Raw genomic sequence first — 127,272 nt, forward strand, 5'->3', positions numbered from 1 at the left:
AAAGATGACAGACCACACGGGTCAATTACTGTATAATTAATACCTCCAAATTGTAGCTTTTCAACCTACGGATTGGTTTCTACTTTAAATAATTGTCTTGTAATTTCTTCATTTATTTTAAAACACAGAAGATGTGTTTTGATTAAAAGTCAGAGAATATCACACATGCAGTATTTTAATTCAGACACGAACGTTTGCTTCAAAGTCTTTACAGAGTTAGTCGATTTGTAGGAAACGAGCGAGAAGTTATTGTGCCGACAGGAAGTCACCTTGCAGAGGTTTCTCTGTTTTCCCACAACTGTTAACCGTAAATGGATGAAACAAAATGAGTTACAAAGTTTTATTTCAACACCATAAAAACCAGCAGACTCACAGGTGACTCACAGGTGACTCACAGTGGACTCACAGTGGACTCACAGGTGACTCACAGGTGGACTCACAGTGGACTCACAGGTGACTCACAGGTGGACTCACAGGTGACTCACAGTGGACTCACAGGTGACTCACAGTGGACTCACAGGTGACTCACAGGTGACTCACAGGTGACTCACAGGTGACTCACAGTGGACTCACAGGTGACTCACAGGTGACTCACAGGTGACTCACAGGTGACTCACAGGTGGACTCACAGGTGGACTCACAGGTGGACTCACAGTGGACTCACAGTGGACTCACAGTGGACTCACAGGTGACTCACAGGTGACTCACAGGTGACTCACAGGTGACTCACCTACGATGGCCGTGGGCTTGATGGTGTGCACCACCTCCTCCAGCGTCGGGATGTGCTGGTGGTCGTGAGCGAACTCCTCCTTCTCGTGGTTGAGGTTTCCTCGTCCCTGAAGAGGAGGGCAGGTGTTTGCAGAGTGACACACAGCAGGTCTCTGGCAACGCAAAGCAGGTGACAGGCCTTACCTTCACGATGAGGCCTTTTGAGTCCACCATCCAGATCCTCTTGGCCGCTTCCTCCCGGCTCACTCCCTCCTTGGCCATGGCCATCATGAGCAGGTGAGCGATGCCCAGAGCGGCCTGAGAAGAAACAGGAACACTGAAGGAAGAGCACGAGTCTCCGTCGAGCTGAGCTGGTTTAAATGTGCCAGCCGGTGGAGAAGATGTGTCACGGGTTACAGTTCAGATCATCAGATGTTCGCTCACCTCGCCCGCGCCCTGGAACACCACCGTGTGGTCCAGCAGCGAGTTCTTGGTGATCTTCAGCGCGGCTAAGATGCCGGCAACGGCGACCGAGGCCGTGCCTGAAGAGAAGAAGAGAACACTTCAAACAGCAGTTCAGTTTGTGATACTTCAAGGTTTGGAAATGATCTTCACCAGTTGTGACCCGTGAAGATTATATTATATTATTATATTTCACCTCAGGAGCTTCAAACTCCTCTTGAGATCTCCCTCGAGGCTCAAACCGTTCAACATGTGCATGAACAGATTGAAATGTGCACAACATGACCAGAAGAATGTGAAATTCAGAAACGGAAAGCTGATTTTATGTGTTTGTCTGTGTGGATTAAAGATTTAATGGCCTCATGACTGCAGTGTTCACTGCCTCTTGCAGCAGCAGTTTCACACGGTGTGTGTTTTCTTGTGCTTTAGTCACAGCAGTGAGGGTGCAGTGACCAGAGGACTCCAGTAGGGGAGCAAGCGTCTCTTCCCTCTGCACTAAATACACACATGTCATTGAAAGCTTTTCCTCTGAGCGTCTTCAAGCAAAAACCATTCAGGTGTTTGTAAAAGCTTTAAGAAATGAAACTCTGTGCTGAACAGAAAGCTTGTCGTCTTTCTAAAGATTCATTCTGCTTTAAAAATGTGTTAACAAAACGAGTCGACGAGGCTCATCCAGTCTGAAGAGTGAACAGATTGTAAAACCTGGTGAGATAAAGTTCATCTTATGTTCTGTGTGTTTTCTCTCTGAGAATCGGACATTTCTGGGATGTTGTTCTTGGAATGGTTAGATGGTAAAAAGGTGTCTATTTTTTCTATTTTAACACAATAAGTACATCAATATAGTGCGTATAGAGCTGCAGTGTGGCGCCGGCTGTGAGTGTTTAAGCACCCTGGATGTCGTCGTTGAAGGTGCAGAATCGGTTCCTGTATTTGTTGAGGATGCGGAAAGCGTTCCTGTTGGCGAAATCCTCAAACTGAATGAGGCAGCTCATCCCGTACCTGCAGAGCGACAGAGAGACAGAGTCAGACATCAGGAGCCAGACATCAGGAGTCAGACATCAGGAGTCAGACATCAGGAGTCAGACATCAGGAGCCAGACATCAGGAGTCAGACATCAGGAGCCAGACATCAGGAGTCAGACATCAGGAGTCAGACATCAGGAGTCAGACATCAGACATCAGGAGTCAGACATCAGGAGTCAGACATCAGGAGTCAGACATCAGGAGTCAGACATCAGGAGTCAGACATCAGGAGTCAGACATCAGGAGTCAGACATCAGACATCAGGAGTCAGACATCAGGAGTCAGACATCAGGAGTCAGACATCAGACATCAGGAGTCCGACATCAGGAGTCAGACATCAGGAGTCAGACATCAGGAGTCAGACATCAGGAGTCAGACATCAGGAGTCAGACATCAGGAGTCAGACATCAGGAGTCAGACATCAGGAGTCAGACATCAGGAGTCAGACATCAGGAGTCAGACATCAGGAGTCAGACATCAGACATCAGGAGTCGCTCTCCCGCTCAGTTCATGCATGTTTCTGCTCACTTGTCCGTCACCGCCTGCATGAACTCGTCCACCAGGTCGTCGTACTCCTTCCCTCTGACTCTCTTGTGCTTCAGTCCGATGTACAGGGGATCGTCTAGAAGCGTCTGGACCAAAGATATCAGTCAATCAATCAGCTGATGAGACAAGCTTTCCTTCCTGTTCCATGACTGAACTCCTGTGATGGAGTAACAGCTGATAAGAGGCGAGCGGCGGCTGATGGAAACCTCCCTGCAGCCGGTGGTCAAACACACCTGGTTGTCGGTGCCGACGTCCAGCAGCACGGGGAGGCACTGCTGCGGCTGCACGCCGCCGCACGCCGTGTAGAGCGCCAGCTTCCCCACAGGGATGCCCATGCCGTACGTGCCCAGGTCGCCCAGCCCGAGGATCCGCTCGCCGTCCGTCACCACCACGGCCTGCAGAGACACACGGCATGTACCACGCATCGAGCATGAGCAGCTGTGAGTGTGTGTGTGTGTGTGTGTGTGTGTGTGTGTGTGTACCTTTATGTCTTCCTCGGGCCAGGAGTTGAGCATGGTGGCGATGTGTCCTCTGTCGTGGATGGTGATGAACAATCCTCTGTGAACGAGCAGGTTTCAATCAGGCAGCAGTACTGACGCCATGACGCACGTTTTTATCAATAAATATATTATTATTTTGTTCTCTGTACAACTGAAGTTTACCCATCCTTTAGGTTTTAATTAGTTTTAGTGTACAACTGAGACACATCTGAATAAAAGAGTAAAAACTGACAAAATAATGTTTATTAAAGAAATAATGATTTAATCTCTTTGTCTTTACCGACAAAAACATTCAGATTAAACCCGACGTCCCGCTGTGTTCTGAGTGATGGACTCAAACCAGTTCAACGTCTCCAGACTGTGACGGAGACGTTGACACGAGAAAGTCCTTCATAGAGAAGTTAGACCAGATGACAGGATGAAACGGGAGCTGAACATGTGGCGCCTGGTCTCACCGCGGCCGCCTGAAGGCGTGGCCGTACTGCTGGCAGGCCAGGCCCACCGTGGGAGTGTACACGATGGGCATGAACTCCTCGATGTCAGAGGTCAGCAAGCGGTAGAAGAGCTTCTCGTTCCTGTCCTGCAGCGTCATCAGCAGGATGTACCTGAGACGGAGAGACGACGTTCAGTTTATTAGCATCCTGATCTCTGATCTGTGTCCATTTAACCGAGTAAAACACGTCTGCATGAACCTCAGTGATAGACGACGAGCACATGACATGAGTCTTACTGGATGTCGCCTCACAAGTCCTTCATGTTAAGTTAATAAACATTTAATCATATGACGACAGCAGAGAACAGCTGGGATCCAGACGAGCTGAAGGAGGTTTGGCCTCTGCAGCTGTGTTCATGAACAGCAGCTCATGTGTTGTGTTGTGTTGTGTTGTGTTGTGACGGTCATGGTGGTCCCTCACTTGTCCAGAGGATTGGAGCGCGTCTCGTAGCTCTTCATGACGCGCAGCACCTGCACGTCCTGCGACAGGAAGCAGGGGGGCAGCAGGCCGTGGATGCCGAGCTGCAGCCGCTCCTCCAAGGTGAAGGCCATGCCCTGCCACGAGGAAGCACAGCGGTTACACAACAGGGAGAGGCCCACTGCAGAAGAAGAAGCAGTGACTCATGCCTCAGGCCTCCCAGAATGAGGTCGCTTGTGACTCACACAAACACACACTGGTCTTTTTCATCTTTTATCCGATTTACTTCAGTCGCCCATTTTTAGTTGGATGGAAACAGTGAGAGTAAAAAGTTTTGGTGACTTTAAGCGGGAGACAAGCAGCAGAGCTTTTATTCTGGCCGGCAGCCTGGCGCCCCTCGGCCTTCTGGGTATGGAGCTCCTCCGTCTCCACGCTGGCATTCTTCCCAAAGAGCGATTGGAGGAGAGTGTGAGGTTTAATCTATTTATTCTGTCCAATAGTGCGAGAGCCTGAGCTCACTCCCCCGTCGGGTTCACGTCTCTCCTCTCAGAGGAACGCTGACCTACATGGGTTGTGTTGTCGTATTGTGGGTCTGTGGAAGTACTTCAACACAACTATTCATGCTGGAGTGGATTAGATATCTAGTTGATAATAGTTCATCTTAATCTTACAATCATCACATCTACAGTTGTTCCACAACCTTCCATCTTTCCATGGAGGAGTATTAAAGTATTTAAAGAACCGGCTGAACACGGTTCTGTACGAGCAGCCGTCTGCAGGCCAAAGATCTTCCAGATGTTATGAATGAAACCAGAGACTCTGACTCAACAAACCAGAGAGAGAACCTCGGTCTGCACACAAACTCTCAAACGAGTCACAAACATCACTGGAAATCTTTTCACATGTAAATGCATTGAACGAGTGTGTGGCCGAGACGTCAAAGAGAAAGTCACAGATTAACAGAGATTAACTCGTTAGAGACGGAGGTCAAGTAAAGCCGTGAAGACGACACCGCAAACCAGGAGCTACTACACACTACAGGAGAGACTGTGTGTGTGTGGGGAAGGTTTAAACTGCTTAGCCGTGGTAACAACGCCAAACTAACCCGTATCATGAATTACTATGAGGTTATAACACAATAATAATAATAATAACATCCATATGGTCACACGTGTTGCATTGAGGTGGTTATGACCTGCTCGTCATTAGGGAGCTCTGTGCGATCAGTTTGTCAGGTTTGCAGAAAGAAAGATGAAGTGAAGACGTCTCCATGAACACAGCTGATGGAGCCAGTGGAGCGACTGGCTGTCAACTGGGATGAAACCAGCACTGTGATGGTGATCTGAGGACCCCCGAGACACAAACTAACATTGACTTATTAAAAGTGTATTTTTCTCTCAGTGTGGCCACAACTTGCTGAGTGTTTCTGCTGAATTGACCTGCGAGGACGTGAATGCTGACGAGGCGTCAGGAACTGTAACTTCCCATCAGCAGTGAACTCAGCACATCCGGCTGCATCTTTCCTGCTGCAGCGAGCAGAAGGAAAGAAAAAGTATTTCCAGTTTCCAGCGCCTGAGGTTTACAGAGAAGCGTGGATGAGTCACTCGCTGGCTTGTTCCAGACGAGCTCTCCATGGCCGCCTCTCTGGAAAAACTTCTCTTGTTGTTTTTATAAGTCCTTGTGACTGCACGCTGCAAAATCCTGGATACTGTTCTGAGCACTGCAATTACTACACGCGTGGATACACAATTAAAAAGTTCTGACCATCGTCAAAAGCGATAATTGTTATTCATATTTTCTATGTTTAATTAAGACAGACCGAAAGCAAACAGAGACTTTCACAGTGCCAACTATCTCACTTAGCAGCTCTGTGTTCATCCACTCCTGTGCGCTCACACAGTCATGTTACATGCTGGGAGTGACATCATGTCATCTGCATGTCTCTGTACCTCACAACATGCTAGGAGTGACATCATGTCATCTGCATGTCTCTGTACCTTACAACATGCTAGGAGTGACATCATGTCATCTGCATGTCTCTGTACCTTACAACATGCTAGGAGTGACATCATGTCATCTGCATGTCTCTGTACCTCACAACATGCTAGGAGTGACATCATGTCATCTGTAGAGTCGTGTGAACACAGGCTCAGCAAAGGCTTTACATAAAGCTGCACATTTGTATAACTTTATGCTTTAGGACACATTTCATACTGTGAACACGAGCATGTTGAGTGTTATAGTTCTTCAATGCATTCATCGAGGGTTTTTCTCAGGTGTTTTTTTACGTTTCCCTCAGACCTGAGGCGGTGCTGTCCTCACACAAACCAGCATCAGTGTTGTCCTTCGTGAGGAGGAGGAGGTGTCGCAGCTCAGAGGCCTTCAGAGATGCTGATATAAATAAGTTGTGATGACAGGTCACACATCATATATATGACAAACATGAGGACAAGAGGCCCAATGTTATGCTGAGTGTTCTCTAAGCTAAAATACCAACAACGCACTAAAAGTCAATTGTATCTGATATTCTTTTTTTCCTGACAATAAACTGAACATGTTGGTCAGAGTCTGACAAAACAAGACATTTGAATATGTCACTGAGGCATTTTTCATGATTTGCTTGTAGATCAAAAGACTAATGAATAAATGTAAATCAGTGAACATGAACATGTTGAGATCTATTCAGCTGTTTTTCAATGTTCACATCCAAACCAGCACCCTGACATCCGCCCCGCAGTGTGTGTTCAGGCTCGTGCGGGTCACCAGGCCTCCGTGTGCAGGTGTGTTCACCTTGTTCAGGTGAGGGTTCCTGGTGATGTCGTAGCCGCGCTTCTTGGTGCTGACGCTGCCCTTGCGGCTCGTCCCGGAGTGGCAGACCCGCGCCGCCTGGAGAGAGGCCCTGCCTGCGGGCACCGGGTGACCCGCGGGCCCGAACAGCCTCACCCCGCCCGCCGCCGCCGAGCGCCGGAGGCACAGCGCGGCTCTTCCCGGGAGCGAGTTCATGCTGCCTGCGGACAAACACGCGGGGGGTCGGTCACATTCAGCTGCTGGGACGACGGACACCTTCCGGTTGGGAAGACAGAGCTAGAAGCGCCGCACACACCGGGAACAGAGCAGTTCCTGCTGCGAGTGAAGCGAGCCACAGCGCTGTGCTCAGGTGTCATTCATCCTGTCACGTCATGACAATACATACATACAACACAAAGAGTACATGGTGGCGGTGCAGGCGGTGTTTTAATTGTGTTCGTATTTAACTACAACCTGCGTGAGCTCAGCTAGCTGCTATTAGCTCAGCTGCTACATTGGAAAAGGAGTGTTTCTCTATGGGACAATCCGCGCACATGCGAATGCTAAGCTAGCGGGTGGCTAACATTCAGCTCGTCTGTACCTGAAAACGGAGAGGTGCTGCGGGACGTCCGGCTTCAATCTTCAGACACTGAGCGTGTCTCTGGCCGGTGGGTGCGGTGGCTGTGTTGTTATCAGTGGAGGTTGTGCGGGATGAAAAGCTAACAGCTGATCCAGGATCCTCTGACATGGAGGAGCTCGCGTCCCCGCTGCAGCAGCCAATCAGACGGCAGCATGGCCCAAGCCCCGCCCCTCTCGGTAAACGTCTCCTATTCACTCAAAATGCAATATAATCTTTGAATGCATTATTTCAAATAACATATCTTTGTTATCGTGATTACTATCATACACAACTGCCGCTGTTTAAGTGGCTTGATTATGTTTTATAACAAACACTGCTTTGGAACAAGAGGACATGTTTCATCTTTTCGTGGACAGAGACCCTGAACTCACCACAGTGCTCTCTGCACATCTCTGCATCAACATCTGTTCCCTCTGCTGGCTGCTTTTCTTCTTCCAGTCCTGTCTGGTTCAACCAGTTATGATTTCTCAGATCAAACAAGATGCCATTGCAAGTTCTTGCAAGTGTTCTGTGAACCGCTATTTGTTGTTACTAATGATAATGTATGAGAGTCACAGGAGTCCATATTATAACAATCTAGATGTGATAATAAAACATATCCCTGAGACAGAGTGGGTGAGAACTCACCACTTTATTTATTTATTGATTCAGTGTGGCATTTCATAACTTTATCATATCTTTCGGCTGTCATACCACCGCGTGGTTCAGAGTCTAGAGGAGCTGCCCACCCACGGTGATTCAGAACTATGAGACAGAACCCTGAGGTCAGAACATAGAACCCTGAGGTCAGAACATAGAACCATGAGGTCAGAACATAGAACCCTCAGGTCAGAACATAGAACCCTCAGGTCAGAACATAGAACCCTCAGGTCAGAACATAGAACCATGAGGTCAGAACATAGAACCCTCAGGTCAGAACATAGAACCCTCAGGTCAGAACATAGAACCATGAGGTCAGAACATAGAACCCTCAGGTCAGAACATAGAACCCTGAGGTCATCCATTAGTGAAAATCACAATTAAAGCTGGTGTTGATCATTCAATAAGTTCAATAAGTCCATCTTCAAAGATTTACATAAAACACAGTTTTTATTGCTGTATAATAATGTTATTATGGATGAAAGGTAAAAAAACAACAACAATTTAAACAGTACAAGAAATTATGCAAAAATTAGAAAATATAAAACTAAACTAAAATACACTAAAATGTATGCGTCTAACACATCACATGTTCACAATGATGAACCTAAACAACCAAAGATCTCTTAGTATCAACATTATGCTCGTTGAAACTGTTGAACTTCACTTAAAAAACACGAAGGAAGACTTTTATCCATCACCAGACACAAACCAGACGACAATAATCACACGACCTTCATCACTTCTTGAAAGGCTCAACTGAACTTTTCTTTGTGCATAAATTATAGTTTTCATTGCACATCCAGTGCTGTAAGAGTAAAATAACATGTTCAAGACTCTATTACATTTCACAACTACTCTTTTCCTTCAGGCTGATAAACAGATGAAACTTCTTACTGTTTGTCTTCATTTTCACCGTTTTGGAAACATTCAGGAACAAGTCAAACAAAAAGAAATGCTTCAGATGACGACGCTGATGCCGCTACGGGAACTTCTGTCCTGAGAGAGGAAAGGGACAGAGGGGGAGTCAGGTAAAGAAGTATTATTATTATTATTATTATTGTTATTATCATTATTATTATTATTATTATTCAATACCAAGTACATTTACAAGTGTTTCACATTGTATTCACATGATATGTTACGTTATACTTCTGCTCTGCTCTGGCTTAATGTTTACATGTTCATCATCTTAGTTTAGCATGTTAGCACTAACTGATGAGGCTGATGGGAATGTATTACGTTTAGCATTAGTATTTGGTCATAAAGCAAAGTATTGCACAACATAAAACTTGCTCTGACCTCATCGTGGACAAATCCTACAATTTAGGGAACGGGGGCGTGAATATCTGCACAAAAATGTAACAGCGATCCAACAAATAGTTGTCATCGTGTGATGACTTCCCCTCTGGACCAAAGGTCCCTGATGGAAAGCTAAACGTGATGAAGGAAGTAAGAAGAGACAGAGCAGTGACCCAGAGAGCTCTGCTGAACAGGTGATATCATGTCTGGCTCTTACAGAGAGGCGGTTGTAGTTCCTCTGCCCGTCGCCGCGTCCAGCCTGGTTCTCAATGGAGAAGTAGCTGGGGGGCTTCTCCGGCCAACCCCTCCCTTTACCTCCTTTCCTTCCGTCCTCCTCTGAGCTCCAGGACTCTTTGCGGCGCTGAGGAGGCGAGTAGCTCCGCTCCCTCCGGGCCGCTCGGCCGCGTCGCTCCTCCGTCAGGTCGTCTCGACTGCGGGTCCGCGGCCTGGAGGCGCCTCCTCTCCTGGCGGCCGAGCCTCCGCTCTTGTTCCAGGAGCTCCTCGGCGGCGGCGCTCCGGCTCGCCGGATTTCCAATTCAGAGTCGTCGCTGTAATCGCGTAGGATCCCTCGTCTGGGAGGAGAGGCGTCCCGGTAGCCTCGGCCTCCTCCGGGGCGACTCGTGCTCCCGCTGGACTGGCTGGACACTCTGGGGCCCCCTCTGGCTCCGTCTCCACCGCCGGGCCCCCTGCGAGAGGAAAAGCTGGGGACACGCTGGATGATCGGCGGCAAGGTGATCACCCTCCTCTCGACCCCCCTCACGCCCATCTCGTCCAGGGCCGACAGCATGCTCGGGGGTCCCGGCGTGTAGGGAACGGCCTGAGGGGCCGGCTGAGGCTGCAATGGGAGCATGTGCTGGTGAGCGTAGGGGAGCATCTGAGGGGGACCCATGTCCAGCCCCCGCACCTGGTTTTCCAGGAAGTCCAACACCTGACCTGTGCCCCGATCGCTGCCATGCACACTGCCGTTCGCATGGCGTGGAGGAGGAGGCTGATGCTGATGCTGAAGCTGATGCTGATGCTGCAGGTCCATGTCCATGGGGGACAGCTGCATGGGAGCCATGGCAAAGTTCTGTTTGGTGGGGTAGTCTGCGTACGAGCCTGGAACAAACGTGACAGAGAGACATGAATGAGCTGCACCGGCGGGCAGTGACCACACGGAGGCAGCAGAGACACAACGTTGACGCTCGTTCATTTGCTGTGAGCAAAAAGTTTCATATTTACAGATTCAGCACTGAGGGAGCAGCGTGTGTTTTGTTCTCCGCTCACGGCAGAGAGATCTGAGTCTGAGGTCTCTAAACGCTCCACTGCGTCACCAGCTGCTCACTAAAGGCGTCTCGTGCAGCCGGTTGCGTACAGTTTGTTCCAGCAGCTTTGTTTTCCTGGTTAAGTTAACCTCTGAAGCTGAAGGTAACGGCAGTTTGTTGATACTTTTCTGCGTCATCACTAAGAAAAACTCATTCAAGTAGTCATGTGATCAATTATTCATATAATCACATTAGGGCTTATTTTTAATAAAACCTTCATACACTAAAATATTATTATCTTTATCACATAAATGGTGCGCAAACTAAATAATGAATAAGAAAGACTGCTTTTTTTTCCTCTGGAAGATTCAAAAACAATTTATACTTATTAAACAAATATGGTTTTAATAATGCTGTAATAGCGTAATACAGTAGTTTAAACAGAGTATTCTATTTGAAGACAACACAACAGTTCAATCAAACGGTGTAATTTACTAATAGTTTAAACATAGACGTAACGTCGTGTCCACATGACGTTGAGTCATCAAACTACTGAACCCAACACACGCCCGTGTGATGCAGCAGCACGTCACAAAGCATTATGGGAAGTCCTTTGTGTCCCTCACCTGAGTACAGGATGGGAACGCCCTGGGAGGAGGCGTTGGAGCTGATGGGAGCGTAGATGGGTTGGCCGTTCATCCACGGACTCATGGCCTTCTGGGCGTCGCGCAGCATCCGGTGCTGCATCACCGCTGGAAGGCAGACAGCAGGTCAACGTCTGAGGGACTCGTGCGACTGTTAGATAGCTTGAGCAAATATTAATGTTCAACGTTTGATCGCCGGGTAAGTATTTGTGTAGAATAATCTGTTAGATGTGGTGTTGCTGACGTCCTGAACAGCATCTTTGGTACCTTTCTCCGGGCAGCAGCATCTCTGTGGGCAACACGGGCAGCGCACGTAGCAGCAGCACTTCTGAGGGCAGCACTGACAGCAGCAGACGCAGAGCAGCATGATGAGCATGAGCGCACCGAGGACGATGAGCAGGACGGTCAGCCAGTCTGGAAGGAGAGAGCAGCAACATGAGGACTGAGGACTCAAACCTCAAGAGGACTGAGGACCCAAACCTCAAGAGGACTGAGGACCTAAACCTCATGAGGACTGAGGACCCAAACCTCATGAGGACTGAGGACTCAAACCTCATGAGGACTGAGGACCCAAACCTCATGAGGACTGAGGACTCAAACCTCAAGAGGACTGAGGACCCAAACCTCATGAGGACTGAGGACCCAAACCTCATGAGGACTGAGGACTCAAACCTAAAGAGGACTGAGGACCCAAACCTCATGAGGACTGAGGACCCAAACCTCATGAGGACTCATAACTCAAACCTCATGAGGACTCATAACTCAAACCTTATGAGGACTGAGGACCCAAACCTCATGAGGACTGAGGACCCAAACCTCATGAGGACTCATAACTCAAACCTCATGAGGACTCATAACTCAAACCTTATGAGGACTGAGGACCTAAACCTCATGAGGACTCATAACTCAAACCTCATGAGGACTCATAACTCAAACCTCATGAGGACTCATAACTCAAACCTCTTGAGGACTGAGGACTCAACCCTCAGAAACTCTTTTCTAACTCTTTGTGATGTGAGTCGAGCTCCACAAACTGAACCGAGGAGACTCACGGTACACAATGAGCTTGACCTCCGCGTCCGAGTCGCCCGTGGTGTCTCCGGCAGCGTCGATGGTGCAGAAGTAAACGCCGTTGTCCCACCACATCACCTCCTGGATGACGAGGTCGGCCTCTGTCCACACACAACGTCACATGACTCCATAACTAGACAAGACAACGATATTTGGGGTTAAATTGATGTAAATATTGTCATATTTACTGTTCTGAATGGTGATTTTGCGCGTCCTGTATTCGGCCCCCAGGATGGGCTCGTTGACGCCTCTCTTCTGGATCACAGTGCGGATGGTCCTCTGGCGGTCGGGGCAGTCGTTGGCCGGGTCCTGACCCAGCTGCAGCGACGCCTGGTAGCCTTCAGGAACACAGGAAACATAAATATCTCCTGCTACTCAAACCATCATCTCTGTGTGATCCTTCAGAAATATACAACGACCAGCTGGTAGTAAACTGACTTAAATGACTTTAATGCATCAGACACATGGCATAAGTTATCACTTTAAACTGTTTTCATTTCTGTTTATAAGTCTTCAACAAGTATAAAGGATAAAACCATAAAACAAGACAAAAGATGGCATCAGTGAGATATCTTCATGGACACACTTTCACTCAAGCTTGGCTCTGAGACACATATTGAAACACAGAAACAGACATGTGGACTCATCGTAGCAGGAAGAGCCCAGCTGTTAGCGATTAGCATGAACGATGCTGCAGGACAGCTGCAGCGCCTTGTTGGACACCGTTAGTGTTGCAACGTCAGCGCCCGCCTCCACCCGCCTCCACCCGCCTCCACCTGCCTCCACCTGCCTCCACCTGCCTCCACCTGCCTCCACCTGCCTCCACCTGCCTCCAACTGCCTCCACCTGCCTCCACCTGCCTCCACCTGCCTCTACCTGCCTCCACCCGCCTCCACCTGCCTCCACCTGCCTCCACCTGCCTCCACCCGCCTCCACCTGCCTCCACCCGCCTCCACCTGCCTCCACCTGCCTCCACCTGCCTCCACCTGCCTCCACCCGCCTCCACCTGCCTCCACCTGCCTCCATCTGCCTCCACCTGCCGCTCACCTGTGGAGTAGTACTCCAGCACCGGGTCCTTGCAGAAGGACTTGAACCTCCAGCTGACCAGCACATCCTGAGGGTTGGCCGAGGTGGAGTAGTCACAGCGGAGGATGACGGAGGCGAACAGAGTCGTGCTCCTCTCCGCCTCTGGAACGATCACCTGGATGGACAGCAGCTCTGAAGCGACGACAACGAGTGAAACACAACGTTCAATCAGTGTGACCTCAGAGGGAAGCAGTGTGTGTGTGTGTGTGTGTGTGTGTGTGTAGTGTGTGTGTGTAGTGTGTGTGTGTGTCCTGCAGCTCTGCTCTTGAACGCTGGATGAGAAGAATCTGACCAAACTGGTTAACGGTTTAAAACAGAAGTCATTAAGTGTGCACATACTTCTACTCCCTCTTTAAAGTAATAACACTTCAATCACAGCTGGTGAGAACAGTTACAGCTCCAGTCCAACACTTTCTCTCTGGAGACGTTCTCCTCTCTGAGAGGAATGTGTGTCAGTAGCTTCACATGTCAGTAACTTCACATGTCAGTAGCTTCACATGTCAGTAACTATACATGTCAGTAACTATACATGTCAGTAACTATACATGTCAGTAACTTCACATGTCAGTAACTATACATGTCAGTAACTATACATGTCAGTAACTTCACATGTCAGTAGCTTCACATGTCAGTAACTTCACATGTCAGTAACTATACATGTCAGTAACTTCACATGTCAGTAGCTTCACATGTCAGTAACTTCACATGTCAGTAACTATACATGTCAGTAACTTCATATGTCAGTAACTTCACATGTCAGTAACTTCACATGTCAGTAACTATACATGTCAGTAACTATACATGTCAGTAACTATACATGTCAGTAACTATACATGTCAGTAACTATACATGTCAGTAACTATACATGTCAGTAACTATACATGTCAGTAACTTCACATGTCAGTAACTATACATGTCAGTAACTACAGCTGCAGCTTGAGCTGCCAGTTGTTCTCAGATGATTTATGTCTTGAAATATAAACAATAGATTACAGCTGCAACTAACAAAGACTTTCATTAACTCCCTTTGTTTGTTTTGCTGCTCCTTTGTCTTTCTATTTTTGTTTGTTCTGTTTGTTTCTGTCTCTATGAAGCAACTTTAAGTATTTAGAAAAGTGCACACTATTCATATTCTATGAACCATCCTGATGTCCATGTAAACATTTACAAACTGAACTGTTTCCAGACAAAACAAAAACATTTGATTAATATCTAACAAACTAACTGTGATCTATAATTAACCCTTCAACAGAAACTGATCTGAAACTCTTTATGTTATCATTTTATAGTCCAACTCATATGTAATGTGTTTGTAATAGTTTCCCTGTGTTACATGATAATAAACACAAAGGATATGAAACATGTTTCATCTATTGCTGATGGTTTATTGGTGATATGATTGATTAATCAGTGAATTTGTTAATAATCTAATAAATCTGAGGACTAATAACAATAACACATTATTTCATTTGCAGTTTTTTAGTTACTTCATAGATATAGATATATATATATATATATATATATATATATATATATATATATATATATATATTTAACAAAAGCACATCTGCAGGCTGTAAAACATTGTTGTGTGACATTGTTGTGAGTCTGTTTCCACGGTGAACTGTGAGCTTCATGTTTAGTAGGAGCGCGTTAAAGTGCAGTCACGTGACGTCAGTCGGCCTTGTCCGAGTTCAGCCTGTCGATGATTAACTTGAACACATCTGTGAGTTTCCACTGTTTGCTTTGAAGCGGCGTCTCCTCACAGTCCTGCTCTGGCAGGAAGGAGCCGCCGTGAAGACAGAGTGAACCTTCAGGTGAAGAGTTACCTGGACGCCTCACAGCCTCAGAGCCTCACCTGTCGGCAGCAGCAGCAGCAGCAGCGCCATCACGGTCACGTCCCCCATCGCGTCGGTATCCCTCCGCCGCGGAAGCTTCTCTATCCGGAACGGGACTCGACTTTAAACCCGAAGTATCGAGAGAAGGAGGATCTGTACCCAAAGTCCGGCATAGTCCCTCTTCCTCACCGGGAACACGGCATGCTGAAGGCGGAGAGGAGGAAGAGTACAGCCGAGAGAGAGAGAGAGAGAGAGAGAGAGAGAGAGAGAGAGAGAGAGAGAGAGAGAGAGAGAGAGAGAGAGAGAGAGAGAGAGCGTCCCCCTCCCCCATCCAGCTTCAGGTGACATCATTGGCCCCGCCCTCTCTGGCAGGTGTAACATGGAGGAAATAAAAAGAGGAGCAGGAACCACAAACAGAGATGTTGATGTTTTTCTCCAATTTCCGTGAAAACAAAGTGAGTTTGGATTTCACTGTTTTCCTCATGAGAACGTTGAGTCTTAAGGAGACGAGAGGTGAGACAGGTACAACGTGCAGGAACAGTTCACGAGTCCTCTGCTGTGTTTGATGACCTGGTGTCAGACGTCCTTCATGTGCATCTTAACATCCAGCCCATCGGCCTGAAGCTGCAGTCTGGAGCTTCTGATGGGTTTCTGTGTTTGTGTCATGATGTGAAGAAGTGAGTCATGTTGTGTCTCTTTGTGAGCATGTGTAGTGTGCAGCAGCAGCTGGACCAGAGAGCTCTGCTGCTGACACCAAACAAAGCTCTCTGCTCATGAAGAGCTGACATGAAGGAACGCTGCTCATGAAGACATGAAGGAACGCTGCTCATGAAGACATGAAGGAACGCTGCTCATGAAGACATGAAGGAACGCTGCTCATGAAGACATGAAGGAACGCTGCTCATGAAGACATGAAGGAACGCTGCTCATGAAGACATGAAGGAACGCTGCTCATGAAGACATGAAGGAACGCTGCTCATGAAGACATGAAGGAACGCTGCTCATGAAGAGCTGACATGAAGGAACGCTGCTCATGAAGACATGAAGGAACGCTGCTCATGAAGACATGAAGGAACGCTGCTCATGAAGACATGAAGGAACGCTGCTCATGAAGACATGAAGGAACGCTGCTCATGAAGAGCTGACATGAAGGAACGCTGCTCATGAAGACATGAAGGAACGCTGCTCATGAAGACATGAAGGAACGCTGCTCATGAAGACATGAAGGAACGCTGCTCATGAAGACATGAAGGAACGCTGCTCATGAAGAGCTGACATGAAGGAACGCTGCTCATGAAGACATGAAGGAACGCTGCTCATGAAGACATGAAGGAACGCTGCTCATGAAGACATGAAGGAACGCTGCTCATGAAGACATGAAGGAACGCTGCTCATGAAGAGCTGACATGAAGGAACGCTGCTCATGAAGACATGAAGGAACGCTGCTCATGAAGACATGAAGGAACGCTGCTCATGAAGACATGAAGGAACGCTGCTCATGAAGACATGAAGGAACGCTGCTCATGAAGACATGAAGGAACGCTGCTCATGAAGACATGAAGGAACGCTGCTCATGAAGACATGAAGGAACGCTGCTCATGAAGACATGAAGGAACGCTGCTCATGAAGAGCTGACATGAAGGAACGCTGCTCATGAAGACATGAAGGAACGCTGCTCATGAAGACATGAAGGAACGCTGCTCATGAAGACATGAAGGAACGCTGCTCATGAAGACATGAAGGAACGCTGCTCATGAAGAGCTGACATGAAGGAACGCTGCTCATGAAGACATGAAGGAACGCTGCTCATGAAGACATGAAGGAACGCTGCTCATGAAGACATGAAGGAACGCTGCTCATGAAGACATGAAGGAACGCTGCTCATGAAGACATGAAGGAACGCTGCTCATGAAGACATGAAGGAACGCTGCTCATGAAGACATGAAGGAACGCTGCTCATGAAGACATGAAGGAACGCTGCTCATGAAGACATGAAGGAACGCCGCTCATGAAGAGCTGACATGAAGGAACGTTCATGTTCAAATGTTCTTCTGTTTTTCTCCACATGGCGGTCAGAAGAGGAGAGCGATGACCTCATGACTGAACAGATCTACTGCTGCAGACCTGAACTCACTGAGTGTTTCTTACTGGAAAGTTCATCAAAGGAAACAAAACCACAAAGAGACACAACGTGGCAACACGTTCTGTTCTGTTCATTGCTTTGATGATAATGAGACTTGTAATACTTTATGTTGAAGCTGCACTCAGGCTTTACACAATAACGTGTGCTGATTGTGTAGCTCAAGTGTTGGTTTAGTTGTGTATGTTTGATAAGCGTCGATAAGGACCGGCTTGATCCCAGACTCACTGCACACACTTCATCACACTTATTGTTACACAATAACCTCAAACAGCTGTGATGTTTGTTAAAATACATTTGATCAAAACAACTGAAAAGTGTGTCGACTGTGGAAGTTTAAGCACAAAGGAACTCAAACTAAACACTGAAGCGACGTCATGATTCACATTCAATCAACCAGATGATGAATGTTTCAATGGAACATGAAAACAATCAGCTGTCTGTATCTGAACAAAGATTCATGAAGACGGTGGAGACTTCTTTTCATTTTCTTTATTGAAAAAGTATTTCATGAAGCAGTGCAATTAAATATCTGCAGAACACATTGGAGGTACAGTACTTACACACAGTACGATGTCAACAACAGACACACAAATACAAAGTGAACCTGAGTCGCAATGCACTGACTACAAGTCTGAGTCTGAGAGTCTGAGTCTGAGAGTCTGTGAGTCTGTGAGTCTGAGAGTCTGAGTCTGTGAGTCTGAGTCTGAGAGTCTGAGAGTCTGAGTCTGTGAGTCTGAGAGTCTGAGTTTGAGAGTCTGAGTCTGAGAGTCTGAGTCTGAGAGTCTGCAGCGTCCTGCAGAGAAAACAAACTGGTAGAACATAAAAAGCATCTTGGCACAGTTGTCAGTAAATCCAGTCACTCAACGACTCAACACATGGTTTGATCTGCCGGCTGCACATGAAGACAGAACCCGGCGTTCATGCAGGTGAGTGCAGCTCCTGTGCTGCTGCTCGCTCACCTCAGCACTCAGATCCACTACGCAGGTAAAGTTACTGAGACCAGCTTCGTGTGCAGCTCCTCCTGTCGAGCAACAGGACGGATTAAACGGCGCCGAGCGTCACACTATGAGCGAGTCTCTGCCCAGCGCGGCGCTCTGTTAAAGGAACACACAGGTTACACACAGGTTACACACACGTTACACACAGGTTACACACAGGTTACACACAAGTTACACACACGCTACACACACGCTACACACTGTGCACTCATGCGAGGAGACTCCAGGCTGCAGCCGCAGACGTCCTGCAGCTGCAGCTGTTAGTAGGGACGACTGTAACACAGGTGTGTTCAAAACATATTAATAAGCCGGTTAGTAAGCGCAAAGATGAGCAGCCGGTTAAGAAAGTTAACTCAGTCTGATGTAAATATGTGCAAAGGATAAAATCCTGTGGGGACTGAAATGATATGTATTCAGTGTTAAGACCATTGGTCATGTGTGTAATGTAACGTGTGCACATCGCACCAGAGATGACACCACATTAATACTGTCAAACGTTTTAAATGTCTAAACACAACGCTGGCATTATTCTGTTTCATTTATTAGTCAACAAATTCCATGAAAAGCCCAAAACCATCGACGCCTCTCAGAAACTCTCTTCCTTCATGAGGTTTCATCTCTTTAAACACGTCGCTGTAGATTTCAGACGCTTCACTCAAACGCAGACAAAACGTGAGTTTAATGGAAACTATTCAGTGGACCAGAGGTCAGCAAAGAAAGATGAGTAATAATTATTATATAACGTCGTAGGTTATTAGTTGAACTTGTCCTCGTGCCTCCAACAACAACAACAACAACAACAACACACGTTGAACTAAAGTATTGACCCACTGTTCAGTATTTCGTCGTCACAGAGTCCATGTGAGGAACCACATACAGAATAAATAAAGTTCAGCTCCACTGTCTTTCTCTCTGTGGACACTGTTTGTGTTTGTGAGGATGAACAGAGACTTCCTGTGTGATGTGAACGTGCAGGTGGACCCAGACAGACAGACTGCATCCTCCAGCTGCCACAGACCAAATCAAGTCAATTGTTTTGGACTTTTCGTTGGATTTGTTGACAGTAAAAACACAGAATCCACTCATAGACTTCTGGGCGACTGTGTCCAGGACCTAGAGGCCGCTCCCTGAAGAGGAGCGAGGGGGATGAAGAGGAGGGAGGAGGACGAAGAGGAGGGAGGAGGACGAAGAGGAGGGAGGAGGTCCTCGGTGCCGCTACAGGTAACTCACCAGGTTGCGGCTCCTGTCTCTGTCCTCCCGGCCGGCCGGCTGCAGTGTGTGTGGCGCCCCCTGGTGGGGGCGGGTATAACAGGACGGCCTGGTGGCGGCGTCGGCCGTCCTGTACGGCTCTGACCTGGGAGGCTCGGCGGAGCGGTACCGGTCTGCGGTGGTCTCGGCCCGGCGGTACCGCTCCGCCTCCCGCTCAGAGTACGGCGGCAGAGGCTCCTCCTCCTCCGGACGGTTGCTCGGCGAGCGGCTGTAGTAACTGTCGCTGCCCTTTCCTCTGGAGCTGCCTTTGGAGGGCGTGTCACTGTCCTCCTCCGGCCGACCGGCGGCTCGGTCCCTCCCCCGGCCCCGCGCCTTGCTGTCCAACACGCCGCTGAGGAAGGCGTCGTCGTACGCGCTGCTCTGCGGCGCCCGACAGGTTCGGTCGCTGTCCCACGTGCCCCTCCTCTTCTGCGAGGGGGAGGGGCTGCGGCGGCCCCAGCCGTCCTCCTCCTCCCTGTAGAACCGCCTGGGAGGGCTGTAATCCCGGTCCGGAGGCTCGGCGCGACGGCCTCGGGAGCCGTACGACTGGGCGAAGTCCTCCAGCTCGTCCAGGGAGCCGGTGCGCCCCCTTCTGCCCAGCGTCCTCCTCTGCAGGTGCTCCGACTGGGGGTCCCACCTGCAGCCGGGAAGAGAACAGCTACCTGAGTTTCTACCACAACCAAGACACTCAAGCGCTTCACATGTTGCATGAACCCAGACGTTAAAAAGCAGCTTTAAAAAGATGTTTTTTGGTAGCTTGGAGGTGTGCAAGGAGGCAAAGCGATGACGCCTGTAATATCTTCACGATATTGGAGCCTGTGAGAGTGACGGGGTTCACATGGAAAGATCCCACGTGAGCGGCCGCTGCCAGCAGCTCATGCGGAGCGAGCGCCATCCTCTCAACACACGGACGCATCTTGCGCTCAGTCACAGCGTCGTACCTCCTGTCCAGCTCGTCGTCCGAGTGGTTGCGTCTGACCCGTCGGGGCCTTCGGCTCTGAGCCGGTGGAGCTCCTCTCAGCAGCGACCGGTCGTCCAGGTCCTCGATGGGCGGCAGCGCCTTCATCTGCACCGTCTGGTAGGTGTGTCTGAAGTCCGTGTTCCCTCCATCGTGGAGAGAGCTCAGCTCCGAGAGGCTCCGGGCTGTCGGCACAGACGCGTCACCGGCACATTACATCACAGTCTTTCACAGTTCGTCACAGCAAAAGTGAGTTGGAAAACATTTGTCTGCAACTGGAGTGAATACACAACACAACAACAGTTGTGAGATCATGAAATGGAGAATTTCAGATCTGCTTGAAGTGCATGAAGGAGTTTGTGGTGAGAGCACACAGCAGATGAGCTTTGACTTCATCATCATCATCGGATTACTGCAGATTACTGAGTGCAGACGTTTCTCTTGTGCCACAAACAATTTAAATGACACGTCTGGTGATATTTTTCGCCCCCTGTATTTTCAACAAGTCCTTGAAGGAACCAAAACCACCAACACATCTTTCAATGTTTCTCCAATAAACATAGAAAGTCAATCCCACATACGCCGTCATGAATCCTCTCCACAGCACCAAATGTGTAATAATCCAGCCCTACAAATAGTCCTCAACAAATGTCTTATTTACTCCTGTTTCTAATCTCGGAGTCTTTGAACTAAATTGTGACCTAGTTTTACTTTTCTGTTGAGAAGCTGCTTTGTCTCATGTAAGAAGGACAGTTTATGAAATGAACGTGAGGATGGATTTACACAAGTATTTACACAAAGCATGCACATGAAACACACAACATGAACGCTGCCACACAGACACACACTGGTCTCATCTGCGCTTACGTTTGAATGCAGCAGAGCGACACTGAGCCAGATCCTTCTCAAGGTAGTACAGGACTTTCATTGAGTCCTGGACCGGACTGGCTTTCAGTCGATAACCAATGTGGGCTGTGGATGTGGACACACACACACACACACAGTACGTACACACACAAGGACATCACCATGCAGAACACACACACACACACACACACATGCAGGTGTCCAACACTCGCTCTTACAAAGGACAAACTAACTCAAAGGTCAGACAGTGGCAGGCAACACTTTCTGTATTTTCTACCGAGGTTAGAGACTGAGGATGAGAAGATGATGAGGGTGATGACATGAGGGTGATGACATGAGGGTGATGACATGAGGGTGATGACATGAGGGTGATGACATGAGGGTGATGACATGAGGGTGATGACATGAGGGTGATGACATGAGGGTGATGACATGAGGGTGATGACATGAGAAGATGACATGAGGGTGATGACATGAGATGATGACATGAGGGTGATGACATGAGGGTGATGACATGAGGGTGATGGCATGAGGGTGATGACATGAGAAGATGACATGAGGGTGATGACATGAGAAGATGACATGAGGGTGATGGCATGAGATGATGACATGAGGGTGATGGCATGAGATGATGACATGAGGGTGATGGCATGAGGGTGATGGCATGAGGGTGATGGCATGAGAAGATGACATGAGGGTGATGGCATGAGATGATGACATGAGGGTGATGGCATGAGATGATGGCATGAGGGTGATGACATGAGGGTGATGACATGAGGGTGATGACGTGAGAAGATGACATGAGACGATGACATGAGGGTGATGACATGAGGGTGATGACATGAGAAGATGACATGAGGGTGATGACATGAGAAGATGACATGAGGGTGATGACGTGAGAAGATGGCATGAGGGTGATGACATGAGAAGATGACATGAGGCTCAGTCAGAGTTTCGGACAGGAAACAGAGAGCCTGCTCATAGATACCTGCAGCCAGCGTATTCTCCACTGAGGGCATGGAGGCGCCGGTCGTCTCCACATGGGTCGAAGGCGCCAGAGGAACCACCGCAGGAACCCCAGGAATGTAGTACGGATACACAGGAAGCTGAGCAGGAAGTCCACCCTTGGCCATCTTCCCCGCCTCGTACACTGCGCAGGAGAACAACACGGCGTTGAGTGAGCGCTGTCAGCTGATGCACCTGGCAGTGCAGCGATGATGGCGGCGTGTCTCACGGTGCCGGGGGCAGCAGCAGGTGTCCGGACAGCAGCAGCAGCTCACGTAGCAGCAGCAGGAGTGAGGACAGCACTGGCACCAGCAGACGCCCAACAGGAAGAGGAACAAGACGCTGCCCAGCACGACACAGCCCACAAACACCCACTCTGGAAGACACACACACACACACACACACACACACACACACACACGTTACTCCTCTTGGGGTGCACTTTGTGAGACATGGCAGGATTCAGTTTAAAGCTATTATACAGACGGCAATATCTTCCATCCTCATTTCTTAGATTTCTCATCATCATATGTTTTGCTTTCTTATTGGTTGAAGCGGCAACGAGGAGCTTTCCTCTTGTGTTGCCATGAACAAAATAATGTCTCCATGAATAAAACAATGTCTCCATGAACAAAACAATGTCTCCATGAACAAAATAATGTCTCCATGAACAAAATAATGTCTCCATGAACAAAATAATGTCTCCATGAACAAAATAATGTCTCCATGAACAAAATAATGTCTCCATGAACAAAATAATGTCTCCATGAATAAAATAATGTCTCAAAGGACAAAATAATGTCTCCATGAATAAAATAATGTCTCCATGAACAAAACAATGTCTCCATGAATAAAATACTGTCTCCATGTATAAAATACTGTCTCCATGTATAAAATACTGTCTCTGAGCACCAGATTCTGTTGTAGGAAAGTCTTCCCCTCACTTCTCATTGAGGATCTGTCTCAACCACTTCCTTCATGTGTTCACAGATCTCATCAAACACTGGAGTGATTACAATATTAATTGGTTGAAACGATGTTATGCACTATAATAAATCACAACCACGTTGTAATAAGACCACAGAGCGTGAACAAGGAGGACACCTCAAGGGACCTGCGAGTGACTCTTATCCAGCATCACATCTCTAAAGTACCAGACTCTAACAGCAGACTTCCTGAAGGGTGTGACCAGAAGCTGAACCACTAACACAAGCCCAGAGGAGTTTACACCACGACCAGGGAAACAGTCCAGGACCTTTGTGTCTCTCCACTAACTCACTGTGTGGAGTTTAGGTCAGACACCACTTTCTGTTTTTCCTGAATGTGAGTTGTAACGGTGAAGACATGGGCTCCTGACTCGGGTTAGTAACAGAGCGTTTTGATTGGCTGGTGAGAATCCAAGGTGAGGAAGCAGTAGGGAAGCCAGAAGGAGACAGCAGGGAGACGAAAGTGCAGGTGAGGTGCCGTACCTGGCATTATCTCCACATCAAACTCAGGTAGGATATCGCCCTGCGGACCTGTCCTGCCTGCAGAGAGAGGGAGAGCACAGGTGAAGGCCGGCAGAGGAAGCAGAAAGCAGGAGTCAAAAGGTCAGCAGGATGGATGCCCAATGTCTTAACGGGTGAAGAACTGAAGGGACAAACCTTGTGCATAAACTGATCTTACGTGCTGTGAGGAGGACATGATTTAGCGTTTGTTGGTCTGTAACTTTGCTCCTGACTGAACTCAACTATTGGAAATATTACTGTGAAATTCAGTGGAGACGTTCATGGTTCTCAGCCACTGAAGCTCTCTGACTTTGTTCCTCTGAAGCACCAAAGGTCTAAAACAATCATTACATTTAGTCCACACAGCCATGCTCCATGCTTAATGTATGAACTTTTGCAATCATCAGGTTTAAATTTGTATTTTTTGTCATAAAACAAAGACATGTCGAGGCCCCAGCTGTACTTTCTGAGGTGAACATTATTCATGCTAAAAGTCCTCATGGTGGCATTATGAGCGTGTTAGCATGCTGCGTTAGCGTTCTCACAGAGCAGCGTGCGGTCACCTCATGATCACACCCATACAGGGTTAAAAATACTAACCAGTAAACATGAACATGAGTCAGAGTTCAAAATGCACTTCACTTTAAGGCCACAGGTGCTATGTTTCTGTGTGAGGCGCCGCTCTGGTGGAGTTCAACTGCTCACAGATTAATCTACACACACGCAACATGCGTACAGTCACACACACACACACTGAGACATTGTGTGAGGACAAAGAGGTTTGGAAACTGGGGCACATTCCAGCACATTTTAGTGTGAGAGCCCATCCAGCAAGGCCACGCAGGTTGTACGGCGGCGACACAATATCTCCTCTGTGCTCACGGACAAGATAAAGAGTTCAGGAAAAGAAACATTCAACGCAGTCAGAAAACTGCCAAACAGAGAAAAATGAATGGTCTGCGACAGGTGTGCTGCCACTGAGACACAACTGCAGGTGTTTTGTGTGCAGTGTGTGTGTACAGTGTGTGTACAGTGTGTGTACAGTTGAGGTTTCAAAGGACTATAATTAAAGAACAGTCACTGTCTGGCTGCAGACTTCAGGCTGCTGCTGTTAGTGGGAGAGAACCAGTGAAACATTTCCACCTGATAATAAAAGTAACTTGTTTCCCGGCACGTTCATCTGCATACCATGAAGCTCAGTGACGCTCAGTAACCTGAGCAGACATGAGAGAGAGAGAGAGAGAGAGAGAGAGAGAGAGAGAGAGAGAGAGACAGAGAGGGAGAGAGAGAGAGAGAGAGAGAGAGAGAGAGAGAGAGAGAGAGAAAGAGAGAGAGAGAGAGAGAGAGAGAGACAGAGAGAGAGAGAGAGTAATGGAGGAGCAGAGGAGGAAAAGCTGTGAGGAGAAAGGCAGAGTGATAAAATCAATCAAAAAGAAAAAACTAGAAGAGAGATTATGGAGATGACGGGAGGAGAAACATCACAACTTGTTGCTTATTGTCTTGACATTTGATAAAATTGCTCATTTCTGAGAGTTCAATAACCGAAATGTCTGCACAGTAAATATGGAGCTGGAGCCAGCAGCTGGTTAGCGTAGCATAACGTGTTTAGTGTTTAAGTAGTACGAGCGTTGAGCTAGCTGTTTCCAATCTTCATGGCTAGACTGAATTAAGCTAACCGGCTCCACAGACGTGAGAGTATTTAAATCTCCTCTGATTCTCTGCAACAAAGAGATTTCCCAAAACAGCAAACTATTGCTATGAATCTTGGTGTATAAAACTGCTCGTGTGTGAGCTTCTGAAAACACTGAAGTGGTTTTACACACTTTCTAATTCCAGAGTCTTCGCTCCAACGTGGACAAACCAAAACGCAGCGCGGTCTCGTTACTGTCACATGTTTAACCTCCGCCCTCCTGTGAGCCGATGGTCATCAGATTAAAGCTCAGTGGAGGACGACCGCACGAAGGAGCAGACTTTAACACCACGAGAAACATCAGGCTGAGCCAAAGGGAGAGCTGCAGCCTGTTGTTGTCTCATTCTCTACGTCTCTTCATGTCGGCAGCGGCCTCAGAGAGCTGCAGCCTGTTGTTGTCTCTTTCTCTACGTCTCTTCATGTCGGCAGCGGCCTCAGAGAGCTGCAGCCTGTTGTTGTCTCGTTCTCTACGTCTCTTCATGTCGGCAGCGGCCTCAGAGAGCTGCAGCCTCTTCTGAAGCTGCCGTGGTAACAGCTGAAGTACCGGCTGGGGGACAATGGTCTCCAGGGTTTCCCTGAGCGGCGCTGTGGACGAGCTACTTCACTCTCCTTGACAGGAGGGGGTGGATGTGTGACTTGTAGCACCAGAACGTTAGCTGTTCGTTCATCGTGAATTAGCAACTGAATCCAAATCTAATGTGATCACACACAGACCAACACATCATCCTGCACAGTGTGGAAGTTGCACAAACACTGACACACGCTGCAGAGCTGCTGGCTTGAAATGGACCTGAAGCACAGTCAGAACACGCTGACAGGTGGAGAGTACTACGTTTACTCAAGTACTAGACGCTTTTCTTCACTGAGCTTCATGTGAAACCAAACATTTAAAGAAAACTTCCCCCAGCCGACTCAAAGTCTTCATCTTACTGTTCTTGTATTAATAACAAAGTGGCGGCGTACCGAGCACCAGGAGCTCCAGCTGGGCCTCGTTCTTCCCCTCCAGATCATCAGCAATGACGACTTTACAGAAGTAGACGCCGCTGTCGCCCCACTGCAGCTCCCCGATGCGCAGGTCTGCTTCTGCACAGAGAGCCACGTTACAGAGATCAGGAAGGAGGGTTTCATCTGTGTTCATGAAGCTCAACCTTCATGACACCGTTAGACCTCATGGAAACCTGTCGTGATGAATATCACAACCCTTATGAATGGGTTGTGTTTCAAATGATTCAATACTGGTGCTTCTACAATAACTTGTGTCTTAACTCTTTTCATCATTTGACAACACATAAAAAGTCTGAAACTTGACACTTAACATGAGTTCACATGTTTTTAGCTTCTAGTTGTTTGTGTTATGTGAAGCCAAGACAAAACTAAACACACAGCGTTTCTGAAAAACAAGGAAAAGACAATTAGATTATCAGCAATCGGTGAGTCAGCGACTCTTCATCTTATTTACTGTAAAACACGACAGGCGGCTTTGTTGAATGACGTCCCACTGAATCATCTGGATAGAAGATGTGTGTGTTGTCTCGATAAGGCCTGAGGTTTCACAAGAGTTGTACATGAATAGGAGGTCATGAGGCTATGTGTGTGTGTGTGTGTGTGTGTGTGTGTGTGTGTGTGTACTCTATTGTGAGACTGACACAAAAGAGGTGTATTTAGGGAACAGGAAACACGGCTCACAGTCACGCTGAGGCCTGACAGTCGTCATCAAACAGCTGCAGCGACGCCGTTTCCCTTAATTAAAAGCTTTAACGTAAGAATGAGGACATTACTGTTCACGATGGCGATGTCTCTTCCTTTGTAGTGCTCCGCCAGCGTCATGGACGGTCCCTGCGCCGAAGCCACGACCCGGACCGTGCGGCTGCTGTCGGAGCACTCCAGGTGGGACGCGGCGCCCGGCTCTGGACCCCTGGCGCCCGGGCTCTCGGGCAGGCCGAAGGACTCCCTCGTGTGGTCCCGGCAGTAGGACTTGTACCACCACTGCACCACCGGCGCCTGGCTGGAGGCCGTCTGGTACTGACACGGCAGGACGACGGACTGGAAGAGCATCGCAAAGCGCTGCTTCTCCCGCACTGTGACGTGCACGCCATCGCACACACACACTGACCAGAGGAGAGAGGGAGGGGGAGGAGAATCAGTTCTGTGGTCCAGACAAAAAGGCCCAAAGTTAAAGCTGCAGGCTCCTGGAGACGGGATCATCTGGCTTTTCAGAGTCGTGCAAATATTGTTTAAAGATAGAAATATGTGCAAAAAGATTGATTATTAGCATTGATAAATACCAGCTCCACCAGGTTCATGTGACCCACAGTTATCAACACCTTGACAGTTTATTCAAGTATCTCCCTAAGCAATACTATTAACATCCATTTATACCTAAATTATGATTTTGATTAATCAGAAAATTATGGAAAACTTTTCTAGAAAATATAATTCCCTTTAGATTCAAGGAGACTTCCTTCAATCACAATGTAAGTCCAACCTACAGTCCAAAACCATCCACTTTACAATAACAGAAAAAGTTTGAGAAACTGAACATGTTTTGCAAACGCAATAAATCACAAAGGTTGTGATGTTCTGCTCTTCTTTAAACTGGTTTCAAAAGGTTTCAGCTCATATTTATTCTGCCCTCATTGGTTTAAATGAGGTGGCCAAATAGTTGCAGGACGGTTGAAATTACATTTCAGAGTCGACAAAAACAAGTAAAAAGACAGGAAGAGGATGCAGATGGCATCTGCACGTGCAGGACAAGCAGCTGTGAGGACGATCCCTGCACCTGGGAGAGATGGAGCTTCATATTAAAACAGGAGTAAAGACAGCAACACAGATTAGCTCTGCTGCTCGGTGCCGGGGTCAGGAGGGTTAAATTCCAGTGTGCGTGGGGGCTGGGAGGCCTGTGGGAGGCCTGTGGGTCGTCCTCACAGGGGATGGAGAGGCCGACACTCTGCTGGTCATATTAGCTCTGGGTGGGGCAGGAACTCCTCTAAACGTTTCCCAGAAAGACAGGAAATCAAAACAAAACAAGTCCAGCAGACTCTCCTTCGCTCTGTATTTATCTTTCATCTAAAATGGATCCTAAACTTTCCTTCTGACATGAACCCAAGACTTAAAGTGTGTATCCAGGCCAACACTGGGACTGCAGCTAAGAGTTGTTTTTAATTCATTTCAATGAATTATGTTTAGTCTTTATAAGTGTGGACGGCTTCAGATGTCTTGTTTAGTTGCTCTTGAAAAACTAATAAAGATTTATCAATAATAGTTGATATATTATCAGCTCACGTTTCAAACAGTATGCTCATGTTTCAGGAGCTAAAACTTCAGCATCAGGTGACTTTATTGATCCACTGAGTCTGGTCAGATGAGCATCTTATGTTTCTTTCCCTTATGAGAAACTAAACATTATCTGCACATTTCCAAGTACAGTGATGGAGCAAATGCTTTTCACAGGACAAGAGGAGGACGAGGAGGAGGAGGAGGAGGAGGAAGAGGAGGAGGAGGATGAGGGGGGCTGAGCCCTGGTTCCTCCCCTGGGAGAGCTCTGGTCTTCTCTTTGTTTCTTTCTTTCATGGACCGGTCCATTGTGAGGGCTTAGCTGCCCCCTCCTCTGTCCCACTTGAGGAGCTGAGGGGGGGAGGAGGTCACAGACTGCCAGCCAATGAGAGCGCCTGCCTCCTCCAGCTGGGTGTGAACAGACCAATCAGCTGCTCCAGATTTAAACCAAACCGTTACTCTGTGAATGCCACCAGGCCGAGGTGAGAGGATGTTCTGTAAATGATTGTTTTCAGGAAGTTCTCCCACCAGGTGTGACTCACTGTGTGCTAATGAGCAGGTGGCAGAGGCTGCAGACGGTCTGCTCCTCCACCTGCATCCACACTGAAGGCATCGCTTCAGCATTACACCTCCCTTTGCCGTGTGTTGTCACACATACACTCCGGGTCACAGCTCTTCCTCTGCATGTTTCCTGAAGGCTTTTCCTCTCCAGAGCTGCAGCATTTCCTGCTTTTACTGCGTCGGCATTCCTTCACATTGACTCATTAGAAACACTGATAAGACTTCATCTCGTCTCCAAATTCAATGAAGGATTTCATAAAGTTTGTGGAAGTGAAGTGAGTATTTGTCAGGGTGCTTTGAGCACAGATTCACATGTCCAGACCGATGCACTTTTTGGTCCTTAAATAAAGTTTTAGAGGTAAGAATAAACATATAGTATGGCGCTGCAACTGATGCCTTTTTAAAATGTGTATGATTTAGTCAATCATCACTCTTAATTCATTGATTACACTTGTTAATAAAGTGTCAGAAAACAGTGAAAATGCCTCTTTCCCACACAGGAAGATGTGAGGGTGTTTGTTTTATTTGATCAACAGAAAACACATAGTTTACTATCATAAATAATTAAGAAAAGCATTAAAAACCACATATTTGAGGACATGGGAACAGGGAAGGTTTGACTTTTTGTCTTGTGAACTGAAGCGACTAATTAATTATCCCAATAGTTGCAAATGATTGTTCTGTATGTCGACTAATCGAGTGATCGTTGCTGGTTCACTTGTTATATTGCACCTTTAAAGTCCAGCTCAACCATTAAACCTCTCAATATACAATGACCCTTTATATAGTAAACTGTGTGCAACGAGCACAACGATAAGCCCCGAGGCCCAGTGGACATTATGATATCATCATATCTGTGTAGGTCCGCAATGTAAAATCAATAGCACGCTGTTAACCCCGTGGTTATAAAGGTCGTCACACAAACCACACAACTCGTTACTAAATCGTTAAAACACGATTGTAAACATCTGTAAAATGGGGCATTCGTCTCGTTGACTTCCCCGAAACCAGATAAAGGCTGAAACATGAAAACAGCCTCAGCAGGAACGCGTCCGCGGGACCAGCAACCTGTTGCCGCCGGACCGAGGAGTCGCTTCACTGAAGAGAAGCTGCTGAAGAGAAGGAAACGGGGCTCACCGGACGCTCCCAGGAAAACAGCCAGCCGGTAAAAGTTCATTCTCCAGTCCGTGTTATGGTAAAGTGCCGTTAATCCGCATGTTGGTCCGTGTGGTTGTCCGCTAACTGCGGCAGTAAACAGACTAACGGGACTGTACCACTTCAGAGGTGAGTCGCACGCAGCGCCGCAGAGGCTGGAAGTCTTGCGCAACGATGTTCACACGACGCACGATTTACTGCTAACGTTTCTTTAGTTTCTATATCGATGGAGTCTAATTTAGATTTTCTGCAGCGGGTGGTGCAGCGGCAGTCCTCCGGGAAGAGGCGAGAGGTTTTCCCGGTGTGGAGGAGGAGGAGAAGGAGGAGGAAGAGGAGGAGGGGGGCAGCGCCATGAGTAAATCAGGTCACACTTGGCTGTGAGTTTTGAGGAATTTTACTGCACAAAAACGGCAACATTTAACCCACTTTTCTTTATTGAACTAGATTTGTTTGTCCTCATATAAAACAATGCAATTTTACATGAGGGGGAATCACAAAAACAAATCAAGAAAAAGTTGCTCACAAACATCACACGCGGTAAAAACAACAACAACAAAAACTACTACTACTACTACTACTACTACTACTACTACTACTACTACTACTACTACTAACCTACACAAACGTTTTCCACACAAGATTTAGGCGTTTTACATCACAATTCAAGCAAGGATGTGTAAATTAATTTGACCTGTTGCCTTCAGACACAAAGCGACAATAGCACTACTGAAACCGGTGGCTCGGGTGCTACGATAGCTTTTAGCTGCGTTACGCATCGTGAATATCTGCGTGGCTGAGAGACACGAGGCCGCCAGCAGGGAGGCAAAAAAGGGAAGAAGAAAAAATCTTGTCTTGGTCTAAAATTCCTGAACTGTCCATCACAAGTTTGAGCTCGTATCAAGACCTCGGGATGAATGCCGAGGCATAGCAGGTGTGATAGCAGGGCTAGTGCTAGCCGCGCTAGTGCTAGCGGGGCTAGCGCTAGTGGGGCCAGACAGTGCTAGTGGGGCTAGTGCTAGCGGGGCTAGCGCTAGTGGGGCCAGACAGTGCTAGTGGGGCTAGTGCTAGCGGGGCTAGCGCTAGTGGGGCCAGACAGTGCTAGTGGGGCTAGTGCTATTGGGGCCAGTGCTATTGGGGCTAGTGCTAGCAGGGCTGGTGGTTTTGGGGCTAGTGCTAGCAGGGTTAGTGCTCGCAGAGCTATTGCTAGCGGTGGTATTGCTCGTGGGGCTAGTGCTAGCGGGGCTAGTACTAGCAGGTTTAATTTAGCACCTTTTTCTTAGCAAGGGACAGTTGCATCTCCCTGGCTGGCAACAGATAAGGACATGGCTTAAAGTTTTTGAATCTCCACCTATTTTGCTCAGCACCGAGTCTGATGTGAACCAACAGCTGTGCAGCTCACGTCGCATCGTGTCCGAGGGCATTAGGTCCTGAAACCCAGTAGAATCATTTTAGTGCTGAAGGGAAAGTCCATCTACAGGATATTTCTTAAGTGTTCAGGAATTGACAGAACAGGTTATAGTACAATCAATGATTATTTATCAAGCAATTACATACATGAAATGCATACCTACAAGGCCTTGGACTCAGCTCCCCTGTCTGTCTGCCTCTTCACAGTCTGTGCACCTCAGGAAGAGAGAGCCCTGATACTCAAGAGCCGGGTGTATTTATCTGACTCTAATGCCCTTTTCTACTTCCGCTTTTGTGCAGACATCTCGTCTCTAATACATATTCTCAGGTGAATAGTTCATGGGCATTTTCATCAGTGGGTATGTCCTCAAAAGGTAATGTGTTCTCTGTGACCGGGTACTAAATGAGCTGTGACCCTTTACATACTAGTCTTCTCATTACAAGGCATGTCTTAGAAAAAACAGGAAGCATCTGACACAGCACGTCTGCATGACAGGGAACATCTACATGTTAAGTTCTTAGAATATGCATTATCTTAAATGTCTGTCTAGCACTTGAGCGCAGCGCATTAGCAGTTTGCAGAAGCATGAGTTTGCAAAAGCATGAACTCTTCCCCTCTAAACTTGTGCACTCTTGACCTCGTGATGGAACACGGTTAAAGCTCTGTGTCTCTTCAGTGCGTAAAAAAAAGAAAAGAAATGAAAGAACTTTTGGGGATATCGACGTTCAGTAACTCTAGTTCATTAATACCGGTTTCTGTTTTGATCGTCAGTGTAATCAAGGCGATCACGACTTCCTCGATAAGTATCGCGCTGATCGTCAAGGCGATCACGACTTCCTCGATAAGTATCGCGCTGATCGTCAAGGCGATCACGACTTCCTCGATAAGTATCGCGCTGATCGTCAAGACGATCGCGACTTCCTCGGTAAGCATCGCGCTGATCGTCAAGGCGATCACGACTTCCTCGATAAGTATCGCGCTGATCGTCAAGACGATCGCGACTTCCTCGATAAGCATCGCGCTGATCGTCAAGGCGATCACGACTCCCGCTGTAATGATCACGCTGATCGGCTCGACCACGACTCACGCTGTCACGCTCAAGTTCATCGTCAAGACGATCGCGACTGCCACGGTAACGATCGCGTTCGTCGTCGAGGTTATCGCGACTTCCACGGCGGTGGTCGCGCCGCTCGTCCCGGTAGCTGCCCTTGCCGTCGCTCTTCTCGTCCCCGCTGTCGTCGCTGTGCCGGTCGTCCTGCAGCCGGCGTGCAGCTCGGCCGGCGGTGTTGTTTTGGGCGTCTTCGTGCTCGCTGACCGGCTTCGTCTCGCTGGTGGACTTGTCGTCCCAGTACGGCTCTCCGGCTTCAGGAGCGTCTTTGTCATAGAACTCAACGTCTCCTGGGGCGCTAACAGATGAAATACACACAACAAAGACACAATGGTTAGTTTGGGTAATTAAACACCTGTAAAGCCACTTAGAGACTAGCAATGAGTGCAGTAACATTGGTGTCGCAGGTGGTTTGCAGCGGCAGAAACACACACATATCACACACACCCTTCAGCATATTTGTCCTTTTTGCCCTTTTTCTTGCAGTAACAGAAGACGATGATGCCCAGTACCACCAGACCTGCGAGGACTCCTCCAATTATAGCCGCCGTGGACCCGACCTTCATGCTGGCTGGGGAGACAGGAGGAAAGACGAAGGGTTTTACACTCGGCCCGGGGCAAAGGTCACAAGGTACATCGTGTGAAAACACTCACTGGGCGTCACAGATAATGTGAAGTTGCAGCTGTTGGAACCGATCCGATTTGCTGATGTGCAAATGTAGAACCCAGATGTTTCTCTTGAAATATTGAAGAGAGATAGAGCTCCATCCTCTGCAAAATAATGACAGACACTAGGCTCAACAATTTGGAGATGATGGGCCATTCTTTCCGTTCACGTGTGCTTCAGAGTAACACGCGGGTGGTTGACGTGCATACTTTCGGATGTCTTCGGTGGAAATGGCCTGCGGGTGTTTTGGACATTGTAGTTGGTCCACTCGTATGAGGGTTGAGGAGATCCCTCCTCAGACTTGCAGGTGAGAACGATGTCGTGCCAGTACTCTGCTTCTCCCTCAAGCCTGCAGATGGGCTTAGAGGGAAGCACTGGAACGAAACAAGAATTTAAGGACTTTGCATGCAGAATTGATATGACATCTTCATGGAGACAACATATAAATGCAATAGATGAATAGACGTAAAACATGTGGTTAATTCTCACCCAGGACCAGAAGCGCCGTGGCGGCAGCTGTGGTTCCCTCGTCATCATCGAGGATCATGACGCTGCATTGGTAGCTGCGGCTGTCCTGCATGCTCACCTGGGTCAAGCGCAGTGTGCTCACCTGCCTCACCAGGTCGACCTCCACGAAGGCTCTGCCTTCGTAACCGGGGGAGATGTTTATCGGATTGTTTATGAAGTAGGTGGCCACTGAGAGCTAGAGAAATAAACACAAACATATTATAAATATGTCTGACCACGACATTATAATAATACAATATGGTAATAACTCAGTACTCAATATTCACCAGTATCTTAATGATAATATAATCAATGTGGTCTCACATTTCAATAGGTTGCTGTACAATACGGGACCCCAAAATGTTTTATTATAAATAAATGTATAAGATCGGATAAATGAATAGCATTAAAATGTATAAATGAACCAACAATTTGTAATAAAATAATTATGTAAACTGTTATCAAATGTTATTTTATTATTCTTTTTCATAATATCTGGAATTAAATCATTTTTAAAATAATTTTCTGTATCTGCAGCCAGATTGTTCCTTCAGAACTTTAACTTTATCTGCTCAGTATTTCATTTCCTTTCCACTTCTCAAAGTCATTGAGAAGTGGCTACGACCTTTGTCCTAGCCACTAGAAACACGAGTGCTAATAAAACACAGCTTATCGAAACTGTGACTGTGACACAGCGAGTCGTCCAGTTTCAGGACATTATCACAATCTGGACATAAAAATACTCTTTATTACTACAAACTAAAACAATCCCTCGTTTAGCAGTTGACTCGGTGTGGATCATTTTATGAGAATGTTAATAGATTGTAATATCCATAATAATATCAATATAAAATGGAGATGTTACTATTGGCTGTTTATTACAGGTAAGTGATACTTCAGCAACTTCCTACACTTCCCATGATTCAGCTCAAATGCAGACACTCCCTGTCTTGTGAAAAAAACGTTTTTCACACCTCGTGGTCACAGTTTTAGCTTCTGTTAGCTTCTGTTATATACACCAGAAGCTAACTGTCGTTGTGTTGCCTCAAAGCCAAGCTGAGATAAATAAATGACACAACTGTGTTCGATTCAATTCAATACAAATCATTTTGTATAGCCCAAAAGCACAAACAAAATTTTCCCCAGAGGGCTTTACAGTCTGTGCACATGCAACATCCTCCGTCCGGACCTCACGATGCTAAATAGAGTAGTTCTGCTTCAGTATAACGCCCATCAGACGGCTGTAGAAGATGTTCTTGCCACACATTGAGCATGTAAACCTCTCACCATTGGTTCTCCAGTGGTGTCGGGGTAACCTTCCCATGTGAGGACGAATGCATTGGTGACGGGTCTGGCTGGGACGAAGGAACAGGTCAAAGTAACATCACCTCCTCTTGCAACCTCATACTCTTTCTCTGGAATAGAAACCTGCAAACTCCTGCAGCAGGGAAGCACTGAAACAAAAGGAACCATGTCATGTTGCGCTCAATCATAGAAGTATCATATTTTTGAAAAAAATGCTGGAGCGACATTGTGGATTTAATAAAAAACTACTTCCACTACACGATGCTTGCATTAATAAATATAACATTGGGTGTGTTCTCTTTCAGGTAGGTGTAATACATGGTTTGGTCTCTTTTGAGTCCAACACAATCTTGGTTCCGGGTGAGTAGCAAGAAGTTGGATGAATGATTAACCCAGGTGATAATATAATAAAGGTGTGGTGGTGGTTTGTTGGAAAAAGAGAAAGAATATGCGCGTGAAACCTACCTGTGACGATCAATAAGAGCTTTTGCCATCCAAACAGCCTTTTTGTGGTCATTGCTGAATGAGGAGGAAGATGTCCAGCAAGTAGAAAATTGTAAATCGATGGTCTCAGTCCAAGAGAAGAGTCCGCATACCCTTCAGGTTGAACTTCTAAATATGGAGAAGTTAACATTTCCAGGTAATAAGTCAACGGCTAAAGGTCACATGTCTCCAGAGGACCAATCATTGACCTCCTGTCCCCTGGATTAAAGCTGCATATTGAGATGTATGTGATATGGAGGGGAGGGACAACAAAACACACTTAAATTATAAAACATAAATTACAGAGACAAGAAATATAGACGATAATTGATCCTTGATACAGGATCTATGCAGACATATGGACGGATAGATACAAATCATTCAATGTCAAACTAATGTCGACAACTGTACAAACAAATAATATAGTCAATCTGAAATAAACCATGAAACTGATCACAGTTTGTGACAAAGTTGCTTCACATTTCAATAGATTTGAATGTTGTTAGAAAGTTGGATTGTGTCTCGTGCTGTTCTCAGTTTGACCTGCAGGGGGCAGTAGTGCACTGACAATGACGTGTGTTCAATACAAAAGGTTATCTGTGACGTGTGTCTCACACACAAACACTGTTCTAGTAATTATACAGATACCTTTGATGTTGTTGCTTCAGCTCGCTGTGGTCTGATCTGAGGTTTGAAAAGCTGGAGGTGAGAAGTGAAACTCTTCTGAAACTGAAGTTTAAATACGTGTTGTGTGTGTGAGGGAACTTCTACGTCTCTGTAAGACTCACAAACTAAACATGGAATTTCTTCACATCTCTGTAATAAAAGTTGATTGATTGATTGATTGATTGATTGAATACTATTTCACACAGTGATGGAAGAAATATGGAATTAAAAGTAAAATGACTCGTTCTGCAGACAAGGTTGATATATTATTATTCAAGACGTTATTATTTCAATATGTAAACAACAATTTTGTATTGTTGTAGTTTGGTAGTTGAATCCAGAGTTTCCCAACATAAGGGTTTGGCCCCGTTAATGGTCACAGGATATATCTGAGATATGTGAGATAGTTAAAAGGGTTGGAAAAAAAAGTTATTTAAAAGAATATATATATATATATATATATATATATATATATATATATATATACATATATTATATATATGTATATATATATATATATGTATATATATATATATGTATGTATATATATATGTATGTATATATATATATATATATATATATATATATATATATATATATATATATATATATATATATATATATATATATATATATATGTTTTTTAAGTATATTTTTGTCAATGAAGTGTGTGTGGTACAAGCTGAGCAGTGCAGATAAACCTGAGGATCCTGAGGCGACCATCAGCCTCTGTGACCGTGTTAACCCCTTGTGGGTTGTTGGTACCACGTTGCCTCTCATCAGTACAGCGCTCACAATATAGACTACACACAAGAACTTCACTCGATACCAAGAATCTTACTCATTCTCCTCTGCTAGAATACAAACTGGCAACATGTTTTCTATGTGTTCATTCAACCCACACGCAGTTATAACCGGTGTAGAACAGTTCATACTGTTTGTAACACATTGTAGTGGTTTACAACACACTATTAGTTGTAAGCAGATGTAAGAACATAGAATATAATTATTTTACTTAATGATTTAATTGAATACTGTATTTATAACAACTGATTAAATGAAGCAGCATATGATTAAAAGCTTTAATGCCTGAACAAATCCTTAACATGTATTATTTCAGATCATTCAGTTTAAAACAATTCACAGCTATACTTCTAACTCATGACACGTAGAGCTTGAAGATTAATTCTAGAAGAAGCTGAATAGGGCTTGTAATGGTCATCTTGGTATGCAGCGCAGATTAATGAACACAATGCAGGAAGTGGATGAGATGAAAGGAAACGTGTCCCCACTTCCCTTCCCTTCATATCAGAGAAGTGAACTCTCTTCTCTGGTCAAGGCGAGGTCAATTTGTCTCATTAGCGTTTTTCTTTTCAGGGTGGATTTAAAATTATATTAATTGGTTTCTGGACATATATGAGCATGTGCAAGTATGTGATGAGCATAAATTGTCCTTAATATGGCTAAATACATAAGATTACACATTTAAACAAAACATACAGGCTTAAATCTCAACTTCCCTCAGCCTATACAATTATTTTACACATCTGCATTCTTTGTGTTAGAATTTGAAACAACTTCTTGGAGATAAAACATATTTTATAGAGTACAGTGTTTGTCCAAAAACAAGCAACGGGTTGCTGCAACTATGTATTGCCAAAAACAAAACTCCTGTCAGTATAGAAGCCCATCTCCGCAACAAAAAAACACAGTCCTTACATTTTTTTTAATCAGAATTATTCCTTTTTTTTGTCATAATTTTTTTTTTGTCACAATTTTTTGTGTGTGTCACAATTATAACTTTTTTGTGTTGCTGAAATGGGCTTCCATATGTCAGTGTTGTTCATCTGGATTAATAATAAATTAATTTTTGGGTGGATTTAACTCATAACTCCTTTGTTATTGATGTCTGGGTCAGACAGATAATAGAAAACATATAACGACACAACCTTAAAGATTGTTGTACAGAAACACATGTCTTGATGTTTGTCTCTGTCTGTGTGAATGCATTGTAGTGAGTCACTTAACACAGGCCTCTCTGTTGGAGGTTATTATGGGATGGTTTTAAGTTTTGTGATTATTATTATTATGACTTATTGCAGCGCACCTCTCCAGCTCGTTCTGCCTCTTTCGGTCCAAACAGACAGTCAGAAAAGTGAGATGATTATTTAAGTATGTAAAGTCACAACAACAACAACAACAACCCGCGCGCACGCAACTCAGCCCGTGTGTCTGTGCCGCGCACGGTCGTGCGTGTGCATGTATCTACGCGCGCGCGTGTATACGTGTGGGTGTGTGTGCGTGTGTATGCCACTACTGGTAGGCTCAGGGCTGCGATTTTGGGTTAAATATTCAAAATGGCGGACGGAGGAGCAGCGAGTCAAGATGAGAGTTCAGGACCAGGTAATGATTACTGCATTTTACATATTCATACTCATATTCAAACGGTCTTACTCGCGATGTGCGATAAACGGAGCGCGGGAGGACCGCGGCCGGGTCCCCGAGGAGGACGGCGTCCCGCTCCCAGCCGGCCGGGACGCGACACAGGAGGAAACCAGCTATTGCACTGCGATGGCAAATTACATGGAAAACATGCCTCCCCCCTTTGTGTGATTACACGGCCGTACGCCGCTACATATTCATACCCCTGTCGACAAATACAATTTAGCATATTTTATTAGTAATCGCCGACGTGCCTCCGGTTCACATGTGATGTATTTAGATATTCCTCCAACGCAATCTGATTGAAAAGAGCAGCTAGCAGGCTCGGGTTAGCTCGCGGCTAGCGCTGCGCTTTGTGTTGCTGCTCGGCGAGAGAGAGAGGGAGGTTTGCATATTCATGTCGGGGAGCCGGGCAGCGGCTGTTCGTGTCCGACTCTGTGGCCAATAATTTAAAAAAAGGGGGAGCAAACATGTGTGTTGTGTTGTTGGGTGCGCGGTGTCGGCTCGAGCTGCTTGTCCACGGCGGAGCGGAGCCTCTCTCCGCCTTTTGTGCTCCGCGGAGCCTCGGCAGCCTGTTGTGTTATTCATGCGGGCCCGACGGAGCGCAGCGCCGCCCGGGGACCGACGAGGCGCCGCGCGGGACCCGGCTGTCAACACCGCGGTGGATGTTTATCTGAAGCGTTAAGCACGTGCTCTCTCGCTCGTGCGTTCAGCCGTTAAACGGGCCGCTCACCTGCGGACTCTAACTCAGTCCTGAACGCGGTAACTTCTCCCCTCGCAGTGTGGAGATCAGGAACCGTGTCGGGGTTTGTGAACACGTTAACGGGGTCGTGCTCGTCGTGGGCCTCCCGGCGCTCACTGTTCACGTCAGTACACTTTGCTTGAAGTCGCGCACTTTTCCCTCCAGTCGGTGCCGATAGCGAGCTGTTCCTCCATCTCATTTTAATATTAAACCCATTGGAACTTTTGATTCGACTGAGGCGTTTTTTAAACCTGGTGTGAAACCACAAAGGCCTTCGTCGTGAGTTCTGATGGAGTCTGAACACAAAGCTCGTACCTGTGAATCCCCCCCGGGGCACACGGAGGGGGAGAGGCCCACTTCCGGAAAGCCAGAATAATAACAGGCAGGGCATTCTTACTATTCACTCCCGGCCGGGCAAGACGCAGCTTGACGGCTCTGAGTTTCTCTCTCTGCTGCGTTCAGAGCGCCAGTTAGTTTGTGTGTGAAGAGCCGGGCGTTTACTCCAGAGGATGTTCTTCTCATGTCATGCATGTCTTTGTGTTTTTATTTCACAGTTCAAGAAAATAGATGGTTATGATTGGTGGGGATCATTTGTCTTTTGTATGTTTGTTTTGTTGCGGTAGTGGGCTTGTGTTACTGTGGCAGACGTGTCTTTGCATGTCAACACAATAGTGAATGGAACTGCAGGTTCCAGTGTTTCTTTGCTTGTTTTATTGTTAACAATAAAATACATCTTCAAGTCTTGGGCCTCACTGTTGCTTTCAGATTGTATTGGATGTGATGCAAACACACTATATTCATCCCCTCTGGTTCTGGTTCTGTAACTTTGCCCTCAGTAACGTTCGTGTCACATTACCTGCAATTATGTTTCCCAGAGAGACACAACACTGAATGACTTCAAGTATCTTAAGCCGAGCCAAGAAGAGGAGTTTGTTAGAATATTATTATATACAATTTATCTGCCGTCTGAAAATAGGCTCACTTACTTCAAAAATAAAAATAATGAACATATTAAACTGGGCTTCTTAAAGAACAGACAAGAAATAATTTGGTCATCCTCACACTTAGAGTACTTTTCTCATTTAATCAGTTTTTCAGTTCCACTCTCATTCCAGCCTTGTAGTTCCTCCATGAATATTCATTAATGTAAACACAGTTGTTATGAATAATGCATCTCTCTCAGTAATAAATTCAGGACATGGCATCTCAAAGTACTGGCCTCCATGAAGCTCTTTCACTGCGGAGGGAGGTATCATAACTAATCAGAGCTGTGTGCGGCGCTCCAAACAGATAACTACTGGTTTCTGGTGGTCTGCAGTCTGAAACGACCTGTTAGCACTACAGCGACGTGAAGCAGACATTTGGCCAAAGATCGGCACATTATCTCTAAAAAACAGGGTCTAGATAACACAAATAACAACATATTAAATGTTTGTGTTAAATCAGACTATAGCTATGGTACACATTTTTGAAAAGGCACAAATGTGTGAGGCATTTTTAAGAGGAAATAGCTTTAGATTCAACAAGTGAGGCTGCATGATGAGATAATCCACATGATGGGAGGCCTCCACTAAGAGCCCGGGGGGTTTATGATGGGTGGATGCCATGTTGTCCCAGAGGACCCTCTTGTGTCTGCCTCTAGTAAGATCACTAATGCTCATTCACCTGCATGGAAAGTTTCTCTGTCACAAAGAGTTTAAAATATTCTCTCTAACAAAAATGTTGTTTCGCAGTTGCAATTCTGTGCCCCTCTTTGTATAAATGAGGCAAAAGTGGGAGAGCTTTGCAGCACATTACCGGCAGTTACAAGAAAGTGAAACGCACACCACTTAAGTAACCAGCGGTTGTTGCTGGTATCTGCTTCCTACGGAGGGAATTTAAATGTGATTTCAGAGCAAACTGTAGCAGTGAATCATGGCTAACCTCTGCATGGGCTGGTATGAAGCAGTTGGATATTCCTACTCTCACTCCCTAGAAACTTCACTTTAATTTAGTTAGATTACATTTTGTAGCTGGCCTGTAGCCGTTTGGCTAATGACCACCCAGGAGATAGCGCTGTAGCTCACAGTGGTGTTAGCCACATTGCCCCTGATCAAATCACAGCGCGCTGTGTGTAGTTAACTCTTGGCCTCGCTCCAGTGTTGCTGTTTGTACTATCTGTTGCCAGATTGCGTTGGTTTTATATGAATATTAAAAGCAATTTGAAATGCTTTGGGTATCCATGTTGATTCTGCTCTAACCGGGAAGCTTACGGTTGTTTGATTATAATTTCACTCAAATTGAAAGATTATCTCTCGTGACTGTCCCAAAATTGCCTCGTGCTCAGACCGGTTTCCTGGAGAAATGCTCTTGATGCATTCTCTGTTTCCAAGAGGAAGAGCATAATATAGTATAATATAGTATAATATAGGTGGCAGGGCAGAATGTGGATGCACTAATTAAGTTTAGCTGTCTCGCGTTGAATCTCTCGGCTCGCGCTAACTGCTCTGCAGTGTTCAGCCAGCCTCTCCTGTATTACACCGCTAATGAGATATCTATTTAACATTCTCTTCCAAGATATTAAAGCACTGTTGCACAGCCGGTTTTGCAAACCCATCGACCGAGTAACGGCACATGTTTTGAAGTGCGCTGCTGATTGTTTTTGCATTCCCTTCTCCTTTTGTTTATTCATTTGTTCGCATGATGTGATTGTGGAAGCGGTCCGAGAGATGGACCCATTCCTCATTCTTTACGCCGATGTGGCATCTGTATGGATCTTAAAGCGGCCATCTTGTTTCCCATCTGGACTTTAACCAAACATGGCGTTGTTTGAAGAGATCATCGGTGAGAGTCTTAGTAACGTCGTGTTTGTTTATCGTTAGGTCTGTTATTTCTACACAGAGTTTATTCTGCAAGTAGCAGAACTAGAGAATACTTCAAATATAAAACATTTGTGAGGATTCGGCTGCTTTAGTTTGTAATAATTTATACAAAATAAAGCATTGGTGTCACCTTTATTTTTGTTTCATAGCCTATAAAAATATGACCACGTGATTTACTTAATATTTATTAAATTAAGTTATAGACACAAGTAGGATAAGAAATTTGTGTTGGGATGATCTTTAGTATGTTTTATAATAATCAAACTGAGCAGAAACTAGAAATAAACATCTAAAAGTAACGAGAAACATGTTGAAACATCTCGTTCCTGCCTCACTAAGCAGTAGTCCGATCATAATCTACAAGGATTATTATGTCTATTATGTGAACTATGTCACAGCGACTACTTGTATTTAATCAATAGTATATCTGACATTATTGGCCAAGATGATAAACAGAAAAGGAATCAGTAACTACTTCCAATTGATTTTCTTTTCTCTGACGTTCATCATAATAAACAGTTTCAGGGTTTGGACTGTTTGTCGGACAAAGAAGGATTTCATCCACAATATTTCAGGACATTTTATCGACCGATCAACGGGCCGACTTCTCGACTTCGGTCCTCTGTGCTGCTGTTCGTTAACATCCGGTTCATAATCAGGTGAAATGAGCACATTTTGAACATGACAGTGTGGATGAAGAGCACTTGAACTCATCCGATGGGGCGTTTCAGGCAAACAGGTCGTGAACCAGACTGTGCTGAGGTCTGCAGCGCTGCTTCGTATGAGCACGCTGCTGTTTACACGTATTGATTAGTGGCTGAAGCCCTCCTGCTCTCCCTGTGCTGATAACGGTGTGTGTTTAGTGTTGGCGCAGCCGTGCCCTCTTGGCACTGTTGGATGTGGTCAGCTCGTATGTAAATGCCTCCGTCAGGCAGCGGGGTGGGTGAAGGAGTTGATGAGGATTTTATGCAGCGGGTGTGGTGGATTTAGTCGGTAAGCTCGTTCCCCTGTCGACCACAATACAGCCGTGCATCACTTTCCAGTCATTCTGATTCACTGGATCCAGAGCGGCGGCGTGGCGGGCTGTTTCCCCGCTGGATTAACTCCTACAGCGAGCTGGAAATGAATTTAAAGGAGCTCCAAATGAAATACTAATGGAATGTAAAGCTAATCTAAATATGCTAATCCCCAAACACTTCATAAACATAGACAGCAGCAGCCGCCACCCACTCTCTGTAGTCGCTCGCTGAGGAATGCTTCAGCCACAGGGGGTCCAGCAGTAATGACAGGCTTGTGCTGGATTAATGTGGAGTTATTTATTTCCGATTGAGCGAGTCCCCCTCCCACTCGCACCCCAAACCCCCTTCTTTTTCCTTCAGCCCGGTCTCCATGACTCCTGGAGATACTTCCAACGAGCAGTCTGAGACGTCCTCTTCATGCTAACATGTCCAGACCGCTGCCGACAGGCCTCACACTGCATTCTGGGATATCTTCCGCCCTTTACCTGCTCTTAGCTAATTACTTTTTTGCCGTGGACTCGCACAATAATTGGTCTTGTGCTGCTGCTTCTCGTCCCTGTGCTGTGCCAAGTGCTAGTTTGAGCCCCCCCTCCTCCTCCCTCCCTCCTCCGTCTCTGTGTCGTCCTTATTCCCCTGTTTTTTATCGTCCTCCAAAAGCCATCCAATTAATATGCTAATGAGCTGATAAATATTTATAGCGGTTTAAATTATGCAGAAAGCTTTCAGAGCCCGGTGTGAAATGCGTCGCTCGCAGGACTTCAAAGCCGTGCATTGCTAACGAGGTAGAGGAAGATTTGCATACGGCTTTAATCAGCTGAATACTGATTATGCTTCATTATAGAGTTGGAGATGGGGGGAGAGAGAGAGAGAGAAAGAGAGAGAGTTGGAGGAGGCCGCCAGCTGCACTTGTCGTTTGTTTCATTCCAGAAAAGAGGGGTTGAACTTTTTCAGAAGTACAGACAATCTTGGCACAAGAGAGAGAGAGAGAGTGTGTGAGAGAGAGAGAGAGAGTGCAAAGTCGGCACTGTAAAAGAGAGAGAGGAGCAGCAGCGCTATAAGGAAAGAAAAGAGTGCTCAGAGAGAGAGAGAGAGAGAGAGAGAGAGAGGGAGAGAGAGAGAGGGAGAGCTGTCTGCCGAACCGCTGTTGGCGTTCCCAGTGTTGCTCCCAGTGTTGCTCAGTGGACCGTGAGCTGACAGAGCCGCTGTGTCTGTGTCGCTCGTATTGAACTCTGCTCGCCGCTGACCAGTGGAGAGTGAAGAGAGGGAGGAGGAGCGGCGCTCCGGACGCCCTGCCGGCGGGTTCGCCCGCTGGATGCAGTTCTCCACGATAGTGTCTGCAGCCATGCTGGAAACCACAGCTGCAGCCCGAGCGGGTGAGTGTTCAAAAGAGGCCGTGATGGCGCTCGGCTGCGTTTGGCCGCCGCGCGGCGTCCCGTGGTGAAGCGGTAACGGCCGGTCCGCCCGCGTCTGCGCTCGGCGTCGCGTTTGTTGTTTTTAATGCGTCGGCTGTTGCGCCGTCCTCGTGCGGTCGGGTTGCGTCGGTGGTTTTGCTCGTTAACGTCTGCCGCTGCAACTGCTGAATGTGTCATGAATGTAACTGCACAATAAGAATGTCATGCACTTCTGGGATGCACTCCTTAAGAGACAGGACTGTTGTGTGTCTGCCGGCAGCGGGTGTGAGTCTGTCTCACTGTCTGTCTCTGTCTGGTTCTTCCAGATGCTAAAGTGAATAATCAGTCAGAAACTACTAAATGTGCAATGGAAAGTGGTGACGGGAACACCGGTGAGTGACATCCAGCTTTTCCTTTTGTGTTTTTTATCTTTTTCCTTTACGGGACAGAAATCAGGCTCTGCAGAGTTTCACCTCATTCAACAGGTTTCAGATGAAAATGTCTGCAGGACAAATCAGAGACGACTGATTATTGACTCGTTGTGTTAAAATGAGTCGTTTACCTGTCAGAGCAGTTTCCCATCAGCTGTTGAGCGTCCCACTCTTTTGCTCAGTCAGCGCTTCTGTGACACAAACGATCAAACTCAGAGTGAACAGATGCTCGTCTTCATATTCTACTGTGTAATGCTTAATTAAGTCAACATTAATGTTTGCTGTTTTGACTGTCGATATCTTAATTTTGTGTCACAGCTGCTGTCACTTTAAAAAATGTCTTTTCCTTCCAGCTGACAGCACTTTGTTCTCATAAGCGTCCACCGGCTCATTGTGGGCTAATTTTTGTGTTAAAAAAACAAGAGCGTTAATGACGTTGCCAATTAAAGCCCGATGAAAAGCATGTCCTCTGTTCCTCTGACGGCACGTTTCATTAACTGTGTTTGTATCCTCAGGAATCCAAATCAATGGGTTTGACTTTCAGAGGCAGACGATGCCGACAACAATCACTAATGCACACGCACAAGCCCTCTTCCAACAGGTAACGCACGAGCACGCCGTCACACACGCTAGCGTCAGGGCCTTGTTGTGTAGCGGAAGCAACTGCACAGAGTGTGTTGGTGTAAAGACACGTCTGAACTGTAGTTTCACAATGAAATTAGGTCTGAAGTTTGAACAGGGGTTTGCTCATCTGCACTCGCATGTGCACGAGCAGAAAGAGTTCATTTAAATGAGCCAGGCGCTGCTCGTGTCGCCTGGCAACACGGCAGATTAATCAACCCCGTATGCTAATTAGCTGCTCTGCGGTTGCTCGGAAACAGATGGCAGCGAATATGCAAATCTATGCAGAATTTACATGCACTGCATAACAGTTATTTTAATTAGCATCTCAACTCTTCCCCTCCCTTCCCACTCGTTTCCCTTGTCTCTGAAGGCTGCAGCACATTTAAATACCTCCTTTCTCACTTCCTTTTTAATTCTAATTCCTCTCCCTGCTGAAAGACTAAAGCTCATTCTCAGAAAGCCGCTCAGGTAGCTCAGAGATTTCATGTTAAATTGTGTTTTTTTAAATTTACACTGCTCCTTTCAGACTGAATCAAAACATTCTTTCAGATTTCTTTCTTTTAAAACATGTTGGGTCTTGTTGTTGTTAATATGATCACAAGCTATGACTGATTGACCAGGCCTGCCTCATGCTGTCAACTACCATCCGTCCTGTAGGAAGATTTCTAAGCCTCCTTCTTTGCTTCACCTCCACTAGTCTAAGTCGGAAGACTCGAGCGCTCTTCCGACCTCCGTCCAGCAGAGCGTATTGCCTCAAACCCAGCTCATGTTGGCCGGGGGACAGATCGCAGGAGTAAGTGTCCTGTTGCCTCTTTGCTTTGGGTTCAGAGTTAGTCGTGGTCATGCATCCGGGGCGACACCTGGACACGATCGGCCCTGGCTGCAGAGCGCCGGGGATGAAACGACCGCTTTGCCCGGATCCTGTGGCTTCTGTGTCTGCCTGCTCATCACAGTGATCGTCAGGCTATGTCCAAACGATTCTGCTCACAGAAAACGGAGCGACGGGCTTTGGACATAGCCTCGATGTGTCTGCTCACTCACGGCCGGGCCAACATGACACATCCCATCTCCATCCTCGCCGTAGAGAGAACCGGCCGTGTTGAATGCGGATGTGTCGCGTGCATGTGGGTTCCAACAGGACATGGACATGCTCTCTTGTGCCTCTGCTCAGCTGCATGAGTCTCCTCCATCGAGCCGTCTGCCTCATGTTGGTGTTGCCACGATAACCAGTTTCAGGACAACTTTGACACCTTTTTATGAAAAGTAAAATCCATAGATAAACAGTACCTTGACCTGAATAGCATGATGGTGAATATATTTCTGTAAAGGTGTGTGTGTATGTGTGTGTGTACACAAAACAAGACTCGTCTGGTAAAGGAGAAGTAGAACAGGCTGCCGACTCGTTCATGACGGTAAACTGAAGCAGCCGTTTAAACTGTTGGCAACAGCATCAAACAATGAAACTTGACTTTATTGCACTAAACGCGGGTAGATTCCTTGCCATCAGGCCAAGAGCAGTGTGTAAATATGTAACTACTCTTTTGCAAGTTAAATATTACACCGTTCATGGGTATCAAAGCCTAAACTCAAGTATTGTGACAACACTAACTCATCCAGTCTCTGATACAACATGGACCTAATGTCCTTACACGCTGCTTACACTCTCTTCTCTTTCTTTGTCCCTCTTCCTCCCTGACCTCTCATCACGACCGTCTCCCTCGCTCTCCCTCTCCGTCCGGGCTGCTCAGCTGACCCTGACCCCGCAGCAGCAGATGTTGATCCAGCAGGCCCAGGCGCAGCTCCTGGCTGCAGCCGTGCAGCACTCGGCCACCCACCAGAGCTGCACCACCGGGGCCAGCATCTCGGCCTCCGCAGCCACACCCATCAGCCAGCTGTCACAGCCCATCCAGATCGCCTCTGTAAGCCCCGGCCTCTCTGTTGCTGCAGAGCTTCATGCATATCTGTGCAAGACTCACAGCGCTGAACCGTTTTGAATGAAACCGACTGTCTAATTTGAATAGTTGCATTTAGTTTTAGTCAAATTATTTCTACAATTTGGCCTTGTTTCCACATCGCTCCGTGCACACGTGCCAGTCAGCGTGACGTTCATTCATCTCTCCGCTGTCCTTCTGGGAGTTGTGATTTGTTTTGCAAAACTCTTTTGTGGAATCTGCCCCAGTTCACTGGAAACGTGAACATGTTTTTTATTACCTGAATCAGCTGCTGACTGAAATGTGAATTATATGGAAATGATAATAAAATACAAACAGTTTGTGTCAGACGACAAACTATCACAAACCCAGTGCTGATGATCTGCTCATGGCTCCGGCTTCACGTGTGTGACAGTAGAGGACTGAGAGCTTTGAACTGAACCATAGTACCACAAAAAACTAATTACAAATTCCACAGTGGTCGGTGTATAGTATTTATTCCCCTAATTGACGCACGCTGCTCATTAGAATAAAATGATGAATCACAATATAGTGATTTAATGTAAAAACCGAACACTATTGCAGTGTCTTCTCCAGGTGTAATGATGTCACCGCTGGGTTATAAACTGCTCATTTCTGTACATGAGTGTAGTCCTAATGGTTGTTTCCACGCAGCAGCTACAGCCGCAGAATCTCAGCATGCCTCAGTTTGTGCTGCTGCAGCCCGGCCACCCGATCGCCACACTACAGCAGCCGGCTCAGTTCATCATCTCGCAGCCGACGCAGGCCCAGCAGGGTGAGTCCCAGCGCGGCGCCGAGGGAGCAGGGGCCTGCTTCATGTGTCTGATGGTTGTGATTGCAGTCTTTAAAACAAAGTCTTCCACTCTCCAGGCATATTGCAAGCCCAGAGTCTTCTAAATCTACCTCAAAGCCAAGCTAACCTCCTGCCGACTCACCAAAGCATCACCCTCTCAACTCAGGTGGGTGAAGCTGACGAATGAGCTTCAGTTATGGCGCCGTTGCTCACACTTCACCTGTAATGCACATCTCCAAGCCAGCGTTTACTCATTCGCCTGGCGCATTTTTCCTTGCAGCCTGCCACTCCAACCCGCACAACAGCAGCCACGCCCATCCTGACCATGGCCCAGAGCCAGACACCACCCAAACGGTTGGACACCCCCACCCAGGAGGAGCCCAGCGACCTGGAGGAGCTGGAGCAGTTTGCCAAGACCTTCAAACAGAGGCGCATCAAACTGGGCTTCACACAGGTGTGTGTGTGTGTGTGTGTGTGTGTGTGTGTGTGTGTGTGTGTGACACTGAATACACTATAGATCTGGTGATTGTAAGATTAGTTTTTAAAGTATTTTTTCTTCTTCCTTCACATTTCTCCGCCTCGTTTCCCTCCTTCCCACCAGGGGGATGTCGGCCTGGCCATGGGGAAGCTGTACGGAAATGACTTCAGCCAAACGACCATCTCTCGCTTTGAGGCCTTGAATCTGAGCTTTAAGAACATGTGCAAACTCAAACCATTGCTGGAGAAGTGGCTCAATGATGCAGGTTTGTACCTGAACCCACCTGAACGACGGCCAGCATTAATGGGCTGCGACCCTCCACGGGGCCTCGTCTTTACCTCTGCTCCCTTGCTTTGTGTCGGTGCTGTTTGTGCAGAGAGCCTGACATCTGACCAGTCCCTGTCCAGCCCCAGCGCCCTGGGCTCCCCGGGCATGGGCATCGAGGGGATCAACCGCAGACGGAAGAAGAGGACCAGTATTGAGACCAACATCCGAGTGGCCTTAGAAAAGAGCTTTCTGGAGGTTCGAACAATATCGATCTAAGCCGGGACATTCAGTTTAAGATCACCCTTCAGTGTTAAAGTCGTACAATAAATGCTCACGGGGAATATCTGGCTTTTTCGCCCTCTTCAAGCAGAACCAAAAACCTACCTCTGAAGAGATCACCATGATCGCTGACCAGCTCAACATGGAGAAGGAGGTGATTCGGGTCTGGTTCTGCAACCGCCGGCAGAAAGAGAAGAGGATCAACCCCCCCAGCAGCTGCATCAGCATCGGAGGCGGCACCACCATCAAAACCCTCTTCACGCCCAGTAGCCCGTTGGTAAGCACGCACACATCCACACAGAGGGTTTCCTCGAGGACTGTTCTCCAGGTTCTGTGAGCATCCGCTCTGTTTTAGGATCAAGTTGAGGATCTGTTCAGCTTTTTTGTGACGTATGGGTTGAGTTCATTGTTCTCTGGAACACAATGCCACAAGACGACTGATGTTTGCAGCTCATTGTCACTCAGTGGCTCATCCAGTCCTTCTCGTCCTGTCTCCAGGTGGCCAGCACAGCAAGCCTTGTGAGCAGTCCAAATATTAACACATCCACCACTCTGACTGTAAACCCAGTGATGCCTCTCACCAGCACCAGCGTCTCCAGTTTGTCCTTCACAGGTGTGCACAGATGTGCTGTAGCTGTGTGTTGCCTTCATGATTGTGTGACTTGTGACATACATGAACGTAATGTGTGTTCTCCGCTCAGGCACGACAGTTGGAGGCACAAACACTGCATCCGTCATCTCCACCGCACCTATATTTACCACCGCCAGCTCTCCGTCTTTAAGTCCCTCGCCGACGGCCATCACGTCCAATAACTTAGAGAGCAAGATGCAAACCATCATCAACCAGGTCCCGACATCCATAGCCACCACTTTAGGAGGGGGTCAGGTGATGGTGTCGGCGTCGGGGCTGTCCGCGGCGCTGCAGGGTGCACAGCTACCCGGCGGCTTCGCGGCGATGGCCGCTGCCGCCGGGCTCAACTCGGGCCTGATGTCCTCCCAGTTCAACCCGGGGTGAGTGGAGCTTCTGTGCTCATGTGGCCTCTTGATGCTGCCGCTAGTGTTGACTCAGTGTCTTCTCTCTTGATTGAAACCATCTCGTCTGTGTGCAGCGGCGCTCTGCTCAGTCTGACGGGCGGCCTCGGCGGCGCGCTAAGTCCCGCCCTCATGAGCAACAACACCTTGGCGACCATCCAAGGTGTGTATCAATGTATGTATTTGTTCTTCTCTCCGCACGACACACACTCCAGCCCTCGTTGCATGGTGCGGGGCGGGAGCTCACAACCTCTTTGCTCATCGGCCCACTCGTGTGTCTGGAGTCTAGAAGCTCAAACCAACATGGTTTACAAGTCATAAGGTTACTTATTGAGTTCACATGGACCTCTCAGCAGCATCCAGGTAGCGTTCCCACAGGGATCCTATGTGCAGCTGAATGCTGTAATGATGAACTTTAAACCAGTATAATAACATATGACAGGAAGTGATGAGGGAAACAACGCAGCACAAACTAACAAGATCATGAGTATTTTATTAGGAAACAGATGAACACATTAACACACAAATACAACTAACTTCAAGTAACAAAAATAACATATCTATACATTAAAATGGGTTTATGTAGATAACACATTGTTCGCATACTGTTTAACTTTTAAATTGAGTCCACAACTCATTTGCATGTTAAGTGATTCAGGCCACGCCCCCGAGGTTAACGAGCTGAGAGACAATTACTTCTGTTAGGGGAAACATCCTGCTGAGAGATAATAAAGTTTGATGAACCGAAGAAGAAAGAGAGACAAATCTAATCTATTTTAAACCAATATAAGTTTTTAATGCCCTATCCTCGGCCCCGCCCCCTCGCTCTCTTTAACCCCTCCCCCCTCTCCTCCACAGCTCTGGCTTCAGGTGGCCTCACGTCTCTGGACGGCAGCAACCTGCTGTTCGCCAACACCGGCGGCACGCCGATCTTCCTGACCCCGCAGAACCTGCAGCTGCTCACCAGCTCGCCCCTCAGCCTGGTGTCGGCCGGGCCGGGGGGGCTGCAGCTCAGCGCCGACGCCCACCACCAAGCCGCCGCGGCCGCCGTGCCCGTGCAAGCCTCGACCATTACCACTGCCTCCAAGGCTCAGTGAAGCCCGGCCGGCCGCGTCCTGAATTAAGGCCCTACTTCTTCTGTCGTGCACTACTTTCACACCATGTAGGGAGGCGGGGTGATATCGGCTCTGCGCTTCACTAACCACCCCACATTCTTTCCACTGTATCTATCATTATTTAATCCTTCTGCTGCCACCAAAAAGAAAATAACCTCGAGTGAGGTTGAGGTTGACTTTTTATTTTTTTATTTTGTTTCCTGTTGTTTCCTTTTATGATTCTTGGATGTTGTTTCCACTCACAGGAGCAAAGGACTCGTTGGCCTTCGCTCCTCCTGAGCCTCGAGGTGTCCGGGGAAAAGAATATATATATATGTCCTCGGCACCGCCGAGCGCTCACGTTTTGTAATTATATATATGTATATATGTGTATACATGCATATATACATATATATGTATATATACATTCACAATATATATATATATCCTCCTATTTCCAGGTCAGAATTTTGTCTGAAATACTTCTAACCAAAAACTTTAGGATTTTGCTCTTTTAACATTCAAACTAAACGATTTACTACTAATTTCACTATATTCATCATCACGATGGGGATTTGTGTGTCGCCCCATCTTTAATTAACTCTTTTGGGTTTTTTGGACAGGCCTTGACGTTTATCATATCAGTTCTATTGTAGAGACTTTTGTTTTGTTCTTTTGACTCTGCAGTCTTTTTTTACTTTTTTTTTTTTTTTACATTTTCAGAACTTTGTAAGTCTAATAAGTTAAGATTTAACGATCACTTTTTAATCGTGGTTATAAGGCTTTAAAAACAAGTAATAAGTGGCCGATATAAAGGTTATCATTGCTTTAAGGGTCGGAGGGACGAGCTGCGTCTCTCCGAGTCTCTTTCTGGAAACACTGACTTTTACACGTCGCCCTCGTGCTTTTGTAAAAGGTCTCGCTGCGATTACACACACTGATAGAAAATGACTGAAAACATTGCGTTGAGAGCGTCGTGAAGCGCTGCAGACGCGTCGTCCTGTTGAGGGTGAATTGTGTCGGATGGTAATCTGTTGGAAAGCTGCACACGTGGCGTGCGTCCAGAGGTGGAACGTCTGCATGCGTCTCAGGCCGGCGCTGAGAGCGACCGCATGCTCCTTGAGGACGGGTCGCGGGGTCGCGGCCCCGTGTGTGTGGCGGCGTCGGCCCGGTGGGGTTATTGTGTTGTGTTTTTGTTTGATTTCTTTATAGTAGTACCGTCGTATCTACTTGTGCACAGTATCTGTACCAAAAAACTGGATTGAAGAGCTGCAGTCTGCCTGTCGTGGGAGGAATGAAATTCTGTCTTTTATTTGTCTGCAGTCGTTGGACTGGATCACGTACTTTAAGATATACCAAAAATATTTGTTAAAATAATTGCTGTGTGTAGTCGGTGTAGCTTAGCCTAGTCAATATATTTATGAGTACAAAATCTCTCTCCATTCAGAATATAGAAATGCAATATTTTGATGATCATTTTCCAAAGATGACCTTTTTTATTATTATTTGACAAAAGTGTCTCATCGCTCAACTTTTTCTAATTGGCAGCACAACTGACCAAAAAGAGTTTGATTGGCAGGTCGGGCACGAGGAAGAAGTTTGCTTTGAATCCTCTAAATCGTTTCGCTTGTGTTTTCCATCCCGGCGGTCGCTCGGCGTCTCATGTTTCCTCTCACCTGCTTCGGCTCGCTCGCTCGCAGTTTGGGACTTTTCTGAAGCGCAATGGAACGGTTCCCTTTTTAGTTTTTTGTACTAATATTCAGCCATAAAACGACAGCTTCGACCAAAGTGGTTTTCCTCCGTAGTTTCTGTACCTGTCCGAGCTCTCTGCTCCCACACTGCTGATAAGTTATTCCCCTCTCCTCCTCCTCCTCGGTCGGCACCGGATGCTCCCGGTGCTGCCGGATGCGGATCACAGAAACTTAGCTTTAACGACCAGCTGCTGAACCTCCCGCATGCTCGCCTATAGCTTTATGACCCTGCGGCTCGGCGTCGGGTCCCCGCCTCCCTTCTGGAGGCTCGCTCACCGATTGGATCGTCAGATGACATCACACAGCTCCTCTCAGCGCCGCCATTTTGAACCAGCATGCTATGGAGAATATCCTGCTGCCTAAATCTGTCTGCGGACTATTACTGCTAGGTGCTACACACACACACAACCAAACCACACACACACACACACACACACACACACACACACAACAGGTAGCATCTTTCCGCTGCTGTCAAAACCAATAAATGAGCACGTGATGATGAAATCACTGAGCCCAGGTGGGTGTGATCTGTCCATGTTCTCCTGGAGTGTTCTTCTTTTCTGTTGTTGAATTATTTTGACTGAATATACCTCAGCAGCACTTAAACACACGGTTCACCTTTTGGCTTTCTGTGTATAGAACAGTGTAGAATGTATGAGGACTGTCTGGCTCAAAGTTTATACTGACGAACCGCATACATAGGAACCGCAAATAAAAGGACAACCTACTACTGCTATTTTCTAGTACTACTATTTATGGGGTATTTCCAGGTTTAATTATTATTTTGAGGTCCTTCTTGCCAAAGTAAAAGCCTTTCTCTCTGCAGCTGGCCGGTGTCTGGCTGCTGGTCTTCAGGCCAGACGTCCTCTTCCCGTTTTCCTAACGAGTCCAACGAGATAAACCCGTCGTCATCGGCACCGGAGGATGTTACTGAAATATTTATCTGAATTAGAGAAACGATCTTTTCTTAATTCTATACATATAAATATATATATATAAACACGTGTAAGATATTCATATTTTATATTTGAACCGGTATGTTATCAAGACTGAATGTAGTGTTCATCATGCGTCCTCGAAAAGAAAAACTCCCCCGAATCTTCCTTTTTTACGATCGATTGCAAACGAGCAATTCTGTTTCTTTTCCTCAAACTGACGACCAAAAAATAAGAGAAGAGATGTGAGCGCCTCCAGTGTGTGTGTGTGTGTGTGTGTGTGTGTGTGTGTGTGTGTGTGTGTGTGTGTGTGTGTGTGTGTGAGCGCCTCCAGTGTGTGTGTGTGTGTGTGTGTGTGTGTGTGTGTGTGTGTGTGTGTGTGTGTGTGTGTGTGTGTGTGTGTGTGAGCGCCTCCAGTGTGTGTGTGTGTGTGTGTGTGTGAGCGCCTCCAGTGTGTGTGTGTGAGCGCCTCCAGTGTGTGTGAGCGCCTCCAGTGTGTGTGTGTGTGTGTGTGTGAGCGCCTCCAGTATGTGTGTGTGAGCGCCTCCAGTATGTGTGTGTGAGCGCCTCCAGTGTGTGTGTGTGAGCGCCTCCAGTGTGTGTGTGTGAGCGCCTCCAGTGTGTGTGTGTGAGCGCCTCCAGTGTGTGTGTGTGAGCGCCTCCAGTGTGTGTGTGTGTGTGAGCGCCTCCAGTGTGTGTGTGTGTGTTTGAGCGCCTCCAGTGTGTGTGTGTGAGCGCCTCCAGTGTGTGTGAGCGCCTCGAGAGTGTGTGTGTGTGTGTGTATGTGTGTGTGTGAGCGCCTCGGGTGTGTGTGTGTGTGTGTGTGAGCGCCTCGAGTGTGTGTGTGTGTGTGTGTGTGTGTGTGTGTGTGTGTGTGTGTGTGTGAGCGCCTCTGCTGTGTGTGTGTGTGTGTGTGTGTGTGTGTGTGTGTGTGTGTGTGTGTGTGTGTGTGTGTGTGCACGCTGACCCCTGAGAGATCTTTTCAACAGGAAGTGTCTGAATTATCTGATCTTAATCTTTTAATGGATTTTTTTTAAATTTGTAGTCGTTGTGGACTTGATTTGTTGTGCTGTCTTTAACAATCATTTAAATTTGTTTTCTTTTTTTATATATAAATATATTACTTTATGCCTTTTAATTGTTTTGTATAGTGTGAGAGGGCAAGATCACTGGCTTTCTTAGTCTGACAAAGAAGATTAACATTATCATTTATGCCTTATTGTTACGTAGAAGACATGAGCATTGTAGCATTGTTTTGTGTGTGTGTGTGTGTGTGTGTGTGTGTGTGTGAGAGAGAGAGAGCTTGTGTGTGGAGCTCACCTGGTGCATCGTTTTCACTGAAACTAGAGCGTGTACTTTGGGCATTAGGGAGCGACGCCTCATGTGCTGCTGCTGTGGTTCGAGGTTCGACTCCGGCAGCTTGAGAAAAGCTTTACTAATAATTCCAGCAGGTGAGAGAGAGAGAGAGAGAAAGAGAAAGAGAGAGAGAGAGAGAGAGAGAGAGAGTCCATGAGGAGAGAAGCGGGTTGCAGCGACCAGCCGCTGTGGTGTGTTTCCATCGGTCTGCGAGTGGTTTTAAACGCGCGGCGACGTCAGAGTGTTTGGTTTGCGTCCGGCGGGTCGCTACTGATTAACGAAGGCCCGAAGCGAGCCGGTCAAAGTCCAGTTGCCGGTCATAGTCGAACTGTTTAATCTGCACTGATGATGTTATTAACGGTCAGCTGACGGCGCTGCTTCAGGGCGTTGGGTTGGTGGCGGTGGATCCAGTTGTGTCGCTGGTTTGTGTGTTCAGGTTGACAAAGGACGCGTGGAGCACCAGTGGAGGCAAAGGGAGCTGTTTTATACCTCATTTCTAACTCCAGACTGAGTGGAACCTGCTTTAATCTACTTATGAAAGAAAAAGATATTTAAAAAAACGCAAATAAAGATAAAAATACACAAACTTGTGTCATCAGAGAAGCCCGTTCGTACCTGTTCTTCGTGCTGTGGACGCGGCGCCGTGCGGGGAGACGGACACACACAGTACTCAACATGAATGTCTGCTGTTTCCTTGTTTTCATGCTGCACACGGATGTATTGTTCTGCATGGGATGGAAACGATTGGTTGTAACTTGAGATTTCACTTTATTTTAGTGCGTTTGTTCCTTCACGGTCAGTTCAAAGTGACTTTGTGTGACATGAATAGATGCCCCTCCACGTTTAAACACTTTAAGTTTGACAATCCTGTTTGTTTGAGTTGTGTCTTCTCTGTGAGTGAGTGCAGGTGTGTGTGTGTGTGTGTGTGTGTGTGTGTGTGTCTCCCCTCGGCGGCGCGCTGCAGCCGGCCTCGCTCTCCTGTGGTACCAACATAACCAAAGACTTCTAACTTGATTGTATCTGACGCCGGCTCGGCTCTTCCCGCCTCGATGCTCGGCATCAACGTTCTGCTCGCGTCGCCCGAGTCCTCGGCTCCTCTGGAGAGAGTTTGCGTTTCGTTGCGTGTGAATGTGTGTAACCGCCCCGGAAACACGCCGGCGTCCTGTCGGCGCGGCGGCTTCAGTGCCTGTGGGCGGGGCTTAAAGGGGGCGGGGTTGAGCGGGCTTCTCTCATGGTCACGAACCAATCTGGTGGAAGCTGGTGATGTTTGTTAATACACACTGAGGGCCGAGCCTGTGCAGCCTGGACACACAGGACGGTGTGTGTCGCCTGTCTTCAGCGCTGCTAGGATGTCCTCTCTCTCTCTCTCTCTCTCTCTCTCTCTCTCTCTCTCTCTCTCTCTCTCTCTCTCTCTCTCTCTCTCTCTCTCTCTCTCTCTCTCTCTCTCTCTCTCTCTCTCTCTCTCTCTCTCTCTCTCTCTCTCTCTCTCTCTCTCTCTCTCTCTCTCTCTCTCTCTCTCTCTCTCTCTCATGGACGTGTGAACAGCTGTTTCTGCCTCTCGCAGTGTGTCGTCTCTTCATCTGTATAGTCCAGAGCATCGACCCTGTTGTCTCCAGGAATACACATCCTGCGGTCGATTTCCAACTCACTGCTGTGTCCCTTCTCTTCCTCTTCCTCCTCCTCTTCCTCCTCCTTGTCTCTTCATACGGACTCTTCTCAGCTGTGACACTATGCATCATGGTCCTTCTCTCTGCATGGGCCGTCGGGCTTCAGTGACACTTTGTTGATGCTTTACAGGCTGCAGGACCTCACGAGCGCTATCCCAAAGCAACGATCCAAATATTTAACTTTTGACAAATGCAGATACCAAAGATATCTCTCTGTCCTGTGTCTTTCTCTGTTTTCCTCCCTTCCGCCCTGCAGCATGTGTATTAAGAGACAAACCCAGCACTGGCTTTAGTCCTAGCCTCAGTAATTCCAAAGCTAGATGTATATTTTGATATATTTCCGAGAAAACCTTGCGTGGAAGCGTCTGTTTCTCGTCTGTTTGTTGTAATCTCTTTTTTCTGTCACAGCATGGAACTAATTGCAGAACTGTCTTACTCTTGGTAGGTTAAAGATATAGTATTTTTGTATGTTTTGGGATTTGTCATGTGTGTGTGTGTGTGTGTGTGTGTGTGTGTGTGTGTGTGTGATTATCAGTTCACAGCCTAAGTGACCATGGCTTTCAACAAGGAAAAATGAGAAAACAGAAAAAAAGGAAACGCCAACCATGTACATATTTCTGTTCCTCCAGAACTGCATTCTGTAAAACATTTACTACTCGTGTTAAAGCTCGGGCTCATCTAGAGGAATGTGTCGCCCATTTATTCCCCGTGTGGTGTTGGGTCAGGACTCTGAGCGCTGAGTTCTGGTTTCATGGCGCTCGTCTGACCACGAGGAAGAAACGTGAACGCAGAACGCGTGGCGGCGGCGAGGAGCTGAACGGTCGTGTAGGAGTTTTAAGTATGTGAATCAGGATACATCGTAGATTTTGATGCATTTGTCTGCTGTATTTTTGTTGGTTTTGTTTTTATACACATATAAAAATAATCTTTTACTGTAACTGTACAGTTCTCTTTTGTTGTAAACATCATTAAAACATTTTCCAAGTGTTTTGACACGTGCTTTGACTTTTATTGGCATTCAGTTACACAAGTGAAGCGACTGAGCTCCTCATTTTGATTTATTACACAAGTATAGCGACATTTATTAGTTTGTGCTGATCTTTGTGTTCAGCTCAAAGTAAATACTAACAAGCTCGTACGCAAAATATCACGCAGCACAATGCGCCCACTCCACGTCTGCATTGTTAGCATTAGCAAGCGCTAACAGTAGAGAGCAGTTTTTATATTTATAAAAGCAAATAAAAGGTCTGTTTTATCCAGTAAAGTTGAGTCTGTTCTCACAAGCAGAGAATCCAGACAGCGGCGTCATACATCATGAATAACTTTGTCGTCAGCATACTTTTCATATTTGGATCGTTTATTCAGCTAAATGAAGAGGAGGAGGAGCAGCGGCCATGTTGTTTCTGGATCCTTCAGTGTGCAGACGGAGGAGCAGGAACGCTGGGGATCAGGGACTCAAAGGGATCTAGATCCCTCTCTGCTGGACCCGACTGCTGAGGAGAGACTAAAGGGTTAACACCTGTACCTGTGAGGAGAGACTAAAGGGTTAACACCTGTACCTGTGAGGAGAGACTAAAGGGTTAACGCCTGTGAGGAGACTAAAGGGTTAACACCTGTGAGGAGAGACTAAAGGGTTAACGCCTGTGAGGAGAGACTAAAGGGTTAACACCTGTAGGAGAGACTAAAGGGTTAACACCTGTACCTGTGAGGAGAGACTAAAGGGTTAACACCTGTGAGGAGAGACTAAAGGGTTAATACCTGTACCTGTGAGGAGAGACTAAAGGGTTAACGCCTGTGAGGAGAGACTAAAGGGTTAACACCTGTGAGGAGAGACTAAAGGGTTAACACCTGTACCTGTGAGGAGAGACTACAGGGTTTACACCTGTGAGGAGAGACTAAAGGGTTAACACCTGTACCTGTGAGGAGAGACTAAAGGGTTAACACCTGTGAGGAGACTAAAGGGTTAACACCTGCAGCGCTACCTGCTGAGCTCAAGGGGAAAGCCCTTATTAGTAATGGTTTAAGGTTATTAGTAATGTTTTATGGAATAAGCAGCAGAGGAACGTTTCCTTTCATTTGGACATTTTATTCTTCTTCATGTTCAACTGAGGAAACAAACTCACCTCAGTTTTCACTCCAGTTTTCTTCTTCTTGGCTTTTTTCTGGAAGAGATGAAACAGGATGAAGGCTGAGACAGACGAGAGGTCAGGAGGTGAAAGTCTGACTTACTTTAGCTTTTGATGGTTGAATCACTTCATAAGTTTCAGCGTCCTGAAGCTGCTGAAGCCGCTGGAGAGACAACAGGACACGATGAGGAGCTGCAGGAAAGCTGCTCATCAGGAGGTGTGACGCTCTGCTTACCTGGTAAACACGCTCATCATCTTGCTGCTGACACACACACACACACACACACACACACACACACACACACACACACACACAGTGAAACACAGACACTTTGTATGAAACAGTTTGAATCAATAATCAGAGATGAAAACATACGTACAGATTCTCCAACAGCAGATTCAATGCGAGAAAACTGCAGAGAGGAAAGAAATGAAAGAAGTTTCATAAATTATTATGAGAACGAACAAGAACACAAAATGTTTTAATGTTTAAATCATGAATGAAACCGTTTCATCATTCGTGTCCAGATAGCTGTAACGCTGTCAACAACAACAACAACAACAACAACAACAACCGTGTGAAGGTGTTTCCCTGCTCAGACTCATTGATAAACACATAAACCAGAAGTTTGAATGTATTAAATTAATAAATTAGCAGTTATTAAAACATTAAATCAGTTAGCTGACCAAAGGGCTCAATGTTACAGTGACTTAGTGTGGTGACCTTGACCCTGCGTGGTGACCTTGACTCTGTGCGATGACTTTGACTCTGTGTGATGACTTTGACCCGGTGTGGTGACCTTGACCCCACGTGGTGACCTTGACCCTGTGTGGTGACCTTGACCCCATGTGGTGACCTTGGCTCTGTGTGGTGACCTTGAAGCCGGTACTTCCTGCTTCATCTCACCTTCTCTCTGAAGAACATGGCCGTGGCGGCGATGCAGTAAACCACCAGGACGGAGTCCAGGAAGTAGCAGACGACCGACTCGCTGAACCAGGACGCTGCAGGAGGAACGTGTTTATACTTTATTATTGTACTTTATTACATTTCTGAGATATTTCCTCCACTGAGAACGTCTTCTGTCTTTATTGTCAGATAAAAGACGTTATATTTGCTTTTGCTTCCAAATCCATGCTGAAGATAAAATAATTATTTATTTAGTGTAGTATTAGTTTAGTCTCGCGGTGGGATTACAACACAACAAGTTTATGTATTTTATAAATAAACAGTAAGAAGAAAATAATCCACATTAGTGATCTGATACACAGACGGAATAAAACAATATTTATTCTGTAAAGAAACAAGAAATGTGTTTAGTTTGCAGTATTTGTGTTTATTTGTGTTTAGTTTACAGTATTTGTGTTTATGTGTGTTTAGTTTATGAGTAACTCCACTAAAGAAGCCACTCAATGCATTTAGGCTTTAATATAAATATGATACTTTATACCTTCAGCCCACTCGACAATGTATGTTTATCTGTTAATTATTTAACAAAGAAATAAATAAATGCAAACCTTCTGATCTATAGTTGTTTATTTAAAAATATAAAGAGAAAAACTAACTGCATAATTTAAATACAACTAAAAGAAACAAGCAAAAAAATAATACATATATATATGTATATCTATATATATGTATATATATATGTATATATGTATATATATATATATATATATATATATATATATACATATATATATATATATATATATATATGTATATATGTCTAATAAATACATAAAGCTATGTAAATATGTAAAACAAGGATTCTTATATGATTAAAAATTAAAATGAATATTGCGATGCAATATAAGATGTAGATAAGTATAAGTATGAAGAACAAGTATTAATATAATAATATAAATATCTAACAGCTTAGACATAAATATCACTGATGTGTAACAAGCGTGTCCTGATATCAATGAACAAAGTGTGTGTGTGTGTGTGTGTGTGTGTGTGTGTGTGTGTGTGTGTGTGTGTGTGTGTGTGTGTGTGTGTGTGTGTGTGTGTGTGTGTGTGTCTAAACGGTAACATACAGGATATCATTGTGCATCATGGGATGGAAAGTAGCAGCGTGTTGCGCAACACCCTGAAACAGGAAGTCAGAGGTCTGGAGACGAGCACTTCCTGTCAGCTGGCTGGAGGCCGCTGAGCTTGTTACCACGGTGATTTACTCAAGACTAGACGTCAGATCTTCATCTGCTGAAGTTGCTTCAGGGTGAAGAATTTATTTTATTTTAACTTTCAAATGAAAATAACATGAAGGCTTCAGACGAGCGACTCACAGCCCAACGTCAGCGCTCACCCTGTTTTATACTTTATATGTTATATATTGTGAAGAGAAAACAATAATACTTTATCTTTTTATAAATCTCACTATATGGAATGTTTCAATGTTGTGTGACGTAAGATAACTGTTCATAAGAAAACTGTTCATAAGAAAACTGTTCATAAGAAAACTGTTCATAAGATAACTGTTCATAAGAAAACTGTTCATAAGAAAACTGTTCATAAGAAAACTGTTCATACTTCATACGACTCTCATGTGAAGCTGCAGACACGTCACTGCAGATAGAAATATACTTTATTACACTGCATGAAGACACTCTGTCTAAAGTAACACAACTCTGCAACACAACCTTAAATATACCATCCATATATATATATATATATATATGTATATATATATATATATATATATATATATATTATATATATATATATATATATATATATATATATATATATATATATATATATATATATATATATATATATATATACATATATATATATATATATAATGTGTACCTGTGTAGTATTTCTGCTCTTCATAACTTCATAATCAGCCGACAGAAAGACAAACAGTTGTTTGGAAGTTTAGGAAAAATTCACTTTAGAAATATGCTCACAGAGAGTTAGATAATAAGATTATTAGTAATATATTAGAATATTAGCAGATATTATTACCTCATGTTAAATATAAAGCACGCAGAACCTGAACCTCAAGACTTTAAAGCTTCATAATATACATTTATTTATACAAGTTTACCAAATATTTGCTTGATATTTTTAATAGTTTTTGAATGATATGCAGACAGAAAGCTAGAGGAACCGCTCATGTTGTGTATATATATATATATATATATATATATATATATATATATATATATATATATATATATATATATATATATATATTCTTCTTTTTTTTCAAATTAATTATCTGACTTAATTGATAATAATCATTTTGAATATGAGTATATAAGCATTTTTTGCTTTTACCTTGTCAGTCTTTCTGTTTTTGTTTATTATATAGAATAATATTGTATTGTAATAATTGACTCAATAAAACACACACACACACACACACACACACACCTTAAAGGAAGCAAAAGGAGTTGTGTGTAGATGGTTGAGGATGTTATTTATTGTAAATATGAGCTGTATTTAATCGCTTTAATTCTTCTTCATACTACATTTCATACTTCCGTTGGTCCTTTTTATGATGATGTATTGTTAATACATAATAAACATATTTATTTATTCCTCGACATCTGATCAGCGAGTCTCTGAGAGATGAAGCCGTGGTGTTAACGGCAGAGTATTTATTATTTATTAATGCTTTCTTTCATCCCGGTGACTCTGCTGAACCACATGACCAGACGTTAAAGAGTTTTGATCATTTTAAAAATGTTTTTTCTCAACGCTCTTTTACCATAAAAGTCTGGAAACATCAAACTTCTCCTCAGGAGAACTTTTCAAGTGAAGCGCAGAGGAAGTGAAGTACAAGTGTGAAGTACAAGTGTGTACTTTCTCTTGACGGCTGGATTACACACACATCTAGTCTTTAATGGTTTTATTGTGACTGCAGGACGCGCTTTATGGAGGCAAGCGTCAGGATAACACGATCCCTCAACATTCATCTCTAGGAGTGGATTTAAATGTTTGTATCATCCATAAAAAGTATTATTGTGTCATATTATTTAAATTCCAAGTGTTTCATTTACAGAAACTTTCCTCAAAACATGAAATGGAAACTGTGAATCGCTCATGTCTTAATTTCCTTGTAACGAAACCTCGAACGGCTTTTTCCATCAGATGAAGACGATCTCTGAACACACAGACATAGATGTGTTTACTGCTCACGATTCACATCATTTCTCCATAAAGTGAACATTGATATTATTCACAGGGTGGAGGTTCATTTAGTTTTTAATAATCCATCAGTCTCTTACGTCTTTTACAATCATCTCATGTTATATAGAAAAATATTATGTTGTATTATAATGATTGACTGAATAAAACACACAAACAAACAATATGGAAACATTTTGGCCCAAACTCACTTATAAAGTCCAGAAAGTCACTTACCTGCAGGGGAAGCTGCCATGACTCTCTCCATTCCTCTCTGTCTGTCTTCTTCCTCTCTCTCTCTCTCTCTCTCTCTCTCTCTCTCTGTCTCTCTCTCTCTCTCTCTCTCTCTCTCTCTCTCTCTCTCTCTCTCTCTCTCTCTCTGATCAGAGGAAGTGGCTGAACCGTTGATGGACTGAGTCTGAACATCCTCCATCACTTCACTCCCTCATGAAGTCAAAGTGACGGCGTCTTGTTCAACTTTCTCCTCCGAGGTGACAGAGTCGGTCCCTGCAGGCTCATCACTGATGATGAACTCCTCTGAATCTGATATTTATCTGTATTAGACAGACACACACAGCTGTTCCCTTGTTAAACATGCAGAATACATAAATTACTACATACTGTAATCTAATGTAAGTGTTTCATCATGAGTTATTTTCCATTTTTTAACATATATTATCTTTTCTGAGTTTCTTTTGTGTCTGTAGCGATTGCAAAACAAATGTACTAGCTAATAAATGTTGTATATTCTGTCCATTATGCAACATTACTGTGTGTTTTGCTTATCATCAAGCTTACTTTATGGCATCTGACAAAACCTAAAGTAAACATGTAATATCCATAAACATACAGATCTGCTCACAGCTGCATGATAGTGTTATACAAGTGTTTTAATATACTGCTTATTATACCTAAAGTAGGGGGTTAAAATAAAGTCTTATCACAATAGTTTGTATTACAGATTATGAAAATATGCATTCTAGAGTTTATATAACAGAGACGACAAAGTAATCTAATTTAAGTGTCATTGTGTTCCTTTATAACCTTTAGGAGGTGCATTGCGTCACTTTTACTTGCAGGGATGAACTTTAAGGCTGCAGCTCATGTCTCAGGTGTGTTGAAATGTTGCATGAAGTCTAAATTCCAGATTATCATCAGTAGTAATCTGACGTTTAGGTTGTGAAGGACAGAATGTGTCTGTTGGTGAAGAACTATAAAGAGTCTATCAGCAGAAAGATTGATTCCACGTTTGCAGCCGGTTCTCTGTGAGCGTTCAAAAGGTCAGAAGATAAGTCGACCCCTCTTAAGTGTGAGTGTGTGTCTGTGTACAGGAAGAGGTTACACAAACGAGACCTCTGCTCTTTCCATAGCGTTGTGTCGGCTCCAGTTGCATCATCACACTGATCCGTGACTCACAGCGACGAGGTGAGGGAGGTCAGGTGAAGCTCAGGGAGCAGACTGCATTCTGACATGTGTGAAACGTTCAGGAGCCCCTGACTGAGATCTGACCTCTGACCTCTGACCTCTGGGGCCTTCAGACGCATCAGGCTGCTGGACGCTGTCAGTGAATCACACAATTCAAGAGGTTTCATCGTCCTGTGAGGCACAACAAGGCAACAACACAACGTGAAACTAGCTAAACAAACAATAATGTCATATATTTATAATCTAAAATACCTTGGTGGAATGAACTTCTTCTTTAAATCTTACTTAAGGAGCAGTGTGTATCATTTAGGGATTTATTGACAGAAATGTAATATAAAATAATAAGTGTGTGTTTTTCTTTAGTGTATAATTGACTGAAAATCAAGTTTGTTGTGTTTTTGTTACTCTAGAAGTTCAGGGGCAGAGACCGCTTGAATGACACGTCAGACCTCCTGAAAACCTCAAAGTCAACATTTCAGGTGTCAAGAAGTTTCCATCAGTCTTAATTTAAACCTCACTGCTAAAAGCTGACAGGATGTGTGAGCAGTATTTTATTTCCTTACATATAAGGCAGCAGTTTGTCAGTTTTGTCCCAAGATGAATATGTTTCTGATTAATGGGTTTCAAAATAAATAAAAGCAAAGCTCTTTTGTGAAATAATTGTCGCCTTGTCCGAAAATCTAAATGAAACCGTGTGAGTGTTTACAGCGTTTGGCAGAACTGCCAACAAACATCTGAAACGTGACAGAGAGACCCAGCTGATTATTAATAGCAAGACAACACTTTTGGGGAGCCACTGATTACATATTTTAAACACTGTGTTTGTTAAATAGCTAATGTCTTTTTTATGAAACACCTTCATCTGAAAGGTAATTACTGACTAGTCTGGCGCGAAATAAAGTATGAAGTAGCATTAATACTCAAGTGATTTGCTTCGAAAAGCTTAACTTTAAACACGGGGATTTATTCTGTAACTCTTAAATCAACGTTGTATTAAGCAAGGCGCGCGCGGGCTTGTGTGCGCGCGTGACTCTGCTGCTCAGCACGTGACTTCCTGGGTGTTTCTTAAAGCCTGTCACGTGATCCCGATGTTGGTCTTCTTCGTGTATCGACGGTGGTAAAGTGTGAAGAGAGGAGCTGCGTTACCCTCACGGCTCGGACAGGACGCTATGACACGTTAGGACGTGTAGCCAGACGCTATTCACGGTACCGTGTGAGTTTGTAGAGCAGGTCTTCATCTTCTCAGAGAATCTCAGCGCCTGACTTGTTTCCCTCTCGCTGCTGCTGCCGTGACGGGGACGTTAGCATAACAGCTGCCGAGCTAACCGTAGCTAGCTAACGGTTGTTGTGTTGCTGTGAGTTGACCCGAGACGAACCGGAGAAACATGGCGCAGATCGGCGGTGTCCAGTCGTGGTGCCTGGGAGTGACGTTACAGCTGATTTTGGGTGAGTAACTACTGGTTTAGGACCAGAACTAAGCCGCTACTGGAGGTCACGAGCGACATGACGTCACGCCGTTGTTTGCGATTTACTGGTTTTTGAATGAGCTGGTTTATGTGCGCGTGCTTGAGGCGCATGTGTCGTTGGAGAGACACGCTAACTCTTGTGTGATGTTTAACTCGTGTGTGTATGTGACGTTTAACTCATGTGTGTATGTGACGTTTAACTCATGTGTGTATGTGATGTTTAACTCGTGTGTGTATGTGACGTTTAACTCGTGTGTGTATGTGACGTTTAACTCATGTGTGTATGTGACGTTTAACTCATGTGTGTAGGTAATGTTTCAAGAGACACATTAACAAGTTGTAACAATTCGTTATTTTTTTTACATTTTTAAGCTTCTTGACATTAAATATTTGCTGCTTTTCTAACCTTTTTAAAGATGGTTAATTAAATATATTTTAGTTTTTTGTTGGACAAAATGAGCAAATTAAAGGACTTGTGTTTCACTCTTTTCTGACATTTTATCAACTGAACGATTGAGCTTCAGTCCTTTCTGCCTCCACTACGTCTATCTTGCTAAATCAAGATTTAGTGTTTAGATTTCCCGGCAAGCCTCAAAGCTCTGGTGTCAGACGTAACACGCCAGAGTATTTGTACACTTGTGCTACTGAATACTTGTTTGACCTGATGACGATGGGCCCATTGTAATACAACCGGATCAAGAGTGAAGAATATCCATTTTTAGATGCAAATTAAATAAAAAATCTTGTGTTGAATTTAAATGTGAGTCTTCATCACTTCTGGAGTGAAAACCTTGTAATAAAAATTGAGCCGTCCAACAAATGAAAACCTGATGTGCTGCAATCATTTACTACTTTAACAATTTAGAAGTTTATTTTTGTTGGTTAAAATGGGTTATTGGGTATTTCATTAACATTCACTAGAGTCACAGCTGAATACTGTTTGCAGCTGCCGTCCTGCACCAGGGTTTAGCCACAGTGGCCCCGCCCACAACGGCCCAAACCACCGCTGCGCCGCACAAAGCGCCCGGCAGACCGGAGAAGGGAAACTACGTGATCACCAGGAGCAACGGCACCGCCTGTTTACTGGCCTCCATGGGTCTGCAGCTCAACGTCACCTTCAACTCCGTCTCCCAAAACAAGGTGCCTCAAAAGAAAGCCCCAACCAGACGTCTGAATTCAGTTGGAGCTAAACAACACAGACACATTAACACGTTTGAAATGCTAAACGTTAACTCTGTTGATTCACAGACCGTGCAGGATGTCGTGAACCTTCAGCCCAATCTGACGAAGGCCTCTGGGTCATGTGACGTGGACAGAGCCTCGCTGCTGCTCTCCATGGATGCAGAGAAGACCAACCTCACCTTCACCTTCACTCAGGTAACTTACTGTGGTTCTTTCTCATCGCTCCTCGAACCTCAAATAAACAATTCTGAAACTCAATCTCAGTCCTCCATCTTAAAGGTCATCTCAGTTCCTAAAATGCTCTCGAGGATCGAGAGAACTTGCCACAGGCGACATGAGCGATGTATAAGTTGTCACACACACAGTTATGCTCACCTGACAGATCATAACTCCAGTGATGGACAGCTGATGCAGCAGTGCCATGCCACATATTCATTTGATGATGCTTTATAACGTCGCCCGAGGCGAGACATGTTCATTTAACATTTGTTAAATTCCTCCGCTAGCGTCTCATCACGACCACAAAACTACTTGTACTTCATGGAGCCGCCACTAGATGGCAGCGGGAGCTTGAAGTAAACTCACTTCACTGCATCGTTTCTGACTTCTGGTCTTGTGTTTCCCTCCAGAACACCACAACCAACAAGTTCCACCTGAGTGAAGTGTCTCTGTTTGCAGACTGGCCAGACATGAGAGGTGAGTGCGTCTGACCTCCAGGTACTTTGGTGACGATCATATCTGATCCTGCGATGCATAACTGACAGTGATTTCATGTTAAACCATTTTAATGTAGACAGTGGCTCTTTTGACAATGTAGTTAGTAAACCTTTCACGTGCGCTCATGTTACACTTTGCTTTATTTGTTTTATAAAGAGGCCAAAATGAATCAGTTACACGTGCACGGCTTGAGTTGACACGTTATCATCCTTTTATAATTTATACAAGACGGGAACCAGACAATGTTCATACAGTAAACTAAATGAGAGAAGCAGCATTTGTGATGGTTGCAACCTTAACCATGAACAGTACTCTTTCTTTCAAATCCACTATTTATGCATATTAGCCGGGGTATTGTCTTGCTATGTTTTCAATTAGCTCGTTTGTAGTGATTATTCTGCTTTTTTAAATTACTGTTGAGATCATCAGCGGCCTTTATTCGACCCGGTCTGCTGTCTTCCTTCTCTGAAGTTGATCTTCATTCTTGCAGCTCTTCTCCTCGAGTGTCTGGTCTGCATTACTTTGTGTTGCTTGACTTCTCCTCCCCGGTAACGCTCGTTCTGTCCTCCGCCGTAGAGCCCGTATCAGCCAGTAACCGCAGTCTGGACTTCCTGCGCGGCACCTCTGGCTTCTCGTACATGTGCCACGAGGAGCAAACCCTGACTGTGGCCCAGGATTTGTCCATCAACACCTTCCAGCTGCAGGTGCAGCCGTTCAACGTCACCGGGGATCAGTTTGGAGCAGGTAAACTCTGCGTCTGGTAGAACTTGAACAGGAATCTGCTTTCTGGCTGTAACGTTGGTCCTCTGGTGTTCTCACTCCCTCAGCCGAGGAATGCCAGCTGGACGAGGACGACATGTTGATCCCCATCATAGTCGGAGCAGCGTTGGCCGGGCTCGTCCTCATCGTGCTCTTGGCCTACCTCATCGGCAGGAAGAGGAGCCACGCTGGCTACCAGACCATCTGAGCTCGTGTTCCCAGAGGCCAGTGCGATCCCACCCTTAAGATTAACCACTGCTTTATGAGACTTACCCCCACCCTGTGCCCTCGTAGCCCTTCTTCCTCCTGCATCTGTGTGTGTGCTGTTCGCCCTCATCAGTAACACGAGTCATTCTCACTTGGTGGAGGTCGATCTGCTCTTTCAAAGAAGGGGTTTTGTTTGGATATTGAAAAGAAACGACCGGTACGACGTGACGCGGGGGATGGATGTTGATCAGAGAGTCCATAAGTTCTCTCATTGCTTTGTACTATTTATGATTTCTGTGAAAGGAGTTTTGAGGGATCTTGTGGTTTGAGAGGAGCTGCAGCGTTCATCTGCTTCAGGAGGCGATTGTTCAGTCTCCTCTAAATGAGGTTTGTTATTATAAAGGGAATATTTTGGCTGTACCTTAATCCACTTCTGAAAGTGAAGATCCGATGTGTTTTAATTATTTTGATAACTCAACATTCATCCCAGAATTGATGCTAACATACTAAATCACAGTAACTTAATGTTAACCAGGACGTGTGAGGCGTCTAAGTATTGAAGATCATTCACTGGGATCAGTAGTATGTCCTGTTATTCAAGGTACTTAAGGAACTCATTGCAGCAGCTTCAACTCTGTGAATAAATGTCTTTTTGTTTTTTTCACTTAATTTAGAAAAAATAATTCAACATTTTGGGAAATGTGCACATTTGATTTCTTGCTGAAAGTTGGATGAGAAGGTCAAGACCACTCTATTTGATAAATGTAAAGTCAGCTGGCTTAGCACAAAGACACTAAAAGTCATGAATATTCATTTATATTTTGTTTGTAAAGGCCGAAGTGTAAAAACAAGTTCAACCACTTTGGCCTGTGTGTGTGTGTGTGTGCGAGCTTTAGAGTTGCTGGTGGGCATGTGAGTCATGCTAGCTTCCAGTCTTTATGCTAAGCTAACTGTCTGCATGTTCAGTACAGACCTTAGTGGCATTAATATTCTCTAATTCTCGGCGTAAATCTGGGTTTCCCAGCTTGTGGATGTATTTGGTGACGCCGGCCGCTCGGTGGAGTTTGTTACAGTCTGAGCACAAACAGTTTCAATATAAAACACGTTGGTTTAGTGGATGAAAACACTCAGGACGTCACGGTACGAGTGTAATAATCTGGACGGGTTATAATCCACCGGGTGGTTTCATTTGTTTTTCTTTCCCCCTGAATTTTGCCCACTTGGGCTTCTGTTGCTGAAGGGAGGAAGACGTTGCACTGAAGTTCTCTCAAACGTCCCCTGTAAGGTTTAAAGTGGCCATAATGACATGTCAGTGTTCATCAGTGCCTTCCCGCTGTAACACAGATTAAATAAGCCAATAGCTTAAAGGTACCGCTGCCATGCCTCACTCAGCCTTCACTGTTACTAGCAGACGCATCGTTTCATCTTGGAGGAGAACGTGCAGATGTTTTGTTTTAATGTTTTTATCCTCCTTGATCTAAATGTCCATGTAGTGATTTAATCATGTTTTATTTGATTTGTTAGAGCTGTTTTCTAAAGGAGAGGTCAATAAACATGAACGAACGCCTGTTTGACTGTTTGTTCTTCACTCAGCGATCAGCTGTTCAACCTGTTCCTGTTGGACTCATTGACGCAGAGCAACACTGTTAAATTACTTTCTGAAGACACAAAGTCATGTTGGACGCTTCATGCATCAAATACCTAATTACATTATTGTGTAAAGAATACATACTTTTATAAATAGTGGATCAACTTTTATTGTGACGGGTTTCTCGTCTTCGTCTTAAAACACTTTAATTCTCTTTAATTTGACTCAGAGCCAGCGGGACTGGACTGTGTGACTGGATCGTTTCTACGTCGCTCTCAGCTGTTTGGTCCACTTTGTTTGTCTCCATCGTCCTCAGACGCCTCAACGTGACGACACCTTTCACTTCTCTGTCTTTTGGCAGAAGCGGTTCAGAGGTAAAGGGAGAAGGTCAGACCAGTTATTATTCGTCTGTAAAGGACAAAGTGAAACACAAAGTTCTGTAAATTACTTCTGGTTTTACTTCAGAAAGATAAACGGAAGGTTTGAACGGTTTCACCAAAGAATTTTTACCCTAAAAATGCCGATAAAACAATTTAAAACAGTTTAATGTCGTGATGGCAGATTCAAATACATTTGACAAAGTCTCAGACTTTCTGCAGAGCCGTGAGCTCTTTGTGAGAAGTTAAGAAACCTTCTTTAAAGTTTAATATCTGAACCTGATGAGACTAAAGGTCTCTCTGCTCGTGGATTATTCCTGATGAACAGCTGCTGCTTTCTTACGCTGGATGAACCCGCCGGTCGACTGATGGATCCAGAACCTCATGGCCTTCCAGATTCCTCCTCCAGGATTCGTCGTCTACATTTCTCTCTGAGTTTATCGATCGTCGCCGTCGACAGACTCCCAGGCTCTGTAAAGATTTTCTGAAAAACAGCGTTTGAGAGAATGTCACTAAAATGAAGGATTAGGATTATCCCTCTTAAGACATTCACACAGCGACTCAACAAGCACACGGACAGAATGAGCTGTCATCTGCAAGAATCATTAAAATCTCATTATCCTTTCAAATCAATTGTCCTCTGACAAACTGTCAGGTTTCAGTGGAAAGATGCATCACTGAGCAGCATGTTCCACCACTATTTGATAACCTGTCAATGAGTTAATTGATTCAACCACTTTGATAACGATTAACTGATGAAGTCATGTTCATTGTGTTAGTTCCAGCCTGTCAGATGAGTCCTTGCTCTTTCTCTTGATGTGACTGTAACTGTGTGTATAATGTGGGTTTACATGTTGGAGTAGTCGCAGTACTTGAGGTGCTTAATGTTGGAGTACTCGTGGTCCTTCGGGTGCTTCATGCAGGTTGACTTCCTCCTGCTCCGTCCTACCTGCATGAAGGCGTGGCAGTCCAGGGCGAACGCTCCGCAGGTGATTTGTTTGAAGCACTCGCACACGTCGGTCAGGGAGCGAGCGCTCAGGATCTGCTGCTGGTGGTGCAGGATGAGCGTCAGCGCGGCGCGGAACAGAACCTTAGAGCCTTCGTAGAAAAGACAATCCCAAACCCGCAAGACCGTCTGCGAAGAAACAGAAGAACCAACACGTCTGTGTCCAACATCCCCATCATCTCCTCCTCCGGCCCTCCCAGTCGACTTGGCCGCACCTCGATGGGCAGGACGTCGATGAAGAGGCAGATGAACCAGCGGGACACCAGCAGGGTCCAGATGCCGGGGTACTGCGCCATGAGCTGGCCCACCGCCGGAGCTTTAGCCCTCACCAGCGCCGCCAGCACCTCCTGGTCCGCCTTCAGCCCCGTCATGGCCGGGCTGTAGAAGTCTGCGGGTGAGGAGCTCACTGTGTCTCTGAGGGATGAACTGCTTTGATATCAAGATCACATCTACATATTTCATATGGTCCTGAACCTTGTGCAAGATGTTCCATGTGGCGTCTTCAGTCTTTTATATTCATTTATTATATTATATAAGCTCATCATGAGCAACTCTTTATCGTCATTATTACACATATTTTAGCTGCTGTAACTACCTTAATATCTATTTATAACATCAGTGACCAAACCCGGCCCAGGTGGACAATAATAACATAAAGTTATGAAGAAACAAGAGGAGCAGACAGCAGATGGAGGTCAGAGATCTTCTTCCTCTTGTAAACAGGAACGTTTGAAGCTTTTGTTAAAGTTCTGCTCGCGTTTGGATCAAAACAAAACATCTCATCATCATCGTGATGCCAAATTATGACGTCTGTTTGTTTTTTGATCGCTTTATTTCCCTTGTTTGTAGTTTTGGTTTAATGCTGTTTTCACTGTCGGACTCTATCAAGACTTTGATGGACGTCTCCCTCCATTTTATTAGTGTGTGTGTGTGTGTGTGTGTGTGTGTGTGTGTGTGTGTGTGTGTGTGTGTGTGTGTGTGTGTGTGTGTGTGTGTGTGTGTGTGTGTGTGTGTGTGTGCATTAAAAACTGAATACAACCTACCTGGCAGCATTCTGCCCAACAATGCATCCATGAGCCAAAAAGAAGTCTCTTCATCTTTGGTGATGATGATGAGGTAGCCGGCAATGAAGTTCATGCCCTGAGGGAGGGGGGGGGGGGGGGGGGAGATCTGACTGATTTACTGACACAACATCATGACATCATCAACATATTTCTGAAGCTGTGATTTTGTTTTGCAACATGTTGACATCCAGCGTTTCTGTAACTCATTTTCACAAAACCCCGTCGAGCTCTTCTGGCTTCATCTGGTTGCAAACACATGACTCTGGATGTAAATGATGCTGTCCGGGAGTCTAACAGGGAAACTGCAGATAACTCGTGTGCAGCGTGGGGAGAGGTTGTGTTCACCTGGCAGTAGCCCACGTGTGCGTTGTGCTGCCCGTAGGCCAGCAGCACGTTGTACAGGCTGCTCTGCAGGCTCGGCTCTGCTTTGCTCTGGAAGAGGACGTTGTCAGGAAAGGTCCTGTGCATGTCTGCAGGAGACGACAAGACCAGACGCTGACTGCTCTGATGAAGAGGAGGCAGCAGGACGCTGAAGCAGCAGCTCGTCTTCAGTGTCAGAGGGCTTTGCTGCACCTGTGTGAATGCTCTCCTTCAGCCCGCCGTCGGGCTCCATGGCCAGCAGAGACTGGTAGTAGCCCCGGTTGCCCTCCAGCCGCTCCTGGGCACCGCTGGCTGCCATCCAGATCCTGGCCCGGAGCTGGTTGGGCACGCCCTTCCGTACATACCTTTTCACTTCCAAAACAGATTTCATAGTCATCGTCACAGACCCGGAGAGCCCCACAAAGGTGTGTGTGTTGCTGCTACCTGTCAAGCTCCTCTGGAGGTGTGGCTTCTCCTGCAGGAGCTTGGTCCACCTCATGGACCTCCGGTCCAGCACGGACACGTACGCCTTCATCATCTCCTCGTGGGATTCAACACCCTGACGCCTCTCAAAGCCATAGGGGTCGATCCTGTTGAGGCAAACGCACACAGCACCACGGACACACAATGACTGTGATGCACAGAGCTCAGTGAAGGAGCAGCTGACCCCCCCCCCCCTCCTCTTATTCCAGATGACGGACACTACACCAGCTCTCAGGGTTGGGTTTCTCCACTGAGGAGATCAGATGCCCCAGCTGATGAATACTCAGGTTTCTATTACTTTCAGGTGCGCTCAGTACGAGGAGGAACATTCAAGATGAAAACAACAACCTCAGAAAAGATATTTTCCACGAGACAATAACTCTTAGCGCTGATATTATTCAGCTTTGAATGACAGACTCACAGGTTTCAGTAACACAACAAGAGCAAACAAAGAGTTGAGGAGGATCATGATGTAAAGCACTGAGTCATGACGTGTGACAGACACAAGTGAAGACAGTCAGAACCAACAGGAAGCTCACCGCTCTCCTCCAGAAGCCTCTCCTCTTCTTTCCATTGTGCAGCAGGAAGTCCAGCACCAGCAGCTTATGTCATCGCTTTTCCTTGGAAGAGACCTGACTGCTGTGAAGGTAAATAACAGAGCGGTCTGAGTTTCAAGTGACTCACCTGCAGGCTCCTGGAGGGGAGGGGCTAGTGAGAGCAACACCTGTACTCTCTCAGGTGTGAGCTGAACAATGACAGGAAGAGGAACAGGAACGTTTGACATGAGAGCGAAGACGTTACCGTCCATCATTCATCAAAACGAAGTGCAACCAGTGAAGTATTTATTTGAAGTACATCAACCTCTTTGAGAATAAAGTTACTTTTAAAAAAGTACTTCCCAAAGAGGAAACAGGAGACTTGTTGTCCATAAAGGACGTGAACACATTGTTTGTCTTTGAGAACAGTAAACAGCTGATATGTACACTGAGACTGGTTCAGCTCGCTGTAATTATTCCATTAAAACCAGTTCATGCTCTCTGAGGAACCTCAGGAAACAACTTTCTCTGTTCTCCATGATGTTCATTCAATCTGTTCATTTGAAGGCGAGAACGGAGACGAAGGGAAAAAGAAACGAAGGAAAGAAACAAACAAAGGTCGTCTCATGCTTCATAAACACTGAATCTACCACTTCTACTAAACACACTTCATCCTGCCTCTGAAAGCATCCAGACCTCTGAAGTCTGACCAGGAAGATGAACTTCAAACTGTGAGCTCTGGACCTCTGATGTGTTACGTTGTGTTACGTTGTGTTACATTGTGTTACATTGTGTTGCAAGACAGAAAAACAACAACATGAACACGATGTAACCAATTACTAAATTACCACATGTAATTACTGAAAAGAATATTGTTAAATATTGTTTATTATTAACAACAACATGGAGGGATATTCTGAAAAAAAAGAAATATTAAAGCTTTCTTTAACACAATTACATCTGGATGGTCATAAACAACAACAACTTGTTTTACACACACTCTCTCGTCCTGATCAGGAAGTGATGGGAAACGCTCGTCTGACGGATGAAGAACTATTTGTGTGTATGATTATGGAAAAACTCATGCTTTATTCATCTTGCTTGAGAGAACAATATACTTAGGCTACTTACAGGATGTATTAACAATATATTCTAACGTTCACTACCGTCAGTAACACTGGACAGATGGGCTCGTGTGAAATATAAATATTGAACACATATTTCCTCTTAAGGCTTTCTTTGTGGCCTCTGCAGCGTCCGGCTTCTGAACTTAAGGCTTCGCAGCGCCGTCACATGCAGATGTGTGCGATCCTCCGGGTCATTTATTATCGTTAAATCTCATTTGAATGCTCTTCTTCAGCCACACTGATGTCACATAGGGACAACAACTCTTTCAGAGAGAAAGAAACCGTTTGAAAGCTTCTTGGCGCTGTGGACTCACAACAGATGAAGCGAACCAACATGAGCTTCCTAAATGAAAGCACTTTACTGAAGTGAAGATGTGTTAAAACCGGCTGAGGGGACGTACGACGTGTTCAACATGCGTTGGATGAGAAGCTCACAATGCCACGACGGATCCACTAACAGTTAAACCAACAGCATGACATCACCAGATCGTCCCGTCACAGATCGTAGCGTTTACTGTACATGAAAGAATCATTTCTGCATTTATAAATTCAACGTCTTTATATTATTCTTCTTATAGCTCTTTGTAAACTGTCCCAGTAGATACAGTATGTACAGTAAAAAGCGCTCCAGTGCTGTTGCTGCTCGGTCCTGAAGTTGCAGTAAGACGTGTGAACGCTGCACCCGGAGCTTCGCTTGACACGACAAAGCTGACGAGGGAGAGTCTTGAAACAGTTTGTCCTCTTCGGTCCCTCCAGAGCGCACACAGCCGCTGAAGCTCAGCGCGGCGTCCTGCAGGCCGACAGGTCCCGACCCTCCGGAGCAGAGCGCAGGACGTCCGGGAGGCTGAGAACCCGGCGGTGGAACCAGCGGTGGAACCGGCCTCAGAGAGATGTGCCGCTCGCTCTCGGCGACGCCGCTCGGCTCCCTGAAAGGTGTCCTGTGAGTTTCAAGTGCTTCTGGTTTCTCTCTGGAGTCTACAATGTTCACTGCTTTTTTGTACAAGTCTTTAAAAAAAACTATGAAGTCACTGTAAAAGAAACGAGGTTCTGGCTGTCCAGAGTCGGGATCGGACTTAGAGAGTTTTGCGTTTTGATCCTGTTACAATTGGTCGGGCGAATTCCACAAAGTCATCTATGAGCACCGGCCACGCGCCTGAGGGAGACACAAGAGGTCATGAGGGTCACGTTCACGTTCACAGCGTTACAGACAACACAAAAGGTAAATTATTAACGTCAGCTCCGCCGTCTCCAGACGGAGGACATCGTCTCCGCTGACGTCGGCTCGGCCGCTCATCGTCAGACACAAACGATGATCTATGCAAACTCGACCTGAGGAACAGAAGCAGTGCTGTATTCCACCATCACACACACCTGAAGGAGCTTTGTGGTCCAGAACTCACCTTCCTCGTCATAGTTTGACATATCGTCTGCAATCATGTTGCCAAAGTCCAGCAGCAGGTTCCATGTGTCCTTTGGGATGGATCGTTTATGGTGTTCCTGTAACGGACAAGTCAACGTGTTGGTTCATCATTATTTTATTCAGCCTGTGTTCATTTCTTTTTTATCTCTTCAACATAACACTGTGGACATGTTTGCCACGATAACCGCGGTGTGAGTGACTGATGGCCCAGAGGCCGGCCTGCGTCCTGGAGGACCGGGTCTCACAGGGTTTACCTCCAACACGCACCACCTGTTGGACGAGCTGAACCCGTCTTCGACCGAGTCATCGAGATGTAATAAAAGCCCCTCGTGTCAGCCGAGGCCCCGTCGCCGGGCCAAATACAGTTACATGGAGAGAATTCAACTTTTCAAATAAAGATATTGGCCTTTGCCCCGATTTGAAATCTGCATTCCATCTGTGAGCCGCCACGAACGCAGAGATTACTGTGGCCGTAAAAAACACCTGCCACGAGTCCGTGGATGTCACTAATGGAAAGGAAAAGTATTTCGGTCCCTCGCGCCGTGGCCAACACCTGACCTGCTTCACGAGTTCAGCAATCCTGATTTCACTTTGACTCACCAACAGGAATCTGTTCCACAGATCCAGGAACTTAAACCGCCCCGACAGAACCAGGTTCCAGTAGGCGACCGCCATCTCCAGGTCTGCACGGACAAAGAGCAGAACACCGTTTGTAATTCAGTGATACAACAAGCTGCTGCTGCTGCTGCTGCTGCTGCTGTTGTTGTTGTTGTTGTTGTTGTTGTTGTTGTTGTTGTTGTTGTTGTTGTTGTTGCTCTTCTTACCGAGACCCTTCTGTCCAGGATTTTTGGCAAAGTTAAAGGTGAACTGGTAGAAGTCCTTGAACTTCCCGCTGTCTTTGAGCTCCTGCTCTAATCTCGACAAGATGGCCTTCAGTTTTTCGGGGCTGTCACACCTGGAGGATTCGGACAATTTAAGCAATAGACAAACAGAAAAGCTCTTATCTGAATAAACAAAAACAACCTAACCGGCTGCAACATGTTTGTCTTCATGCTCTTGACAAATTGTCTGAAGTGAACTTTGACACTTAAACCTCAGAAGTGAAAACACTGCAGCTCTTCCACCGAGTCGTTCCACGAAGACACAGAATACTGGAGCCGTGGTGGAGCGGGTCTAAATATAGACAACCTTCCCTCCCTGGAGCCACGCAGAGAGAGAGCCCCGATACGCCGACACACAGTGTTTACGTCCCGCGCTGTTGTTGTCAACACTCACCCCAACTCTGTCATTCCATCCAGAAACTCCTTCTTGGAGAACTCGCACTGAGTGGCGGCGCGAAACTTCCACGCAACGACGAGCACGCTCATACTGGCCGGATCCAGACAGAGGTCATCGCAAAACTGCTGGATGCCATCGATGCCAATCTTATTTTCATCCTGAGGATCTGTGGAGGGGGAAATAACAGGGGAAAGCAACTCTACGCTAGTAAATATGTGTCATGCTACGGCGTAAGAGTCCCACTCACCTTTATAGCGATTGTAGAGCTGCTCCAGCTTTTTCCGGTCGACCGACGTCTTCATGGATTCCTTACAGTAGAGGTCCGGGTTCTGAAAGTAGTTGTCGGTCGCAACTTCTAGTTTCCAGTCATTCTGCGTCAGGCAGTACACGGCCGTCTTCTCCCCGGCCTGTGTGAAGGACATGAACTGCCGTACCTTGTCCCTCTGCGAAGACTTCAGCTTATGCTGTGTGAGCACAGGACAGGGCCCGTCAGACACGGGGGCGAGCAGGCCGGGGAACACGGACAACAACACGCAAACACAGACCGAGACGCAGACAAAAACACACAGCGAGACACACACATCTACAGGCATTCAGGCAGCAGCAAAGACTGCGAGACGCTCAGAAACACTCATATATCAAAAGGTTAGTCTGACACACACACACACACAGCGTCGGGGCCAAGCCAAGACGCAGCGCTGGTAATTATGTCCCATCCAAAAGCAACATGGGCTTCTCTGATGGGGGTGTTGTGGACTCTCAGAGCACATGCTGTACCCAGCAGGGCCCCTCAGATAACTACAGTCAGAGATGTAACATGAGGAGGGAGACGGGATGCCAGCACCCGGACCGAGAGGCAACAAGTCTGCAGTCTAACACAAGCACCCTGACACAAATACACAGCAATGTCAAAAAACAAGTAGAAAAGTCACCATATTGTCAGAATAATTTATATACTGACTTTATTGATTTGACATTTTTCCCCGAAATTAGTTATGAATTAAAGCATTATAGTATACTTATGTATATCATTTATTATACATTAGAGACCGGTGATGTACAACAGTTAGTTAGTTATACTTTAACCTAATCAAAGACAGTGTCTGGTTTCCCAACACTGTATCAATGTTATGCTTAGTTGATGATTAATGATGAACCGTTTTATTATCAGCTGCTTGAATGTTAGGATTTATTTTTGTCTTCTATGACACTCAAATACATATCTCTGAGTTCTGGACCATCATGTTGGAGACACCGAGCCTCGGGCTGTGGGGAACCGGGATGAGCACTTGTTTCTCTTCACCTATCGATCAGCTCGGTGGGCTCCGTGTCCCGCAGCACCGAGCCGCATGCACACCGCTGCACGGGCTGAGCAGCGTTTCCTGAAACCGGAGACTAAAACTCTGAGAGTTCATTCAGCTGCTATCGACTCCACCAACAGAGACAAATGTGTGTTATTAACGACAACGTCAAGCCAAGGGTCGGTGACGTCAGTGTGAACGGGTCACGACCACAGGTTAGCATTGTCTACATTACACCAGCTAGTAACTTATACTGGCTAATGTTAGCTCAGTTAGCCGACATGTATCACTGACATCACCGATGGGGGAGAGGATCACGAGCACGGACTGTCAGTGGGGTTGTGGATGTGTCCGGATTTAAGGCAAACGACCCCGTGTGTGTCTGTCCTCTGGGTCTCACGACTGACCTGCTCTCAGCCGAAGTTACCAGATTGCCCCAAAGGGACGAGTAGCTAGCTAGCTGCTCTCAGAAGATCAACTGACCTTCCCTGAAACAGCAGCGAACAGCAGGAACTGATCACTGAAGGCTTCCCAAACCCCGACACGCCACCTCCTTTAATAACACGAGCATAGTCTTCAACGTAAGCTGTAATGGCACCACAGCCCGTGCCTGGGTTTGTGTTTATTTTGGTTACCTACCATTTTCACACCCGCTGTCTGACCAGTTTGGTAGTCCGACTGTCGCTCATTCTGCGCATGCGCGGAAGTAGTCGCGCCGCTATTATAGGTTCCAGTCAGCCATGGTTTCTGAAGAATGAGAGGCGCTGCAGTAACTGCTACTGTTTGGCTTTTCATAATGATTTGCCAAAGTGAATGTGTGTGTTCTAGAGAGGGAGTTAGAGAGGTGTTTACACTACTTGTTATAGGCAACATTGTACACCACAGGAAAACTCCCCAAAACATATAACTGAACCCCTTCCTCCTTCATCTCTTACTCAAACACTCCCTGACTAACGTCAAAAGACCATAACACACTTCACCTGTGTAGTCCCTTCACTGCATGACAGTGTGTTGTAATAACGTGACACACATGAACATCATATCAAGAGGTGGATTTCATTGTGGGTATCCAGTGGCCCCACACCTGCATGATGCATATTACTAAATGAATGTGTTGAAAGTGCCAGCTGCCCATTAATCCCTTCACTGTGGAGGGATACACAATGAGGAGCCCCATATAACATGAGAATAAAATGATAATAATGACACGGTGTATTGGGTGGACTCAGGCACAGCTGAGTTTTATCTCCTTTGAAAATGAATACACCCTTCAACAAATGTGAAGGGTGTATAGATAACTGATAAAGTATCTGTGGATGTCAGTCTTCTTTTTCTTTTTTTACAGTGAAAATACATAAATGGAAGATTTGAGTTCACTAACTCTTTAGAGTTTGTCACATGAATGCAGCGTCAACTTACAATTATATAGAGGGGAAAATGTGTTTAGCAACATTCATGGGCATGGCACTAATCATACTCAGAAATGTGTATTTTGTTACACTGAGAAGTGTAATATTTAGTCCACCCTCAATTAATAGGAAAACAACCTCTTCCTAACCTAACACAATTCAGCATCCCCCCCCCCCCCACACACACACACATATATATATAATAGGTGAATCAAAACCTCACCAAAAGAAACTGAACACTATAAAGTTGTTTGAGGGCTGTTATATTCAACTACATTAGTTTTAGGATATACAGTTTAGCTTCTGTTGTTTTTGCTGATTTAGAGTTTAATATAACGTTAATTGCTATTTAATATTCAATGTTTTATTGTGGTCCACGGTTTGGTCAGTTTCATCACATGACTGCTGTAATACACACTTTACTAGTAACTATACAGAATAAGATCTGACCAACAATACTTAAACCGTGCGTTTAAAACTTAACAAGCAGAATATGGCAGTTGGGAAGAGGGTGGTTGATTACCTGTTTGACTGGAGATGTTGTGGAGCAGGCTATAATTTTGGATAATTTCGGGTTGATTGATGGATCTGAGACTATTGTTATTGAAGGACTTTTTGTCTGCATCAGATTGTTGAGATGGAGAGCAGTTCACGCAACGTCACATGGTCACTGCTTGTGACTGAACTTGGCCTCCCAGCTCACAATAGATGTTGACTATAGGAAATTGTGACTGCAGGTATGTGGGTGACTGGCTTGTTTGTTATTTGCTGCAGATACAAACTCAGATCATATTAAATGCATAGCAGGGTTTGGGAGTTGTGCCATATACACAATAAAGAGTTAACAAGGTGGTTACTCGGTGCAGTCAGGGGTTCATTTGTGTTTAATCCCGTTGTGTTCATCTCTAACCAACAACACATGTGGTTGAACCAACTCAATTCGTATGTGTCATTAATGAATTTAGGGTGCAAGCAGAGCTGCGGTCAGACCAGAGCGGTCTTGAGGCGCCAACTTTAGGGAAACAGGGTCGATAATAAGTACAAAAGTGTCCTCATACTCCTGTACAGCAGGTGGCGCTGTTTGTATATGTGAGGCAGTTCGGTCTCCACCAATCCCAAGAGAGACAGGCTTGTGGGCATGAACTCCTCTGACTGCTTTGCTTTCGTCTCATCGATGCTGTCCAATCAGACGTCGCTTAAGCGAGACACCGCCAAGATCAGATTGAGAGAAGCGCTGCTGCGGCGAGGCTAGCGGAGAGAGGACCGAACAGGCTAACAAACACTTTGCTAGCTTGTGAAGTGCGCCGGTAAGCCGTGTTTATTTACTGGGGCTCACAACACAGTAAACGGAAAAGAAAGTTATTGATGTTCAACGTCTGCTTCATCTGCCTTTATGTCTTATTGAAGTCTTGGAAATATATCGGCAAAAAAAGACACAACGCTAACGTAGTAAAAGTGCGGCTAATTCTGTCAGTGTTTGTCGGTGACAGCTGTGGATTAGCTCGCCCGCTAGCTGCGAGCTAGCGCATCGACCGTTGGCTAACAAAGCACCGGTGGTCTCTCGGCTTTCCCATCGCAGTCGCGAGGTAGCTCGTTGTTACGATACTCTGTAGACGGTGCTAGTTAGCACAAAATAGTAAGTGTTCATTTTAACGTATCCACCGGCATGTTAGGAACTTAACGTCGCCGGTTGTGGCAGACGATAAGCAGCAGGGTCACGGGCATAGCCGGGGTGAGTTTAACGTAACAGGTCACTGGCGGTGCTTTGGCTGGGTTTCCGTCCCGGGTCACGGGGCTCGAGCTCCATTTACTGACCAGACTTTACTCGTCTGTGAGTAAAACACAGCTTTGGAAATTTCAACGTGTTTCCCTGAAACTTCATGAAAACCAACTTGTATATTGTATGTTCACATCAGGATATCTATTGAGCCAAAGTTATTAATCTTAAAATCGATATTATATTAAATGTACAACTAATCAGTCTAGTTATGTAGTTTTAATATATTTATAGTACAATAACAACAAGTCTTTCTGAATACACTTCAGGACAAGCTCTCTGTTTGTTTGTTTTTGTTTATTTGTAAAAGGCAGCTGACATTACAAGATTCAAGACAATGTCAATAAACCGCGGTTTCACATCAATAACCTGATCGCCACAAAGTGACGGATGCACAGAAGATGTGGCGTCATATTTTGGGGTTCAGTTTTAAATGTTTAATTTAAATGCAGGATGAAACACACATTGCCTATGTTTAATCTGTAACGTTATTTGTTAACTTTTTCAGTGGTTAGTCTTTCTTCAATTGAAAACGATCACTTTTTAACACAGCTCCAATAATCGAACAAATAGGCCAACCCCATGTCTGTTTAACATCCACAGACAGAAAGTTAAAGAAAAAATAAACTCGAGGGTGAAACCCTGGTCATTAATACACATTTATGTCGGTGGAATTAAGCACATAATGAACAAAAAGTAGTTCGCCGTGGCTCAGTTTGTTTCCTGTTTGGTTGGGATTCAGACCTCCTCTTCCTCCATTCTCAAATGCCAACAACAACAGCCGTCGAAGAAACAGGAGAGTGCACTCGTAAGTGCACATAATCATTACATTGACTTCGTTCACCGTGCGAAATGCTCACATGTTTCCTAAATATTAGCCCAGTCTCAACTTTGTCTGCAATCTGCTGCACGGCAACCAAATAATGGCTCTATTTTACGTGTATCCTCTCAAAACGTGCACGAGCTAACTAGCGAGCTAACGACAGCAGGCTGACTCCAGCCGCTAACTGGTAGCAGTCACAGTGAGCTAGCTGCAGCCAAAGAAACATTGTTCAGTGCTGTCCTTGTGCTGAATGAATGGTGTTTCTCCCGCATGCAGCAGAAACACCCGTCCCCATGCGGGGCTTTCACTTTGGTGGCGTTGTTAGTTTAGCGCTGGTGTGCTAAAGTTAGCATGGTTGCGTGACCTGTAGCAGAAGTTCGACGATGCCTCTCCTCCGGACGTGCTCGGTACCTGAAGTAGGCCTTGTGCACACTTAGCGTAGTAAAAGTTGTGAGCATCAATGGGTGGCGTATGGTGGTTTTCTGCAGACATACTGCATCCAGATATTCCCCTCTGCGCTCCATATAATCGAGATTGTTCTGAAATATTCTCGCTCTCCGTCAATTGTGTCCTGTGAGAACAATACCGGGCAACTGGAGCTAACGTTAGTGCTGTAGCTTTGGACAGTGTGCTGGCAGCCAGCAGCCCAAATGGGCCTCAACTGGAACTTAAGTTAAATTAAACACACACAAAAAAATGCATTTATTGGAAATATATTGGAAATATTATAGGAACATGCAATTATCATTTAGTTTCCTTTTCATTTTGTCCTCAGGGGTCTGAAAAGTGGCACACAGGAGAACATTTTCTTTTTTTAACCTGAAGCTCAACTCCTCCGGTCCTTTGGGATCATGGCTAAAGATGTAAGTTACTTCATTTATTTTGTATTATTTATTAATTTAGTTAACTGGAAAACTGCCACCCTAAATGCACTGTAGCTGGCACGTATTGAATGTAAATGTGTTAAGTTGCTATAAATGAAGAGATAACCTCACGTTTCCTCGTCTGGACTCATGCAGTGTCTTTGATGTTATGGTTTTTCAGTGTTTTATGTACTTGTCCTTTGCAGGTTGGTCTGATAGAAACAAACGGAGAGCTGAAGGTTTTCATCGATCAGAATCTAAGCCCTAGCAAAGGTATAAATCACTGTTCATACAGAAGTTGTACACAGTGAACAGTATTTTATTTACATTAACTTCACCGTGTCCTGACTCCATCACTAATATCAATTATTGTAAAATGTTAATGTATTAGTGCAAACAAGTCTTAATTGGCCTTTCTAACTGAATATCGTTTAAAATCATTTAATCTAGGTTTGCCTTTTACAGAGAATGGGCAAAAGGACGCTATATTGTCAATTAAGATTCAGTCCAGTTTCGGCCGTCCATCACGTTGGACGTGTCCAACAAACGGATGTCCCTGTTGTGTTTGATTGATTGCACGTCCCACAAAGGACACGGGTGCCTGCTTGTTATTGGACAACAGGGGGCAATGCCGTATCAATCAAGAGCTCGACTCATTACTGCTCTTCTCATGTCTACTTTTAGGTGTCCTATCTTTGGTTACTGTCCAACCTACAGCTGTCCCCGTGGCCAAACAGCTACTACCAAAAACTCTTGGGCCATCCAATGTGAACATTGCTGCACACATGCAACATGTGCCACACATGGTGAGTGATGCCGCGCACATGACTACCACACTAAATGGTTTCAGAATTACAGACGTTTGTGCCTTCTCGACCACGTCTGCGTGAGCGCTGAGAACTTCTCGATAGATATAACAAAGTTCGGCGTTGTAAATCGTCAGTATAGATCGTCTTTGCTGTGTCTTGCTGTTGCGTAAGCCTCTTCATTATCATAGTGAGGTGACTGGGCGGCGGGTAGATGGAGGCGGTTGAGCTTAAGCTTAGCAACGCTACAGTCAGCAGGATTACACCCATCATCCCATTATATACATGGAATGTGTGTATATATCTATGTATATATAGATAGACATATACAACAGATATCAGCTTGTATATCACCTTAGTGAAGGAATACATCGCCCGTCTCCTCGATGCCTCATTACTTTTGATTATTAAGGATGAAATCTTTTCAACACTTGTCAAATAAATTCAAAGTTATCTACATTAATTGTAGTTTCTATTAGGAGTAAGTACTTACAGTGTTATTATTATGAGCCATGCAGCAACACATCGTGGCTATAGCACACATTAAAAAGTCAAGGACAGCAGCCTGTCTCGTAATGTTGACAAGACATAAGAGATAATTGTAGTACAGCAAGCGAAGACCACTTCTAACACACAACCAATGACTCTTAACACCAACAAGCTACAAGTCGATAATCTCGATGCTTTAATATGTTCTTCTTCTTCTGTAGGTGATAGGAACACCCCAGAGGCCTACGGTATCCAATACCATTTTGGTAAACAGTCCACATACACCCAGTTCCCAGTTCCTCACTCAAAGTCAACCATCAGATGCCTCTCCGTGGTCATCAGGGTCAGTCTTCAAACAAGTTCTCAAGTTTAAAAGCTTTGGACATCATTGTGGATCTCTGCAGAATAAATACCCTTTTAACTTCATAAAATCTGATATCAGGGGAAAAGAGAAACGGTTCATAATTGTGTCTGTGAAAATTAAGTGTTGTGGGGTATCTGATCTGTCTGCAGAAAACGTGGTAAGAAAGGGGAAAAGAACGGAAAGGGCTTGAGGCATTTCTCCATGAAAGTGTGTGAGAAGGTCCAGAAGAAAGGAGTAACCACCTACAATGAAGTGGCAGATGAACTGGTTGCAGAATTCAGCTCTGCAGACAGCCACATGTCACCCAACGACGCAGTGAGTGCTGCACACGCAGAGCATCGTCTCACAATGACTCAGAAATATGTTGGAAAGTCTTTGAGTCTTTGATTGTCTTTTCACAAAGTTTGCGTCAATATTTTGACTCTTGTTTTTACATTTTAGCATGTGTATGACCAGAAGAACATTCGGCGGCGTGTGTATGATGCACTTAATGTGCTTATGGCCATGAACATTATCTCTAAAGAAAAGAAAGAAATCAAATGGATTGGCCTTCCCACCAACTCGGCACAAGAGTGCCAAAACCTAGAGGTAGGAACACGGGAAGGATGTAATTATAGCTTCTGTCGAGGATGTTTTGCCCTTGTTTCTCATGTGATAATTCTTTGTGGTTATTCCTTTTATTTTAACATCAGGTGGAGCGACAAAGGCGGCTGGAGAGAATTAAGCAGAAACAATCACAGCTTCAGGAGCTCATACTGCAGGTGTGAATGAACTTTATTGGCCTTCTGAAGCTTTAGCATCTGCTGGAGATGATGGTTCATGCATACCTTCTCCTCAGCTAGACTGTACACTCAGTGGCCATTTTACTATAAACACCATGATGTCTAATACGTCATCTCTGCTGTAGATACTACCGTATACACCATGAGGTTTAGTTCAATGAGGTATTTATACTAGATGTTCAGCGTGGCAGTCTGTAGCTTGCAAGGCTGTGTAGAGGTGAACCGATCAATCAGCTGAGCAAAATGGGACGTGACCGGCCAATCGGCTTCATATTACATTTTTTTCTTCTCCAAAATCAGACGCTTATTCTGTTATTCTATTACTATTACAAGATTAACTATGATGCTATCATGATTGTTTGTAATGAAATCTTTCAAAAATGGATTTTATGGTGATAAACATGAAATAGTTGTTTTGTTAAATGTATTCACAGCAATATAAAATATATGAAGATATGAAAGATGGAATTTTAACCACTTTAAAAACTTCTATTATATAATGAAAAATAATATTGGCAAAACTTTTTTTTTTTTTTTAAATCATGCATTTACTATTTATTTGCAGTTCTTTTAACGCAAATAACCACTGTAGATGACACAAAGTAAAAGGATAACATGAAGCATCTTTGACGTTATGCACTGACTTTGGGGCGGTTAAAGTGAGAATCAATGGCAGAGCAGTTGCATTGGATTAGGATGTATTTGCTATTTCTTGGGCATAATGGTGAATGCAGAACGCAGCTTGATGATGCGCATCACATCCTTTTAGTGCCGTTATGAGGGTACGATCAGCCTGAGGAATCAGTGAAGAACTAGAAGTCAGTTGTTAAAACGCTCCTCACACTGCAGAGCTCTGCTGCAGGGAGCAGTAACAATGAGTTAACATGAACGTGCTGTTTTTCTAAACTGTAGCTGCTTCAGAGTCTTCATCTGTCTTTGATCTCGTCCGACAGCAAATAGCTTTTAAGAACCTGGTTCAGAGGAACAGACAGACGGAGCAGCAAGCAAACCGACCTCCACCGCCCAACTCCATCATCCACCTCCCCTTCATTATTGTCAACACCAGCAAGAAAACCGTCATCGACTGCAGCATCTCCAACGACAAGTATGTGATCGTCCCATCGCCACTCTTTCTTTCAAAATAATAGCAAAAGGATCCTCATCCCATCATCCGGGTTTAGTAGCAGACATTGTCTGCCAGTCGAGGCAAATAATTACTATCCTTATGCACAAGTCATGTGACATCGTTGTATTCGGTGTCTGTTCATAAAATGTAGTATTTGCACGTAATGTTTTGGCAGCTAAATCAACCGTTTTTGCAAATCTTGAGTTGTGAGTCAGGATGAGCTTGATAAACAATCAGTTTCTGGAGAAGACGGTTCAGTATGTTGTTGTTTAGCAGCTGACTAAATAATTGATTAAAATGGCACATCGGTGGCAAGTTACACAATAATCAAATTAATTAAATGTTTATGAAACGCATAAAAGCTTTATAAGGTTTATAAACTAACTACAATTAATTTAGATGTCACGTGCACATTTAATAAAGTTCACGACACAAAAGAGGAGAGAAGAGTGTTTTGACTGAGCAGAGTTGACATTAAATGAGAAGTTAATCTACAGAAAACATCTGAAAGCACAGAACGATAAAATGTGTTCAGCCGGACTTTCCCTCTGCAAACATTCATGTTTCACAACCGACTTGGTGAACCAAGAAACTGCATGGTTTCAGAATCAGAATGAAAAAACCCAAAACAACTGGATCAGAACACAGTTTGTCCAGATTCTGCTCGGTGGATGATATTGTGGATTAGGGATTGTAATGGGATTAAATCGGTCGTCTTTTCAGCTGTGAGGGAGCTTATCCAAACTGTCATGTAATCTGCAACAAACAAATTTCAGGCCAATGGTTGAGCACAAATTATTTTGGTGGGACATTTAAAGATGCATGTGAAATAGTATAGCCCCTTCAATAATCCCAATAATCCCAATTTTACCAGTGCCTCTCGAGCAGCGGTGAAGCCAGGAGGCGGTTCTGTGTGAAAGTCCCTTTACACAAACATCCTGATTCATGGAGAGCAAAGACATAAAAGAAACGTCTGCGGCTGGGAAATAAACAAAACCAGTCAAACTTTTCCTGCACTTTGCTTTAACCTAAAAGGCTTTTTATGGTCGTTGGTTCAGTTTGACCCACAAACTCTGGAGAACAAAGTGATTAACAATTCCCTCTTCACCAACTGAAGGAGAACCTCAGACTTTAACATCTCTTTACTTCAAATGAATCCTTCATGGTCGACTCTAAGTTGTTTCACATCATCTGTGGAGGGTTTCTTGTGGTCTGGTATCATTGGAAGCCATTACTTGAGTCACATGACTGCCACCGTCCTGCTCTCCCTCACCGCTCTTGTTTCTATTCCTTCTCATCGGCAGGTTCGAGTATTTGTTCAATTTCGACAGCATGTTTGAGATCCACGACGACATCGAGGTGCTGAAGCGTATGGGCATGGCCTGCGGCCTGGAGGTGGGGAAGTGTTCTCCAGAGGATCTGAAGGTAGCACGCAGCCTGGTGCCCAAAGCGCTGGAGCCCTACGTCATCGGTCAGTGCCTCCGCCCCCGAGTCAGACGTCTTCATGTGGAGTTATCTGTCGGTTTGTTGGTGCAAACCAAACGCAACCATTTTCCTGCAGTAGCGGCCGCAGCGAAGTGGTTAGATTGCTATCTGCAGATAAAAGGCTGTAACTTCACTGTGGTGGTTCTGACATCACGGTGGTGAACAGTGGTGATGCACCATGATGGTAACCAACACTAGTGAACAGCTTATGTCCCATCGTATGGATCACCATTTAATAGCACATTGAACTTCAGTAACGTGTTAGCTGATGCATGATTTAATGACATATATCAGAGTATGACGCAATGACTGTGTCTTTAAGGAAAGCACTTCCTGTTTTCATTTTATTCAAACAAACAAAACGCTGCTGTCTCGTTCCCTCTGGCTCCACGCTGATGGCTCTGCCGTCAGTCAACCGATGAACTTTTTACCTCATAAGTGAAACTGAAAGTGATTGAAGATGTTCAAAGTCCACTCGTGGTAATTTTCTTCGGGCTTTTATCCAATCGCTTTGCCTTCATGGACTCCAGTTAATCTGTCTGAGTCTCCTCTGCACCGTTTACACCTGGAGGACTTTCACTCCTGTAGCTCCTTATGGACCAATGAAAACTAACCCTCTCACTAGACGCAGCAGCTTGAACAGCTTTTCACCTGTCAGGAAACACACCTGCGCTGAAATGCTTCTGCACGTGGAACAGATTTTATAATCAGCAGATGGATTTATTATTTTAGCTTTTTGACATCTTGCTGTAATAACTAGTCTGCTATCATAACGTCCTGGTTGTTGGTTTGCTTTCTCACCACAAAGGAAACAAACCAGAGTCTTGTTGGAAGACTAAGAGACTTCAATTGTAATGTTCTAACCAGAAGGGACAGGAGGGAAGCAGAAGGTTATCCTAGTTTCCTGGTTTGTTCTTAGTCGCCGGTGTTACAAACACAAAGTAGTTTGTGACATGAACTGTTGGGCAAAGTGCTTCTTTACAATGTTGTCAGATGAGTGAGGCCTTTATGAATCATCCAATGTGCCGTATGTTTTTCTTAGAGATGGCAAAGGGTCCCATCAGTAACGTCTACATCACTGGAGGGTCCTCAGCAAATGGAGCCCGTTACCCTGCAAGCAGGTGAGAAGTCTTTCCTGTAGTCCGACCCATAAAGGCGACGGCGCTCTCCTCCTTCATGACTGACCTCCCTCCTCTCCGCGTAGTGACGGCTGCACTGACGGCACCATGGCCTCCAGCTCCAACGACTCCCACTACAGCGGGTCTCGTGTGGAAACTCCAGTGTCTTATATGGGGGACGACGACGACGAGGACGAGTATGACGAGAACGACGACGAAGACTAGCCTGTCCACGCCTCGCCACTCCAACAAGCACAGTCCTTCAACCCACCTTCACCGCGGGAACTTAGTCCCTTTTTTGTGTGTGCTTCTTCAACCTTTCCCCCGTTTCCCATGCCTGTATTTCTGTCTGGCTTTCTCAGGGGTGTAGATGAATATTGAAAGAACAGAGGTGTACGTTGCAGCCATCTTTTTTTTTTTTTTTTTTTCCTCTCCTGCTCCTGAATCACGCGCAACTGCAACTCGGCCTTCGGGCCGTTGTCGTCCAAGGGAACTGTCGTGTGTGACCTCCACGCTGAAGTCTGTGTGTGTTTAATCCACTTCTCAATAAGCCATCCCACTAAAAAGAAAAGCTCTGTAAAACCTACTGCTGTTGGAGAATGTATAATGTACTTGTTTGAATAGTTATTCCTATTATTTTTGCAATTGCATACGGCAGACACGATGATCAAAATGTTCCGATGGCCAAAGTGTCTGCTGCAACCTGCCGCGTTGCTGCAACCTGCCGCGTTGCTGCAACCTGTCGTGTTGATGCAACTCCGGGGATCCCGAGCGGCGCCGAGGCCGCGGCGTCCCGGGACGGCGCTCCATCACATGTTGATACCTTCTTTTTTTTTGTTTTGTGTTCCCGGCAATAATTTGAAATAGTTTCTTAACCTCCATTGTGTTGGGCTGGCTTCCTTCTGTTCTGTAGGCAGCTGCTTTCCTGATCTTGTTTGCTAGTTTCTTTTTGTTTTGTATTCTGGAGTCGAGTTCTCCGTCACCGCCCTGTCGACGCCTTGGTAGTGTTTACAAAATAATGGCACCAGCAAGGTAAAGACTTTTTATAACCCAGGCTCCTGATAGGTAAATAAGCGTTGTTTGTGAATTACGTATATGAATCCTACGACGATTGTAGCTTATAGATTCCTTTAGAGGCCAGTGGTGAAGATAGACCTTCAAAAATTATTGATGTAACAAACTGTGTGGTTGCATAGGTCTTCATGTACTCCCTTCAAAGATCTCCCTTTTAAAACTTAGCAACACATGTACTGACTCTTCCAAAAACCTTTTCTGTAATCTAATATAAGTTTGCAAATTAAAATATAGATTGTTTTAATAATTTCGTATCCGTTTTGTGGGTTGTAATCAAACCTTTGTACCGAATATTTCTGCTTTTTAAGACCCTCGACTGGTTAGAGACACGTGGTTATTTAGAGCGAGCCAATGGAGGAAGAGGAGCTGGTGGAGGTGGGGAGGCGTCTGCTGGTCGGAGGAAACATGTTAGACTCTCAAGCGGAAAGCTGTGAGGTGAGAACCATCGACTGTGTGCTCTTTACTCGCTCTGTCCGCGCTGGGCTTTTCATTTCAGTAGACGAGGCGCCGGCTGTCTTCAGGACCGCGTCCGTGTGAAGGAGGAACACGGGGAGCCCACATGTTTTTGACATGGAGCATCGCTGAGGCCCAAAATGGAGCTGGCGCTGCGGGGAGGGGATTCATTTTGTTCAGGTTGGCACCTTAACCGGCCTGGTCCTCAGGCAGAGAAACAGTTGAGCTTTCACCACTAAACGTCTCCTTCAAGGTGAGGTTCACGTCTTTTAAACAGGCCTCCATATGAACAGTGAAAGATGTCATCCTGTCTCTTCCTGAAGTCCAATGTACCTGAACATGAACCTGAAAAGGGACAAAAAACACACGTTTGTGAAATAAGTCCAGCTGAAGGTGATGATGCGCCACGTCCGTCTGACCTGATCCAAACTAGTTGCTTTCCTCCAAAACTCCATGTGTTTGCTTCATCAGCTGTGGCAGACGGACACTGACACAAAGCAGTGATTTGGTATTGTACTCAGCTGTGTGTGTGTGTGTGTGTGTGTGTGTGTGTGTGTGTGTGTGTGTGTGTGTGTGTGTGTGTGTGTGTGTGTGTGTGTGTGTGTGTCGTCATGACAAACTGTCCAGGAGACACTTCAGCAGGAAGTACCACAGGAGAGGTTTTGTGTAGCAGTGGGCGGCTGCGTCAGTGAAAGGCCTTTGTCTCTGCTGCTGTGATCACAAGATGCTCTGGTTTAACCCCTCAAGCTTTGTTCAAGCTTTGTTGAACCTGAGAATAGTTTCACACAGAACAAGAACTGCAGACTTTGTCCACAATCACTTTTGTCCAGTTCAGCCCGACATGCAAACGCCTGTAGAAGGAATCAAAGTTATGACAACTTTACAGATTATTAATTAACCCGTTCAAATGTAATTAGTAGTGTAGTCACTTCCTGGGTTCTTTAAACTACACACCTGTGTCTTGTGACAGACAAACATACACAGTCCTCTACATTTAAATCTATTTCATAATGTGATGATGTGACTGTTATGTAACGCTGCATTTTAAAGAGTCTGATTTGCTTTGCAGGTTTACGAGTTCATCACAAACCAGAACCAAACTTTTAACATCCGGCAACTGCTCAGTTCCTCTGCATGAATGTCTGTAAAATGTCTGTAAAATGTTGAAATGTCTGTGATAACTGTGATTTTCCAGTTGACTGAGACTCTCCAGCTGCAAGCAGCCGTGTTGTTCTGTTCAGCGTGTGCTCGCACACTTTGTCTGGGGCATTAGGGTGTTAATGGATTACCAAAAGGTGTTGACTCAGGTGTGTGTGAGAGAGAGAGAGTGTATATGTGTGTGTGTGTGTGTGTGTGTGTGTGTGTGTGTGTGCGTATGTAAATGAGGGTGATGCAGTGCTCAAAGTGGGCTGGGATCTAGTTGCGAGTCCAGTCTCAAGTTGTCATTTCTCTCTCGTGCTGCCTCTCCTCTGTGATCTGTCTTGTTTCCTCATCTTTGCTTCATGTTTTACCTCCTCTCCCCTGTGCATTAGTTTTCATCCCCGTCGTCTGTTTTCTCTCTGCAATGTCTCCTCTTCGCGTTGCCTAACAGTCACCGGCCCTCGTCATGGATATTGGAGGACTGACCACAGTGGTCGCCAACTCCGCGTACATCAATGCTCGTGGAAGCATCGATGGCTCCAACACGGCAGCAGCTCGGGATAAGAAGTACCACTCTCGCCTCAAACTGCCGCACATCACCGTGTGCGAGGACCTGCGGGACTCTCTGGACGTGGCCTTTGACACCGTCTGCGTGGAGCAGCCCATCGGCAAACGCCTCTTTAAGGAATTCCTGGATTCAAACACAGAGTATCACGGGGCTTGCCGTCTGTGGAAGGACATCGAGGGGTACGACCTGGCGGAGGACTCCGACCGGGCGAAGAAGGCCTCAAAGATCGTGGAGCGCTACATGGACGCCGCCGCCAAACACTACTGCCCCTTCCTGTCCGAGGACATCGTCGCCAAGGTGAAGGAGAGCCAGCAGGCCGCGGGCGACGACCTGTTCGCCGCGGCGCTGGCCTCAACGCTGGACTTTCTGCGTGAGGCCCCCTACATGTTCTTCCTGGAGAGCTTGTATTTGAAGAGGTACCTGCAGTGGAAGTGGCTGGAGATGCAGCCCATGGATGCAGACTGGTTCCTGGACTTCCGCGTGCTGGGGAAAGGAGGGTTTGGGGAGGTGTCGGCCTGCCAGATGAAAGCCACAGGAAAACTGTACGCCTGTAAGAAACTCAACAAGAAGAGGCTGAAGAAGAGGAAAGGCTATGAGGTGAGAGACCAGCGCGCCCTCGTTAAGATGCTTCTTTGTTCTCTGCAGAGTCTTTTGCATGAGCCTTTCATTCGATACTGATCCACACTGATCCACTGCGCCCAAACATGTTCAGTACAGGAGACCAGTGAAGGTCAGGAGGAAACGGGCTTTAAGAACTTTAAAGTTTGAAAAGCAGGATCTGTTGTAGCTGTATGAGTCACGTCAGTGCCTTTACTTATATTGACGTCAATGAAATAGTTTTAAGTCCAGCCTCAGTTTACATCATGAGAATGGGTTGTCTCTTTCCCACAGGGACACACAGCTCTTCTCTTTGTGAGGAACACAGTGGTTTGATTAAAAAAGCCCTTTTGCTGCTTCCAGTGGAGAGAAAGCTCTGAGCAGAGTGCGATGCTGCTAATCATCTTTGTCCCCTATGTCTCATTTGGCTTTATCCCGCAGCATTAAACACTGAGACGGGGATAGAGTGATTACTGGGAGCTTTACTGGAAAGCCCTCTGAATGGAACAGTTACATCTCGCCCTTGACTTGGCGGAGGTCATTTTGTAAAATGAACCTCTTTTTCAAAAGACGTCGTCTTCAACGTGAAGGAACAATAGATCTGTACTTTATTCTTTAAGATAAATGTCAAAGCTCCATTGTGTTTCACGTGTGTGCTTTTCTCCTGTCGTCCTGCAGGGGGCGATGGTGGAGAAGAGGATTCTTGAGAAGGTGCACAGTCGCTTCATCGTGTCGTTGGCGTACGCCTTCCAGACAAAGGAGGAGCTTTGTCTGGTCATGACCATCATGAACGGAGGCGACCTCAAGTGAGTTCACACTCGAGTCTCAAGATTGATGTGAGAGATGTTTTAATGTTCCCCAAAGTCAGCTGACGCAATTCACCTTGAGCGATGATTTCTAACTGACACGTGGGTCAGTAACAGTATCTCACTGACATCCATGAAATAAAGATACCTGCTCAGGGTCAGCTGTTACAGATGCACTGAGCTGCAGGCTTCATGTACATTTGAGCTGTTGTTCCCACAAAAAGGAGAACGACATGATTCTCGGATGCAAAAACAACACGTATGAGCTGCAGTGAGCCGTTGTGTGCAGATGATGTGCCTCTTGTGATGGAGCCCAATCGCTCCTGTCCTCTGGTCCCTGCAGGTACCACATCTACCTGGTGGATGAGAACAACCCGGGCTTCGACGAGCCGAGAGCCTGTTTCTACATCGCTCAGATCATCCAGGGCCTGGAGCACCTCCACCAGAAACGGATCATCTACAGGGACCTCAAACCAGAGAACGTGCTCCTCGACAACGATGGTAACGCATCTCAAACGTAGACGCTAGAAACAAAAGATCTGTGTGTAATTCATAGCTCATTAAGATGCATGCATGTTGTCCAACCAGGGAACGTGCGTATATCGGACCTGGGTCTCGCCGTGGAGCTCAAAGAAGGAAAATCCGTCACCAAAGGATACGCTGGCACGCCAGGTGGCTCTCCTCTGCACGATGACGTCACGCTGCGAGGCGTCTCGTCACACTAACCGTCACACTTTGTCTCTCAGGGTACATGGCTCCAGAGATGCTCAAAGGAGAGAAGTACGACACCTCCGTCGACTACTTCACTCTGGGAGTGACGCTGTTTGAGTTCATCGCCGCCAAGAACCCGTTCAGGAACCGAGGGGAGAAGGTCCTGCATGTTGATTATTATCACGGAGCGCCGCCCCGAGCGCCACATGTCTGACTGCAGCAACACGACGCTCGGCGCTCAGAGTATTTGTCTGGTGTGCAGGTGGAGCGGGAGGAGATGAAGGAGCGGATGCTCAACATGGTGGTGAGCTACCCGGACGGCTTCAGCGAGCAGGCCAAGCTGCTGTGCGACGCGCTGCTGGCCAAAGAGGTGGAGCAGAGGATGGGCTTCAAGAACGACTGCTGCGACGAGATCCGAGCTCACCCCTTCTTCAAGGACATCAACTGGAGGAAGCTGAACGCAGGTACTGTCTGAGCTGCACTCCTGCGTCTGTTTCAGGGTTGTGAATAACTTCCATAACCTGAAATGTGCATGAGGAAACACTGACGGGTTAAATATAAATAATCTTTTTTAGTCAAACTGTGGAACCAGTCGTAGGAACCCCAAATTAAATTCAATACTTGTGTTTATTGTGTGTATTTGTTCTGCAAAGTCTTGGGGAAAAAATGTATATCTGCAAAAAAATCACTTTTAAAAGATATTTTGATCATAACTATGAACATCCAGCATGATATGAGCCAGATTCCCCAAAAAAGCCTCCTGGAGCGTCAATAAGACACCTTTATGGAAAGATTAGGACCTAAAGAACCAGAACCTGCAACAAAAATCACAATAAAACAAAGTCTTGTCTGTTAGGAAGGAGCTTCAGTCAAGAAACTGTGTCGTTCGGTTCAAAAATGGAAAAATGACGTGTTTTATGTCAAAAGATTGTCTGAATGGGGCATGCTGGGACTTAAAATGGCCGCAGGAGGATTCTCACACGGTTTCCAAAAGGTTAGCCCTGCGAGAGGATTCAAACCGTTGACAGTCTGGTTTCGTCTCCCCGTCTCGTCTGCAGGTATTCTGCCTCCTCCCTTCGTGCCCGACCCCAAAGTGGTGTACGCTAAGAGTCTGGACGACGTCGGGGCGTTCTCCTCGGTGAAGGGCGTCGGCCTGGAGGACGCCGACAAGACCATTTTTGACGAGTTTTCCTCCGGCAACATCCCGATCCCCTGGCAGGAGGAGATGATCGAAACGGGCATCTACGGGGAGCTCAACGTGTGGGGTCCTCGCGGCAGCGTCCCCAACGACCTGCGCAGGGAATCCATCCTGGAGCAGCCCAAGTCGTCCACCTGCTGCGCGTCGTAGAGGCCGCGAGGCTCCTGCAGGCGCCGGCCTGCAGACGCCGGCGGCACGAAGACTCAAACACTCAGGACACAAGTCTCTGAACCTCCTGGTCACAGACCCAGACTCTAAACTCTGGTTGGAGGTGGACTTCCACCCGGAGTGGACGTTAACGTAGCTCTAGCAGCAGGAAACCTTTGAGTTATTTAGATTTTAAAGGCATTTAAATATCTATTTTAAAGTCTGACCTAAAATGAATTTGGTGTGATGTTAAGCCCGTTTTAAATATGTTGCATAAGTGCTCCTATAGAGCCATTTAATGTGCTTTTTCTTTATGAGTTTATGCTCCATAGTCTTTATGATGAAATACCACCAGCTGCAGATGTTTCATGATTGACCATGAAAAAAAATATTATTGTAGTAGTGAAATATTTACAGCAAATCATTTTTATTTTAAACACTTTGTGGAGCAAATGTTGAATACATTTATAACTCAACTGTATGAAAACATGTTGGCAAATAAAAGCTTTTTGAAATGTGATCTGATGGTTGTTTCATTTTAAGGACTTTAAGTGAAAGGAAACGCTCGGGTCATTATTCATGCACCAATTTATGATGGAATTGTATTTATTCATGTAAAGGAAAACAAACTGGCACCAAATGCAACTCAAGAAATATTATTTCAAGACATTTCCCTCCCGACTGGAGGCTTTTAGTGTGAAGACAGAAAGAAACTCACTTTACCTTCATTTAAATCAGAGAAAAACACAACAGCTTCACAGCTCAGGAATCTCCACCTGCTGCAGCTCCATCACTCCTCCATCCCTCCATCACAAGCTCCTCCATCACTCCTCCATCCCTCCATCCCTCCATCACAAGCTCCTCCATCACTCCTCCATCCCTCCATCACAAGCTCCTCCATCACTCCTCCATCCCTCCATCACAAGCTCCTCCATCCCTCCATCCCTCCATCACAAGCTCCTCCATCACTCCTCCATCCCTCCATCACAAGCTCCTCCATCACTCCTCCATCCCTCCATCACAAGCTCCTCCATCAGTCCTCCATCCCTCCATCACTCCTTCACAAGCTCCTCCATCACTCCTCCATCCCTCCATCCCTCCATCACAAGCTCCTCCATCACTCCTCCATCCCTCCATCACAAGCTCCTCCATCCCTCCATCCCTCCATCACAAGCTCCTCCATCACTCCTCCATCCCTCCATCACAAGCTCCTCCATCACTCCTCCATCCCTCCATCACAAGCTCCTCCATCAGTCCTCCATCCCTCCATCACTCCTTCACAAGCTCCTCCATCACTCCTCCATCCCTCCATCACAAGCTCCTCCATCACTCCTCCATCACTCCTCCATCCCTCCATTACTCCTTCCCCTCCATCCCTCTATCCCTCCTCCATCCCTCCATCCCTCTATCACTCCTTCCCCTCCATCCCTACTTGGCCGTGGCCATGTATATCTTCCCCTCTACCCCTCCTCCATTACTCCTTCCCCTCCATCCCACCTCCTCCTTGGCCGTGGCCGTGTATATCTTCCCCTCCTTCTCTCTATCCCTCCTCCATCCCTCCATTACTCCTTTCCCTCTATCCCTCCTCCATCCCTCTATTCCTCCTCCATCATCCCTCCTCCATCCCTCCTCCATCCCTCCATCCCTCCTCCTTGGCCGTGCCCGTGTATATCTTCACCTCCTGCAGCTCCTGCACCAGCGTGCTGTGGAAGCTCCTCTGGAAGCTCTGGGTGAACTGGCCGTCGGAGTGGAAGCGGCTCTTGTTGGCCCACAGCAGCGTCGTGCGGCTGCCCGGGCGGCAGAAGTGCCGCATGGTGTCCAGCAGCTCCTGCAGGCGGCCGTGGGGATACACCACGTCGGCCGCCAGCACGTAGTCGTAGCGGCGGGACGGCTGGGGGAAGTCTCGGTCCAGGTGCTGACCCCAGGTCAGCGCGGCCACCTGAGGGGCGTGGCGCGACCGGCCCCTGGTGTTGCGCAGAAGGTTAAAGGTCAGATTGGACAAGAGGTCCGGCAGGTCCGTCGCTGTCACCAACGCACCTGGAAAAGAGATTAAAGCAGCGGAAGAACGGCTTCACTTCATCTCCAGTGATGCAGCGACAAGACGTTAACATTTCATGTTGAACAGCCGTCTGAGGTCTGAGCATGAACCCGCTGGACTTTGATCCTCTGGTTGTTCCTCTGGCATCACGCTGAACATTTAAGATATTGAGTGAAATGTCTCAATGACCATTGGAAGGGATTGCAGTGAAATGGTTTATATTCATCTGAGGATGAATTGTAATAACTTGATATGATCGTTAATCAGGTCACAGCTCTGAAGGAAACAGAGGAAACCGTAGAAAGAAGTTGTTTGTTGTGTGTTTGATTCAATCTGGAGTAAACTGCATGCTTCCCAGAGGAACCAGCAGATCATCTCTGTCCTCACAGCGCCGGCCTGCTGGCACGTTAGCAATGCAGAACATTTTGTTGTGGGTGGATTTCCATTGTCCTCAAACAATGATCCCAGTGTTTTAGTGACGCGCTGACGTTTCCTCCAGTTCCAACAGTTCCTCCAACGAGCCAAAATGTAAAACTGTAACGTCTGAGACGTTCAGTGCGTAATAATGCAATAACCTTCGTGGTTTCCCTCTAGCGTCACCGTGAAACACTCCACGACTTAAATAACACATCTTTTGTTGCATTACAGTTGGGGAAAAGTCTGCTATGAGCTACGATGTTACTTCATGACGTGTGAGCTGCATTGACTCTTCTCTCATAGGTTTACCCAGCAGACTGGCCACAGTGGAGAGCAGGCCGGTCCCGGCTCCCAGCTCCAGCACCGCCTTGTCCTCCAGCTCCATTTCATGCCGGTTCTTCTCCAAGAACTGGCTCAAAGCTATCGCCTGCAAAACACCTTCATTACCACATGTGCAGCAGCAGAGCGAGCAGAGAAGGTGCAGACACACACAGCGCGCACCGCGGGCCAGACCACAGCGCCGAACGAGTCCAGAGACTCACGGATGCTGATGTCATGACCGGCCATGAAGAAGCTCTCCTCCCCCAGAGCGGAGCGGACGCTCTGCTGCTGGACGCTCTGCTGCTGCAGGACGCTCTGCTGCTGCAGGACGCTCTGCTGCTGGACGCTCTGCTGCTGCTGGACGCTCTGCTGCTGCTGGACGCTCTGCTGCTGGATGCTCTGCTGCTGCTGGACGCTCTGCTGCTGCTGGACGCTCTGCTGCAGGACGCTCTGCTGCAGGACGCTCTGCTGCTGCTGGACGCTCTGCTGCTGCTGGACGCTCTGCTGCTGCTGGACGCTCTGCTGCAGGATGCTGCTCCGGTCCGGAGCGTCTCCTGACGCTGCAGAGGAGAAGCTACAGGTCACATGCTGCAGACTGATGGGACTCATCAGAGTCCATCTGTGTGTGTGTGTCTCTGCAGCACAGACACACACACACACACACACACAGACACACCAGCAGTGCAACACACTGACGTGCACGCTCTCCTCCGTGTCCACACACTGACCTCCGCCCGTGGGCCTCTGCTCCGCCCGCTGGCTCCCGTCCTCTCTCTCTCTGTGGAGCTCCTGTGGTCTGGACCGTCTCTCCATCTCCATGACGAGAGCAAACACAACCTGCTCTGATGGAGTAGGTCACCTGCAGGGAAGCTCCTTCTGTGTATTGCAATAAACACAAGAGCAGAAAATACAAATACAAACAAGAGAAATCAAAAACATACACAAACAAAAATTTAATGAAACATTGAAAAGATTCTGCAGAAAATATGTATAATATGTTTGAAATGTACGACTTCTTTTCATGTCACAGGATGAAAAATGACTGAAGAGAATACATAATAATACAAGATCAAACAATAGTTCAACATGTCTTTACTGTTTAGACACAACAGACTTTAAAATAGTTTGATTCTCTGCAGAAGTTCAGTAAAGTTTCTTTTACCGTCGAACGTTTGATCTCGTTGAACAAACACAAGAACGCTTGATGTTGTTTTGTTGTTTTCAGTGTTTATGGTTAAATGATGAGCTCAGTAAATGTTTAACTCGGTTTAGTCAGGAGTCTCTCTGGCTGCATGAAACTGTCACTGGACCCGTCTGGAGCCCGGCAGCAGCTGGTTGGACCCGCTGGTCGCTCAGCTGGACCTCCAGCCAGAGACCAAGACAAAGCTCTCAGTTTGATGTCATGCAAAAAGAATTAATATCACAAAAAACAAGTTTCTGTTGCTGAAACATACCTGAAGGCAGCAACGTCTCTTCTTCCTCTTTTCCGTCTGTTTCTGCACTCTTTCTGTTCCTGTGCTCATGAACGCAGCATCGCTGGGGACGCCGTGTTTAGAGGAACAGATTAGTAATCTGACAGAGGGATGAGCGGCGCTGACCCCTCCCAACACACACATCCACTCCTCTTTTATGACTTTCAGATCAGATCCAGCGTTTTGTATTCTCTCAGGATTTTCTACATCTTCAGAGTGTTGTGTGTTTCTTCTTCTCGCCTTCAGGGAGGCGGCTGCAGGGACGTGAACACATGAACACATGAACACAGTAATGTGTTCATGCTCATCCTGGGAGGCGGAGGTGTCTGAGGTTTTATAAATGTGTGAGATGGATTTGTGCTTCACATGAGATGATGTTCATTTCTAAAACCATCATCATCATTTTAATAATGTGCCGTCTCTTGACCTGCTCTTCATCATCATCCTCCTCCTCTTATGAGAAGATAATCCAGAGGAGAAGAGGCTGTGATCTCAACTGTTTCAGGCCCTGAAGACACATTATTGAGTTGTTACATCCACTTTGAGTTGTTCATGTTTTCTTTCAACATTCCTCTTGACTGCAGGAAACTCTGCACAACATCAAACATCAACTTTTATTATTACTTTTGAGCATTTCATGCCTTTAATTAACAAAATGTTGGAGAGATGACAGAAGATTAATGTGAAAGATGCAACAAAAGTCCTCACCCTGTGTGTGTTATGTGTACACTGACATGAAGCACAACACAGATTACTACTGTATTATGTGTGTGTATATATATATATATATATATATATATATATATATATATATATATATATATATATATATATATATATATATATATATATATATATAAAATATGTTCTCTGCAGTGAAAGTGGGTGGTGTAAAGCCAGACTCTGTCTGTAACACACACGTATGACCGAGCACACACACACACACACACACACACGCTGGCGGACTCACAGCCTCGGTGCATCAACACACAGCTCCACAGCAGCAGCTGGTGGTGCAGCAGCAGCAGCAGACTCGCGCTGGCAGCAGCAGCGCTGACTCATTCTCTCCTAACGGCGACACAGAGAGCCGTCCAGGTATTCGGGGATCTCCATATTCCATTTATCACTCATTGTTGCTGAACGATATCACGCACAGATGTTCCCGTTTGAATCTCTGCAATATGCAGCCGATGAGGACGGACCGGATCGGATGACACGCAGATTCTAAAAATATGATTTTGTAATGTTTAGAATGTGCAGCGAGGCCAGGATATGCACGTTCAGCTGTGATCTCTTAAATCCAGCAAAGGTCACGTTTCCAGGTAGAAGAACAATGGAGAACGCTCAAAAAGCCTCAAACCAAGTTTCCTCCCAGTGAAGCAGTTTGTGTGCTGATGCAACGACGCAGGAGAGGACAGAACCGGTGAGACGAGCAGCTCATCACTCCAGAGGAGGACGTCCTCACGTCTGCATCCAAAGGTCAGCGAGAGGTCATGAGGCCGGTGGAAAATGAGTCAGAGTCTCTCTGCTGCACGAGAGCCTGCAGGCTTCACAGCATGAGTCCATCAGTTAATGTGCACTAAGCTCTGCAGAAGAGGAACGCTGGACCTCAATGAGTCTGGATGCCACTCTGACAGAAGGACACACACACACACACACACACACACACACACACACACACACACACACGACAGACTGGTGGTGTGTCACTGGTTCCTTTAAACCCTCATAATTTAAACCTGTTTGTTTAAAAACTGCATCCCCAAACTAAAGTGTGAGTCTCTGCAGCCTCGAGGGCTGTTTACTAATGTTGTGTATTAATAAAACACATGTGAGATGTTGTTCAGGTGTGTAAATATCAGTCTATGTGTTGCTGCTTCAGAGGAAACGAACATGACACACAGAAAGAAATGAAAAGCTTTCAGGTCCGTGTTCGCTTCCTCTAGATATTCAAAGACACTTCTTGGTACTTAATAGACTAATAAAGATACTGGAACACACTTGTACACACACATTTACATGAGTGTTCTCCTTCATACAGAAAATAAGCACAACAAGCTCATGAACACATCACATGTGTTTTTATTCACAGGACATTAAAACAGATTCGATCATACTTGAATATATTGTGAAACGTGCTTAAAGTCCTGATGCATTCAACACACTGAGTCATGCTGGAGGCGTGGCCTTGTGCCCTTGTAACCTTGTAACCTTGTGCCCTTGTACCCTTGTGGCCTCGTGGCCTCCAAAAGCAGCTCACTGGCGAGGGTAGGAGCAGAGGAACGCCTGGTCCTCCCAGCAGGTGAAGTCGTTGAACTTTCCATTTCCTGAAACAATCAGCAGATCAGGAAGTCAGAGACGCGTCGGTTGGCGTCCATCTTTTCTCTTTGGTGTCACATGAAAGTGTCGGCTCGGCTTCAACAGACTCTTACCCAGCATCTCCACACATTCCTCCACACCGGCCGTGTTATTGGGCTCCCCCAACAGCCAATCAGAATAACTCCAGCGGGATCCGTCCAACCACATGAAGCGCCCGGTCTGACAGGTGAATGGATGAGACATCAGAGGGAGGAGTCACTTTAACTCACTTCATACATAAACACAGCAATGAAACATGTGATCAGTGAAGGCTACATGATCATGAACAGATTTAAGACCCCGAACTCCCCGCCTGAGCACACACACCTCTAAATATCGTAATCCTCCAATCCAGGTGCGAGGAAGTCCTCCGTTGTTCTGCTGTATCATCCACATCACCTCTGTGTGGATGTGTTGGCTCGTGATGGAGGCCAGGTGTCCCCCAGAGACATGAGTCTGGCAGAAGAACTGCAAGAAAACAGACGGCAGGGTGGGATTATGCACGGCAGGGTGGGATTGTGCACGGCAGGGTGGGATTATGCACGGCAGGGTGGGATTGTACACGGCAGGGTGGGATTGTGCACGGCAGGGTGGGATTATGCACGGCAGGGTGGGATTGTGCACGGCAGGGTGGGATTGTACACGGCAGGGTGGGATTATGCACGGCAGGGTGGGATTGTGCACGGCAGGGTGGGATTGTGCACGGCAGGGTGGGATTATGCACGGCAGGGTGGGATTGTGCACGGCAGGGTGGGATTGTACACGGCAGGGTGGGATTGTGCACGGCAGGGTGGGATTATGCACGGCAGGGTGTATCTTTAGGAGTCTCAATGTTCATACATTGGTGTCATGGTGCATCTCAGTCTACATACCTGTGCATCTGCATGCGTTTTTGGCCCTCTGAAGAACTCGTAACATCTCCCATCGAGTATCACACCAGGACAAGGGCGCCACCCTGTGGCCAAATGTGAGATTACATCATTCTATTGTTTCTATTTAAAGAAGTTCACATTTCTTTCAAGTCTATCTTGAACAAAACTCTACAAAGAAACACATGTTTGTGTTGCCTGCACTCGTCCGTGTTGTTCGTGTGTGTGTGTGTGTGTGTGTGTGTGTGTGTGTGTGTGTGTGTGTGTGTGTGTGTGTGTGTGTGTGTGTGTGTGCTCGTTACCTTGCTGGTCTTGACTTGGTGATGGTTTTGTGTCTTCAGGGTTTTTAACTCCCTGCCTCATGATTGAAGCCTGATTTAAAGACGGCCTCGGCTGCCCCATGATGTCCAACGCTGGCCCTCCTTCCAAGATGGCGGCCTCTGGCACGACCTCTTCAGGCTCCAGCTCCATGATTGGCTCTTCATCAACAACGTGGTCCATCTCCCTCATAAGCCCCTCCCCCTCTGGCATACGTTCATTGACAAGATTTGGGTTCTGAAATGCTGCTATGAGAGACTTTTCCACGTCTGACATCTCCGTGTTGTCCAGCTTCTCTTCAGACATGTTGACGTCATCCAGCGGCTCCAGCTCCATGATTGGCCGTTCATCCAAAACATTGTCCCCCTTACTCATAAGCCCCTCCCCTTCTGACAGAGGATGATTGACAGCCAGCGGCTCCAGCTCCATGATTGGCCGTTCATCCAAAACATTGTCCCCCTCACTCATAAGCCCCTCCCCTTCTGACAGAGGATGATTGACAGCCAGCGGCTCCAGCTCCATGATTGGCCGTTCATCCAAAACATTGTCCCCCTTACTCATAAGCCCCTCCCCTTCTGACAGAGGATGATTGACAGCCAGCGGCTCCAGCTCCATGATTGGCTCTTCCCCTAAAACAGTGTTCTTCTCACTCATAAGCCCCTCCCCCTCCTTTAGTAGAGGATGATTGACAGCCAGCGGCTCCAGCTCCATGATTGGCCGTTCATCCAAAACATTGTCCCCCTCACTCATAAGCCCCTCCCCTTCTGACAGAGGATGATTGACAGCCAGCGGCTCCAGCTCCATGATTGGCTCGCCCACCATTTCAGATCTTCCCTCCATGTCAATGTGCTTCTCTTTGATCTCCTGACTTGTTTCAGCCGCGACGTTTGTTGGCCCCTGAAACTGTTGTTGAACATCTGGCTCGACCTCTGATTTCACCTCCACCTCTGATTTGACCTCCACCTCTGATTTGCCCTTGACCTCTGGCTGCATCTCCACCTCTGGCTCCACAGCAGCGTTTAGTTCAGCCTTCACTTGTACTTCTAGCTCGACCTCGGCCTTCAGTTCCTCCTTAACATCTGGCTCTGCTTCACCATCTGGCTCCTTAATCTCGGTCTTTGCTTCAACATCTGGCTTCTTAATCTCGGTCTTTGCTTCAACATCTGGCTTCTTAATCTCGGTCTTTGCTTTAACATCTGGCTCCTTCTTAATCTCGGTCTTTGCTTTAACATCTGGCTCCTTCTTAATCTCAGTCTTTGCTTTAACATCTGGCTCCTTCGTAATCTCGGTCTTTGCTTTAACATCTGGCTCCTTCTTAATCTCGGTCTTTGCTTTAACATCTGGCTCCTTCTTAATCTCGGTCTTTGCTTCGCCCTCTTGCTCTTCTGGAGCTCGTGGCTTGACCTTGAGCTCCTGGTCCTCCTCCCTCTGCTCCCTGGACGCCGGCCTGACTCCAGGCGCCGGCTCTTCCACCACCACGTGACCCTGCACAGGAACCCAGTCCGCCACCGGGGGGCGCTGCTCTTGTCCGGTGAACTCTGGGGTTCCTTCTGCTCCAGGAGCGAGCGGCATCGCCAGAGTCACTGCAAGCAGGAAAGACAAGATACCATGATGGAGAAGGCAGATTCCTCTCACGGCTGCGAGAGAGAAACTATGAAGTCATGCTAATGTGGTTGAAATCTATTTTATTGATTTACCTACTCTGTTGTTGGTTGTTTAGCTTTATTTTTGTGTGATTGGACTTTCCAGAAAGAAATATATATTATAAGATGCTCATCAATCATGTAAAGCGTTCACCAATAACCAAGAATAAGAATGATTTGTACACAATGTGTTATGATAACTCTGTTAATGCTTAACTATCTCTGTGAGGACCAAAGCTCACAGAAACGCTTTAACTTCAGTCCGAACAGAACATTACCGTCTGACCTCTGAGACTCAACGCGAAGTCTTCAGTGACTGAAATGTTAAAAGACTAAAACACAAATCCTTCTTTTGGAGAACACACCTGTAGAAAGAGTCTCTGGTCTCTTACCTGCGAGGCTCAGCGAGAGCAAAGCCAGCGTCTTCATCTTCGTCTGTTTTCAGGATTCCAAACTGTGATTTACTGTCCGATGAGTTATGAGTTCATGTGTTCATGTGTTCATGTGTTCATGAGCTCGTCTCTTCTGGACTTCTATTTATCTGAGTTTGGTTCATCTTTATGAGCATGATTAGTCCGGCCCCTTTATTTCTGTCGGTAAGTCATAACGAGGCCTTCCTGCTCTCTTATCTTATCAACAGCTCTCATTTTCTTTTCGTTTCCTCGTCAGGAGAGAAGAACGGGAACGTTGTGAAAGAGGAAAGTAAACAATCACAGCTGATCAAAACCATCAACTGTTACAGATTCTGGATATTAAAGTGAATCCGTCTGGACATAAATAAATGATCTGTTATTCAGTTTCATTATTAGTATTAATATTAGTAAGATGTTTTGTAACTGAAGGCTGTGAATGAACCTCAGACTTCAGGAGGTCATGTGACCACGAGCAGCGTCATTCATTGGTTCAGTGTGTCCGTGTGTTTCCTCATCAGACTTCACTGAATCACAGTGAATGTTTCCTTTGTCATGGTTAAAAAACATTTACCTTCCACACCTCACCTTCATCATCACCACCATCATCACCACCATCATCATCATCATCACCATCATCTTCCACTAAGTCCTAGAACCTCACGAGCGCTCACTGAATGCTAAGCTACCTTTGTTTCCTAGAGTCTTGAAGTGTTTCCTAGGGTCTTGACGTGCTTCCTAGGGTCTTGACGTGCTTCCTAGAGTCTTGAAGTGCTTCCTAGAGTCTTGAAGTGCTTCCTAGAGTCTTGAAGTGCTTCCTAGGGTTTTGAAGTGCTTCCTAGGGTCTTGAAGTGCTTCCTAGGGTCTTGAAGTGCTTCCTAGGGTCTTGAAGTGTTTCCTAGGGTCTTGAAGTGCTTCTTAGGGTCTTGAAGTGTTTCCTAGGGTCTTGAAGTGCTTCCTAGGGTCTTGAAGTGCTTCCTAGGGTCTTGAAGTGTTTCCTAGGGTCTTGAAGTGTTTCCTAGGGTCTTGACGTGCTTCCTAGGGTCTTGAAGTGCTTCCTAGGGTCTTGAAGTGCTTCCTAGGGTCTTGAAGTGCTTCCTAGGGTCTTAAAGTGCTTCCTAGGGTCTTAAAGTGCTTCCTAGGGTCTTGAAGTGCTTCCTAGGGTTAGGGTCTGCTTCTTCAGTTTAAATGAGAGTTCATGGATTTGTTTTGAGCCTCCAGCTCTTTCTTGTGTTTCCGTGAACATTTCAAATTATTAATTGAAAAGTTAACCGTATTAATTCTGCAATGGTTTCCATAGTGTCTCTTTTCCTCTCTGTTGTTTCCTCACTTGGCTGTAAAGTACCAGTCTGTATGAAAGCTGCTCATGAATGAAGTGTTTAAAGTAAAGTGTGTAGTCGTTGTGTTTCTTCATATCTCGTTCTTTATCTTTTTACTGGTAACACACTCGCCCTCACAAAGTACACACTGCTGCAGGAAGTAAGCATTCATCTGGGAAATAGTTCTTCATTATAACATCCACGTTGAGCTTTGACCCTCTGGCTCATTCACTGAGCAGAGGATTCTGGGTAAAAGAAAAAACACTAAATCATGCTGGCTTGCAAACAGCAAAATGTGAGCGGCTGTAGTCATGCTGCTGCTTCTGCCACATGCAAGTTATTCACATGTATGTGGACATATTTACATATGTATCGGGACATATTTACATATGCATTGGGACATATTTATATATGTATTGGGACATATTTACATATGTATTGGGACATATTTACATATGTATTGGGACATATTTACATATGCATTGGGACATATTTATATATGTATTGGGACATATTTACATATGTATTGGGACGCTCTCGTTTTCTGGTTTGAGTTGACACTCGCTCCTCAGATTGAACTTTAATTAAACATCAACAGTGAAACTAAAGAAACTGAAACTGAAACTAAACACATTCGTAATGATGAAAAATACAAAAGGAACCTTGAACCCATGCAGGTCTGAAGTAAGCAGTGAAGTGAGAGAACAGCTGTTCTTCCTCTCACTTTACTGTCTCCAGAGAGCTCAACACATGAGAGTCTTCATCATCATCATCATCATCATCATCATCATCAGAGTCCCAGTGAAGGAGAGATGTGTTTATGTGATCCACGTTTGTGTGAAGTGAGCAGTAGGGGGCTGTGTTGTTCTGGATGTGTGTGTGTGTGTGTGTGTGTGTGTGTGTGTGTGTGTGTGTGTGTGTGTGTGTGTGTGTGTGTGTGTGTGTGTGTGTGTGTGTGTCACATGGCAGCAGTGTCTGCTGCTCACAGAGCAGCTGCACTACTGATGAACAGGTGCTGCAACAGAAATTGTTTGACTTTGTATTTCTCTCGTATGCGTGTGCACACGTGTCTGCATGGCTGCCCCTGTGTGTGTCCCTGTGTGTGTCTCTGTGTGTGTCTCTGTGTGTGTCTCTGTGTGTGCATATGGCCACAAATGTAAGCATGTGTGCACATTAACAAGAAGAGCGACAATGAGCTGTTGTGCGGCCGGAGCTGGTGAGAAACCCAATAGCAGGAGCACAGAAGCTCAGCAGCAGCTGCTCCTGTCACACGCTGGTGATCCAGCTTTAGCTGCTCAGATGGTCAGATAGATAGATAGATAGATAGATAGATAGATAGATAGATAGATAGATAGATAGATAGATAGATAGATAGATAGATAGATAGATAGATAGATGGATAGATAGATAGATAGATAGATAGATAGATAGATAGATAGATAGATAGATAGATGGATAGATGGATAGATGGATAGATGGATAGATAGATAGATAGATAGATAGATAGATAGATAGATAGATAGATGGATAGATGGATAGATGGATAGATGGATAGATAGATAGATAGATAGATAGATAGATAGATAGATAGATAGATAGAGAGATAGATAGAGAGATAGATAGAGAGATAGATAGATAGATAGATAGATAGATAGATAGATAGATAGAGAGATAGAGAGATAGACAGATAGATAGATAGATAGATAGATAGATAGATGTATAGATAGATAGATAGATAGATGTATAGATGTATAGATGTATAGATAGATAGATAGATAATTACTTTATTGATATACTAACAGGAGCTTAAAGAACTATTCAAGCGTGATGTTTCACTTGAGAACAACACACTTCCTGTGTTTTACTGAACTAAAGAGCTAACTCTTTTGGTAACTTGTGAGAAAAGTTTCAGATTTTATGAACAGACCGTAAGATCCCAAGATCATTGTTTATATCTGAATTTCATGCAAGCAAACATGTCTAATGTTTGTTTAATGCATTTCTCTTTTGGTCTGGGGCTCTGGGCTCGTGTCATCAGCTCGTTGCGCGCGCACATCCTGCAGCTCCTGCGGGGTTCAGGGTCTCATTCTCATTAATGCTGATAAACAGATTCTCTGACTGTCTTTAAAGAGCCAAAATAAAAGCAGCTGATATCCCCCAGCATGCTCTGCGGCTGAGACACACGTCTCTCCGCTCTGTGCGCGCGCCCCGTCAGTTGTCCAGGGTCCGCGAGAATGCGCACGTGCTGCAGATGAAACTTGAAGAAGCTGCTGAGAGTTTGGAGTCCAACTCATCTCCACTGAACACACACACGGACACACACACGGACACACACACGCAGCTCCACGCGGCTGCGCCTCTCCGAGAGCAGACATGACGCCCCCGATGAGGATGCTGCCGCTGCTGCTCGTCACGTTGTTGCACAGTGAGTTGATTCTGCTTATTCAACATTTATCAAACTATTACGAGCTAAGAATCGCACACAAATATTCTGCAGAAGAGTAAAAGACACATTGCTGAACGTGTTGAGAGGAGGAAGTGTTGACCAATTGATGATGTTACAGGTTTTAAGAGCTTTTGCTATATTTACACGTATTTGCACACATGATACTCTAGCATAACAACTCAGATTATCATTTGAAAATGGTGAAATAAAAACAATCACAACAATATCCCTTAACTCACTTCACTGTGAGGCAAAGCACAATGTGATGGTGGAGCATAACCTTTCAAATGGAGCTCAATATGAACATGTTATCTTTATTGTTTTTGTTTGATTTCTTTTTTAATCTTTAAAGACAAATTTAAAGACGAAATAAAATCATCAAAAAGGAAAAAGGAAGAGTTCTCTTCCATTTCTTCTTCAATATGTTGTACAGTCAGAAATACACGATGAAGACACAAAGATGAAGTATTTTAGTGAAGAAACATGTTTTGTTTTCTTTAAGCGATGCTGCTCGGCCTCGTGCAACAGATCTATATTTCATTCTATATTTTCTATATCTACAGTCTTCAGTATTTCCACTTGAAGCAGCCTGACGGTGGTTTTGAGTCCTTAACGTGTGAGATGTGGTTTGTTCAGCGGAGGCGCCGTGGTGCGTTCAGGGACCCGCTCAGAGCGGGACATTGTGCAGGAAGTGGTGCTGCAGATCCACAAAGTGATGAAACATCTGGAGCCCGGAGGAGATCCAACATCTGAAGATAACCTAACCCCCGCCTGACCCGCTGATTGCACACACACACACACACACACACACACACACACACACACACACACACACACACACACACACACACACACACACACACACACACACACACACACTCGCTATCTGGAGACTTTTGAAGTTGCTTTCTGCTTCATGTTCATAATTACAGCTTTGAGGTGTTTTCATCTTTCTGCTGTTTGTTTACACTTGAAGAACAAACATCTTCTAGATTTAAAGATTCAGACTTCAGCAGTTATGAGTCATGAGAAGTAACTTTCTATGTTCTTTCCTCGTGTCCAGTCAATGCTGATGCTATTGATTGGTATTGATTGTAATATGACGGACATCGTGTCTCTGACCTGAGTTCAATGTTTTAAAATTCTGTTTTAGAAAACGATGTGAGAGTTTCTGCTGACGCGGCAAAACTCAGTTCAACAGTTAAATCAGGTTTAGGTTAGACTGAAGGTTAAAGGTTCAACCAGCAGATACCACTGTGTGTGTGTGTGTGTGTGTGTGTGTGTGTGTGTGTGTGTGTGTGTGTGTGTGTGTGTGTGTGTGTGTGTGTGTGTTCTAATGCCAGCTGAGAAGGGTAAGGTTACTGTCACAAAGAGCTTCTTTGTCTGCGAAAGAAAAGCATGCACACACACACACACACACACACACACACACACACACACACACACACACACATACATACACACACACACACACACACACACACACACACATACACACACACACACACACACACACACACACACACACACACACACACACACCTTTAGCGAATGTTCACTTCATATTTAAGTTTGCTGTACATAAAAAACTGATTAATATTAATTGATATATGTATATATAAAAACATATATATATATATATATATATATATATATATGTATATATATATATATATATATATATATATATATATTCATATTCAACATTTGGTAAAGTTGTGTTTTTTAGCTGTGAAAACTTGTTGCCATAGAAATCCGTCATCAAGGAATTCAAGCTGCCAGTTTTGGACATTTTCAAAACGTTTGTGTACATTTTTGTGGGGGAGGGTGATGTAGTGTGTGTGTGTGTGTGTGTGTGTGTGTGTGTGTGTGTGTGTGTGTGTGTGTGTGTGTGTGTGTGTGTTGGAGGAGCTCTTCCCCAGCAGAGGTTATCAGGTCGGGGTAACGCAGCTCGTCACAGAGTCATCCATCACCTGCATTCCTGCCCCGTCCCTGGTACCACCAGCATGCTGCACACAGTGTGTGTCTGTGTGTGTGTCTGTGTGCAACCACGGTCTGTGTCTGGGAGCAGAGATGCATTGTGGGTGACATCACTTTTGTATTGTGTTTCTGCGCATGAACCATGACGTGTGACTCAGATCCAGAGATCCAGAAACATCTTGAGCTGTTTCCACGTGTTGAACTCAGGGAGATGTTGTTGTTCCTCTCGTTGACGACGTGAGCAGAAGAAAAGCGTAAAGACGACGTAACGATGACCTCGGTCCTCTCTGCAGGTCACGCCTCGGACTCGGTGACGGTGAGCAGCAGCAGACCCAGAGTGGAGGTCCACGAGCACTCAGGTGAGCCCACAGGTGACGCCACTGTTCACCCTGCAGGGCGACGTTGTCTCATGGGGTTTATGTCTTTGGCTTCTTTGAACTTTTGTCTTCTCTTCAATGTTTTGAAATAGAAATAAAAGAGCGACTTAAAACACCCGTTTTACTAAATGTTACTACTTTTCCAATGAACTGCAGCGAGTTCCAAATAATATGAAGAGAAAAATAACAAAAACGAGAGAAAAGTTGACGTTACGCTTCATGTATCTGCACTGTGAGAGGAGTGGAGGTGTGATGTGTTCAAGGTCACAGTGAAGAACAACCAGACAGAAAAGATATTATAATAATAATAATAACAATAAGAAGAAGAAGAAGAAGAAGAAGAAGAAGAAGAAGAAGAAGAAGAAGAAGAAGAAGAAGAAGAAGCTTTATTTGTATCGTGCCTTTCGCAGACCAGGGTCACAAAGTGCTTTATAATAACAACATAAACAATACACAGTTAAGAAGTAGAAATAAATAAAACATTTTAAAACTGTTTAAAAAATTAAAAAATAAATAAATAAATAAATAAATAAAATAAATAAATAAATTAAAAAAAATATATTTTTTTTTTAACAAGATTCAATTTTAAAAGATGAGACATCGTCTCTGATATCAGTGAAATTAACAGACAACCCACTGAAAAATAAGATTTATATAATCAAACATAAAACATTCTTATCTTTTTCAATGAGAATAACAGACATAATGAGTTTGAGAATCATTTGTAAACAAGATAAACAGCATCATGTGAATCAAATTACAACAAAAACAACAAATTACAGGAAATAACCTGCAAATCAATCCATCGTCAGTTGTCATGACGTCATTGTTTTTGCGCGTTTCTGTCCTCAGACGCGATGCTGTCCTGTGAGTTCAGGACAGAGAAAGACCCGAACCCTCGGATCGAGTGGAAGAAGAAAGGGAAGGGAGTGACCTTCGTGTTCTTTAACCACAAATTCACTGGTGAGTGAAAGATATTGAACACATGAATTATTGACTCTGAGCAGACAGCTGACGTGCTGCCGCTTCCCTCCCGCCGTCCTTCATTATTACCTCATGATCCACCTGCTCGTAGCCGTGCGTTAAGCTCCGCCCTCCATCAGATTCTTACGCAGGACGAGCCGACATGGACGGAGCGACGCTGACGATCCACGCCGTCACGCAGACTGACTCCGGGGAATACCGCTGCGAGGTGACGGCCAGCGAGGACCACGTGACGCTGGGGGAAGCCACCGTGACGCTCAACGTGCTCGGTAGGACGCGAACACGCGCGTCGTGCCTTCAGATGTGTGTCGTGTAGCATAGGATGTGTGTTGTGTAGCATAGGATGTGTGTTGTGTAGCATAGGATGTGTGTTGTGTAGCATAGGATGTGTGTTGTGTAGCATAGGATGTGTGTTGTGTAGCATAGGGTGTGTTGTGTAGCATAGGATGTGTGTTGTGTAGCATAGGATGTGTGTTGTGTAGCATAGGATGTGTGTTGTGTAGCATAGGATGTGTGTTGTGTAGCATAGGATGTGTGTTGTGTAGCATTGGATGTATGTTGTGTAGCATAAGATGTGTGTTGTGTAGCATAGGATGTGTGTTGTGTAGCATAGGATGTGTGTTGTGTAAGATAGGATGTGTGTTGTGTAGCATAGGATGTGTGTTGTGTAGCATAGGATGTGTGTTGTGTAGCATTTGAGGGCAGTGGTCGGTCACGTTCACTCGCCCTCAAGCTCAAGGTTAAATACAACTGCTTTATGGAAATCGAGAAAGATGGATTTTGATATTAAATACTCAAAATATTCTGTTACACATATTAATAAGCATGTGTCAGTCACACACTGCAAACTGCAGCGCGGTTTTCAGCGTGTTGCTGTCACGCGTGTGAGGAAACATAATTCTCTAGGAGCTGAAAACACATTTTCACAATATTACAGTTTAACATGGATTTTCTAGAAAAAGAACAATATTATAAAATATAGAGATGTTTCAACATGTAATTAAAGAAACAGAGATGGAGGATTTATTGCTCACACAGTGTCTGCTACAGTTTCTTTCTGTCATTTGTCTACTCAACAGCTGTTTTATTATTATTGATTATTGCTTTAATTATTGCTTTGAAGCAGAAATGAATCCTGAGACTCATTTACATCCACAAACAACAACAAGCTCAACACAAGTCACCCTTTGAGCGTTTAAAGCTGGACATGGATGAAACCCGTCCATGTCTGTCCGCCGCTGTGCTGGCGCTGCTCATCATCTTCCTCCTCCTCCTCCTCTTCCTCAGTGCCTCCTCACGTCCCGGCCTGCGAGGTGCCGAGCTCGGTGTTCGTGGGCTCCGGCCTGGAGCTTCTCTGTAAGGACAAACTCAGCGTTCCTCCGGCGACGTACCGCTGGTACAAAGACAACAAGGCGCTGACGGTCACGGCCGGCACGCCGTACAACGTGGACACACACAAGGGCACGCTGGTGAGCGCGCGCACACACACACACTTAATGCACTGATGAGTACACGAGCTGCTGCATGACGCCGCTCTCTCCTTGTCTTTGATTGGAGCAGAAGTTTCAGGGCGTGTCCAAGACAGACGCAGGGATGTACCGCTGCGAGTCCTCCAACAGCGTGGGGGCGCCGAAGAGCTGCGTGGCCCAGCAGCTGAAAGTGATTGAATGTAAGCGCTGCTGTTGAGCTGTGAGTGTGTTTCCACGCGGCTGCTCTGCACAGCCTGAACACTCTCCTCTCTCCTCAGACCCTCTGAACACGACGGTGCTGATCGCCGGCGCCGCCGCGCTGGTGACGCTCGTCCTCCTCTGCTGCGTGTGTGTGTGTGTGTGCCGACGCCGAGGCTGCTGCAGCAGTGAGTACTGTGTGTGTGTGTGTGTGTGTGTGTGTGTGTGTGTGTGTGTGTGTGTGTGTGTGTGTGTGTGTGTGTGTGTGTGTGTGTGAGGTCACAGGTTGTCTTGCACTCATTACTATTACAGTTGAGGTATTTTGCATTTATTAAGTAAAATAGGAAAAAAAATATTTTAAAACCAGGTAATTTAATTAAAAAAATTACAAATATTAATACTAATAATATATATATATATATATATATATATATATATATATATATATATATATTTGAAAAGCATATCCATGAATCTCAAATTCACTATTGCAGAGTTGCATTAAATATTCTCTTTTCCCTCCGTGATGGAGCTGTTTGTCTCAGTGATGTATTCCTGGTGTTTTAGGTCATAAAGTACAAACAGCTGCTCAAACAAACAGATGAAGTCATCTGTGAACGTTGGAGCGTTTAGCTGCTAACGAGACGTTTCCCTCCAGAGAGAATATTGGTTTCCATTAGTCTGCCGGACAGAAACAAGAGTCTTCATGCTCACTTAGAGTCGTGCTAATGTGCTAATGTGCTAAGATGCTAATGTGCTAATCGCTCTCCAGCGCTGGCAGACAGAGACACATGTTCAGCTGCTCTGGTCAGTATGAAGAGATCCTGAATGTTAACTTTCCTCTTTGTTGTTTCTCTGAACAGAAGACAGGAACACTAAAAGGTGAGCCCCCCCCCCCCCTCTCCCCTCTCCGGTTGTGTGTCTTTGTGTGTCCTGTAGTTGTGTGTCACTGTGTGTTGATGAGCTCAGACCCTTTGTCTTGCAGCACCAGGTCCTACTACCCTCCTTCTCCTCCTCCTCCTCCTCCCATCCGTAATGTGAGTGATGTTGTTTTCTTCACTCGGTCGTCGTTCCATCCTGTTAAGTTGCTGATACGCCGCCGAGCTAATTAAAGAGATGATTCATTGTGTACATCTCTCTCTCTGCAGATCAAACACTACAAACAGACTAATTCCTTCATGATCTGAGGCTGAAGATGACTTCAAACCCTCCAGAAGCTTCGTCCAGCTGATCTTCAGATAAAAAGCTGAAACCTAAACAACGCGTTTGGTTTATAGTTTGAAAGTCAGTTCCTACTTTTTATGTCTTTTACAAACGTACAGCTCTGTAAATATGGGTTTATCTCAGCTCTTTGATGCTATTTCATGTTTAAACATCTTTTTAAATCTTGTTTTTAGAGTATTTTTCCAACTGTCTTCCAGCTGTTTTAGCTCGCTTGTGACTGTATAGAATCTGTATATTGTTTCCTTTTATTGCCTTTCCTTTATATTTAGATGCAAAGATGTTGATTTACGAGGAAATGTTTTTTTTCTCATTTTTTTTGTCACATACTTCTTGTGTTGATCTCATAATTGTTGAATCTTTGTGTGAATAAAACTGTAAATTGAGGGACAGATGAACGGGTGTCTGCACACACTGAACGGTGCTTTGAAGGCTTTTAAACCTTTCATATTATTTTTGATGATATATGTATTCTTCAATAAAGAGAGATAAAACAAAAATAACCCACTGCAAAGTTTATTGGCTTATTGATTTATGAATAAAACCACCGATGCTCTAATTAAAGGACGACTCGCTCCAAAATGAAGGCTCGAGCCTCTTGGTCCGTTACTGTTTATTCATATTACATCTGTTCAATACGTTCTTCCTTTGTGTGCATAATTAGATAATTAGATGAAAATGAATGTTTCCATCTGAAGACATGACGTGTTAATCACATGTAGCGCTGTACTCGTACGCTGGTGGTTGATATAAATGGAATACACACTGTGTGTTTTCTTTGTGTTGAAGCTTTTTTGACATTTCTTTGATATTCATCAAACGTCTGATCTTTCCATCAGGAGCTGTGAGCCGTGCAGAGCTGCAGCGCTTCCTCTGACCAGACTGATGGATGTTTCTGTGTTGACCACTAGGTGGCACCAACGCGCTGACGCTCGTTCAGCGGCTCAGGCTCCTGCTGCACCATGCCAGCCGTTGCCCATCATTTGTCGATGAACAGTAGCACGATTGTTCTCCTCCTTTTGTACTCGTTGTCCTCCTTTTTCTGCCGCTCATGAATTACATTTTTGAAAAGCACTGGTATGCTGCAGCCTCACTCGACGCATTGTCTGTGCACGGCCTCGAGGTTTAAAGATGTATCTGGTGTTCGTGTTAATGACCACATGTGCGTGGCGTGTAGCCGCCACAATGCAGACAGTGTCAGCGGCTAACATCCATCTATTCTGGTCCACGGTCACAACCCTCTAATGGCTGCAGAGAGCCTGGTATTGATCTGCTGTTATGTTGGTCGCTCAGCCCTTTGTGTTCAGCCGCTCTGGCTGCAGACAGAGGACATCAGTCGAGCTCTAAAATATGCAAATGTTCCTCCACAGTGTGAAAACTGCACTCTCAGTGTGAGCGGCATGGTTTCTTTCAGCAGAGTGACGCTCGTCACATTGTCGGATGTAAGCACAAGATGTACATGAGTACAAAAAACACGAGTTATTCGTTACTCACTCCTCTGTTTTAGTGTCTGTGTAAATGACAACTTAATGTGTAGTAACATGAAAACATGAAACATAACCAATATGAGGCACTAGTCGGGTTTCTTTCATCCTGCATCGTTTGTGCAGAGCGTCTTTTGTGTTGTTTAAATGCATGGTAAGAGCCCCTCAAGCCTACACAAATGTTGTGTTGCTTTTGTTTGCATTGCGTCAGCTAACTTCCTGTCTGCTCTTGTGTTTTGTCTCAAGTAGCAGCATTAAACTAAAGCTACTGTAGGTTTTAATCGTGTGGATGTAAAAACACTCGAACTAAAAGCAGGTTTAGTGCCGCTGGTTGAGATGCAGATGTTCTTTAACTGTGATGAAGCTCAGAGACGCTGCACAGCTCGGCCACAGCGCTGCCGTGTTGTCTGTGTGATCTCAGGCTGCTGCTGCTTTGTTGCAGGACAAGTTACAGCTCCATCATTCCTGTTATTAGAGCATTAGAGGTATTACAGTAGCGCTGCACAGCTCCCACCTGAGCTGCTCTCTTCAGCAGCAATAACTAAAGCTGTGATATACGCTCCTGTAAGGGGATGCAGAGCCTTTAATCTATGACTGTGCATCATATTCTATAAGCAGATCATGCTTTTCAATGTGAGATCAAACTGCTGTCAGACATGTATGTGGTGGCGTCGTTAGCATAACGCTAAAGTAGCATCATTTGAATGAGTAAATGTACTTAGTTACTCTGCAGTGGACTGACCCTGGGACACATTACATCCTGACAGCAGTCAGGAGAGAACAACTCAGCGTGGGAGTTCCTCTCGACCCGCATGCAGCATCACAACACGTCACACATGCTAATCAGCCAACTGGAGTTCCTGGTTGTACTTTTCAGCGGTTCTGTGGGCCCGCCGGCTCCCAGAGCTCCACAAACAGCCTTCAGCACACATCTCTGGTGGTAATGACACAACTGCACCGCCGGCTGCAGACACTGTGCTTTGCTTTGAGCTTCTTAATGGCTCTTTTTTATTTATGCACGCTGGCCCTGGATCGCAGCTCAGGGGGATGAACATCACGTTTTGTAAATGTGTGTGTATCTGTCAGATAGCGACAGAGGAGAGAGAGAGAGAGTGTGAAAATAAGTGAGAGAGAGAGCGAGATGGAGAGAGAGAGAGAAAGAGAGAGAGCAGAAGAGTGCGAGTGGGCGGCGGCTGTCAGATAAAATCTATGTCACTGTTTTCTTCGATGTTAAATGAAGCCTGCAGCCAGGTTTGGTCCAGGACGTCTCTGTGCATGGAGCTCCATGAAACCCCCCAGGAGCTCCTCTGATCCACGAGCAGGTGGCACCACGCTCACGGCACATGGCACAACACCCTTTAAGTTGTCTTTGCAATATTTTACAACTCTTTTCTGCCAGTTTTTATTCGTGAGGTGTGTTTCTGCTTTCTGGCTCGTGCATGGCTCCAGGTTTTTGGCACATTTACAGCTCTCATAGCGCCGCACATTAGCAGTTCTTTGGTTATGCAAAGCTTACATCATACAGACATTTATGTAGTTATGCCTCAGGGAAACGGTTGTGGCAAAGGAGCAGGAAGAAGACCACTGACAAAGGATTACCACAGGAAACTCCCTCTTCCCACGGCGGCAGCACCAAATAGCAGCATTTAAACATTTAGGGCCCAGCAGGCGACGTCTCCTACAGTTTCATTAAATCTTTATACTGAGGTTCTCTTACAATGCCAAGTGTGTACGTGTGAGTGTGTGCTTGTGGGTTTTGTGAGTGTGTTTGTGTGAGAAGTCGAGACGGGGGGCCGAGAGAACGTTTTCTATTTCTGCTCTCCGTCTTCTGTTTTCTGTCTGAACTGTTATTCAGCATCGCGCCCTGAAAAGACTGTTATGTGTAATTACAGCAGAGCTGGAGGATGGAGATGGTTTTGTCAGTACACACACACACACACACACACACACACACACACACATACACACACACACACACACACACAGTGTCCTGTTCTCCTGCACATGCAGTCATCCCACAGCCGCGCTGTGCTTCTCATTGGAGCCCAAAAGAGGAACAGTGTAGGCCGAGTGTTGTACAGATGAAATGTGTGTCTGTGTGTGTGTGTGTGTGTGTGTGTGTGTGTGTGTGGGAGTGTGTGTGTGTGTGAGAGAGAGAGAGAGAAAGAGGGCCGGCGGTTTGAAAGCATTTCAGGATATCTGTGCCCTGAATGCTAAGTAGCTATGCCAGTAGCATAATAGCATATTAGCATAATTAACAAACAGGTGAGTCAACAGACCGAGTCATACTTTATTTGTATTATCGAAAAGGATCAGGATTGTTTTCTCAATAAATTGATATTTTTATATGAAAATGTAAAGTGTAAATGTTTTGTTTTGTCAGACTGAAACTCAGGAATTCAAAAACATGCAAACATTACACTTTAATGACTGGAACCAGGTGTTGTTGCAAAAACAATTATTAATGTAATATATAATAATCAAATAAAAGCTTTGGAGATACAGGTATGTATCAGGTATGATATGCATTATGTCTGCTTTACACATTTCATACTTTTATTACACTTTTTTTGTTTGTGTTCTTGGTAAAAATACTGTGAATATTTTCCATTTTAAGACATAAAGAAACAGCACAACCCTCTGAGCGTTCGTGTAAAGACGTGTTAACCAGCAGAGGGCAGAAAGGCCTGATGGACCTGAAGAGTCTTCAAGGAATCATCTTCCATTTCCTGAAGCGTTAGAGTTTCACACCTCAGACATGTTTACTACGTCTGATTCAAACGGACAAAGTAAAACAACATTTCACTCTTTTCAACGCTTCTGCACACGATTTCATCTCATGTGAGCTTTGTGTTGCAAAGCAGAACAATACGTTCATCACTCATTGTGACTCTCTGCTCATCACATTCTTGGTCTTTTCTCGTCTTTACCTTTACTCATTTTACCAAAGGCAGGTAGCGTTCACTGGTTTTGTACACGCTGGTTTACAGTCTTGGTTCTGTGGCTTGTGAACGCATCACACTCCATCACACTCGTGTGTGCAGCCAGAGAACCAAACAGAGAGATATTAAGATGTTTTATGCTGCATGAGAAACCTCAGTGTAATCATTTGATCTCATGTTAACGTCACAAATGTCTTCTCGCTTCACATCTACAAGCAATAAGAATTCACATGCACAAATCTCCATATCTCTACAGAGAGCAAACTCAATTTGTTAATGACGTCAATGCTTGAAGCCCCTGTGGTTGAGTTTCTATGGGGAAGCATAAAGTATGCAGTCAGATGACGGCTCTGCTCCTCACTGCCCATCAGCAACATCCCGCGCTGCAGCTATTTGATAAGACTGTTTAGCATTCAAGAGGTCTCCTCAGCACTCAAGTGCTCCCAGTATTATGCTTTTAACTCGTTCCCCCCAGAGGAGCAGAGGATCCAGAGCAGAGGAGGGAGCGGAAAGTCAGGCAGAAACAGAAGGATCCTTATGGGCAGAGGGAGATTTCACAGGACAAAAGCCTGTTATTGAATTCCTGTCATGATCCGTCGGATAATCGCCGCCACTATCCGGCCCCCAAGACACATTTAAAGGCTCGCTCAATCCCACTCCCATCCGAGTCCTCTGGCTGGAAGTGTGTGAGCGCACACAAGCGTCTCCACTGTCCCGTCACTCGCCGGATGCCACTGAACGCCTCTGTGTTGGATTAGACTCTGCGTCCCTTGAGCAGAGCTTAGAAATCATCACAATGCATCCCATCAGTATGCCGAACACCAACATCATGTTTTACCCTCCAGTGGCTGGATGATGCCATGCGCTACTTTTTTATTTTAAAAGGAGGCAAGACGTTCCCGAGTGTTAATCCTGGACTGATCGGCCGGCCAGAGGAGCCGTGATGAGGCTGATAGCTGTGGTTACATCCTCAGACCCTCAGACCCGCATCAGTATCCCTCACAGCTCTGTAACACACTCGCATAGAGAGATTAATATTCATCAAAGCCATGAAAAGAGGCAGGAAACAATGTGTTCATCGACCAGGTGGATCCTAAAGACTTGAAGCAGGGAGACGCTCACACGTTCAAAGAGCATCCGGTTTAGTCGAGGCCCTGGATTAGGACGATCGTCTCTGCTAATCTGCTGGGATTCATTAAAACAGATTAGACAGTCCGAGGTGCGATAAGGAGACGAGTGAGGAGTGAGGTCTGATATCATCCTCCTCCGTCCTCACCGGCCTTCAGAAGCAACTCACCTCTTCCAAGTTTTCCTCTTCAGGCCAGAGAGCTGGCTGAGGACAGGATGCCCCCCCCCCCCCTCCACACACACACACACACACACACACACACACACACACACACACACACACACACACACACACACACACACACACACACACACACACACACACACACACACACACACACACCCTACTGAGCTTATTAAACCCTCAGAGTCTTCAGGAAGAATCTTTCATGCGGAAAAGATTTTCGTACGGAGGAATTTACTCAATTCTGTCCTCATTTCCGTCTGCGGTACACGCCAGAGCTGCTTCTTCAGAGCATATTGGAGTTTGGCTTTTCTCAAAATTGTTCTGGCGTCCACAAACTTTTCTCTGAATTTCTTCACTCTGATAAACAGAGAAGTGTTTCTGCTGCAGTGTTTGATGTGCTGGACCGATTAGAAGATGTTGAGGAAACCACGAGCGCCTCTTCATCCTCTTCATCCTCTTCATCCTCTTCATCCTCACCACACGCTCATCCACAGAGCTCTCTTCTCCCTTCATTCCTTCATCCCCCCCTCCCTCCCTGTCGTTCTCTCTTCCTCCCTCTCTCCCTGCATGATTAAAGGTTTCATTCAGATGTTTTTCTTTCCTCGCTCCCTCGCTCTGATTTCCCTTTCTTCTTTTCTTTTGTCTTTCTCTTGATTGCATCTTCTCTCTCTGTGATTACGACCTCTTGTCTGGGTGAGCGGCGTCGTCTTCCTCAGCTTGCAGAACAACAGAGCCGAGATGGAGACACGTTCAACAGAGTTTATCTGGTTACGAAGGAAAACAAAAGAAGTCTCAAAGCCACAGAGCAACACAAAGTGTGTATTGTGACCTGTTCAGAAACACCTTCACTGAGGGAACGCAGCAGATGAACCGGTTGTGATGATTTAATGAATTCAGAAAGTGAACTCTTGTTCCTAACTCGTAAGAAATAATACGAGTGAATGTGTTTATTTTACCTAACATATAATCAATTAATGACCTCACAGTTAAACCTGCATGAATGAATTTGACAGAGATTCCTGTGTTTGTACAGAAGAAAACAGATCTTAAAAAGAAAGATCAAAAAAGATTTAAAGTACTAAACATTGACCCTGCATGTGCACTAAGACCTGCGTGTCCTCAGGCATAGTCTTTTTTAATGTTTCAGATATTTTATTATGTGCAGCTTGCCGTGCACGCCTGCAGACCTAACACACTCATAGCATAGCAGCATGCTAGCAGACCTAACACACTCATAGCATAGCAGCATGCTAGCAGACCTAACACACTCATAGCATAGCAGCATGCGGGTAGAGAGCAGACATCCATCCCTTGAGCTGCACATCAGTCTTGAGGAACCTCAGGGCCTCTCCTCCATCTCTCCTGCCTCCTCGCTGATTGAGCTTCCAGACGTTTGATTCTTCTTCAGCACAGGCAGCGATCCTTTGAGCCGAGGACACTATCAGAGCTGTGTTGTGTCTACAAACCGTGATGCAGGGGCAGAAGGAGTGTTTGCCCGGAGGAAACGCATTCTTTCCCTCACTGTACCTGCTCTTCCCCCAGAGAACGAGACACTGAATCAGCGCTTGTGATGTTATCAGCCGCACGGCGCTCGAGCTGCACGCTGCAGATGAACTGTGACTGATTACAAAAACACACACAACCAACAACAATGTGTGTGCGAGTGTGAGTACTGTATATTATAGCAGGATGTGAATGTGAAGTTAGATTTGATTCTGCACGTCTCCAGATGAATAGATGGTGAAGAGGCCGCTTGCTGCTACGTTACTGTGATCCCTCAAATGCACAAGACACATTTTAATGAGGGAGACAATGAAGGCTAAGCTAATCTAAACGTATCTATTTTAAAAATGCTTGTCATGCAAAGTATGTTCCATTTATAGAGGGGTTAAGCGTTGATGTTGTCCTTCAGCACAGCAGCGTTGATGGAGGGACAGAGGAGGTGGCTGCAGATGTTCAGACCCACAGGGAAGCCGTTCAACAGGAAGTCTGGCTTCCACTGGAAATGGAGGCCATCCATCTTCCTTTCATCGGGGATGGGTAGAAGTCATCACACGTTCTCCCTCTTCTGCTCTCTCCATCTGTCAGACCGTCTCGCTACATCATTCCCTGTCACCGCTCTGCTCGTGTCTCTGCTGTCCTCCTGAAGCTCCGTGTTGCTGCTCATCTGGGCTTCAGCATCGTTTCACAAACAATACGAAGACTTTTCTGCATAAATGTGGTTCTTCTCCTGACGGCATGAATGGCTCTTTTATCTGTTTTTACCAACTCTGGCAAATTGGGGAACTTTTTTAATTTAGATAGATGGATGGATGGATGGATGGATGGATAGATAGATAGATAGATAGATAGATAGATAGATAGATAGATAGATAGATAGATAGATAGATAGATAGATAGATAGATTGATTTCGCTCAACATTTCATCCTGACCTCTTGACCTCTCGACCAGAAGCATAAATCTTCACACTATTATATAACGATGACCTCATGGCAGTTTGTCCCCACAAGGCAGGCAATTCATGTGACAATGTGACAAACACACACACACACACACACACACACACACACACACACACACACACACACACACACACACACACACACACACACACACACACACACACACACCCTCTCCTCACTTTGCCACCCCAACATTCTCCTTTTTGTAGTCTTTTTGTTTAGGACTGTGACCCCCCCTCTTCCCCCTCCCTCTCTGCCCCCCCCCCGCCCCCCCCCCCCCCGCTCCTCCTCCCCTGGCCCCTCCTCTCCCCACATTCAGCTCTTTGTCTGGTGACCTCTGGCAACCACTTTGTTGGCCACCCTTGGTCCTTTACCATGACCCCCCCTTCCTTCCCTCCCCCTTAGAGCATGGAGTCAGCACAGATTTTTTACCCTTGTCAGTGATTCTCCAGGCAGCAGGAAGTCACACAGGAAGTGCATTTACAGATGTGGAAACAGGAAACCGCAGAGAGGAATGTGATGTTTGGGTTGGAGGAGATGCACAAGAGAGGCCGACGTATGCAAACATGTTTAAATCACACAGTGGTATACTGCACCACACAAAACATACACATCTAATGAATAAAACCGTCCTTTTCACATCGTAAGATTCTATATCTATTTAAGATGCTATACCTGTCCAGGTGAGCCCTTCACCCAATGTCAGCCCCCGATAAAGGAATGGAAAACTATACAACTTTAAGATCTTTTTCCTCCATGTAACTTTCAATGAAAGTGTTTTGTTGACAGAACAACTCATGAAGTTATGACGAGGAAGCCGGCGCTCAGATTCACAGACTTTCTCGTTCAAGGTGACACGCGTACAACAACACAAATAATCAGAATC

General features: G+C 45.6%; 12 protein-coding genes and 1 long non-coding RNA gene across 34 annotated transcripts in view; 5 read left to right on the forward strand and 8 right to left on the reverse strand.

The window, feature by feature from the left end:
* me3 (malic enzyme 3, NADP(+)-dependent, mitochondrial) overlaps positions 1–7,673 on the reverse strand; it is a 10,523-nt gene extending 2,850 nt beyond the window's left edge. Inside the window, exons 1-11 of the mRNA XM_068573185.1 lie at positions 7,538–7,673; positions 6,940–7,157; positions 4,153–4,286; positions 3,694–3,843; positions 3,221–3,296; positions 2,972–3,133; positions 2,721–2,824; positions 2,060–2,169; positions 1,153–1,250; positions 913–1,026; positions 731–836 (exon numbers count right to left, since the gene is read on the reverse strand). Of these exons, the coding sequence (XP_068429286.1) occupies positions 731–836; positions 913–1,026; positions 1,153–1,250; positions 2,060–2,169; positions 2,721–2,824; positions 2,972–3,133; positions 3,221–3,296; positions 3,694–3,843; positions 4,153–4,286; positions 6,940–7,152 (1,267 nt within the window). The 5' untranslated portion in view covers positions 7,153–7,157; positions 7,538–7,673. The remainder of the gene's footprint in view (positions 1–730; positions 837–912; positions 1,027–1,152; positions 1,251–2,059; positions 2,170–2,720; positions 2,825–2,971; positions 3,134–3,220; positions 3,297–3,693; positions 3,844–4,152; positions 4,287–6,939; positions 7,158–7,537) is intronic.
* Positions 7,674–8,535: 862 nt separating this feature from the next.
* On the reverse strand, positions 8,536–15,583 carry ildr1b (immunoglobulin-like domain containing receptor 1b). The gene is made up of 8 exons (XM_068573186.1): positions 15,421–15,583; positions 13,524–13,694; positions 12,665–12,814; positions 12,458–12,577; positions 11,673–11,819; positions 11,388–11,513; positions 9,735–10,615; positions 8,536–9,214 (listed from the first exon to the last, which is right to left on the reverse strand). Exons 1-8 carry the CDS (start codon positions 15,467–15,469, stop codon positions 9,176–9,178), a joined length of 1,683 nt encoding a protein of 560 aa, XP_068429287.1. The 5' UTR covers positions 15,470–15,583; the 3' UTR covers positions 8,536–9,175.
* A 2,661-nt stretch (positions 15,584–18,244) lies between these two features.
* Positions 18,245–31,072, reverse strand: ildr2 (immunoglobulin-like domain containing receptor 2). 4 transcript variants are annotated; one of them, XM_068573019.1, is made up of 10 exons: positions 30,768–31,072; positions 27,575–27,904; positions 26,760–26,879; positions 24,089–24,145; positions 22,849–22,995; positions 22,603–22,764; positions 21,615–21,719; positions 20,731–20,932; positions 19,772–20,426; positions 18,245–18,637 (listed from the first exon to the last, which is right to left on the reverse strand). In XM_068573019.1, exons 1-10 carry the CDS (start codon positions 30,805–30,807, stop codon positions 18,602–18,604), a joined length of 1,854 nt encoding a protein of 617 aa, XP_068429120.1. In that variant the 5' UTR covers positions 30,808–31,072; the 3' UTR covers positions 18,245–18,601. The 4 variants fall into 4 exon arrangements, with proteins under 4 accessions (XP_068429120.1, XP_068429121.1, XP_068429122.1 ...); XM_068573020.1 differs by lacking the exon at positions 24,089–24,145; XM_068573021.1 differs by lacking the exon at positions 21,615–21,719.
* Positions 31,073–32,935: 1,863 nt separating this feature from the next.
* On the reverse strand, positions 32,936–36,274 carry LOC137783189 (cell surface A33 antigen-like). The gene is made up of 7 exons (XM_068572986.1): positions 36,246–36,274; positions 35,763–35,913; positions 34,458–34,671; positions 34,178–34,342; positions 33,956–34,072; positions 33,749–33,872; positions 32,936–33,599 (listed from the first exon to the last, which is right to left on the reverse strand). The coding sequence occupies exons 1-7, from the start codon at positions 36,272–36,274 to the stop codon at positions 32,936–32,938; spliced, it is 1,464 nt and encodes a 487-aa protein (XP_068429087.1).
* A 2,991-nt stretch (positions 36,275–39,265) lies between these two features.
* Positions 39,266–55,483, forward strand: pou2f1b (POU class 2 homeobox 1b). Of its 13 annotated transcripts, none has more exons than XM_068571814.1 (15): positions 39,266–39,332; positions 45,711–45,776; positions 46,331–46,416; positions 47,137–47,232; positions 48,188–48,358; positions 49,046–49,166; positions 49,262–49,350; positions 49,465–49,638; positions 49,786–49,926; positions 50,029–50,184; positions 50,297–50,485; positions 50,707–50,821; positions 50,910–51,219; positions 51,318–51,415; positions 52,099–55,483. In XM_068571814.1, the coding sequence occupies exons 1-15, from the start codon at positions 39,287–39,289 to the stop codon at positions 52,335–52,337; spliced, it is 2,097 nt and encodes a 698-aa protein (XP_068427915.1). In that variant the 5' UTR covers positions 39,266–39,286; the 3' UTR covers positions 52,338–55,483. The 13 variants fall into 13 exon arrangements, with proteins under 13 accessions (XP_068427915.1, XP_068427919.1, XP_068427914.1 ...); XM_068571813.1 differs by lacking the exon at positions 39,266–39,332 and adding an exon at positions 45,099–45,366 and having other exon boundaries at positions 49,786–49,927; positions 50,039–50,184; positions 50,300–50,485; XM_068571810.1 differs by lacking the exon at positions 39,266–39,332 and adding an exon at positions 45,099–45,366 and having other exon boundaries at positions 50,300–50,485.
* A 3,615-nt stretch (positions 55,484–59,098) lies between these two features.
* On the reverse strand, positions 59,099–60,391 carry LOC137782507 (uncharacterized). Its single transcript, XR_011077287.1, has 3 exons — positions 60,276–60,391; positions 60,170–60,208; positions 59,099–59,536 (listed from the first exon to the last, which is right to left on the reverse strand). It is a non-coding gene; the product is annotated as an uncharacterized lncRNA (long non-coding RNA).
* Positions 60,392–66,820: 6,429 nt separating this feature from the next.
* On the forward strand, positions 66,821–71,633 carry lamp1b (lysosomal associated membrane protein 1b). The gene is made up of 6 exons (XM_068573239.1): positions 66,821–67,181; positions 68,148–68,341; positions 68,450–68,578; positions 69,013–69,079; positions 69,677–69,844; positions 69,928–71,633. The coding sequence occupies exons 1-6, from the start codon at positions 67,121–67,123 to the stop codon at positions 70,065–70,067; spliced, it is 759 nt and encodes a 252-aa protein (XP_068429340.1). The 5' UTR covers positions 66,821–67,120; the 3' UTR covers positions 70,068–71,633.
* Positions 71,634–71,922: 289 nt separating this feature from the next.
* LOC137783177 (growth hormone-regulated TBC protein 1-A-like) lies at positions 71,923–75,014 on the reverse strand. Its single transcript, XM_068572974.1, has 8 exons — positions 74,906–75,014; positions 74,675–74,833; positions 74,447–74,571; positions 74,081–74,177; positions 73,253–73,425; positions 72,981–73,166; positions 72,375–72,515; positions 71,923–72,062 (listed from the first exon to the last, which is right to left on the reverse strand). Exons 1-7 carry the CDS (start codon positions 74,997–74,999, stop codon positions 72,414–72,416), a joined length of 936 nt encoding a protein of 311 aa, XP_068429075.1. The 5' UTR covers positions 75,000–75,014; the 3' UTR covers positions 71,923–72,062; positions 72,375–72,413.
* A 758-nt stretch (positions 75,015–75,772) lies between these two features.
* Positions 75,773–81,284, reverse strand: dcun1d2a (DCN1, defective in cullin neddylation 1, domain containing 2a). 2 transcript variants are annotated; one of them, XM_068571870.1, is made up of 7 exons: positions 81,246–81,284; positions 79,553–79,769; positions 79,303–79,471; positions 78,852–78,982; positions 78,628–78,710; positions 78,008–78,104; positions 75,773–77,760 (listed from the first exon to the last, which is right to left on the reverse strand). In XM_068571870.1, exons 1-7 carry the CDS (start codon positions 81,246–81,248, stop codon positions 77,681–77,683), a joined length of 780 nt encoding a protein of 259 aa, XP_068427971.1. In that variant the 5' UTR covers positions 81,249–81,284; the 3' UTR covers positions 75,773–77,680. The 2 variants fall into 2 exon arrangements, with proteins under 2 accessions (XP_068427971.1, XP_068427970.1); XM_068571869.1 differs by lacking the exon at positions 81,246–81,284 and having other exon boundaries at positions 79,553–81,219.
* Positions 81,285–83,148: 1,864 nt separating this feature from the next.
* LOC137782537 (transcription factor Dp-1-like) lies at positions 83,149–92,076 on the forward strand. 2 transcript variants are annotated; one of them, XM_068571867.1, is made up of 12 exons: positions 83,149–83,322; positions 85,391–85,478; positions 85,685–85,751; positions 86,163–86,284; positions 86,995–87,116; positions 87,287–87,452; positions 87,579–87,725; positions 87,830–87,898; positions 88,873–89,024; positions 90,350–90,516; positions 91,573–91,651; positions 91,735–92,076. In XM_068571867.1, the coding sequence occupies exons 2-12, from the start codon at positions 85,467–85,469 to the stop codon at positions 91,871–91,873; spliced, it is 1,242 nt and encodes a 413-aa protein (XP_068427968.1). In that variant the 5' UTR covers positions 83,149–83,322; positions 85,391–85,466; the 3' UTR covers positions 91,874–92,076. The 2 variants fall into 2 exon arrangements, with proteins under 2 accessions (XP_068427968.1, XP_068427969.1); XM_068571868.1 differs by lacking the exon at positions 83,149–83,322 and adding an exon at positions 84,536–84,600.
* Positions 92,077–93,027: 951 nt separating this feature from the next.
* On the forward strand, positions 93,028–98,711 carry LOC137782536 (rhodopsin kinase GRK1-like). Of its 3 annotated transcripts, none has more exons than XM_068571863.1 (8): positions 93,028–93,157; positions 94,767–95,480; positions 96,159–96,286; positions 96,630–96,787; positions 96,875–96,958; positions 97,033–97,157; positions 97,260–97,461; positions 98,056–98,711. In XM_068571863.1, the coding sequence occupies exons 1-8, from the start codon at positions 93,074–93,076 to the stop codon at positions 98,343–98,345; spliced, it is 1,785 nt and encodes a 594-aa protein (XP_068427964.1). In that variant the 5' UTR covers positions 93,028–93,073; the 3' UTR covers positions 98,346–98,711. The 3 variants fall into 3 exon arrangements, with proteins under 3 accessions (XP_068427964.1, XP_068427967.1, XP_068427966.1); XM_068571866.1 differs by lacking the exon at positions 93,028–93,157 and adding an exon at positions 93,557–93,568; XM_068571865.1 differs by lacking the exon at positions 93,028–93,157 and adding an exon at positions 94,433–94,482.
* Positions 98,712–99,951: 1,240 nt separating this feature from the next.
* mettl21cb (methyltransferase 21C, AARS1 lysine b) lies at positions 99,952–101,937 on the reverse strand. The gene is made up of 5 exons (XM_068572987.1): positions 101,847–101,937; positions 101,581–101,678; positions 101,299–101,466; positions 101,107–101,224; positions 99,952–100,379 (listed from the first exon to the last, which is right to left on the reverse strand). The coding sequence occupies exons 1-5, from the start codon at positions 101,935–101,937 to the stop codon at positions 99,952–99,954; spliced, it is 903 nt and encodes a 300-aa protein (XP_068429088.1).
* Positions 101,938–111,722: 9,785 nt separating this feature from the next.
* Positions 111,723–119,159, forward strand: jam2b (junctional adhesion molecule 2b). Of its 3 annotated transcripts, XR_011077309.1 has the most exons (11): positions 111,723–111,932; positions 114,227–114,292; positions 115,163–115,273; positions 115,414–115,563; positions 116,582–116,763; positions 116,855–116,963; positions 117,042–117,149; positions 117,825–117,843; positions 117,947–117,998; positions 118,110–118,245; positions 119,022–119,159. XR_011077309.1 is itself a non-coding variant. In XM_068572604.1 (10 exons), the coding sequence occupies exons 1-10, from the start codon at positions 111,881–111,883 to the stop codon at positions 118,146–118,148; spliced, it is 888 nt and encodes a 295-aa protein (XP_068428705.1). In that variant the 5' UTR covers positions 111,723–111,880; the 3' UTR covers positions 118,149–118,666. The 3 variants fall into 3 exon arrangements, 2 of the variants coding, with proteins under 2 accessions (XP_068428705.1, XP_068428706.1); XM_068572604.1 differs by lacking the exon at positions 119,022–119,159 and having other exon boundaries at positions 118,110–118,666; XM_068572605.1 differs by lacking the exon at positions 119,022–119,159 and having other exon boundaries at positions 117,828–117,843; positions 118,110–118,666.
* Positions 119,160–127,272: the final 8,113 nt, after the last annotated feature.

This window comes from Clinocottus analis, unplaced genomic scaffold (assembly GCF_023055335.1).
Source record: "Clinocottus analis isolate CAN_PGR_092001 unplaced genomic scaffold, fCliAna1.0.p SCAF_12, whole genome shotgun sequence".
In the NCBI taxonomy this organism is placed as follows: Eukaryota; Metazoa; Chordata; class Actinopteri; order Perciformes; family Cottidae; genus Clinocottus; species Clinocottus analis.

Coding starts and splice junctions, on each gene's coding strand:
- LOC137782536 (XM_068571863.1), top strand. CDS start 93,074: ATGGAGGAAGAGGAGCTGGTGGAGGTGGGGAGGCGTCTGCTGGTCGGA. Junction 93,158..94,766: donor CTCAAGCGGAAAGCTGTGAG/GTGAGAACCATC, acceptor GTTGCCTAACAG/TCACCGGCCCTCGTCATGGA. Junction 96,788..96,874: donor CGTGCTCCTCGACAACGATG/GTAACGCATCTC, acceptor TTGTCCAACCAG/GGAACGTGCGTATATCGGAC.
- mettl21cb (XM_068572987.1), bottom strand. CDS start 101,937: ATGGAGATGGAGAGACGGTCCAGACCACAGGAGCTCCACAGAGAGAGA. Junction 101,467..101,580: donor GCGTCCAGCAGCAGCAGAGC/GTCCTGCAGCAG, acceptor CAGCAGCAGCAG/AGCGTCCAGCAGCAGAGCGT. Junction 100,380..101,106: donor CACTGTGGCCAGTCTGCTGG/GTAAACCTATGA, acceptor TCTCTTTTCCAG/GTGCGTTGGTGACAGCGACG.
- LOC137782537 (XM_068571867.1), top strand. Junction 87,899..88,872: donor TTCAGGAGCTCATACTGCAG/GTGTGAATGAAC, acceptor CTCGTCCGACAG/CAAATAGCTTTTAAGAACCT. Junction 90,517..91,572: donor GCTGGAGCCCTACGTCATCG/GTCAGTGCCTCC, acceptor TGTTTTTCTTAG/AGATGGCAAAGGGTCCCATC.
- ildr2 (XM_068573019.1), bottom strand. CDS start 30,807: ATGAACTTTTACCGGCTGGCTGTTTTCCTGGGAGCGTCCG. Junction 26,880..27,574: donor AGACATCGCCATCGTGAACA/GTAATGTCCTCA, acceptor CTCTCTGTGCAG/AAGCAGACCTGCGCATCGGG. Junction 18,638..19,771: donor GAGACAGGAGCCGCAACCTG/GTGAGTTACCTG, acceptor TTCCTTTAACAG/AGCGCCGCGCTGGGCAGAGA.
- pou2f1b (XM_068571808.1), top strand. CDS start 45,306: ATGCAGTTCTCCACGATAGTGTCTGCAGCCATGCTGGAAACCACAGCT. Junction 45,777..46,330: donor AAGTGGTGACGGGAACACCG/GTGAGTGACATC, acceptor TTGTATCCTCAG/GAATCCAAATCAATGGGTTT. Junction 51,220..51,317: donor TCCTCCCAGTTCAACCCGGG/GTGAGTGGAGCT, acceptor GTCTGTGTGCAG/CGGCGCTCTGCTCAGTCTGA.
- LOC137783189 (XM_068572986.1), bottom strand. CDS start 36,274: ATGGCAAAAGCTCTTATTGATCGTCACAG. Junction 34,672..35,762: donor ACACCACTGGAGAACCAATG/GTGAGAGGTTTA, acceptor TTATTTCTCTAG/CTCTCAGTGGCCACCTACTT. Junction 34,073..34,177: donor TCCACCGAAGACATCCGAAA/GTATGCACGTCA, acceptor ATTATTTTGCAG/AGGATGGAGCTCTATCTCTC.
- jam2b (XM_068572604.1), top strand. CDS start 111,881: ATGACGCCCCCGATGAGGATGCTGCCGCTGCTGCTCGTCACGTTGTTG. Junction 116,964..117,041: donor GCAGCTGAAAGTGATTGAAT/GTAAGCGCTGCT, acceptor CTCTCTCCTCAG/ACCCTCTGAACACGACGGTG. Junction 117,999..118,109: donor CTCCTCCTCCCATCCGTAAT/GTGAGTGATGTT, acceptor CTCTCTCTGCAG/ATCAAACACTACAAACAGAC.
- dcun1d2a (XM_068571869.1), bottom strand. CDS start 79,898: ATGCCTGTAGATGTGTGTGTCTCGCTGTGTGTTTTTGTCTGCGTCTCG. Junction 78,105..78,627: donor TGTGGAACAGATTCCTGTTG/GTGAGTCAAAGT, acceptor TGTCCGTTACAG/GAACACCATAAACGATCCAT. Junction 77,761..78,007: donor GTCAAACTATGACGAGGAAG/GTGAGTTCTGGA, acceptor TGTCTCCCTCAG/GCGCGTGGCCGGTGCTCATA.
- lamp1b (XM_068573239.1), top strand. CDS start 67,121: ATGGCGCAGATCGGCGGTGTCCAGTCGTGGTGCCTGGGAGTGACGTTA. Junction 67,182..68,147: donor GACGTTACAGCTGATTTTGG/GTGAGTAACTAC, acceptor TACTGTTTGCAG/CTGCCGTCCTGCACCAGGGT. Junction 68,342..68,449: donor ACTCCGTCTCCCAAAACAAG/GTGCCTCAAAAG, acceptor GTTGATTCACAG/ACCGTGCAGGATGTCGTGAA.
- ildr1b (XM_068573186.1), bottom strand. CDS start 15,469: ATGGGGGACGTGACCGTGATGGCGCTGCTGCTGCTGCTGCTGCCGACA. Junction 10,616..11,387: donor CGTTCCCATCCTGTACTCAG/GTGAGGGACACA, acceptor CGTTTGTTCCAG/GCTCGTACGCAGACTACCCC. Junction 9,215..9,734: donor GGAACTACAACCGCCTCTCT/GTAAGAGCCAGA, acceptor TTCCTCTCTCAG/GACAGAAGTTCCCGTAGCGG.
- LOC137783177 (XM_068572974.1), bottom strand. CDS start 74,999: ATGATGAAGGCGTACGTGTCCGTGCTGGACCGGAGGTCCATGAGGTGG. Junction 73,426..74,080: donor GTTGGGCAGAATGCTGCCAG/GTAGGTTGTATT, acceptor CCTCACCCGCAG/ACTTCTACAGCCCGGCCATG. Junction 73,167..73,252: donor TCGACGTCCTGCCCATCGAG/GTGCGGCCAAGT, acceptor GTTTCTTCGCAG/ACGGTCTTGCGGGTTTGGGA.